At 48.4% G+C, this 144,179-nt stretch overlaps 1 long non-coding RNA gene across 1 annotated transcript; it reads left to right on the forward strand.

The window, feature by feature from the left end:
- The first annotated feature begins 1,476 nt into the window (after positions 1-1,476).
- LOC140493963 (uncharacterized) lies at positions 1,477-63,518 on the forward strand. Its single transcript, XR_011963807.1, has 3 exons — positions 1,477-1,673; positions 27,019-27,147; positions 62,792-63,518. It is a non-coding gene; the product is annotated as an uncharacterized lncRNA (long non-coding RNA).
- The last annotated feature ends 80,661 nt before the right edge of the window (positions 63,519-144,179 follow it).

The following is a 144,179-nucleotide window of genomic DNA, read 5'->3' on the forward strand; positions in this document are numbered from 1 at the left end:
TCTGACAGTGCAGCACTCCCTCAGTACTAACCCTCTGACAGTGCAGCACTCCCTCAGTACTGACCCTCAGACAATGAGGCACTCCCTCAGTACTCACCCTCTGATGGTGCAGTGCTCTCTCAGTGCAGATCCTCTGATAGGGAGGCTTGCCGTCTGGACTGACCCTCTGACAGTGTGGTGCTCACTCAGTACTGACTCTCTGACAGTGCAGCACTCCCTCAGTACTGACCCTCTGACAGTGCAGCACTCCCTCAATACTGACTCTCTGACAGTGTGGAAGTGGCCCTATACTGACCCTCTGACAGTGTGGCCCAATCTCAGGCCAAAACCTCTGACAGTACAGCACTCCCTCAGCACTGACCCATTGACAGTGTAGTACTCTCTCAGTACTGACCCATTGACAATGTAGCACTCCCTCAGTACTGACCTATTGACAGTGAAGTACTCCCTCAGTACTGACCCATTGACAGTGTAGCACTCCCTCAGCACTGACCCATTGACAGTGTGGTACTCCCTCAGTACTGACCCATTGACAGTGTAGTACTCCCTCAGCACTGACCCATTGACAGTGTAGTACTCTCTCAGTACTGACCCATTGACAATGTAGCACTCCCTCAGTACTGACCCATTGACAGTGTAGTACTCCCTCAGCACTGACCCATTGACAGTGTAGCACTCCCTCAGTACTGACCCATTGACAGTGTAGTACTCCCTCAGTACTGACCCATTGACAGTGTAGTACTCCCTCAGTACTGACTCATTGACAGTGTAGTACTCTCTCAGTACTGACCCTCTGCCTAGGTCCTGCACCTCTGACAGTCCAGCAGTGCCTCAGGGTACTGTCTATCTGACAGTGTAGCACTCTCTCTGTACTAACCCTCTGACAGTGCAGCACTCCCTCAGTACTAACCCTCTGACAGTGCAGCACTCCCTCAGTACTGACCCTCAGACAATGAGGCACTCCCTCAGTACTGACCCTCTGACAGTGCAGCACTCCCTCAGTACTGACCCTCAGACAATGAGGCACTCCCTCAGTACTGACCCTCTGATGGTGCAGTGCTCTCTCAGTGCAGATCCTCTGATAGGGAGGCTTGCCGTCTGGACTGACCCTCTGACAGTGTGGTGCTCCCTCAGTACTGACTCTCTGACAGTGCAGCACTCCCTCAGTACTGACCCCTCTGACAGTGCAGCACTCCCTCAGTACTGACTCTCTGACAGTGTGGAAGTGGCCCTATACTGACCCTCTGACTGTGTGGCCCAATCTCAGGGTTTTGAGGAAGGGTCACTTGACAAAGGCACTTCACAAAGATCCTGATCAATGTAACTTTGTGATATTAGTTCAGAAGGAACAGCTCAGACCTAACATTTCCGTGTGCCTTTGTTCTGTATCTGTTCTCCCATGTAGCCCGCCCTCCGAATACAATACCTTACACAGCCTTAAACCTGTTTGTCAACTTTCAGCAGAAGCAGCCTCAGGGCATTGAACACAGACTGAATTACTCAGTGACGCTTGGATCAGGTCAAGTTCTCAAGTAAACAGATGGTGGGGAAATTCAGCACAATTCAGCAGGTAGCAACGCTGAAGAGAGAGGAACAATTCGCATTCAAAGTGACTCTTCCTCAAAACGGTCTGTTCTGAAGGAACTTTCCCGCAGAAATCACTGGATTGAAAGGTGAACTCTCTCTCTGTCTCTTTCTCCCTCTCCCTTCAGAGATGCTGCTGGACATGCTGAGCTTCTTCAGCAATCTCTGTATTGATGTTTCAGGTCTCTAGTGCGTCCGTACAGATTGATTTTAGTGTTGAATTCTCCAGCTTGCTCTATTAAAGGGATTGAATCCCTCTGCTACAAAGGGGGGTCTGTTACCACAGCTAACAGGTTCGTGATGCCAACATTGTTGGTTCAATCTCTATCATGTCTGAAATTACCATGAAGGCCCCAGCTTCTCAACCTCGCCTCTCATCTGAGGTGTGTGACCCATCAGCCTCTCTCCCTGACAAGACAGCAGCTCTCGGGTCCTCCTGGTCTATATTAACTTCCCAACTTTAAAAAGGACACTCCAGTAAGAGAGCTCTTTACATGGTTCAGGTCAAACTCCTGGAGCTCCCTCCCTAACATCACTGTGGGACACCCAAGGACTGCAGCAGGAGAGTACAGCTCACCCCCACCTTCCAGGCAACTATTAGAGGCTGTGGGAATCACATACAAGCCACATTTGAAAATAAGTTTTATAACAGGGTGATGGTGGATGGTCACTAACTCTGTTTCTTTACCTCTGTTGAAATCAGCGTAATGAAGAAGCTCAGGGTGGGTCAAAAATTACAGAGGGTCAGTACTGAGGGAGCACCATACTGTCAGAAGGTCAGTACAGAGAGAGTGCTACGCTGTCAGAGGGTCAGTACAGATAGAGTGCTACACTGTCAGAGGGTCAGTACTTAGGCACTGCTGGACTGTCAGAGGAGCAGGACCGAGCATGAGGGTCAGTACTGAGGGAGTGCTTCACTATCAATGAGTCAGTACTGAGGGAGTGCGACACTGTCAATGAGTCAGTACTGAGGCAGTGCTGTACTGTCAGAGTATCAGTTATGATGGAGTGCTGTACTGTCAGAGGTTTTGTCCTGAGATTGGGCCACACTGTCGGAGGGTCAGTATAGGGCCACTTCCACACTGTCAGAGAGTCAGTACTGAGTGAGTGCATCACTATCAGAGGATCAGTGTGGAGGGAGTGCAGCATTGTCAGAGGATCAGTGTGGAGGGAGTGCAGCATTGTCAGAGGGTCAGTGTGGAGGGAGTGCTGTATTGACAGAGGATCAGTATGGAGGGAGTGCAGCATTGTCAGAGGGTCAGTGTGAAAGGAGGGCTGTATTGACAGAGGATCAGTGTGGAGGGAGTGCAGCATTGTCAGAGGGTCAGTGTGAAAGGAGGGCTGTATTGACAGAGGATCAGTGTGGAGGGAGTGCAGCATTGTCAGAGGATCAGTGTGGAGGGAGTGCTGCATTGTCAGAGGGTCAGTGTGGAGGGAGTGCTGCATTGTCAGAGGGTCAGTGTGGAGGGAGTGCAGCATTGTCAGAGGATCAGTGTGGAGGGAGTGCTGTATTGACAGAGGATCAGTATGGAGGGAGTGCAGCATTGTCAGAGGGTCAATGTGAAAGGAGGGCTGTATTGACAGAGGATCAGTGTGGAGGGAGTGCAGCATTGTCAGAGGGTCAGTGTGGAGGGAGTGCAGCATTGTCAGAGGGTCAGTGTGGAGGGAGTGCTGTATTGACAGAGGATCAGTGTGGAGGTAGTGCTGCATTGTCAGAGGGTCAGTATGGAGGGAGTGCAGCATTGTCAGAGGATCAGTGTGGAGGGAGTGCAGCATTATCAGAGGATCAGTGTGGAGGGAGTGCAGCATTGTCAGAGGGTCAGTGTGGAGGGAGTGCAGCATTGTCAGAGGATCAGTGTGGAGGGAGTGCAGCATTATCAGAGGATCAGTGTGGAGGGAGTGCAGCATTGTCAGAGGGTCAGTGTGGAGGGAGTGCTGTATTGACAGAGGATCAGTGTGGAGGTAGTGCTGCATTGTCAGAGGGTAAGTATGGAGGGAGTGCTGCATTGTCAGTGAGTCAGGACGGAGGGATTGCTGTTCAGTGAGAGGGTCAGTAATGATGAAGTGCGCACTCTCTGACGGTCTGTACTAATGGATGGCCATGCTGTCAGAGTGTCGCACTGTGGGAGGGTTACTACTGAGGGAGCGCTGCACTGTGAAAGGTTTCGAACTGAGGGAGCACTGCACTCGGAGGGGGATTAGTACTGAGGGATCACCGCGCTGTGAGGGGGTCAGTACTGAGGGATCACCGCGCTGTGAGGGGGTCAGTACTGAGGGATCACCGCACTGCGAGGGGGTCAGTACTGAGGGAGCACCACACTGTGAGGGGGTCAGTACTGAGGGAGCACCTCACTCTGACGGGATTAGTACTGAGGGACCACCGCGCTGTGAGGGGGTCAATACTGAGGGAGCACCACACTCTGAGGGGATTAGTACTGAGGGATCAGTGCGATGTGAGGGGGTCAGTACTGAGGGAGCACCACACTCTGGGGGGATTAGTACTGAGGGATCACTGCGCTGTGAGAGGGTCAGTACTGAGGGATCACCGCACTGTGAGGGGGTCAGTACTGAGGGAGCACCACACTATGTGTCGGACAGTCAGTACTGAGTGATTTCTGCATTGCCAGAGGGTCAGTACTGAGAGAGTGATGCACACTCAAAGGGTCATTACTGAGGGAGCGCTACACGGTCAGTGTGTCAGTTCTGAGGGAGTGTTGTTTCAGAGGGTCAGTACTGAGGGAGAGCTGCACTGCCAAAGGGTCAGTACTGAGGGAGTTCTGCTCTGTCGGAGAGTCAGTTCTGAGAAAATGCCACGTTATCGGAGGGTCGGTATCGAGGGAGTGCTGCACTGTAAGCGCATCGGTATTGAGGTAGGGCTGCATTGTCGGAGGGTCAGTACTGAGGGAATGCCACATTGTAGAAATGTCAGTGCAAAGAGAGTGCTGCAGTGTCAGAGTGTCAGTACTGAGGGAATGCTGTTGTGTCAGGGCGTCATTTCTGAGGGTGTGCTGCAGTGTCAAAGGAGCAGTGCTGAAGGTGAGCTGCACTGTCAGAGGGTCAGTACTGAGGGAGTGCTGCACCGTCAGGGGCGCAGGGCCAAGGGGCTGTTGCAGTGTCAGAGGGTCAGTTCTGAGGGAGTACTGAATGATCAGAGAATGTGCCGCATTGTCTGAAAGTCAGTATGAAGGTGCCCCACACTGTGGGAGGGTCAGTATACGTGCAATGCCTCACTGTCAGAGGGTCAGTACAGAGGGAGTGCTGCAGTGTCATAGGAACAGTATTGAGGGAGAGTCACACTGTCAGAGGGTCAGTACTGAGGGAGTGCCACACTGTCAGAGGGTCAGAACTGAGGAAGTGCCACACTGTCAGAGGGTCAGAACTGAGGGAGCGCTGCACTGTCAGAGGGTCATTTCTGAGGGAGTGCTGCACTGTCAGAGGGTCAGTACTGAGGGAGTGCTTCACTGTCAGAGTGTCAGTACTGAGGGAGTGCTGCACTGTCAGAGGGTCAGTACTGAGGGAGTGCTGCACTGTCAGAGGGTCAGGATTGAGGGAGTGCTGCAATGTCAGAGGGTCAGTACGGAAGGAGTGCTGCACTGTCAGAGGGTCAGTACTGAGGCAGTGCTGCACTGTCAGAGGGTCAGGATTGAGGGAGTGCTGCACTGTCAGAAGGTCAGTTCTGAGGGAGGGCTGCACTGTCAGAGAGTCAGCACTGCAGGTGTGCCATTCTGTCGGAAGGTCAGTACTGTGGAAATGCGGCACTGTCAGAGGATACGACTGAGGGAGTGCTGCGATATCGGGGGGGTCAGTAATGGGGGATTGCTGCAATGTCAGAGGGTCAATCTGGGGGCAGTGCTGCACTGTGAGAAGGTCAGTACTGAGGGAGTGCTGCAGTGTCAGAGAGTCAGTACTGAGGGAGTGCTGCACTGTCAGAGGGTCAGTGCTGAGGGAGTGCTGCAGTGTCAGAGAGACAGCACTGTGGGAGAGCTGCAGTGTCAGAGAGTCAGTACTGAGGGAGTGCTGCACTGTCAGAGGGTCAGTACTGAGGGAGTGCTGCACTGTCAGAGGGCCAGTACTGAGGGAGTGCTGCACTGTCAGAGGGTCAGTACTGAGGGAGTGCTGCACTGTCAGAGGGCCAGTACTGAGGGAGTGCTGCACTGTCAGAGGGTCAGTACTGAGGGAGTGCTGCACTGTCAGAGGGTCAGTACTGAGGGAGTGCTGCACTGTCAGAGGATCAGTACTGAGGGAGTGCTGCACTGTCAGAGGGCCAGTACTGAGGGAGTGCTGCAGTGTCAGAGAGTCAGTACTGAGGGAGTGCTGCACTGTCAGAGGGTCAGTACTGAGGGAGTGCTGCACTGTCAGAGGATCAGTACTGAGGGAGTGCTGCACTGTCAGAGGGCCAGTACTGAGGGAGTGCTGCACTGTCAGAGGGTCAGTACTGAGGGAGTGCTGCACTGTCAGAGGGCCAGTACTGAGGGAGTGCTGCAGTGTCAGAGAGTCAGTACTGAGGGAGTGCTGCACTGTCAGAGGATCAGTACTGAGGGATTGCTGCAGTGTCATAGGAACAGTATTGATGGAGAGTTGCACTGCCAGAGGGTCAGTACGGTGGGAGTGCCACACTGTCAGAGGGTCAGAACTGAGGGAGTGCCACACTGTCAGAGGGTCAGTACTGAGGGAGCGCTGCACTGTCAGAGGGTCATTTCTGAGGGAGTGCTGCACTGTCAGAGGGTCAGTACTGAGGGAGTGCTTCACTGTCAGAGTGTCAGTACTGAGGGAGTGCTGCACTGTCAGAGGGTCAGGACTGAGGGAGTGCTGCAATGTCAGAGGGTCAGTACGGAGGGAGTGCTGCACTGTCAGAGGGTCAGTACTGAGGCAGTGCTGCACTGTCAGAAGGTCAGTTCTGAGGGAGGGCTGCACTGTCAGAGAGTCAGCACTGCAGGTGTGCCATACTGTCGGAAGGTCAGTACTGTGGAAATGCTGCACTGTCAGAGGATACGACTGAGGGAGTGCTGCGCTATCAGGGGGGGTCAGTAATGGGGGATTGCTGCAATGTCAGAGGGTCAATCTGGGGGCAGTGCTGCACTGTGAGAAGGTCAGTACTGAGGGAGTGCTGCAGTGTCAGAGAGTCAGTACTGAGGGAGTGCTGCACTGTCAGAGGGTCAGTACAGAGGGAGTGCTGCAGTGTCAGAGAGACAGCACTGTGGGAGAGCTGCAGTGTCAGAGAGTCAGTACTGAGGGAGTGCTGCACTGTCAGAGGGCCAGTACTGAGGGAGTGCTGCACTGTCAGAGGGCCAGTACTGAGGGAGTGCTGCACTGTCAGAGGGTCAGTACTGAGGGAGTGCTGCACTGTCAGAGGGCCAGTACTGAGGGAGTGCTGCACTGTCAGAGGGTCAGTACTGAGGGAGTGCTGCAGTGTCAGAGAGTCAGTACTGAGGGAGTGCTGCACTGTCAGAGGGTCAGTACTGAGGGAGTGCTGCACTGTCAGAGGATCAGTACTGAGGGAGTGCTGCACTGTCAGAGGGCCAGTACTGAGCGAGTGCTGCAGTGTCAGAGAGTCAGTACTGAGGGAGTGCTGCACTGTCAGAGGGTCAGTACTGAGGGAGTGCTGCACTGTCAGAGGATCAGTACTGAGGGAGTGCTGCACTGTCAGAGGGTCAGTACTGAGGGAGTGCTGCACTGTCAGAGGATCAGTACTGAGGGAGTGCTGCACTGTCAGAGGGCCAGTACTGAGCGAGTGCTGCAGTGTCAGAGAGTCAGTACTGAGGGAGTGCTGCACTGTCAGAGGGTCAGTACTGAGGGAGTGCTGCACTGTCAGAGGATCAGTACTGAGGGAGTGCTGCACTGTCAGAGGGCCAGTACTGAGGGAGTGCTGCACTGTCAGAGGGTCAGTACTGAGGGAGTGCTGCAGTGTCAGAGAGTCAGTACTGAGGGAGTGCTGCAGTGTCAGAGAGTCAGTACTGAGGGAGTGCTGCACTGTCAGAGGATCAGTACTGAGGGAGTGCTGCACTGTCAGAGGGCCAGTACTGAGGGAGTGCTGCACTGTCAGAGGGTCAGTACTGAGGGAGTGCTGCACTGTCAGAGGGCCAGGACTTAGGGAATGCTGCAGTGTCAGAGAGTCAGTACTGAGGGAGTGCTGCACTGTCAGAGGGTCAGTACTGAGGGAGTGCTGCACTGTCAGAGTGTCAGTACTGAGGGAGCGCTGCACTGTCAGAGGGTCAGTACTGAGGGAGTGCCGCACTGTCGGAGGGTCAGTACTGAGGGAGGGCGGCGCTGTCGGAGGGTCAGGACTGAGGGAGTGCTGCAATGTCAGAGGGTCAGTACGGAGGGAGTCCTGCACTGTCAGAGGATCAGTACTGAGGGAGTGCTGCACTGTCAGAGGGTCATTACTGAGGGAGTGCTGCAATGTCGGAGGGTCTGTACTGTTGAGTGCTGCAATGTCGGAGGGATTGTAATGTAGGAGAGCTGCAATGTCAGAGGGTCAATCTGGGGGCAGTGCTGCACTGTCAGAAGGTCAGTTCTGAGGGAGGGCTGCACTGTCAGAGAGTCAGCACTGCAGGTGTGCCATACTGTCGGAAGGTCAGTACTGTGGAAATGCTGCACTGTCAGAGGATACGACTGAGGGAGTGCTGCGCTATCAGGGGGGGTCAGTAATGGGGGATTGCTGCAATGTCAGAGGGTCAATCTGCGGGCAGTGCTGCACTGTGAGAAGGTCAGTACTGAGGGAGTGCTGCAGTGTCAGAGAGTCAGTACTGAAGGAGTGCTGCACTGTCAGAGGGTCAGTGCTGAGCGAGTGCTGCAGTGTCAGAGAGACAGCACTGTGGGAGAGCTGCAGTGTCAGAGAGTCAGTACTGAGGGAGTGCTGCACTGTCAGAGGGTCAGTACTGAGGGAGTGCTGGACTGTCAGAGGGTCAGTACTGAGGGAGTGCTGCACTGTCAGAGGGTCAGTACTGAGGGAGTGCTGCACTGTCAGAGGGTCAGTACTGGGGGAGTGCTCCACTGTCAGAGGGTCAGTACTGAGGGAGTGCTGCACTGTCAGAGGGTCAGTACTGAGGGAGTGCTGCACTGTCAGAGTATCAGTACTGAGGGAGCGCTGCACTGTCAGAGGCTCAGTATTGCGGGAGTGCCGCACTGTCGGAGGGTCAGTTCTGAGGGAGGGCCGCACTGTCAGAGGGTCAGGACTGAGGTAGTGTTGCAATGTCAGAGGGTCAGTACGGAGGGAGTGCTTCATTGTCAGAGGGTCAGTACTGAGGGAGTGCTGCGCTGTCAGAGTATCAGTACTGAGGGAGTGCTGCACTGTCAGAGGGTCATTACTGAGGGAGTGCTGCAATGTCGGAGGGTCTGTACTGAGGGAGTGCTGCACTGTCAGAGGGTCAGTACTGAGGGAGTGCTGCACTGTCAGAGGGTCAGTACTGAAGGAGTGCTGCACTGTCAGAGGGTCAGTATGGAGGGAGTGCTGCACTGTCAGAGGGTCAGTACTGAGGGAGTGCTGCACTGTCAGAGGGTCAGTACTGAGGGAGTGCTGCACTGTCAGAGGGTCAGTACTGAGGGAGTGCTGCACTGTCAGAGTATCAGTACTGAGGGAGCGCTGCACTGTCAGAGGCTCAGTATTGCGGGAGTGCCGCACTGTCGGAGGGTCAGTTCTGAGGGAGGGCCGCACTGTCAGAGGGTCAGGACTGAGGTCGTGCTGCAATGTCAGAGGGTCAGTACGGAGGGAGTGCTTCATTGTCAGTGGGTCAGTACTGAGGGATTGCTGCACTGTCAGAGGATTAGTACTGAGGGAGTGCTGCACTGTCAGAGGGTCATTACTGAGGGAGTGCTGCACTGTCAGAGGATCAGTACTGAGGGAGTGCTGCACTGTCAGAGGGTCATTACTGAGGGAGTGCTGCACTGTCAGAAGGTCAGTTCTGAGGGAGGGCTGCACTGTCAGAGAGTCAGCACTGCAGGTGTGCCATACTGTCGGAAGGTCAGTACTGTGGAAATGCTGCACTGTCAGAGGATACTACTGAGGGAGTGCTGCGCTATCAGGGGGGTCAGTAATGGGGGATTGCTGCAATGTCAGAGGGTCAATCTGGGGGCAGTGCTGCACTGTGAGAAGGTCAGTACTGAGGAAGTGCTGCACTGTGAGATGGTCAGTACTGAGGGAGTGCTGCAGTGTCAGAGGATCAGTACTGAGGGAGTGCTGCACTGTCAGAGGGTCATTACTGAGGGAGTGCTGCAATGTCGGAGGGTCTGTACTGTTGAGAGCTGCATTGTCGGAGGGACTGTACTGTAGGAGATATGCGTTGTCCGGGGGTCAGTACTGAGGCAGTGCTGCACTGTCAGAAGGTCAGTTCTGAGGGAGGGCTGCACTGTCAGAGAGTCAGCACTGCAGGTGTGCCATACTGTCGGAAGGTCAGTACTGTGGAAATGCTGCACTGTCAGAGGATACTACTGAGGGAGTGCTGCGCTATCAGGGGGGTCAGTAATGGGGGATTGCTGCAATGTCAGAGGGTCAATCTGGGGGCAGTGCTGCACTGTGAGAAGGTCAGTACTGAGGAAGTGCTGCACTGTGAGATCGTCAGTACTGAGGGAGTGCTGCAGTGTCAGAGAGACAGCACTGAGGGAGTGCTGCAGTGTCAGAGAGTCAGTACTGAGGGAGTGCTGCACTGTCAGAGGATCATGACTGAGGGAGTGCTGCACTGTCAGCCCATCAGTCTGGGGGATACCTGCATTGTAAGAGAGGCAGGACTGAGTGAGTGCCACACTATCAGATGGGCTGAATGGCCTAATTTCTGCTCCGATGTCTTGTGGTCTAAGAGGAATATCTGAAATTGTTCAGTATATTTCTGCCTCTGCTTCCTACAAACCCTGCTCAGCAATGATTCCCACGTTCAGATTCCAGAGGCTGTGTTCAAACAGACCGCCTTCATTTGGTTACCACCCTCTGTTCCCAGGGATCAAGTTTTCGTTTCGTGTGACTGACCTGCCAGCTCAATTGTATATTTTCATGCTGCAGGACTGAGGTTTATTCCTCAGCTTCCATGTGCTCATCCCAAATGAATCCCACTGCCCCACACTCAGCACAGTCGGGTGTTCCTTATTTCTGAGCTTCCCAATGCTAATCCACACTTCTCCAAATCGTATCGCAGGCGAATTGCCTGGGAGAGAGGAGTGCTAAGAGAGGAAATAAAAATCTGAAAGTACCTTACAGTGACATTAAGGGTGAATTGATAATGACAGAAAGAGTAAGTTGTGGAACACAGTGAGAATTTGTGCATGGACCCAGAGGCTACAGTGAATGGATTCATTTTGTCAATGCTCATTGGGACAGGGTTGATATGAAATTGTGAAGATGCTCTGTGATACAATTAAATGAATTAGCATATATAGAGAGAGGGATGGTTCTGAGTGGTCTGGCCTTCTTCCAACCCAATAAATCTCCAAAGACGGTGGAAATGTATCTCAGTTTACCGAATGAGGTGATGGAGGAAGGAGCAGGTACACTTGCAAACATTTTCAAATCCCCTCTGGCCACAGGAGAGGTGTCGTCGGACTGACCATGTGGTACTGTTATTCAAGAAGGAGCATGGGATATATCAGCCAGCTACAGGCCAGTCAGGCTAATATCGTGGGTGGGACGTCTGTTGGAAGCAATTTTGGGAGATAGAATTAATCAGCATTTAAAGAGACTGGAGTTCATGAAGACCAGTCAGAATGGTTGTGTTAAGGAGGGGTCAGGTCTGACCAATGGGATTGCACTTTTTAAGGAGGTGATCAGGTGTGTAAATAAGGGCAATGCTTTCCTGTCGCCTGCTTGGAGGTGAGTAAGGCTTTTATCAGGATCCATACTGGAAACTGATAGTGAACATAAAAACTCAAGATCCAAGGAATTTGGCGCAGAATGCTGAGTGGCAGGAAGCAGACAGTGATGGCCCAGTTAGAAATCTCTGTCTGTTCATGTCTCACTGTTGGGGTCTTACTGATGTGGTTGATATAAACGATTTAGATTTGAATGGTGGAGGGTTAATCAGTGGGTTCATGAATGATATGAAGATTGGTTGGGTGATAAATACTGAGGATGATAGCCTTAGATTACAGAAGGATGGAGATGGGCTTGTCAGATGGACCGATCAGTGGCAACGGGTGAGGTGCCTGAAGACTGGAGGGTGATTAATGATGGGCCATTATTGAAGTAAGGCTGCAAGGAACAGCCATTGAACTATGGAGCTGTGAGCCTGATGGCAGTGGGGGGTAAGGTGTTGGAGGGCATTCTGAGAGACAATTTACATGGATTTGGAAAAGCAAGGATTGATTAGGGATGGTCAGCGTGGCTTGTGGAAATGGTTTGGGATGAGGCCATGTCCATTTTAAAAGATTCAGATCTTTTTAAACATACAGTGAAAAATAACATCACCATGTGTCTTAAACATGGATTGGAGAAAAACTGTTGTCAATGTATGGTCACTTGATGCTTGGAGACTCTCTAGAAAAGCAGGCACCCAAACAGACCAATGCTATCGATGCAAGATGCGGTGCACAGGAAGATCCAACAAGTCATTTGCAGTTGCTGTTTGTCTCCCTGGAGCAGTCATCATGCGAGATCAGGGTTCAGTCCTTGGAAAGTGACCTCTCCATTGAACCTTCCTCCACGTTTGTACAGTAACCGTGGTTTTGTGTGCTTATCTCTGTGAGAGAGAGACACAGAAAGCGAGTGTGTGTGAGAGAGAGTGCATGTGTGCGTATCTCTGTGTGTCTGTGTGTGTGAGAGAGGGATTATGTGTTTTTGTACGTGTCTGTCTGAGTGTGTGTTTGTGAGAGAGTGTGTGTGTATGTGTTTGAGGGAGTGAGAGTGTGTGTATGTTTGAGAGAGTGAGTGTTTGTGAGAGAGAGAGAGAGAGAGAGAGTGTGTGTGTGTGTGTGTGTGTGTGTGTGTGTGTAAACTAGCCAATCTTATCAAGTGCTCATGAATATAAAATCCAGCTGCTGTTTCAGGTGAGGTGGTCCTCGTGTCTCCGATGACACAAAGGCTGCAAGAGTGAATTAACTGGGGGAAAGAGAGTGCTGTTCATTCCAGTGGGGATTCATCCAGGAAACCTCCCCACACACTAACATCCCTCTGGTAATGCAGTGACTAGTCCTGCACACAGAGCTCCAGGTACAAACCAATGTAATGTCACCATAGTCTTACCAGAGCATGGGACAGCTCCTCATTACAGAGTGGGGTCTGGTGGGGATTTAATCAGAGGGTCACCAGGGCCCAACTGAGGGGAGAGGTTGGGAAGGAGAGTCCTTCAGGGTAACTTTAGCTCGTGTGGTAAGCTAACTGACCAGCCAACTGAGCTAACCAACCTCACTCCAGGGGCATGCCGTGTATAACCCAATCATTGCCAGCCTGCACCTCAAGAAGAGCCAGGAGCAAGGCCATTCGGCCCCCACCCTAACCCAGAAGGGAGAGCACGGGAAGCTGATGAAGGAACCAAGCCCCTCCCATGTGGCCTTCTGAAATGGAGCTGGAGGACAGGGCAGACCGGGCCTGCTGTTTGCTTCCCCGAGACTGGCCTGCTCCACCTTACAGTGAGAGACTGAGGGGAACCTCAAGGAGATTTCACTTCTCACTGAGAGGCTGCAACTCCAATCCAAATCAGACTGGTTCCCCCCGAGACTCACGGAAGAGTGCAGCACTCTACAGATCAGGGCCTTGTGGAGTCATAACCTCCAGTGTGGGGGAAAAGAGCTGGGAGGTAGTGTTAAGAACATAAGACCATCTGAAATAGGAACAGGAGGAGACCATTCTGCCCCTCGAGCCTGCTCTACTATTCAATAGAATCGTGAATGATTTAGTATTGATTTGGGAGCTGAAACCTGGACAGTACAGAGACAAGGAATCAAATTATTCTGCGATAAGGAATTATCAGACGAGAGCACACACACACACACACACACACACACACACACACACACAAATTGTGGGATTCAGGCCGTCTGTGGAAACGGGGAGAGACAAAGGAGCATAATGCTATAGAGGGATCTGATCCCACAGATTTCACTCCTTCCCTCTCTCTCTGCAGCTCTCATGTCTGTTTTTGTTTTTCCCAGTTCTCTCTCCCACATCTTTCCTTCAATCTCTATTCCTCACCATCCTTCACATCTCTGTCCTGTTTACATTTCCCAGCAGATTCCCTTCCCCCTTTGTCACCTCACCTGGTTTTTCAGGAATGCTTAATCATTCAGTCTTTCACAAAACTCATCTCTCTCTGCATCTGTCTCTCAGCTCTGTGGGATCTTGCTATTCCTGTCTGTACATCACTCTAGCAACATCATAGCCCCCACTACCACCCCACTCTCTCAGCTCTATCTCTCTGCTGTTGTAACTCCTCTCTCTCTCTGTCCTATACCTCTCCCTGGGATTTCTGTCTTGCTGTCTGCCTGAACTCTCCCTGTTTTTCTCCTCCCATTTTCTCCTTGTATCTGTCTGACATTGTATTTCTCTTCCTGGAGTTTAACTCTCTCTCTCTCTCTCTCTCTCTCTGTCTCTGTCTGCTCTCTCCCAGTTCTTCTCACTTCCTCTACCCCCCTCTGCCTTTCTCTTGTTCTCTCCCTCCCTCTCACTGTCTGTCCATCCATCTCTCTTTCTCTCGTGTAGTTGCTCTCCCTCTTTCTCCCTGGACCCCTCTGCTCTGTCCTAGCGACTGGGGGAAGGGGCATTGGGAAGAGATGCCTCAGTGCCTGGTCTCTCCTAGGTTTTACACCCACTGTGGGGAGGGGGTGAGTGGAAGGAACATGAAGTACTTTTCTGAGTGAGTCTGAAATAAAGAAAAAGAGAAAGAGAAAGGGAGAGTGATAAAAAGAGAGAAAGACATGGAGAGAGTGGAGATGGAGAAAGTGGAGAGAGAGAAATGGGCAGTAAGAGTCAGGGACGCGGAGTTAGAAAAGGACAGAGTGAGAGAGACAGGGAGAGACAGAAAGTGAGAAGGGCATATATTGAGGGAGAAGGACAGTGTGTGTACTTGGCGACGGTTTCAGAGTGGGATCTTGTTGTGCATTACTGCAGTCAGTCAAAAGGTGAGTTAGTCTCTGCACTATGTCCTCCAGCCCAGGGACTGTGAGTCTGCATGGGAAGGGGGAGAGTGGGAGACAAGGAGAGACTGGGACAGCCAGAGACAGGGGGAGGGTTTGATGGAGTTTTGGGGTTGGTGGAGAAAGGAGGGGCTGTTGTCAGAGAGAGATGGAGGGAGGGATAGCATGTGATGCAAAATCTGAGACAGGGTTGTGAAGAGGTCTGCACAGGAAGGATAGTCAATGAGGCCATTCAGGGGCCAATCCTGACGATCCTGAACCGGTCCAGGATCATTTAATGGGTGAGGGGGGATGATGGGCAGAAAGGACTCCATCTGGGATGTAAACCTTCTGTAATTCTCGGACTGGGATCTTGCTGTACATTAAAATCGTTACAGGCGAGTCAGTCAACCCAGACTCATTTACCTGTGTGAGAAAGTGAGGACTGCAGATGCTGGAGAGTCAGAGTTACAAAGTGTGGAGCTGGAGAAGCACAGCAGGTCAGCCAGGAGAGTCGATGGGTCAGGCCTGACCTGCTGGGCTTTTCCAGCTCCACACTTTTCCACTCATTTCCCTCTGCCCCAGGGAGTGGGGATCACAGCAATGTTGGGGGCAGCAAAATATTTGAGGGGGGCACAGTTGGTAAGGTAGGTATTTGGGAGGGAAGGTTTTTGGGGAAGGGAATAAATTTCTGAGGAGAGTTAAAATGAGGGGCAAATGTTTTTAGCGGGGTCAAAATTGGGTGAGCACTTTCAGGTCTGAAATAAAGAAAAAGAGAAAGGGAGGGTGAGAAAAAAAGAGAGAGGTAGAGCGAGTGGAGATGGAGAAGGGGGATGAGAGAAAGATGGGGCAGAGACAGACAGTGAGAGGGAGGGTGTGAGAGAAAGGCAGATTGAGAGAAAGAGACAGACAGGGAGAGAGAAGGACAAAGAGAGAAGGGGAAGTCAGACTGAGACAAACAGGCGTTAAAGCATGGACAGACTGAAGGGGTGACACTCAGTATTCCAGTTGGTTCCAGCTCTCTCTCTCTCAATGGATTTTCACACTCCCTCTCTCCCATGCTCCTGAGGTTTCCTTCAGCTTGTCTCTCTCTCCCTCTCTCTCTCCCTCTCTCTGGATGGTGAGCTGGTCTTTGTCCCTTGCCATGTTGGTCACCTCAGAAAGTCTCCAGAAAATTCAAGAGATCAGTCTGCAGGTGATCCCTGGTTTTGTTCATTTCTGGATGGTTTCTCCGAACTTTCTATACTTCTGGCCAATTCAGAGAATCAGTTAATAGTTTGAAGCGTTGCTAATCATTTGGATGGCTTGTTCCTGTCAGTTTCTTTGTGTAGCAGGACCCGGTACCTTCCTGTTTGGGCCCTCCTTTGTTTAGTGGAGACGTTATTAGGGACGTGTCTGCCCAGGGGAACTGTTGCCTTTTACATTATGCTGATGGGATAACCATCTGGCTGCTGTCTGGCTTTTGTGATTTGGGAGTATAACTTGTCCAATATACCCAGCATCTCTTAGCTGTCTATCTGTGTTTTAGCAAGGAGGCAGGAACATTTCACCCATTCCCCCTCCCCCACCCAGTGTTTTGAATAGAAAGAAGCTTATACAATGAATTACAAACCTAATTTTAAAAGCTGGTTATGTTTGTTGTCAGAGTAGCCTGCTGTTTGAGCGAAAGCCATTTTGTACATTGGTCAAACTGATTGTCATATAGCTGATAAGTGATATCATAGAATCCCTACAGAGCAGAAACAGGCCCTTCAGCCCATCGAGTCCACAATGACCCTCTGAAGAGAATCCAACTCAGATCCATCCCCTGATGATATCCCTGAAACCCTACATTTCCCATGGCTATTCCAGCTAACCGGAATATCCCTCGGCACTACCGGCAATCTGTCAAAAATGCCCACCATTGAACAGTGGGAGAAAACCCATACAGATGTAGGGAGAATGTACAAACTCCACACAGACAGTCGCTCAGGAGTGGAATCAAACCCAGGTCTCTGGCGCTGTGAGGTAACAGTGCTAACCACTGAGTGACTGTGGCTCTCCTAACTGTTTCGACAAAACATATTCCGTTCTGAGAATCCATACAGAATTGTGATGCATAGCCAACATCCAGTGAGCAGAATAAATGCGAGTGAATGAGACCTGCTGGCTCAAACTCCAGGAATTCCCTTCCCGAAGGGCATTGTGAGTCCACCACCTGCAACAGTTCAAGGAGGCAGCTCACCACCAAAACCAACTCCCGAGCAGCTACGGACAGGCAATCAATACTGGGCCCAGCCAGGAACACTCAAACACTGCAAATGAATGAAACTAAGGTGATCACCCGGGGAGTTCCATCTACCTTCCAGTCCCTGGGGGTGTGTCCAGGCATTATTCACCATGATCGGACCCATCTGTTACAGCCTGCAATCCTAACCACCGGTATCCCGAGATATATCAAGGTGAGTGTGGTTAGGACCACAGCTTGATGTGAGAGGAGCCGAATTCTTTAATGACAGGCGATGGGAATGCCATAGTCTGGCCTGTTCCTCCACACAAGAGGTTAGTGAGTAAAATTAGGGCGCACGGTATTGGGGCAAAGTACTAGATTGGATAGAGAATTGGTTGGCTAATAGGAAACAAAGGGTAGTGATTAACGGCTCCATTTCGGAATGGCAGGCAGTGACCAGTGGGGTACCGCAGGGATCCGTGCTGGGACCGCAGCTTTTTACAATATATGTAAATGATATAGAAGATGGTATCAGCAATAACATTAGCAAATTTGCTGATGATACAAAGCTGGGTGGTAGGGTGAAATGTGATGAGGATGTTAGGAGATTACAGGGTGACCTGGACAAGTTAGATGAGTGGGCAGATGCATGGCAGATGCAGTTTAATGTGGATAAATGTCTGGTTATCCACTTTGGTGGCAAGAACAGGAAGGCAGATTACTACCTCAATGGTATCAAATTAGGTAAAGGGGCTGTTCAGAGAGATCTGGGTGTTCTTGTCCACCAGTCAATGAAGGCAGGCATGCAGGTACAGCAGGTCGTGAAGAAGGCTAATAGCATGCTGACCTTCATAACAAGAGGGATTGAGTATAGAAGCAAAGAGGTGCTTCTGCAGCTGTACAGGGCCCTGGTGAGACCACACCTGGAGTACTGTGTACAGTTCTCGTCTCCAAATTTGAGGAAAGACATTCTGGCTATTGAGGGAGTGCAGCATGGGTTCACGAGGTCAATTCCTGGAATGGCAGGATTGCCTTACACGGAAAGACTGAAGCGACTGGGCTTGTATACCCTTGAGTTTAGAAGACTGAGAGGGGATCTGATTGAAACGTATAGGATTATGAAAGGATTGGACACTCTGGCAGGAGGAAACATATTTCCGCTGATAGGGGAGTGCCGAACCAGAGGACACAACTTAAAAATACGGGGTAGACCATTTAGGACAGAGATGAGGAGAAACTACTTCACCCAGAGAGTGGTGGCTGTGTGGAATGCTCTGCCTCAGAGGGCAGTGGAGGCCCAGTCTCTGGATTCATTTAAGAAAGAATTGGATAGAGCTCTTAAAGATAGTGGAGTCAAGGGTTATGGAGATAAGGCTGGAACAGGATACTGATTAGGAATGATCAGCCATGATCATATTGAATGGCGGTGCAGGCTCGAAGGGCTGAATGGCCTACTCCTGCATCTATTGTCTATTGTCTATTGTCTATTCTCTATTTACGTAAGTGTGGTCCCTGTCAATGTCCCCTCTATCTCCACAGCATGTGGGAGGGAATCATGATAACCCATCCAAGTACCTTTTTAAATGTAATTCCGATACTTTCGACTTCAAAGATCCCCATCCTAACATTGTCACTTGGGATAATTGGAATTCCTCATACCAGGCCCAGTGCCCCACCGAAAGTGTCCTTACAGCTGTCATTAACCCAGCCCTTGGTGAGCTGCTGTAACTGACAGTGAGACATGTTCGTGTGGGTGTTCTCCTGGAACAAATATTTACGCTGTTTGTCACTAACCCGGGATGGGACTTTTCTCGAGCATTAAGGACCGCTGCCTTCATTTCATCATGGATGTCCCTCCCTCACTGTTGTCCCTCAGCGAGGGCTGAATGGCCTGGTGGACAAAGTCACATGGTGATTAATTTAGTTTGTTTGTCAGCATCCAGTCCGTGTATGACAGACTGTCGGTCTGTCTCAACCAAAAATGTATCTGGGTTTGAGACAGGATCAAACAGAGTGGCCTTTGTAGTGCTGCCCACCAGCTGGGTGCCTGGAATGGCTGTTGTGTACGGAGTGAGACCATAATCTGCTTTACACTGGGGAACCACATGATTCATGGAATCTGAGTTCGGCTGTGAGTTAGCGTGGGGGGCAAAAGGTGCAGTTACCTGTGAGCGGGTGTGGATGTGTCAGTGTGGAGCCTGTCAGTATCTCCCTGGGGAGGTAGAACCCCAAAGGCACACATTATCCCATTCTGGGAGAGTTCCCAGTTCCCTAGGGATTGTATTTGCTCCTGACACCTCCTACTAGGGCCTGATGTGTGTTGTTCCGTGTTGTAGGTGTACAGGACCCATGCAGCTGCTTGGAGCTCATACACTGTCCTTCCAGATTGTCAATGTAACCTGAGGCTGCCTACCCATCCCCAGAGACCCTCCTTTCACTGGATTGGACTCTTCCCAATTGGAACTGGAGTAGTCCCATGTGGGTGAGATTTTCCTGCCCTGTTCTGTCCTGCTCATTGTGTCGGGGACATAGCTCTGTCACAGCCTGTAGGTTTCCCTGGGGTGACTGGATCCCAGCTGCCTTATCCCAGCCGGGGGTCCTCCAGGCTATCGGCAGTGGAGTGAGCTTTCCAGCTTCCTTCCCCGGTTCTCTGTGGGCATCTCACCACAGCTCCTGTACCAGGAATCCTTCACTGCACGGCCAGGCTGGCTTCCTGTCTGCAGGACTGTTACACATTTGAACCGGCTTGTGTTCCTATTGCTTTGGTCGCTTCTGTATTATGGGACACTTAGGTATGTTCATAGAGTTCTACAGCACGGAGACAGGCTCTTTGGCCCAAACTGGTCCATCCACACTAACCCCGTTTCCCTGCACTTGAACCATATCCTTCCAAAACGTTCCTCTCCATGTATTTGTCCAAGTGCATTTTAAATGTTCTTAAATGTATCCTTCTCGACCACTTGCACTGGTAGTTCATTCCGTATGTGTACCACCCTCTGGGTAAAAGCATTGTCCCTCAGGTTCCCTTTTAATCTTCCCCTTTCACCTTAAACTGATGCCCTTTCATCCTTGATTCCCCAAGACTTGGATAAAGACTGAGTGCATTCATCCTATCCATGCCTCCCATGATCTTATACACCTCTATAAGGACACCCCCCTCAGTCTCCTACACATGAAAGAAAATGTCCATGCTTGTCCAACCTCTCTCTTTATCTGTCCAGTTGAGTTCTGGCAACATCTTTGTAAATTTCTTCTGTCCTCTTTCTAGTACAATAACATCCTTCCGATAGCAAGGTGGGTAAAACTGAACACAATATTCCAAGTGCGGCCTCACCAACATCCTGCACAACTACAACAGAACTTCCCAACTTCGATATTCCATGCCCTGACTGGTGAAGGGCCCAGTGTGCCAAAAGCCTTCTTCACTGCCCTGTCTCCCTGAGTTCAGAGAGCCGTGCTCCTGGAATCCAAGGTCCCTCTGTTCCACGACACTCCTTCAGGCCCTACCATTCCCCATGAAACCCCAGTCTTGATGTGACTTTCCAAAATACAAGATCTCGCCCTTGTTTATATTAAACTCCATTTGCCATTTCTCAGCCCAATTCCCCAGCTGATCAAGGTCATGTTGCAATTGCTGAGAACCTTCCTCACTTATTTTAGTGTAATCTGAAAACTTTCTAATCATGCCTTAAACATCCTCATCCAAATCATTGATATAGATAACAAACAGCCATGGGCCTAGCACTGACCAGCTCAGCGGCACAATGGCTCAGTGGTTAGCACTGCTGCCTCACAGCAACGTGGATCTGGGTTCAAATCCAACCTCACAGGATGCTCTGTGGGGGTTAGATCCTGTTAGGGTTAGATTTCCTACAGTATGGAAACAGGCCATTTGGCCCAACAAACCACACCGACCTGCTGAAGAGTAACCCACCCAGAGCCATTCTCCCTACCCAACATTTACCCTTAACGAATGCACCTAGCAATATGGGCAATTTAGCCTGGCCAATTCATCTGACCTGCGCATCTTTGGAATGGGGAGAAAACCGGAGAACCCAAAGGAAACCCACACAGACACAGGGAGAATGTGCAAACTCCACACAGTCACCCGAGGCTGGGGTCGAACCTGGGTACCTGGCGCTGTGAGGCAGCAGTGCCAACCGCTGAGCCACCATGCCACACCAACTGAGTTTGTACATTCTCCCCATGTCTGCGTGGGTTTCCTCTGGGTGCACCGGTTTCCTCCCACAATCCAAAGATCTGCAGGTCAAGTAAATTGGCGATGCTCAATTGCCGAGAATGTTCATGGATGTGTAAGTTGCGTTACTCAGGGGTAAATGCAGAGTAATAAAGTAGGGGAATGGGCTTGGGTGGAATAATCTTCAGAGGGCCAGTGGACTTGTTGGGCCGAAGGGCCTGTTTCCACAGAGGAGGGATTCTATGATTCTATGACCGCTGAGGCACACCATGAGTCACAGGCCTCCAGTCTGACTGTTACCCTCTGCTTCCTACCATCAAGCCAATTGTGTACCCAGCTTGCCAACGCCCCCTGGATTCCATGTGATCTAACCTTCCAGAGCAAGGTACCATGTGGAACCTTATCAAAGGCCTTCCTGAAATCTGTAGAGTCTAGATGTACTGGCCTGCCCTCGTCAAACTTCCTGATCACTTCAATAAAGAACGCTGACTAATTTGTGAGGCATGGTCTCCCTTGCACAAGGCTTTGCTGACTACTCCCAATCAAATGTTGTATTTCCAAATGCATGTCTATCTAATCTCTCAGCATCTTCTCAAGTAACTTACTTACCACGGATGTTAGGTTTACTGATCTATAGTTCCCAGGTTTATCTTTGCAGCCATTCTTGAATAAGGGTGCAGCATATGCTGTCCTCCAGTCTTCCAGGACCTCACCCGTGGCTAAAGGTGAGGCAAAAAGATCAGCAGGGACTCCACAAGAACTTCCCTCACCTCTTGAGGTGCTGTTGGATATGTTTGGTCAGGTCCAGGAGATTTATACACCTTCATACATTCTAATGCATTCAACACATCCTCTCCTGTGATATGGACTGACACCAAGAGATCATCACTAACTTTCCCAAGTTCCCAGGCCTTCATGTCCTTCTCCAAGGTCAACACAGAGGAGAAATAACTCCTGCATTTCTGCACACACGTCCACTTTCGTCCTTGAAGGGTCCTATTTTCTCTCGAGTTATTTTTTTTTTCCTTGGGTGGGGGAGATTGTAGTGTTGGGTAGGGATCAGTCAGGGAGGGGGAGATTGTAGTGTTGGGTAGGGATCAGTCAGGGAGGGGGAGATTGTAGTGTTGGGTAGGGATCAGTCAGGGAGGGGGTGATTACAGTGTTGGGTAGGGATCAGTCAGGGAGGGGGGGATTACAGTGTTGGGTAGGGATCAGTCAGGGAGGGGAGATTGCAGTTTTGGGTTGGGATCAGTCAGGGAGGGGGAGATTACAGTGTTGGGTAGGGATCAGTCAGGGAGGGGGAGATTACAGTGTTGGGTAGGGATCAGTCAGGGAGGGGGTGATTACAGTGTTGGGTAGGGATCAGTCAGTGAGGGGGAGATTACAGTGTTGGGTAGGGATCAGTCAGGGAGGGGGAGATTACAGTGTTGGGTAGGGATCAGTCAGGGAGGGGGAGATTACAGTGTTGGGTAGGGATCAGTCAGGTAGGGGGAGATTACAGTGTTGGGTAGGGATCAGTCTGGGAGGGGGTGATTACAGTGTTGGGTAGGGATCAGTCAGGGAGGGGGTGAGTGCAGTGTTGGGTAGGGATCAGTCAGGGAGGGGGTGAGTGCAGTGTTGGGTAGGGATCAGTCAGGGAGGGGGAGATTACAGTGTTGGGTAGGGATCAGTCAGGGAGGGGGAGATTACAGTGTTGGGTAGGGATCAGTCAGGTAGGGGGAGATTACAGTGTTGGGTAGGGATCAGTCTGGGAGGGGGTGATTACAGTGTTGGGTAGGGATCAGTCAGGGAGGGGGTGAGTGCAGTGTTGGGTAGGGATCAGTCAGGGAGGGGGTGAGTGCAGTGTTGGGTAGGGATCAGTCAGGGAGGGGGTGAGTGCAGTGTTGGGTAGGGATCAATCAGGGAGGGGGAGATTGCAGTGTTGGGTTGGGATCAGTCGTGGGGGAGATTGCAGTGTTGGTTAGGGATCAGTCAGGGAGGGGGAGATTGCAGTGTTGGGTAGGGATCAGTCAGGGAGGGGGTGATTACAGTGTTGGGTAGGGATCAGTCAGGGAGGGGGTGATTACAGTGTTGGGTAGGGATCAGTCAGGGAGGGGGAGATTACAGTGTTGGGTAGGGATCAGTCAGGGAGGGGGTGAGTGCAGTGTTGGGGAGGGATCAATCAGGGAGGGGGAGATTGCAGTGTTGGGTTGGGATCAGTCGTGGGGGAAATTGCAGTGTTGGTTAGGGATCAGTCAGGGAGGGGGTGATTGCAGTGCTGGGTAGGGATCAGTCAGGGAGGGGGTGATTGCAGTGTTGGGTAGGGATCAGTCAGGGAGGGGGTGAGTGCAGTGTTGGGTAGGGATCAGTCAGGGAGGGGGTGATTGCAGTGTTGGGTAGGGATCGGTCAGGGAGGGGGAGATTGCAGTGTTGGGTAGGGATCAGTCAGGGAGGGGGTGAGTGCAGTGTTGGGTAGGGATCAGTCAGGGAGGGGGTGAGTGCAGTGTTGGGTAGGGATAGAGGGAAATCAGGAGGGCAAAAAGGGGACATGAGATTGCTTTGGCAAATAGATTTAAGGAGAATCCAAAATGTTTTTATAAATCCATAAAGGACAAAAGGGTCCCTGGGGAGAGAATAGGGCCCCTCAATGATCAAGACAGCCTGCACATGGAGCTGCAGGAGATGGGGGAGAAACTGAACAAGTATTTCCTGTCGAGAAGGACATGGAAGATATCGAATAGAATGATGGTTTGAGAAGTAGCATTGGGAAATAGATGATGTCATCTTGCAAAATGTCCACATTACAGAGGAGGAGGTGCTGGATGTCTTGAAATGGTTAAAGGTGGATAAATCCCCAGGACCTTATCAGGTGTAATCTCGATCTCTGTGGGAAGCTAGAGAAGTGATTGCTGGGCCTCTTACTGAGATATTTGTATCATCGATATTCACAGGCGAGATGCCAGAAGACTGGAGGTTGGGCTAACATGGTGCCACTGTTTAGGAAGGCTGGTATGGACAAGCCAGGGAACTACAGACTGGTTCACCTGTCATCAGTTTTGGGCACGTTGAGCGACGGATACATGAGGGACAGGAATTACATGTGTTTACAGAGGCAATGTCTAATTGGGGATAGTCAGCATTGCTTTGTACGTGGGAAATCATGGCTCAAGATATTGAGTTTTTTGAAGAAGTAACAAAAGGATTGATGAGGGCAGCGCGGTGGATGTGAGTGATATAGACTTCAGTAATGTGTTCGAAATGTTTCCACATGGGAGATTGGAGAGCAAGGATAGATCTCACCGAATACAGGGAAAACCAGTTATTTGGATATAGAACTGGCACGAAGGTAGAAGACAGAGGGTGGTTGTGGAGGGTGTTTTTTTCAGCCTGGAGACCTGTGACCAGTGGAGTGCCACAAGGATCGGTGCTGCGTCCACTACTTTCCATTAATGATATAAATGGTTTGGATGTGGACACAGCAGGTATAGTTAGTAAGTTTGCAGATGATACCAAAATTGGAGGGGTAGTGGACAGTGAAGAATGTTACATCACATTACAACGGGATGGTGAACTGATGGGCCAATGGGCTGAGGGGTGGGAGATGGAGCTTCATTTAGATAAATGGGAGGTGCTACATTTTGGGAAAGCAACTCTTCCCAGGACTGATCCACTTAATGTTAATGTCCCAGGGAGTGTTTCTGAACAAAGAGACCTTGGATTGCAGGTTCATTGTTCCTTGAAAGGAGAATTGTAGGTTGATAGGATAGTGAAGAAGGTGTTTGGTATGCTTGTGTTTACTGATCAGTGCATTGAGTAGAGGAGTTGGGAGGTCATGTTGTGGCTGTACAGGACATTGGATAAGCCAGTTTTGGCATATTGCGTGCAATTCTTGTCTCCTCCCTATTGGAATGATGTTGTGTAAATTGAAAGGGTTCAGAAAAGATTTGCACAAACGCTGACAGGATTGGAGGATTTGAGCTAAAGGGAGAGGTGAAATGGGCTGGGGATGTTTACCCTGTAATGTCTGAGGCTGAGGGGTAACCCATATGGAGGTTTATAAAGCCATGAGAGGCATGGTTAGGATTAACAGACAAGGTCTTTTCCCTGGGGTGGGGTAGTCCAGAACTGGAGGGCCTAGGTTCAGGATGAGTGGGGAAAGATATAAAAGGAACCTAAGGGACAACGTTTTGATGTGGAGGGTGTTGCGTGTATGGAATGACCTGCCAGATGAAGTGGTGGAGACTGGTACAATTACTGCTTTTAAAAGGCATCTGGATGGGTATACGAACAGGAACGGTTGAGAGGGATTTGGGCCAAGTGCTGGCAAATGTGATGAGATTATGTTCGGATAGGTGGGTGGTGTGGATGAGTTGGACCGAAGGCCCTGTTTCTGTGCTGTCCATCTCTCTGACTGTAAATGTTTTGTACTGTCCATTACCAGCCATACACTTCACTGTTTCCCCTGTTTACCTTGGTCAGTTCTCCTCTCAAACACATGTTAATGGCTTTGGTTGTGATTGTAGGGTGTGCTTTATGGTCACTTTAAAAATCCATCATCTCACTGAATTCCACTGCACTACAATTTCCCAGAGGATATCTCAGTGTGACATTACTCCTTCCCTCAGCGTCATCACCCAATGGTCGATCTGAGATAGTCACCTCCCTGGCCGTTTCCACAACGTGTTATTCAAAGAAACACTGACACAAACATTCGAAGAGGAGTTCGGAGACCATCCCTTTTGCCGATGTGACTGTCCCAGATTATACAAAGACTGAAGTCTCCCAGAATTATCACAGTGCCTTTGCATTACACAGGAATACATTGGAATGTGTAACAGGGTTGAGCAATGAAATGCTGTTAGGTCACCTAAAAACTGTTCACCTGCTTGTGTTGTTGACACATGTTACCCAGAATTTGCATTCACGCTGATTCAGCTTCATCATCTGAGGCCAAATGCTTTCTCTGTAATGCCTTTGTTACCCATTACTGTCAGGGTTACCCATCCTGCACTCCCTGACACCCCTCAAGGAGGTGAACAATAGAATATTCATGTTCCACCTTTTGTTCACCCTGTCACCACTAAATCTCATTTATCTCTGTGCCACAGTCCATCCACCTTATTGCAGAGACATTATCCATTCCAAAAAAGAACATTACAATTGACTCTTTCCACAATTTCTTGTCACAGTCCAATTCACTGATGTACAGTTTCAGTTAAACTCTGTCTCTTCCTGTTCCTTTCTGCTTGTCTTCAGCTACATCACCATTTTCTCTTTGGATTTGGAAAGTTCCTTTCACCTGAACCCTGGCCCTGCATCCTCTCTGTCAGTTTAAAGCCCTGTCCATAAGCCGACCGACATGGTTGACCAGGACACTGCTCCCAGCAGTGTTGTGTTTAATTCACTCATGGGATGTTGCTGTCTCTGGCTGGCCAGCATCACATGCCCACCCCGAGCTGCCCTTGAGCTGAGTGCCTTGCTGGATCATTACAGAGATCAGTTTAGAGTCAACCCCATCGCTCTGGGTCTGGATCATGTGGAGGCCAGACCCGCTGTCTATAATAGATTTCCTTCCTAAAAGGATATTAAGCAGTTAGATGGGTTATACTGGACACCGGCATTAATATCTGGATGAACAGTCGGGTGAGAATAGCACGAGGCCATCACCTGTCACTGAGTACTGATCCCCATGCACCATGAATCACAACCCTTTCACCATGACCATTGTGTGATCCTGATACCTTCCTGCACTCTGGTGATATCACTCAGTCTCTCTCCATGTGGTATCCCTCACTGTGTGGGTCTAATTGCTGCCTCTGTCAGTGTCTCTCACTCTTGCAGCTACTCCAGATCCTGAGCCAATGGAATACCCCATTCCAGAGAGACACAGCAGCACAGGCCAGGGATGGAGACTGGGATTTTCCAGATCTCTGTGGGACTCAGGGCCATTCTCCATGTGTAACCCTCACTGCATCAGTCTAATTTCCCATTCCGTCTGTTTCTCTGTCTCCTGTAGGTCATCTGGATGTTCCTGTCTCAGCCGAATTCCGAACTCCTGTCTCATCCATAACCACATCAAAGACGGTTGGTCAGTCAGAGAGACATGAAGAGGGAGGTCTGGAGCCTTCAGTAAATCCTGCAGCCGGTAAGATCACTCACAGTAAACAGCACAGTGAGGGGTTAGTGACCTTCTGTATTCAGACCCGGAAGACAGGACATAGACTCAGAGCTGGGGAAGGAACAGCAACATTCTAGGCTTCATTCACATCATCTTGTGAGGGACCTGCTTTCACCTCTGCTGTACTGGTCCTCCCTGAGACTTCTCTCTCTGACTCTCTCTCTCACCCCCTCACTCTCATTCTCTCTTTCTCACCCTCTCTTTCTCTCTCACCCCCTCACTCACTCTCCACCCAAACTCTCTCTCTCACCCAACTTCTCTCTCCCCTCCCATCCCTCTGTCACTGGATCGCCCTCTATCTCTCCCTATCACGCTCTGCCTCCTCGCTATCTCTCTTTCTCTCTCTCTCGCTCGCTCTCTCTCTCTTTGTCCCCTTCTCGTGCGCTCTCTCGCTCTCAACCTCTCTGTCTCATTTCCATCCCCTCCCTCCTGCTCATTTGCACCTTTCTCTCTCTCTTGCCCCCTCTCTCTGTCGCTCACACCCCCTCGCACTCTCAACCCATCTCTCTCACCCTGTTTCTCTCCCCGCCTCTCACTCTCTTACCCTCTCTCTCTGCCCCTCTCGTGCTCTCTCCCCCCTCTCACCCCCTTTCTCTCACCCTATCGCTCTCATTCCCCCTTTCACCCTCTCCCCTTTCTCTCCCTCCTCTCTCTCCCCCTCTCTTCCCCCCTCTCTCACCCCCTTTCTCTCTCCCCCTCTCTCTCACCCTCTCTTTCACCCCTCTCCCTCCCCCTTCCTGTCCCCTGTCTCTCTCCCCCCTCTCTCTTCCGCCTCTCTCTCACCCATTTTCTCTCACCTCCCTCTATCCCCCCTTCTCCCCCTCTCTCTCTTCCACTCTCTCTCACCCCTCTCTCACACCCCTCTCTCCCCCTCTCTCATTCCCCTCCCCACCCCTCTCTCTCCCCCTCTCTCTACCCCCTCTCTCTCACCTCTCTCTCACACCCCTCTCTCTCACCCCTTTCTCACCCCTCCCCCCTCTCTCCATCACTCCCCCACTCTCCCACTCTCTACACCCCTCTCTCACTCACTCTCACTCCTCCACTCTCTCTCACCCGCTCTCTCTTCCACCCCGATCTCTCTCATCGCCCCTCTCGCCCTCACCCTCTCACCCCTCACTCTCTTTCCACTCACTCTCTCTTACCCCCTCTCTCATCCCCTCTCTCTCACGCCTCTCTCTCACCTTCTCTCTCACCCTCTCTCTCTCTCACCCCCCCTTTCTCACCCGCTCTCTCTTCCACTCCGATCTCTCTCACACCCCTCTCTCTCTCATCCCCTCTCTCTCAGCCCTCTCTCTCTCTCAGCCCCCTCTCTCTCCCCAGTCTCTCCCACCCTGATCTCTCTCACACACCCCCTCTCTCACCCCTCTCTCTCACACACACCTCTCTCTCTCACCCCTTCTCTGTCACCCCCTCTCACTCACCCCCTCTCCCTCAGGCCCTCTCTCTCTCTCACCTCCTCTCTTTCTCAGCCTGTCTCTCTGTCACCCACTGTCTCTTTCTCACCCGCTCTCTCTTCCACCCCTCTTTCTCCCTCACTCCTCTCCCTCTCACCCCCTCTCTCTCACCCACTCTCTCCCTCCCCCCTCTCTCAGCCTGTATCTCTGTCATCCCCTGTCTCTTTCTCACCCGCTCTCACTTCCACCACTCTCTCTACCGCACCCCTCTCTCTCATCCCTCTCTCTCTCTCTCACCCCTCTCTCTCTTATCCCTCTCTCTCACACAAATCTCTCTCTCTCCCTCTCTCTCACCAGTTCTCTGTCACCCAGTCTCTCTCACCTCCTCTCTCTCAGGCCTTCTCTCTCTCACCCCTCTCTCTCTTTCACCCCTCACTATCTCTCACCTCTCTCTCACCCCTTTTCTCTCACCCCTTCTCTCTCACCCACTCTCTTTCACCCTCTCTCTCTCTCTCAGCCTGTCTCTCTCTCACCCGATCTCTCTCTCACCCCTCTCTCTCACACCCCTCTCTCTCACCCCTCTTTCTCACTCACCCGCTGTCTCTCTCACCCCACTCTCTCTCAGTCCACTCTCTCACCCCTCTCCTTCTCCCACCCCCTCTCTCTCACCACTCTCTCTCTCACACCACTTCTCTCTCACCCTTCTTTCTCTCACTCCTCTCTCTCCCATCCCCATCTCTCTCCCACCCTGTCTCTCTCGAACCACTTTGTCTCTCACACCCTCTCTCTCAAACCCCCTTTCTCTCACCCCCCTCCCTCTCAACCCCTCTCCATCTCAACCCTCGCTTTCACTCCTTCTCTCTCTCACCCTCTTCTCTCTCTCAACCCATCACTCTCTCTCAACCCGTCACTCTCTCCCCTCTCTCTCTCACCCCATCTCTCACCCCCTCTCTCCCCCTCTTCCCACCCTCTCTCTTTCTCATTCCCTCTCTCTCTCACCCCTCTCTCACACTGCCCCTCTCTCTCAACCCCCTCTCTCTCACTCCCCCCTCTCTCATACCCACTCTCTCTCTCACCCCTACTCTCTCTCACCCTCTCTCTCTCCCCCTCTCTCTCACCCCGCTCTCTCTCACCACCCCCTCTCTCACCCCCCTCTCTCTCACTACCCCTTTCTCACACCCCTCTCTCTCACTCCCTCTCTCTCTCATCCCCTCTCTCTCACTACCCTTTCTCACACCCCTCTCTCTCACCCCCTCTCTCTCTCACCCCCTCTCTCTCTTACCCCCTCTCTCTCTCACCCCCTCTCTCCCAAACCCCATCTCTCTCACTCCCCCTCTCTCACCCCTCTCTCTCTCTCTCACCCCTCTCTCTCTCTCTCACACCCTCTGCCTCACCACCTCTCTCCCTCACCCTCCTCTCTCAACCCCCCTCTCTCTCATCCCCCTCTCTCAACCCCCATCTCTCAACCCCTCACTTTCTCCCACCTCACTCCTCTCTCTGTCACCCCCTCTCTCTCCCACCCCAATCTCTCTTATTCTTATTCCCCTCTCTCTCACACACCTCTCTCTCACTCTCACTCTTTCATCCCCCCTCACCCCTCTCTCTCTCACCTGCTCTCTCTCGCTCTCTCAAACCACCTCTCTCTCTTACCCCCTCTCTCTCAATCCCACACCCTCTCTCCCCCCCTCTCTAACTCCACTCTTTCTCTCCCCTTTGTCTCTCCCCTTTCTCTCACTCCCCTCACATCACCCGCTCTCCCTCTCACCCCTTCTCTCTCTCACCCTCTCATCTCACCCTCTTTCTCACCTCCCTCATCCCCTCTATCTCTCACCTGCTCTCTCTCGCTCTTCCAAACCATATCTCTCTCTCCCCTCTCTCTTTCTCTTTCACCCCTCTCTCTTTCCCAGCAACTCTCTCTCTCACCTTCTCTCAACCCCTCTCTCACCCCCTCTCAACCCCTCACCCGCACTCTCTCTCACCCCTCTCCCTTGCTCTCAAACCTCCTCTTTCTCTTACCCTTCTCTCTCTCACTCCCTCCCTCTCTCCCACTCAATGTCTCTCTCTCTCACCCCATCTCACTCACACCGTATCTCACTCAACCCCTCTCTTACCCACGTTCTCTCTCTCCCAGCTGCTCTCTGTCTCACCTCCACTCTTTCTCTGACCCACTCTCACTCCCCCTTTTTCTCTCCCCCTTTGTCTCTCCCCTTTTCTCTCTCACTCCCTCACATCGCCCCATCTCTCATCCCTCTTTCTCACTCACCCGCTGTCACTCTCAGCCCACTCTCTTTCTCACTCCACTCTCTCTCCCACCCCTCCCTCTCTATCTCACCCCCCTCTCTCTCACCACTCTCTCTCTCACCCTTCTCTCTCTCTCACACACCTCTCTCTCCCATCCCCATCTCTCTCCCACCCTGTCTCTCTCGAACCCTTTTCTCTCACACCCTCTCTCTCAACTCCCCTCTCTCTCACTCCCCTCTCTCTCACCCCCCTCTCTCTCACTCCCCTCTCTCTCACCCCCCCCTCTCTCTCAACTCCCCTCTCTCTCACCCCCCTCTCTCTCACTCCCCTCTCTCTCACCCCGCTCTCTCTCACTCCCATCTCTCTCTCATCCCCACTCTGTCTCACCCTCCTCTGTCTCATCCCTGCTCTCTTACCAACCTCTCTCTCACCCCCACTCTCTCTCTCTCCCACTCCCTCTCCCACACCCTCTCTCTCACCCCCCCCACACATCCACTCTTTCTCTGACCCCCTCTCTTTCTACCACCTCTCTCTTTCTCAGCTCTCTCTTTCTCACCCTTCTCTCCCTTTCTCACCCCTCTCTCTCTCTCACCCACTCTCTCACCTCCTCTCTCTCTCACCCTCTTCTCCCTCATACCCTCTCATCTCACCCTCTCTCTCTCACACCTCCTCATCCCCTCTCTCTCACCCGCTCTCTCACTCCATCAAATCCCCCTCTCTCTCACCCCCTCTCTCTTTCGCAGCCCATCTCTCTCTCTTACCCTCTCTCTCTCACTCCTTCCCTCTTTCCCACTCTCTCTCTTTCTCCTCCCCTCTCTCTTTCTCACTCCCTCTCGCTCTCACCCCAACTCACTCTCACCCTCTCTCTCAATCTCTCTCTCTCCCCCACATCTTCTCTCCCACCCCTTCTCTGTCTCACTTCCACTCTTTCTCTGACCCACTCTGTCTCCCCCTTTGTCTCTCCTCCCCTTTCTCTCTCCCCCTTTCTCTCACACACCCCCTCACATCGCCCTCTCTCTCTCACAACCCTCTCTCTCACTCACCCACTCTCTCTCACCCCACTCTCTCTCTCACCCTCTCTCTCACCCCGTCTCTCTCTCTCACCCTTTCTCTCATTCCCTCATCCCCTCTCTCTCACTCACCCGCTCTCTCTCTCACCCCATTCTCTCTCTCACTCTCTCTCTCTTACCCTCTCTCTCACCCCCCTTATCCCTCTCTCTCTCTCACCCTCTCTCTCTCATTCCTCTCTCTCTTTCTCAGGCCCTCTCTCTCATCCCCCTTCTCTATCTCTCTCAACTCCATATCTCACCCCCCTTTCGCCCTTTCAGCCGCTCTGTCTCTCACCCCCCTCTCTCTCTCAAACCTCCTCTCTCTCTTAAGCCCTCACCCGCTCTCTCTCGCGCCCCCTCTCTCTCTTAGCCTTCTCTTTCTCTCAGTCACTCCTTCTTTCCCACCCTCTCCCAGTCTCTTTCTCATCCCCTCTCTCTCCTTCTCACTCCCTCTCTTACCCCATCTCACTCTCACCGTCTCTCACTCTCGCCCTTCTCTCTCTCTCACCCCTCTCTCTCCCATCCCCATCTCTCTCTCTCCCCTTCTCGCTCGAATCCTCTCCCTCTCACCCCTCGCTCTCACCCCCCCTCACACCCCTCGCTCTCAACCCCTACTCTCAATCCCCCTCTCTCTCACCCCTCTCTCTCACCCCTTCTCTTTCTCACCCCTCTTCTCGCTCTCAACCCCTACTCTCAACCCCTCTCCCTCACACCCCTCGCTCTCACCCCCTCTCACACCCCTCGCTCTCAACCCCTACTCTCAATCCCCCTCTCTCTCACCCCTCTCTCTCACCCCTTCTCTTTCTCACCCCTCTTCTCTCTCTCAACACCTCTCTCTCAACCCCTCTCCCTCTCAAACATGCTCTCTCTCACCCCCTCACCCGCTCTCTCTCACACCGCCTCTCCCTCATACCCTTCTCTCTCTCACTCCCTCCCTCTCTCCTACCCTCTCTCTGTCTAGTTTTCATCCCTCTCTCTCTTACTCCATCTCACTCCCATTTCTCTCTCTCAACCGCTCTCTCTCTCTCCCACCCCCTCTCTCTCAACCCCTCTCTCTCTCTCACGCCCTCTCTCCCACCCCCTCTCTGTCTCACCTCCACTCTTTCTCTGACCCACTCTCGATCCCACTTTGTCTGTCCCCCTTTCTCCCTCACCCCACTCACCTTGCTCTCTCTCTCTCTCACCCCTCTCTCTCACTCACACCCTCTCTCTCACCCCACTCTCTCTCTCACCCCACTCTCTCTCCGGCACCTCTCTCTCTTCCACCCCTCTGTTTCTCACCCTCTCTCTCTCTCTTCCACTCCCTCTCTTTCTCACTCCCTCTCCCTCTCACCCCCTCTCTCTCTCTCTCTCTCACCCCACTCTCTCTCTCACCCTTCTCTCTCTCTCTCACCCCCTCTCCCATCCCCATTTCTCTCCCACCCCCTCTTCATCTCAACCACTCTTTCTCAAAACCTCTCTCTCGAACCCTCTCTCTCAACCCCTCCCTCAACCCCTCTCTCTCAACCCCTCTCTCTCTCACCCCTCTCTCTCCCATCCCCATCTCTCCCCCATCCCGTCTCTCTCGAACCCCTTTCTCTCTCACACCCTCTCTCTCAACCCCCTCTCTTACTCCCCTCTCTCTCAATCCCTCTCACTCTCAAACCCCCTCTCTCTCTCATCCCCTCTCTCTCAACCCCTCTTCTCAACCCCTCTCTCTCAACCCCTCTCTCTCTCACCCTTTCTCTCTCTCACCCTCTCTCTCTCAGCCCCCCTCTCCCTCACCCTGCCCTCTTTCATCCCCGCTCTCTCACCACCTCTCTCTCACCCCCACTCCCACACTCCTCACATCCACTCTTTCTCTGACCCCCTCTCTTTCTCCCCTTCTCTCTCTTTCTCAGCCCTCTCTCTCTCTCCCCTTCTCTCTTTCTCACCCTTCTCTCACCCACTCTCTCACCCCCTTCCCTCTCTCTCACTCTCTCTCTCTCACACTCTCTCTCTCACCCCCTCATCCCCTCTCTCTCTCTCGCCCACTCTCTTTCACTCTCTCAAACCCCCTCTCTCTCTCACCCTCCCTCTCTATCTTTCTCAGCCCCCCACTCTCTCACCCCCCTTCTCTCTATCAACCCCATATCTCACCCCCTCTCGCCCCCTCACCCGCACTGTCTCTCACCCGTCTCTCTCTCTCAAACCTCCTCTCTCTCTTAACCCCTCACCCACTCTCTCTCACACCCCCTCTCTCTCTTACCTTTCTCTTTCTCTCACTCCCACCTTCTCTCCCAGTCTCTTTCTCACCCCCCTCTCTCCTTCTCACTCCCTCTCTTACCCCATCTCACTCTCACCGTCTCTCTCTCTCACCCTTCTCTCTCTCTCTCTCACCCCTCTCTCTCCCATCCCCATCTCTCTCTCTCCCTCTCTCTCGAACCCTCTCCCTCTCACCCCTCGCTCTCACCCCCTTCACACCCCTCGCTCTCACGCCTCCTCTCTCAACCACTCTCTCTCCCACCCCCCTCTCTCACCCCTTCTCTTTCTCACCCGTCTTCTCTCTCTCAAACCCTCTCTCTCTCAAACCTCTGCGCTCGCTTACCCCCTCACCCGTGCTCTCACACCATCTCTCTCTCTCCTATCCTTCTCTCTCTCATTCCCTCCCTCTCTCCCACCCTCTCTCTGTCTGTTTCTCATTCCTCTCTCTCTTACCCCCATCTCCCTCTCACCGTCTCTCTCTCAACCTCTCTCTCTCCCACGCCCTCTCTCCCACCCCTTCTCTGTCTTACCTCCACTCTTTCTCTGACCCACTCTCACTCCCACTTTGTCTCTCCCCCTTTTTCTCACACCCCACTCTCTCACTCACCCGCTCTCTCCCTCACCCCACTCTCTCTCTCCCCACTCTCTCTCTCCCACCCCTCTCTCTCTTCCACTTCCCCTCTTTCTCACTCACTCTCCCTCTCACCCTTCTCTCTCTCTCCCTCTCTCTCCCACCCCATCTTTCTCCATTCCCCATCTGTCCCACCCCCTCTCTCTCCCTCTCTCACGAACCCTCTCTCTCTCACACCTCTCTCTCAACCCCCCCTCACATCCCTCGCTCTCACCCCCCCTCACAACCCCTCTCTCCCTCACCCCTCTCTCTCACCCCTTCTCTTTCTCACACCCTCTGTCTCACCCTCTCTCTCACCCCCTCGCTCAACCCCTCTCTCTCACCACCTTCTCTCAACCCTCATCTCTCAACACCCCTCACTCTCTTCCTCGTTCACTCCCCCTCTCAACCCTTCACACACTCTCTCTCTCTCTGTCACCACCTCTCTCTCCCACCCCAATATCTCTCACATCCCCTCTCTCTCACCTCCCTCTCTCACTCTCTCTCTCACACCCCTCTTCTCTCTCTCAAACCCTCTCTCAACCTCTCTCTCTCTCTCTCAAACCTCCGCGCTCTCTTACCCCCTCACCCACTCTCTCACACCATCTCTCTCTCCTACCCTTCTCTCTCTCATTCCCTCCATCTCTCCAAACCTCTCTCTATCTCTTTCTCATCCCCTCTCTCTTTCTGACTCCCTCTCTCTCACCCCTCTCTCTCACCCCCCTCGTTCTCAACCTCTCTCTCTCTTCCCCTCTCTCTACCACCCTCTTTCTCACTCCCATCTCCCTCTCTCACACCCTCTGCTCTCTCTCATCCCCCCTCTCTCACCAACTTCTCTCTCTCACCCCCACTCTCTTTCTCATCCACCTCTCTCTCTCTCAGCCCCCCCCTTACCGCCCTCTCACCCAGCTCTCTCACACACCTCTTTCTCCCATCTCCTTCTCAAAACCCCGCTATCTCCCCCCTACCTCCCTCACCCCCCTCTCTCACCCCCTCTTCCACCCCATCCCCCACACACACCCTCATGCACCGCCCCCTCTCACCCCCCTCACCCTCCTCTTACACCCCCCTCAACCTCCTCTCTCTGTCATCCGTCTCTCTCTCACCACACTAACTCTCTAACCTTCTCTCACCCCTCTCTCTCCCCCACCCCTCTCTCTCACCCTTTCTCTCACCTCTCTCTCACACCTTTCTCTCTCACACCCTCCCTCTCTCATCCCCTCCCTCTCTCACACCCTCCCACCCTCACACCCTCCCTCTCTCCCCCTCTCTCACCTCCCTCTCTCACTCTCTCACACACACTCACACATACCCTCGCTCCCTCACCCCCACCCTCTCTCCCACCTTCTCTCTATCCCTTTCTCATTCCCTCTCTCTCCTTCTGACTCCATCTCTCTAACCCCCTCTCTCTCTCACCCCCCTCATTCTCACCCTCTCTCTCTCTTCCCCTCTCTCACACCCTCTCTCTCTCACTCCCATCTATCTCTCTCTCTCAATACCCCTCTCTCTCACCCTCCCCTCTCTCTCATCCCCCCTCTCACCAACGTCTCTCTCTCAACCCCACTCTCTCTCTCACCCACCTTTCTTTCAGCACCCCCTCACCACGCTCTCACCCAGCTGTTTCTCACACACCTCCCACTCTCCCATCCCCCTTTCACAGCCCCTCTATCTTCCCCCTCACCTCCCTCATCCCCCTCTCCCACCCTCATCCCCCACACATTCCCTCACACACCGCCCCCTCTCACTCCCCTTCCTCTTCCCCTTCCCTCACCCTCCTCTTTCACCCCCTGACTCAAACCACTCTCTCTGTCATCCCTCTCTCTCTCACCACTCTCTCTCCCCCTCTCTCTCCCCTCTCTCTCCACCCTCTCTCACCTCTCTCTCTCACTCTCTCTCACCTCTCTCTCACACAGCCCTCTCTCTCACGCCGTCCCTCTCTCATCCCGTCCCTCTCTCATACCCTCCCTCTGTCCCCACTCTCTACCCCCCTCTCTCCCCTTCTCGCTCTCCCCCTCTCTACCCCTCTCACACTCCTCTCTCTCTCTCACCCTACCTCTCTCATCTCGTCCCTCTTCCCCCTCCCACTCTCTTCCCTCCTCTCTCACACTCTCCCTATCTCAACCCCTCTCTCTCAGCCCATCTCTCTCTCTCAGCCCCTCCCGCACTCACAGCCCCCCTCTCTCACCCCACCCTCTCATCCCACTCTCTCTCCCCCTCTCTATTACACCCTCTCTCTCATACCCGTCACACCTCCCTCTCTCCACCACCTCTCCCCCCTCTCTCCCCCTCTCTCACCCCTCTCTCTCAACCCTCTCTCTCACCCACTCTTTCTCGCTCCCTCTCGCTCTCACCACTCACTATCTCTCTCACCCCCTCTCTCTTTCACCGCGTCTCTCAGGCCCTCTTTCTCATGCACCTCTCTCTCACACCCCTTTTCTCACCCAACTAGTTATATCTCTCCCCCTTGCTCTCTCTGACCCCCTCTCTCTCACTCCTCTCTCTGACCCCCTCTCTCTCACATCCTCTCTCTCTCCACCCTGCTCTCTCACTCACACCTCTCTCTCTCTGTCACCCCTCACCCTCTCTCTCACCTCTCTCTCTCTCACCCCTTCACTCTATCTTCCCCGCTTACACCCTCTCTCTTACCCGCCTCTCTGTCTCTCTCTCTCACCCCTTTTTCCCCCGCCCTCTCTCTCATCCCCACCTCTCTCTCGCTCTATTACATTCTGTCTCTCGCTCCCTTTTTCTCTCTCTCATTCCCCTTCTCTCTTGTGCTCTGTCTCACACCCCACTCTCTCTCTCTCTGTTATACCCCCTCTCTCGCACCCTCTTTCTCTCATTCGCCCCATTTCTCTCTCTCTCTTTTGCCCCCTTTCTTCCTCCCTCCTCCTTGCTCTCGTTCTGTCTTTCTCTAGCGCCCTACTCTCTCACACACTCTCCCTCACACGCCTCTAACTCTGTCATCCGTTCACTCGTTCTCTCTCTCTGTCTCTGTCTCTCTCTCTCTCAACCCCTCATTCACTGTCTATCTCTCCCCCTCTCTCACCCCTTTCACTTTCTCTCTCTCTCGGGTCCCATCTCTCTCATCCCTCTTTCTCTCGCTGTCTCCCTTTCTCTCAATACCTCTCTCTCACCCCCCCTCTCTCCCACTCTCTCTCCAACCCACCACTCTCTCCCACCCTCACTCTCTTCCATTCCCCCTCTCTTTCCCACCCCTCTGTCTCTCACCCCCTCACTAGCTCTCTCTCACCCTCTCTCTCTCAAACCTCCTCTCTCTTACCCTCTCACTCGCACTCTCTCAAACTGCCCCTCTCTCTTACCCCTCTCTCTCTCACCCCCTCCCTCTCTCCCACCCTCTCTCTGTCTCTTTCTCATCCCCCACTCTCCTTCTTACTCCCTCTCTCTCTCACAACCCACCTCACTCTCAACACCTCTCTCACTCACACCTCTCTCACCTCTCTCTCTCTCTAACCCCTCTCTCTCTCACCCCTCTTTCTCTCACCCCCTCTCTCTCAAACCCTCTCTCTCACCCTTCCTCTCACCCTCTCTCTCTCACACCCCCTCCTCCTCCTCTCTCTCTCACCCGCTGTCTCTCGCTCTCTCAAACCCCCTCTCTCTCTAAACCCCCCTCACTCACCCCTCGCTCTCTCTCACCCTTCTCTCTCTTTGTCAGCCCCTCGCTCTCTCACCCCTTCTCTCTCACCCCCTTTCTCTCAGCCCCTTTCTCTCTTACCCCCTCACTCTCGAACTCTCTCTCTCTCACCCCTCTCTCTCCACTTCTCTCTCGAACCCTCTCTCTCTCACCCCCCTCACCCACCCCTCTCAACCCCCCTCTCTCTCATCCCTCTCTCAACCCCTTCTCTCAACCCTCACCTCTCCCCTCCCCTCAGCCTCTCTCTCGCTCACACCCTCTCTCACCCCCTTACCCTCTCTCTCTGTCACCCCCTCTCTCTCTCCCTCTCTCTCTCTCTACCACCCTCTCTCGCCACCTCTCTCTCGAACCCTCTCTCTCTCACCCCCCTCACCCACCCCTCTCAACCCCTCTCTCTCTCATCCCTCTCTCTCACCCCTTCTCTTCCTCACACCCTCTGTCTCACCCGCTCTCTCTCACCCCCTCTCTCAACCCCTTCTCTCAACCCTCACCTCTCCCCCCCTCAGCCTCTCTCTCGCTCACACCCTCTCTCACCCCCTTACCCTCTCTCTCTGTCACCCCCTCTCTCTCTCCCACTCTCTCTCTACCACCCTCTCTCGCCACCTCTCTCTCGAACCCTATCTCTCTCACCCCCCTCACCCACCCCTCTCAACCCCTCTCTCTCTCTCACCCCTCTCTCTCACCCCTTCTCTTTCTCACACCCTCTGTCTCACCCGCTCTCTCTCACCCCCTCTCTCAACCCCTCCCTCTCACCCCCTTCTCTCAACCCTCACCTCTCAACACCCCTCACTCTCTCCCTCGCTCACACCCTCTCTCACACCCTTACCCTCTCTCTCTGTCACCCCTCTCTCTCCCACCCCAATGTCTCTCACATCCCCTCTGTCTGACCTCCCTCTATCACTCTCTCTCTCACACACACACTCGCACACAGCCTCTCTCCCTCACCCCCTCCCTCTCTCCAACCCTCTCTCTATCTCTTTCTCATCCCCTCTCTCTTTCTGACTCCCTCTCTCTCACCCCCTCTCTCTCACCCCCCTCGTTCTCAACCTCTCTCTCTCTTCCCCTCTCTCAACCACCCTCTTTCTCACTCCCATCTCCCTCTCTCACACCCTCTGCTCTCTCTCATCCCCCCTCTCTCACCAACTTCTCTCTCTCACCCCCACTCTCTTTCTCATCCACCTCTCTCTCTCTCAGCCCCCCTCACCGCCCTCTCACCCAGCTCTCTCACACACCTCTCTTTCTCCCATCTCCCTCTCAAAACCCCGCTATCTCCCCCCACCTCCCTCACACCCCTCTCTCACCCCCTCTTCCACCCCATCCCCCACACACTCCCTCACGCACCGCCCCCTCTCATCCCCCCACCCTCCTCTTACACCCCCCTCAACCTCCTCTCTCTGTCATCCCTCTCTCACCACTCTAACTCTCTAACCTTCTCTCCCCCTCTCTCTTCCCCTCTCTCTCTCTCCCCCCACCCCTCTCTCTCACCTCTCTCTCACACCCTTCTCTCTCACACCCTCCCTCTCTCCCCCTCTCTCCCCCCTCTCTCGCTCCCCATCTCTCCCCCTCCCTCCCCTCTCACACCCCTCTCTCTCTCACCCTCCCTCTCTCGTCCCGTCCCTCTTTCTCCCCTCCCACTCTCATCCCTCCTCTCTCTCACTCTCCCTATCTCACCCCCTCTCTCTCACCCCCTCTCTCTCTCTATGCCCCTCTCTCTCTCAGCCCCTCTCTCTCACACTCCCCCTTTCTTTCTCACCTTGTTATAACTCTTCCCCTCGCTCTCTCTCACCCCCTCTCTCTCTCTCATCCCACTCTCGCCCCCTCTCTATTACACCCTCTCTCTCACGCCCTTCTAACTCTCTCACCTCTTCACACCCCTCTCTCTCCACCACCTCTCCCCCTCTCTCACCCCTCTCTCACACCCTCTCTCACCCACTCTCTTTCTCACTCCATCTCTCTCACCACTCACTCCCTCTCTCTCCCCACTCACTATCTCTCTCACCCCCTGTCTCTCACCTCCTCTCTCCCTCACGCTCTCTCTCTCTAAGCCCCTCTCTCTTTCTCTCAGCCCTCTCTCTCACACACCCCCTTTCTTTCTCACATTGTTATATCTCTCCCCCTCGCTGTCTCTCACCCTCTCTCTTTCACCCCTTTCTCTCTGTCACCGCTCACCCTCTCTCCCCGTTACACCCTCTCCCTCACACCTCTCTCTCTCACACACACCCCTTCACCCTCTCTCCCCAGCTCACAACCTCTCTCTCTTACCCACCTCTCTGTCTCTCTCTCTCTCTCCCCTCTCTCTCTCTCACCCCTCTCTCCCCTGCCTTCTCTCTTATCCCGCCCTCTCTCTCGCTCTATTGCCTTCTGTCTCTCGCTCCCTTTTTCTCTCTCTCATTCCCTTTCCCTCTCGCACTCTGTCTCACACCCCGCTCTCTCTCTCTCTCTGTATACTCCCTCTCTCGCTCCCTTTTTCTCTCGTTTGCCCCATTTCTCTCTCTCTCTTTTGACCCCTTTCTTCCTCCCTCCTCCTTGCTCTCGTTCTGTCTCTCTCTCTACCGCCCACTCTCTCACCCCATCTCCATCACACCCCTCTAACTCTTTCATCCGTTCACTCCTTCTCTCTCTCTCTCGCTGTCTCTCTCTCTCTCTCAACCCGTCATTCACTGTCTATCTCACCACCTCTCTCACTACGTTTGCTCTCTCTCTCTCGCGTCCCATCTCTCTCATCCCTCTTTCTCTTGCTGTCCCCCTTTCTCTCTCAATCCCTTCTCTATCTCTCCCCTCTCTCTCCCACCCCCCACTCTCTTCCATTCCCCCTCTCTTTCCCACCCCTCTGTCTCTCACCCCCTCACTCGCTCTCTCTCTCCCTCTCTCTCTCAAACCTCCTCTCTCTTACCCTCTCAATCGCACTCTCTCTCACACCCCCCTCTCTCTTACCCCTCTCTCTCACCCGTCTCTGTCTCTCTCCAACCCCCTCTGTCTCACTCCCCTTCTCTCTCACTCCCCCACTCTCTAACAACGTGATCTCTCTCAAACCCCCTCTCTGTGTCACCCTCCACTTACCCCCTCCCCCCTCTCTCCCCAGTCTCTCTCCCCACTCCCCCTCTCACCTCTCTCTCTCTCACCCCCTCTCACTCAGCTCTCTCTCCCAAACCCTCTCTCTCCCATCCCCTCCCTCCACCCCCTCTATCACACACGCACTCTCTCAGCCCCTCTCTCTCACCTCCTCTCTCACCCCACCTCTCTCACACACCCTCTCTCTCACTTCCACTCTCTCACTCCCTCTCTCTCTCCCCCTCTGTCTCAACACATCTCTGTCACGACCTCTCCTCCACTCTCTCTCCCCATTACTCCCCCCTCTCCCCATCTCTCTCCTCTCTCCCCCCTCTCTTCCCCTCTCTCTCCCCCTTCCCCCTCTCTCTCCCCCCTCTGCCCCTTCTCTCTCTCCCCTTCTCTCCCCACACTCTCCTCTCTCTCGCCATCTCTCTCCCCCTTCCCCCCTCTCTCCCCTCTCTCCCCCTCTCTCTCCCCTCTCTCTCCCCTTCTCACTGCCCCCACTCCCACCCCCTCTCCCTCCCCCTCCCTCACTCCCCTCGCTCCCCTCTCTTGCCCCCCTCAATCTCTCGCATCCTCTCTCACTTTTCGTCTTGCTCTCTTCCTCTCTCTCTCCCCCTCTTTCTCTTCCCCCTCTTTCACCCCCCTCTTTCTCTCTCAACCCCTCTCTCTATCACCCCTCTTTCTCGCACTCTCTCTGTCTCTCACCCCTCTCTCTCTCCCCCTCTCTCTCTCTGTCACCCCCTCTCTCTCCCACCCCAATCTCTTTCGCATCCCCTCTCTCTCAAACGCACTCTCACACGCCCTCGCTCTCTCATCCCCCTCACTCTCTCCCTCCCCTCTCTGTCCCTCACTCCCCTCTCTCTCACCCCTCTCTCTCTCTCAGACCCCTCTTTCTCTCTCAACCCCTTTCTCTCTCACACCCTTCTCTCTCGCACTCCCCCTCTCTCTCTCACCCCCCTCTGTCTCACCCCCTCTCACCCAGCTCTCTCTCTCTCACCCCTCTCTCTCCTACCCCCTCTCTCTTCCACGCTCTCTCTCTCTCAACCCTCTCACTCACCCCTCTCTCTCACCCCCAGACCCCTCCCTCTCATCCCATTGTCTCTCTCTCAACCCCACTATCTCTCACCCCCTCTGTCTCTCACCCCTCTCTCTCTCACTCCCTCTCTCTCACTCCCTCTCTCTCACTCCCTCTCTCTCACCACCATCTCTCTCAACCACCCTCACTCTCTCATCCGCTCACTCTCTCACACCCTCACACACACCCCCTCTGTCTCTCAACCCTCTCTCTCTCACCCCTCTCTCTCAACCCCTCTCTCTCAATCCCTCTCTCTCTCACCCCCTCTCCCTCTCTCACACACGTTCTCTCTTACCCCTCACTCTCTCTCTCTAACCCCTCCCCCCACCCCTCTCACTCACCCCCTCTCTCTCTCGCCTATTCTCTCTCTCACACCATCTCCTTCTCACTCCACTCTCTCTTACCCCCCACCCCACTTTCGTTCTCTCAATCACACCCTGTCTCTCCCCCCTCTCACCCATTCTCTCTTTCTCACTCACTCTCTCTTTCTCACTTACACTCTCTCTCTGTGTTCACTCTCTGTCTTTCTCACTCCCTCTCTCTCTCACCCCCTTTCTCTCAAAACCACTCTCTCTCTCCCCCTCTCTCTCTCCCCTCTCTCTACCCCCTCTCTTGCCCCCACTCTCTACCCCTCTCTTGCCCCCACTCTCTACCCCCTCTCTCCCCTGTCTCTCAAACCCCCTCTCGCTCACTCCCATCTCACTCTCTCACCCCACTGTCACTCTAACCCCTCTCTCTCTCTCCCCCTGCCCCTCTGTTTCAAACCCCTTCTCTCTCTCACACCCCGCTTTCTTACCGCCTCTCTCGCACTTCCTCTATCTCACCCCCTCTCTCTCAACACCTCTCTCTCTCCCCCTCTCTCTCTCCCCCTCTCTCTCCCCCTCTCTCTCTCCCCTCTCTCCCCTGTCTCTCACACCCCCTCTCTCTACTCCCATCTCACTCTCTCACCCCACTGTCACTCTCACCCCTCTCTCTCTCTCCCCCTGCCCCTCTGTTTCAAACCCCTTCTCTCTCTCACATCCCGCTTTCTCACCACCTCTCTCGCACTTCATCTATCTCACCCCCCCTCTCTCCCTCCTCTCTCTACCCCTCTCTCTCCCCGCTCTCCCCCTCTCTCTCCCTCCTCTCTCTACCCCCTCTCTCTCCCCTTCTCTCTCACCCTTCTGCCCCCTCTCTCTGCACCATCTCTCTGCCCCCAATCCTGCCCTTTTCCCCCTCCCTCGCCCCCTCTCTCCGCTCCGCTCTCCCCTCCTCTCTCGTCCCCTCTCTTGCACCACTCTCTCACCCCCCTCTCTCTCTCTCTCACGTCCTCTCTCTCTCACTCTTCCGCTCGCTCTCTTCCTCTTGCTCTTTCTCTCTCATTCTCTCACCCTCTTCTCACGCTCTCTCTCTCCCTGCCTCTCTCCCTCTCTCTTGCCTCCCTCTCTCTTATCCCACGGTCTCTCTCGCTCGCTCTCTGTCCCTCGTGCTCTCTCTCTCTCTGTCGCTCATGTTCTCTCTGTCTGTCTCACTCTCTCTCTCTCTCTCAGTCCACACTACCTCTCTCACCTCTTCTCTCTCACTCTTGCTCTATCTCTCTCTCTGTCTGTCACTCTCTCTCTCCGTCTTTCTCTCTCTCAGTCCTCCCCCTCACCTCCTCTCTCTCAACTCATCTTTCTCAACCCCTCTCTCTCCCCCTCTCTCTAACCCTCTATCTCTCACACACACCTCCTCTTTCCCCCGTCTCTCTCTCAACCCCTCTCTCTCTCAACCGTTCTCTCTCACCCCTCTCACTTAACCCTCCTTCTCACCCCCTTCTCTCTCTCTGACCCCCTTCTTGCTCTCAAACCCTCACTCTCTCACCGTCTTTCACCACTCCTCTCTCTCTCACACTCTTTCTCTCTTAACCCGCGCTCTCTCTCTAACTCCTCCCCCCTCACCCCCATGGCTCACCCTGCTCTCTCTTTCCCTCTCTCTCTCACCCCTCTCTTTCTCTCTCAACCCCTCTCTCTCACCACACTCTCTCACACCCTCTCTCTCACCTGTCTCTCTCTCACCCCTCTCTTTCTCTATCAACCCCTCTCTTTCACCCCTCTTTCTCCCACTCCCTCTCTCTCTCACTCCCCTCACCACCCCTTCTCTCAACACCCCTCAATCTCTCATCCCCTCACTCTGTCTCCCCCTCAGTCTCTCACCCCCTCTCTCTCAATCCCTCTCTCTCTCACGTCCATCTCTCTCTCACCCGCCTCTCTCTCCCCTCTCTCTCCATCACCCCTCTCTCTCCCACCCCAATCTCTTTCACATCACCCACTCTCTCACACATACTCTCACACACCCTCGCTCTCTCACCCCCTCCCTCTCTCCCACCATGTCTCTGTCTCTTTCTCATCCCCTCTCTCTCCTTCTCGCTCCCTCTCTCTTACCCCCTCCCTCACTCACCCCTCTCTCTCTCCCACCCCCTCTCTGTCACTCACTCCCACCTCTCCATCACACTGCCCTCTCAGCCAGCTCTCTCTCTCACCCCCTCTCTCTCCCACCTCCCTCTCTCCAAACCCTTTCTCTCCCTCACCCCTCTCGCTCCCACCACCAACCCTCTCTCTCAATCCCCCTCTCTCTCTCACCCCACTCTCTCAACCCCTCTCTCTCACTCCCTCTCTCTCTCTTAGCCTTCTCTCACATCCCCTCTCTCTCACCACAGTCTCTCTCTCTTTGTCCCCCCCTGGTCTCGCACCCCTCCTCTCTCAACCCCCTCTCATCCCCCCCTCTGTCTCACCCCCTCTCTCTCACCCGCTCTCTTTCTCACTCATGCTCGCTATTTCTCACTTACACTCTCTCTCTTTTTCACTCACTCTCTCTTTCTCACGCCCTCTCTCTCACCCCCTCTCTCTCAAACCCCCTCTCTCTCTCCCCTCTCTCCCTTCTCTCTCCCCTCTCTCCTGCCCTCTCTCTCTCCCCTCTCTCTACCCCCTCTCTTGTCCCCAATCTCTACCCCCTCTCTTCCCTGTCTCTCAAACCCCCCTCTCTGACTCCCATCTCACTCTCTCACCCCACTCTCACTCTCTCAACTCACTCTCTTTCTCACCCCACGTCTCTCTCTCTCCCTCCCCCTCTGTCTCACACCCCTTCTCTCTCTCTCTCACACCTGTCTTCCTCACCCCTCTCCCTCACTTCCTCTCTCTCACCCCCTCTCCCTCAACACCTCTCTCTCAAACCCTCTCTCCCCCCTCTCTCTCTCCCCCCCTCTCTCCCTCGTCTCTCTCCTCCTCTCTCTCCAGTTCACTCTCACCTTTCTCTCCCCCCTCTCTGCCCCCTCTCTCCTCCCTTTCTGTGCTGTCTCTCTGCCCCCAATCCCACCCACTCACCCTCCCTCGCCCCCTGTCTCCCCTTCTCTCTCCCCTCCTCTCTCAGCCCCCTCTCTCGCACCTCTCTCTTACACCCCTCTCTCTCGCATCCTCTCTCTGTCACTCTTCCGCTCTCTCTCTTCCTCTTGCGGTCTCTCTCACTCTCTCACCCTCTTCTCACGCTCTCTCTCTCTCTCCCTGCCTCTTTCACTCTCTCTTGTCACCCTCTCGCTCTCATCTCATGGTCTGTCTCACTCGCGCTCACTCTCGCTCGTGCTCTCTCTCTCTCTGTCGCTCATGCTCTCTCTGTCTGTCTCACTCTCTCTCTCTCTCAGTCCAACCTACCACTCTCACCTCTTCTCTCTCAGTCTTGCTCTATCTCTCTCTCTCTGTCTGTCGCTCTCTCTCTCTCCCTCTCACTGTCCTCCCCCTCACCTCCTCTCTCTTTCAGCCCATCTTTCTCAACCCTTCTCTCTCCCCTCTCTCTCTAACCCCTCTCTCTCACACCCCCTCTTTCTCTCACCACCCCCTCTCAACCCCTGTCTCTCTCTCTCTCACATCCATCCCTCTCTCACACCCTCTGTCTCTCCCCTCTCTCTCCGTCACCCCTCTCTCTCCCACCCTAATCTCTTTCACATCCCCTCTCTCACACACACTCTCACACATACTCTCACACACCCTCGCTCTCTCAGCCCCTCCCTCTCTCCCACCAACTCTCATCCCCTTTCTCTCCTTCTCGCTCCCTCTCTCATCCCCTCTCTCTATCACCCCTCTCTCTCGCACCCCTTCTCTGTCACTCACTCCCACCTCTCCCTCTCACTACCCTCTCACCCAGCTCTCTCCCCCCCTCTCTCTCCCACACCCCCTCTCTTCCACCGTCTCTCTCTCTCACCCCCCTCTCTCTCACTCCCCTCTCTCTGACCCTCCTTCTCTCTCTCACCCCTTCTCTCTTTCAACCTTCTCTCTCAACCACTCTCTATCACCCCTCCGTCTCTCACCCCTCTCTCTTACACTCCCTCTCTCTTACTCTCTCTCTCGTAGCCCTCTCTTACACCCCCTCTCACTCCCATCTCACTCTCTCTCTCACCACAGTCTCTCTCTCTGTCCCAACCCCTCTGTCTCTCACCCCTTCTCTCTCACCCCCCTTTCACCCCACCCCCCTCTCTCACCCCCTCTCACCCGCTCTCTCTTTGTCACCCCCTCTCTCTCTCACCCCCGCTCTCTCAACTCCTTTCTCTCTCCCACTCTTTCCCTCCCCTCTCTCTCCCCTCTCTCTACCCTCTCTCTTGCCCACCACTCTTTACCCCCTCTCTCCCCCTGTCTCTCACACCCCCTCTCTCACACCCCACTCTCACTCTCTCACCCCACTCTCTCTCTCTCAGCCATCGTCTCTCTCTCTCTCCCACCCCCTCTGTCTCTCACGCATTCTCTCTTACACCCCTTCTCTCACTCACACCCCTGTTTCTCACCCCCCTCTCTCACCCTCTCGCTCTTCGGCTCTCTCATACTCCCTCTCTCCCCCATCTCCTTCACTCTCTCCCCCTCTCCTCCCCATCTCACTCCCCACTCTCCCCCTCCTTTCCCCCTCTCTCTTCCCTAACTGTCTTCCCCCTCTCTGTGCCGTCTCTCTGCCCCAATCCCGCCCCTCTCCCTCCCGCTCCCTCGCCCCCTCTCTCCCCTCCTTTCTCGCCTGCCTCTCTCGCACCACTCTCTCACCCCCTCTCTCTCTCGCGCATCCTCTCTCTCTCACTCTTCCACTCGCTCTCTTCCTCGTGCTCTCTCTCTCTCACTCTCTCACCCTCTTCTCACGCTCTCTCTTTCCCTGCCTCTCTCCCTTCCTCTTGCCTTCCTCCCTCTCTTATCTCACGCTCTCTCGCTCACTCTCTCTCGCTCGTGCTCGCTCTCTCTCTCTGTTGCTCATGCTCTTTCTGTCTGTCTCTTTCCCTCCATCTCTCTCAGTCCACCCTACCTCTCACACCTCTTCTCTCTCACTCTTGCTCTATATCTCTCTCTGTCTGTCGCTCTCTCTCCGTCTCTCTCTCTCTCTTCGTCCTCCCCCTCACCTCCTCTCTGTTTCAACCCATCTTTCTCAACCCCTCTCTCTCTCATCCTCTCTCCCCCCTCTAATTCAAACCCTTTCTCTCGTCAACTCTCTCTCACCCCTCTCTCTCTCACCCCCGTCTCTCTCACTCCCCTCTCTCTCACCTTCCTTCTCTCTCTCACACCCCTTCTCTCTCTCAACCCCTCTCTCTCAACCACTCTCTCTCATCCCTCTCTCTCACACCCCTCTCTCTCTCACATCCATCTCTCTCTCACCTCCTCTTTCTCTCTCCTTTCTCTCTCCATCACCCCTCTCTCCCCCACCCCAATCTCTTTCACATCCCCCTCTCTCTCACACACACTCTTACACATCCTCGCTCTCTCACCCCCTCCCTCTCTCCCACCATCTCTCTGCCTCTTTCTCTTCCCTTCTCTCTCCTTCTCGCTCCCTCTCTCTCACCCCCCTCTCTCAACCCCTCTCTCAACCCCTCTCTCTCATTCCTCGCTCTCACACTCCATCTCTCTCACTCCCTCTCTCTCTTAGCCCTCTCTCACACCCCCGTCACTCCCATCTCACTCTCTCACCTCTCTCTCTCACCACAGTCTCTCTCTCAGTCCCACTCCCTCTGTTTCACACCCCTTCTCTCTCATACCCCGCTCACCCCACCCCCCTCTCTCACCCCCTCTCTCTCACCCACTCTCTCTTTCTCATTCACGCTCTCTCTTTCTCACTTACACTCTCTCTCTTTTTCATTCACTCTCTCTTTCTCACCCCCTCTTTCTCACCCCCTCTCTCTCAACTCCTCTCTCTCCCACTCTCTCCCTCCCCTCCCTCTCTTGCACCCCACTCTTTACTCCCTCTCTCCCCCTGTGTCTCACACCCCCACTCTCTCACCCCACTCTCTCTCTCACTTAACCGTCATCTCTCTCTCTCTCCCACCCCCTCTGTCTCACACCCCTTATCTCTCACACCCCTTCTCTCTCCCACACCCCTGTTTCTCACCCCCTTTCTCACAACCCTCTCTCTCAACAAATCTCTCTCACCAACTCTCTCTCACCCCCCTCTCTCTCCCCTCTCCCTACCCCTCTCTCCCCTTTCTCTCACCCCCTCTCTCCCCATCTCCTTCACTCTCTTTCACATCCCCGTCTCTCTCACACCCACTGTCTCTCACCCCCTCTCTCTCTCACACCCCTTCTATCTCACACCCCCTCCCTTCCACCTTCTCACCCTCTCACCCCTCTCTCTCTCACACCCCACTCTCTCCCACCTCCCTCTCACTCAATCCTCTCTCTCTCATCCCTCTCTCTCTCTCTCACCCCTCGCTCTCTCACCCCGCTCTCTCACACTCCCTGTCTCTCACTCCCTCTCTCTCTTAGCCCTATCTCACATCCCCTCTAACTCCCATCTCACTCTCTCACCCTCTCTCTCTCACCACAGTTTCTCTCTCTCTGTCCAACCCCCTCTGTCTCTCACCCCTTCTCACCCCACACCCCTCTCTCACCCCCTCTCTCTCACCTGCTCTCTCTTTCTCACTCACACTCTCTCTTTCTCAACACTCTCTCTCTTTTTCTCTCACTCTCTCTCTTTTTCTCTCACTCTCTCTCTTTCACCCCCTGACCCACCCTTCTCTCTCAACACCTCTCTCTCTCCCACTCTCTCTTTTTCACATTCTCTCTCTTTCTCACCCACTCTCTCTCACCCCCTCTCTCTCACCCCCTCTCTCTCCCACACTCTCTCCCTTCTCTCTCTCCCCTCTCTCTACCCCCTCTCTTGACCCCACTCTCTACACCCTCTCTCCCCCTGTTTTTCACACCCTCTTTCTATCACTCCCATCTCACTCTCTCACCCCACTCTTTCTCTCTCTTAGCCGACATCTCCCTCTCTCTCCCACTCCCTCTGTCTCACACCCCTTCTCTCTCACACCCCTTCTCTCTCTCACACCCCTGTTTCTCACCCGCTCTTTCTGACTTCCTCTCTCTCACACCCTCTCTCTCAACAACTCTCTCTCACCCCCTCTCTCCCCCTCTCTCTCCCTCTCCCCATCTCCTCCATTCTCTCCTCCTCTTCGCCCCATCTCTCTCCCCCTCTCTCCCCCTCTCTCTCCCCCTCTCTCTCACCCTTCTCTCCCCCTCTCTCTTCCCCATCTCTCTCCCCCCTCTCTGCGCCCTCTCTCTCTGCCCCCAATCCTGCCCCCTCTCACTCCCTCTGCCCCCTCTCCCGCTCTCTCCCCTCCTCTCTCCCCTCCTTTCTCGGCCCCCTCTCTCACACCACTCTCTCAACCCCTCACTCTCTCTCACCCCCTTCTCTCTCTCTCAACCCCTCCCTCTCGACCCCGCTCTCTCTCACCCCTCTCTCTCTCACCCCTCACCCTCTCGCTCAACCCCCCTCACTCTCTCATCCCCTCACTCTCTCACCCCCTCACCAATCCCTCTCTCTCCCTTTCCCTCTCTCTCTCACCCCTCTCTTTCTCTCTCAACCCCCCTCTCTCTCATCACTCTCTCTCACACTCTCTCTCACCCCTCTCTTTCTCTCTCAACCCCTCTCTGTCAAGCCTCTCTCTCTCACACCCCTCTCTCTCACCACCTGCTCTCTCAACCTCCCTCAATCTCTCATCCCCTCACTCTCTCACCCCCTCAGTCTCTTCCCTTCTCTCTCAAACCCTCGCTCTCTCTCACATCCATCTCTCTCTCTCACCCTCCCTCTCTCTCCCCCTCTCTCTCCCCCACCTCCTCGCTGTCACTCACTCCCACCTCTCCCTCTCACCGACCTCTCACCCAGCTCTCTCTCTCTCATTCCCTCTCTCCCACCACCCCTCTCTTCCACCCTGTCACTCTCTCACCCCTTCTTCTCTCTCACCGCTCTCTCCCACCCTTCTCTCTCAACCTTCTCTCTCTCTCATCCCTCTCTCTCTCACCCCCACCCTCCCTCTCTCTCAACCCACCTCTCTCTCTCACCCCCTCTCTCTCTCAACCTCTCTCTCACCCTTCACTCTCACACCCCTCTCTCTCACACTCCCTCTCTCTCACTGCCTCTCTCTCTCTCACCACCCCTTCTCTCAAACCCCCTCACTCTCTCAGCCCCTCACTCTCTCACACCCTCAGTCTCTCACGCCCTCACTCTCACCCCTCTCTCTCATCGCCTCTCACACCCTTTCTCTCTTACCCCGCGCTCTCTCTCTAACTCCTCCCCCTCTCACCCCTCTCGCTCACCCCTCTCGCTCACCCCACTCTCTCTCACACCCTCTCCTTCTCACTCCACTCTCCCTATTCCCCCTCCCCACTTTCACTCTCTCCATCACCCATTATCTCTCATCCCCGTCTCACCCCCACCCCTCCTCTCTCAAACTCCTCTCTCTCACCAGCTCTCTCTTTCTCACTCACGCTCTTTCTGTCTCACTTAAACTCTCTCTGTTTCACTCACTCTCCCTCTTTCTCACCCCTCTCTCTCTCTTACCTTCTCTTTCTCTCTCTCTCACCCTCTCTGTCTCCCATGTCACTCTCTCACCACACTGTCTCTCTCTCTCTCTCTCTCTGTCCCACCCCCTCTGTCTCTCACCCCTTCTCTCTCACACCCCTCTCACCCCCAACCCCTCTCTCACCCTCCTCTCTCTCACCCTCGCTCTCTTTCTCACTCACTCTCTCTCTTTCTCACCCTCGCTCTCTCACGCCTATCTCTCTCCTCCCCTCTCTCTCTCCCACTCTCTCCCTGTCGCTCCCCCACTCTCTCCCCAAACTCTCACTCCCTCTCTACACCCTTTCTCTCCCCTCTCTCTCCCCTTCCCTCTCCCCGTCTCTCTCTCCCCCTCTCTTTCACCCCTCTCTCCCCTTCTCTCTCCCCCTTCTCCTCCCCTCTCTCACCCCCCTCTATTTCCTTGTCTCTCCCACCCTCTCCCCAAAATCTCACTCCCACTCTACACCCGTTCTCTCCCCTCTCTCTCACCCTCTCTCTCCCCCTCTCTCCCCCACTCTCTCTACCCTCTCTCCCCCTCTTTCTTTCCCCTCTCTCTCCCCTCTCTCCCCCCTCTCTCTCCCCCACTCTCTCTGCCCTCTCTCTCTGCCATCTCGCTTGCCCCCTTCCCGCTCCCTCCCCCTCTCCATCCCCCTCTTGCCTCCCGCTCCCCCCCCCCACCGCCCCTCTTTCTCACTTTGTCTCTTTGTCTCCCGGACTCTCTTGCTCTCTCAGCTCTCCCTCCCTTTCTTGCTGCCTCTGTCTGTGTCTTTTGCCCCTCTCTCCCTCTCTCTCATCCCTCTATCTCTCCCTCGCCCCCTCTATCTCTCTCACACCGTCTGTCTCTCTGTCTCTCTCAGCTCTCTCAGCTCTCCCTCCCTTTCTCACTGCCTCTGTCTCGCTCTTGTGCCCTCTCTCTCTCTCATCCCTCTGTCCCTCGCTCGCATCCTCTCTCTCTTGTTCTTCCTCTCTCTCTCTCCCGCTCTATCTCTATCCCTCTCTTTGCCCCCTCTCTCTCTCTCTCACTCTTCCTCTCGCTCTCTTCATCTCGCTCGCGCTTTCTCACCCTCTCACCCTCCCTTACGCTCTCACGGTCTCTCTCTCCCTCCTTCTCTCCCTCTCTCTTGCCTCCCTCTCTGTCTCATCTCACTCTCTCTCTTGCTCGCTCTCTCTCACTCGTGCTCTCTCTCTATTGCTTGTGCTCTGTCTGTCTGTCTGTGTCTCTGTCTCCCTCTCTCTGCCCTCCCTCCCTCTTTCAACTCTTCTCTCTCACTCTTGCTCTTTCTCTCTCTCTCTCTCTGTCTGTCTGTTGCTCTCTCTCTCCGTCTCTCTCTCTCTCTCTCTCAGTCCTCCCCCCCCCCCCAGCTCCTCTCTCTCTTGCACCACTCTCTCTCATTACTCTGTCTCTCGCTTGTCCCCATCTCTCTCTCTCTGTCCTCCTCTCTCTCGCTCTCCCCGTCTCTCTTTCACTCGCTTGGTCTCCCTCGCTCGCTTGTGCTCTCTCTCTATCCCTCTCTCTATTCCCCCTCGCAGTTTCTGTCCCTCTCTCTCCCCCTCTCTCCTCTTTCACTCTCTCTCTCACTCCTCTCTCTCCCCTTTCTCTCTCTGTCGCACCTCTCTCGCCCCTCTGTCGTCCCTCTCTTGCTCTCTCTCACTCATTCTCTCCCTCTCTCCCTCACCCTCTCTTCCATATACACTCTCCCTCTCTCCCACCCTTGCTTTGTCCTTTCTCTTGCTCTCTCACTCTCACCTCTCTCCCTCTCTGTCTCGTTTTCTCTCTCTCTCTTTTTCACTCTTTCTTACCCTTGTCTCACCCCACTCTCAGTCACTCTCTCCCTCTCTCTCTCTATCCCTCCCTCTATCACCCGCCTCTCTCTCCTCTCTCAATCTGTCTCGCTCTTGTCTTTCTCCCAATAGTTTCGCTCTCTCTCTCGCCCCTCTCTCTTGCTTCTCTCTCTTGCCTCTCTCTTTCTCTCTCGCCACCACTCTCCCCCGTTCGCTCTTGCCTCATCGCTCTCGCACCCTCTCTTCATCTCTCACCCCTCTGTCTCGGTCTGTCTTTGTCTCTCTCGGCCTTCCCTCCATCTCTTGCGACCTCTCTCTCTTTCGCCCCTCTCTCAACTCTCTACCTCTCACTTGGCCCGTCTCTCTATCTTGCTCTCCCTTCTCTCACTCTCTCTTTCTCTCACAGCCTCTCTCTCTCACTCTCCCACCTCTCTTTCTCTGCAGTCCTCTCTCTCTCTCTCTCTCTCTCTATATCCCGCCCCTTCTCTCTCTCTCTCTCTCTCTCTCTCTCTCTCAACCATCTCTCTTGCTCGCTCACTGTCTCTCTTTCTCTCTCTCTGTCAGACACTCTCTCTCGTATCTGTCCCCTCTCTCCCTCTCTCTATCCCCCTCCCTCTCTCTCTCTACTCCCCTCTCTCTGTCTCTCTCTACACCCCTCTCTCTCCCACCCCACCTCTCTCTGTCTCTTGTCTCTGTCACTCAATTATCCCCTCCCTCTCTCTCAGTCTTCCCCCTTGCTCCCCCATCTCTCTCGTAAACTCTCTCCCTCATTCGATCTCTCATACCCTCTCAATCACGCTCTTGCACCCTTTTCTCTCTCATCTCTCTCCCTGTCGCCTTCTCTCGCCCTCCCCTCTCTCTCTCCCTGTCGCTCTCTCTTGCCCTCCCCTCTCTCTCGCACTCCCATCTCTCTCTCGCCCTTCCCTCTCTCTCACCCCCTCTCTCGTTCACCCCTCTGTCTCGCCCTCCCCTCTCTCATCCTCCGCGCTCTCACACTCCGCTCTCTCGCACTCCGCACTCTCACTCTCCCCTCTCTCTTTCACCCTCCCCTCTCGCTCACCCTCCCCTCTCTCTTTCACCCTCCCCTCTCTCTCACCCTCCCCTCTCTCTCTCGCCCTCCCCTCTCTCTCGCCTTCCCCTCTCTCTCGCCCTCCAATCTCTCTCCCTCCCCTGTCACTCTCCCTCCACTCTCATTCTACCTCCCCTCTCTCTCCCTGCCCTCTTTCGCCCTCCCCTCTCTATTCACTCCCATCTCTCTCGCCCGCCCCTCTCTCGCCCTCAATTCTCACTCTCCATCCCCCTCTCTAACCCTCCCCCTCTCTCTCCCTCCCTCTCTCTCACCCTCCCATCTCTCGCCCTCCCCTCTCCCACCCTCCCCTCTCTCTCACCCTCCCCTCTCTTACCCTCCCCTCGCTCTGGCCCTCCCCTCTCACTCTCCCTCCCCTCTCACTCTCCCTCCTCTCTCTCTCCCTCCCGTCTCCCTCCCTCCCTTCTCTCATTCTCCCCTCTCACTATCCCTCCCGTGTCACTCGCCCTCCCCCCTCACTCACCCTCCCTCTCTCTCACCCTCCCCTCTCTTTCAACCGCCTCTCTCGCTCACCTCTCTCTCTCACGCCCTCCCCTCTCTCGCCCTCCCCTCTCTCACCCTCCCCTCGCTCTGGCCCTCCCCTCTCACTCTCCCTTCCCTCTCACTCTACCTCCTCTCTCTCTCCCTCCCGTCTCCCTCCCTCCCTTCTCTCACTCTCCCCTCTCACTATCCCTCCCGTGTCACTCCCCCTCCCCTCTCATTCTCCCTCCCCTCTCACTCTCCCTCCCATCGCTCTTGCCCTCCCCTCTCGCACTCGCTCCCCTCTCTCACCCTCCCCTCACTCTTCCTCCCCTCTCTCTCCCTCCCATCTCCATCCCTCCCCTCTCTCCCTCCCCTATCACTCTCCCTCCCCTCTCTCTCACCCTCCCCTCTCTTTCAACCCCCTCTCTCGCTCACCTCTCTCTCTCTCGCCCTCCCTTCTCTCCCCCTCCCATCTCTTGGCCTCCCCTCTCTCACCCTCCCCTCTCTCTGCCTCCACTCTCATTCTCCTTCCCCACTCACTCTCCCTCCCCTCTCTCTCGCCCTCCCCTCCACTCACTCTCCCTCCCCTCTCACTCTCCTTCCCCTCTCACTGTCCCTCCCCTCTCTCGCCCTCCCCTTGCTCTCGCCCTCCCCTCTCACTCTCCCTCCCCTCTCACTCTCCTTCCCCTCTCAGTGTCCCTCCCCTCTCTCGCTCTCCCCTTGCTCGCGCCCTCCCCTCTCACTTTCCCTCCCCTCTCACTCTCCCTACCCTCTCTCTTACCCTCTCCTCTCTCGCCCTCCCCTCACTCTCCCTCCTCTCTCTGTCCTTCCCGTCTCCATCCCTACCCTCTCTCCCTCCCCTCTCACTCTCCCTCCCCTCTCTCGCCCTCACCTCTCTCTTGCCCTCCCCTCTCACTCTTCCTCCCCTCTCACTCTCCTTCCCCTCACACTCTCCCTCCCCTCTCTCTCGTGCTTCCCACTCTCTCTCCCTCCCCCAACTCTCGCCCTCCCCTCTTTTCGCCCTCCACTCTCACTCTTCCTCCCCTCTCACTCTCCTTCCCCTCACACTCTCCCTCCCCTCTCTCTCACGCTTCCCACTCTCTCTCCCTCCCCCAACTCTCGCCCTCCCCTCTTTTCGCCCTCCACTCTCACTCTTCCTCCCCTCTCACTCTCCTTCCCCTCTCACTCTCCGTCCCCTCTCTCTCGCGCTCCCCACTCTCTCTCCCTCCCCTCTTTCACCCTCCCCTCTCACTCCCTCCCCTCGCTCTGGCCCTCCCCTCCCCCACTCACTCTCCCTCCTCTCTCTCACCCTCCCTCCTCACTCTCCTTCCCGTCTCACTCTCCCTCCCCTCGCCCTTGCCCTCCCATCTCACCCTCCCTCCCTTCTCTCTCCCTTCCCTCTCACTCTCCATCCCTCTCTCTCACCCTCTCATTTCTCACCCTCCCCTCTCTCTCCCTCCCCTCATCCTCCTCCCTACCGTCTCCATCCCTCCCCTCTCTCCCTCCCCTCTCTCTCCCTCCACTCTCTCTCCCTCCCCTCCCTCTCTCCCTCCCCTCTCTCTCTCCCTCCCCTCTCACTCTCCTTCCCCTCTCACTCTCCCTCTCCTCTCTCTCCTTCGCCTCTCTCTCTCCCTCCCCTCGCTCTGGCCCTCCCCTCTCACTGTCCTTCCCCTCTCAAGCTCCCTCCCCTCTCTCCCTCCCCTCTCTCTCCCTCCCCTCTCTCTCCCTCCCCTCTCTCTCTCCCTCCCCTCTCTCGCCCTCCCCTCTCTCTCTCCCTCCCCTCTCACTCTCCTTCCCCTCTCACTCTCCCTCTCCTCTCTCTCCTTCGCCTCTCTCTCTCCCTCCCCTCGCTCTGGCCCTTCCCTCTCACTGTCCGTCCCCTCTCAATATCCCTCCCCTCACACTCTCTCTCCCCTCGCTCTTGCCCTCCCATCTCACCCTCCCTCCCCTCTGTCTCCCTTCCCTCTCACTCTCCATCCCTCTCTCTCACCCTCTCATTGATCACCCTCCCCTCTCTCTCCCTCCCCTCTCTCTCCCTCCCTACCGTCTCCATTCCTCCCCTCTCTCCCTCCCCTCTCTCTCCCTCCCCTCTCACTCTCCCTCCATCTCTCTCGCCCTCCCCTCTCTCTTTCCCTCCATCTCTCACTCTCCTTCCCCTCTCACTCTCCCTCTCCTCTCTCTCCTTCGCCTCTCTCTCTCCCTCCCCTCGCTCTGGCCCTCCCCTCTCACTGTCCTTCCCCTCTCACTCTTCTTCCCCTCTCTCTCACCCTCTCATCTCTCACCCTCCCCTCACTCTTCTTCCCCTCTCTCTCACTCCTGTCTCCATCCCTACCCTCTCTCCCTCCCCTCTGACTTTCCCTCCCCTCTGTCTCCCACCCGTCTCCCTCCCACCCATCTCTCACTCTCCCGCTCATTATCCCTCCCCTCTCTCGCCCTCCCTTCTCACTCTCCTTCCCCTCTCACTCTCCCTCCCCTCTCTTACCCTCCCCTCTCACTCTCTCTCCCCTCGCTCTTGCCCTCCCATCTCACCCTCCCTCCCCTCTCTCTCCCTTCCCTCTCACTCTCCCTCCATCTCTCTCACCCTCTCATTGATCACCCTCCCCTCACTCCTCCTCCCCTCTCTCTCCCGCCCGTCTCCATCCCTCCCCTCTCTCCCTCCCCTCTCACTCTCCCTCCCCTCTCACTCTCCCTCCCCTCTCACTCTCCCTCCCCTCTTACTCTGCCTCCCCCTCACTCTCCCTCTCCTCTCACTCTCTCATCCCTCTCTTTCTCCCTCCGCTCTGTCGACCTCCCCTCTCTCTCTCCCTCCCCTCTCTCTCTCCTTGCATCTCACTCTCCCTCCCCTCTCACTCTCCCTCCCCTCTCACTCTTCTTCCCCTCTCACTCTCCCTCCCCTCTCTCTCCCTCCCCTCTCTCTCTCCCTTCCCTCTCTCTCTCCCTCCCCTCTCACTCTCCTTCCCCTCTCACTCTCCCTCTCCTCTCTCTCCTTCGCCTCTCTCTCTCCCTCCCTACCGTCTCCATCCCTCCCCTCTCTCCCTCCCCTCTCTCTCCCTCCCCTCTCTCTCTCCCTCCATCTCTCTCTCCCTCCCCTCTCTCTCTCCCTCCCCTCTCACTCTCCTTCCCCTCTCACTCTCCCTCTCCTCTCTCTCCTTCGCCTCTCTCTCTCCCTCCCCTCGCTCTGGCCCTCCCCTCTCACTGTCCTTCCCCTCTCAAGCTCCCTCCCCTCTCTCCCTCCCCTCTCTCTCCCTCCCCTCTCTCTTTCCCTCCATCTCTCACTCTCCTTCCCCTCTCACTCTCCCTCCCCTCTCTCCCCTTCGCCTCTCTCTCTCCCTCCCCTCGCTCTGGCCCTTCCCTCTCACTGTCCTTCCCCTCTCAATCTCCCTCCCCTCACACTCTCTCTCCCCTCGCTCTTGCCCTCCCATCTCACCCTCCCTCCCCTCTGTCTCCCTTCCCTCTCACTCTCCATCCCTCTCTCTCACCCTCTCATTGATCACCCTCCCCTCTCTCTCCCTCCCCTCTCTCTCCCTCCCTACCGTCTCCATTCCTCCCCTCTCTCCCTCCCCTCTCTCTCCCTCCCCTCTCTCTCTCCCTCCATCTCTCTCGCCCTCCCCTCTCTCTTTCCCTCCATCTCTCACTCTCCTTCCCCTCTCACTCTCCCTCTCCTCTCTCTCCTTCGCCTCTCTCTCTCCCTCCCCTCGCTCTGGCCCTCCCCTCTCACTGTCCTTCCCCTCTCACTCTCCCTCCCTCTCTCTCACCCTCTCATCTCTCACCCTCCCCTCACTCTTCCTCCCCTCTCTCTCACTCCTGTCTCCATCCCTACCCTCTCTCCCTCCCCTCTCACTTTCCCTCCCCTCTGTCTCCCACCCGTCTCCCTCCCACCCATCTCTCACTCTCCCGCTCATTATCCCTCCCCTCTCTCGCCCTCCCTTCTCACTCTCCTTCCCCTCTCACTCTCCCTCCCCTCTCTTTCCCTCCCCTCTCACTCTCTCTCCCCTCGCTCTTGCCCTCCCATCTCACCCTCCCTCCCCTCTCTCTCCCTTCCCTCTCACTCTCCCTCCATCTCTCTCACCCTCTCATTGATCACCCTCCCCTCACTCCTCCTCCCCTCTCTCTCCCGCCCGTCTCCATCCCTCCCCTCTCTCCCTCCCCTCTCACTCTCCCTCCCCTCTCACTCTCCCTCCCCTCTTACTCTGCCTCCCCCTCACTCTCCCTCTCCTCTCACTCTCTCATCCCTCTCTTTCTCCCTCCGCTCTGTCGACCTCCCCTCTCTCTCTCCCTCCCCTCTCTCTCTCCTTGCATCTCTCTCGCCCTCCCCTCTCACTCTCCCTCCCCTCTCACTCTTCTTCCCCTCTCACTCTCCCTCTCCTCTCTCTCCTTCCCCTCTCTCTCCCTCCCCTCTCTCTCCCTCCCCTCTCTCTCTCCTTGCATCTCTCTCGCCCTCCCCTCTCACTCTCCCTCCCCTCTCACTCTCCCTCCCCTCTCACTCTTCTTCCCCTCTCACTCTCCCTCCCCTCTCTCTCCCTCCCCTCTCACTCTTCTTCCCCTCTCACTCTCCCTCCCCTCTCACTCTTCTTCCCCTCTCACTCTCCCTCCCCTCTCTCTCCCTCCCCTCTCACTCTTCTTCCCCTCTCACTCTCCCTCCCCTCTCACTCTCCCTCCCCTCTCACTCTCCCTCCCCTCTCACTCTTCTTCCCCTCTCACTCTCCCTCTCCTCTCTCTCCTTCCCCTCTCTCTCCCTCCCCTCTCTCTCCCTCCCCTCTCTCTCCCTCCCCACTCTCACCATCCGCTCTACCACCCTCCCCTCTCTGACCCTCACCTCTCTCCATCCCCTCTCACTCTCCCTCCAATCTCTCTCACCCTCCCCTCCATTCTCTCGCTCTCCCCACTCACTCTCCCTCCCCTCTCTCAACCTCCTCTCACTCTCCCCCCTCTCCTTCCCGTCTCCATCCCACCCCCTCTCTCCCCTCTCACTCTCGCTCTCCACTCTCTACCTCCCTCCTCCCTCCCTCCTGTCTCTCACCCTCTCCTCTCACTCTCCCTCCCTCTCTCCCTCCCCTCTCACTCTCCCTCCACTCTCTCTCCCTCACCTCTCTCGCCCTCCACACTCTTGCCATCTGCTCTATCGCCCTCCCCTCTCTCCCTCCCCTCTCACTCTCCCTCCCCCTCACTCCCCCTCCCCCTCACTGTCCTTCCCCTTTCTCTCGCACTCTCCTCACCTCTCTCGCCCTTCCCCGACCTCCCCCCTCGCTCTCCCCCTCTCTCTCTATCGCCTCTCCCTCACGCTCCCCTCTCACTCTCCCTCCCCTCTTACTCACCCTCCCCTCTCATTCTCCCTCCCCTCTCACTCTCCCTCCCCTCTCACTCTCCCTCCCCTCTCTCTCCCTCCCCCTCACTGTCCTTCCCCTCTCTCTCGCCCTCCCCTCCCCCTCTCGCCCTCCCCCTCTCTCGCCCTCCCCTCTCACTCTCTCTCCCCTCTCACACTCCCTTCCCTCTTACTCACCCTCCCCTCTCTTTCTCCATCCCCTCTCACTCTCCCTACCCTGTCACTCTCCCTCCACTCTCTCCCACTCCCCTCTCTCTCCATCCCCTCTCTCGCCCTCACCTCTTACTCTCCCTCCCCTCTTACTGTCCCTCCCCCTCACCCTCCCTCTCCTCTCACTCTCTCTCCCCTCTCTTTCTCGCTCTTCTCTCACTCTCCCTCCCCTCTCTCACCCTCCCCTCTCACTCTCCCTCCCCTCTCACTCTCCCTTCCCTTACTCTCCCTTCCCTCTTACTCTCCCTCCCCTCTCACTCTCCCTCCCCTCTCTCTCACCCTCCGCTCTCTTTCTCCCTCCCCCTCTCTCGCCCTCCCCCTTTCACCCTCACCCCTGCCTTCCCCTCTATCTCGCCCTCCCCTCTCTCTTTCGCCTCCCCTCACTCTCGCCTTCCCCTCCACTCTCTCTCCCTCCTTTCTCTCTCCCTCTCCTCTCTCCTGCCCTCCCCTCTCAATCTCTCTCCCCTCTCACTCTTCCTCCCCTCTCACCCACTCCCCTCTCTCTCCCTCCCCTCTTTCGCCCTCCCCTCTCACTCTCCATCCCCTCTCACTCTCCCTCCCCTTAATCTCCCTCCCCTCTCACTCTCCCTCCCCTCTCCCTGTCCCTCCCCTCTCTCTCCATCCCTCTCTCGCCCTCCCCTCTTACTCTCCCTCCCATCTTACTCTCCCTCCCCCTCTCTCTCCCGCCCCCTCTCTCACCCTCCACTCCCTCGGCCTCCCCTCTCTCTCTCCCACCCTCTCTCTCTCCCCCATCCTCTCCCTCCCCTGTCTCTCTCCCCAGCCCTCTCTCTGCCCATCTCACTCTCTCCCCCGTCTTCTCCCTTCTCTCTACCCCCTCTCTCTATGCCCCTCCCTCTATGCCCCTTTCTCTACCCCACTCTCTCCTCACCCTCTCTCTAACCCCCTCTCTCTACCCTCTTCTCTCTACCCCCACTCCTCTCTCACGCCCTCCTGTCCCCTCCACTCTCCCCCTCCTCTCTCCTTCCTCCTCTCTTTCTTCCTCTCTGTCCCCCCTCTCTCTCCCCTCCTCTTTCTTCCCTCCTCTCTCTCCCACTCTCTCTCCCCTCTCGCTCATTTCCCTCTCCCTTTATCTGCTCTCTCTTCCCTCTCTCTCTCCGCGCTCTCTCCCCTTTCTCTCTCCCCTCTCTCTCCTTCCCCTCTTTCTCTCCCCCACTTTCTCTCTCCGCACTCTCTCTACCCACTCTCTCTGGCCACTCTCTCTCCCCTGCTCTCTCTCCCCTCTCTCCCCCTCTCTTCCACCCTTTTCCCCTCTCTCTCACCCTCACTCTCTCGCCCCTCTCTCTCGCCCCTCTTTATTATCTCTTCCCCTGTCTCTCTCTCTCTCTCTCCCCCCCTTTCACCCTATTTCTCTCTTGCTCTCTCTCTCCCTGTTCCTTCACTCTCTCTCCACCTTCTCTTACTCTCGATCCCCTGAATTCCGTTTCTCTCTCTCTCTCCCCACCTCCCATCGTTTCTCTTTGACTGAATCTCTCTCCCACCCTTCCTCAAGATCTGACATAGTCCGATCTCCCTGGTCCTTCCCTCTTACTCTGACCCAGAGACTGGGGGTGGTGTTGAGGCTGCGTGTGGGGGGTGGGGGTGAGACGATAGAGAGATGCGGGATGTAGGAGTTCGGGGAAAATGGGGGTAGAGACGGAATTGCAGGAGGGAGACAGAGACGGCAGGAGAGAGAGAGAGTGAGGGTGAGGGGGAGAGAGAAGAATGGAGGCAGGTGGAGAATTTCATGTTGGGGGTGTGAGAGAGAGGGGAGAGTGAGGCAGAAAGAATAGTGGAGGCAGGTGGAGAAACCGGGGTTGGGGGGGATGTCTGAGAGGGGACCAGGGAGAGTGAAAGGGAGAGGTGGTGAGAAAGAGAGAGTGTGCAGAGAGAGAGGGAGAGAATTGAGGAGGAAAAGTGGGGGTGAGGAAATGGGGAGGCCAGGTTGGAGTGGGGGGGGACAGAGGGAGTTAAACCCAGCTCCTGAGCTCAGGGCGCGGTGCCCTCCCCTTCCCTGAGGACCAGGACTTGGGGCTGAGTCTGTCTCTCTCCAGCTCAGCTTCTCCAACACAAAGACACACAACAACATCGGTCACTCTGCTGCTCGGCACGCTTTAATCAACATTTTTATTGGTTACAAATGGAAGTGATGGATACAGTCAGTGGGATGGTGCCTTTTCTCACTGGCCCCTGAGTTGTGAGAAACATTGAAATGTTTCCCTGTAACCCCCCTGTGGGATAAGGATGGACAAACCAGCGCTACCCTCAGTCTGTTACCATAGCGACAGGCTGCTCCATCGCTGAAACACTGAATTGAAATGAGAAAATCCCGGATGGATTGATTAATGAGGGAATTTGATGGATGGGTGGATTTGTGTGAAGGGATATTTCAGCACATTCTTCAGCTGCTGCCTGAACTTAGTCTGGGTCACGGCATAAATCGCAGTGTTTGTGCAGCAACTGAGGAGCTGCAGCATGAAGCCCAATTCCTGCACAAAGTCATGGAGAAACACAGAGTAATACCCAATATACCACATCCGGGCCCATATAGAAAACAGCATTAACGTTGACCATAACAGGATGAAATTGGCCGAGATCACAAACAGTAAAATGATGGATTTTTTTCGGTTTCTCATTTCAGTGTCAGACTGAGCGTCCCCAATGGTGTGAGCGCGGAGTCTCCTGCGGGCTCTGCTGGTCACTAAAATGTGTCTGACGGTGAGAACATTGAGCAGCAGAATCAGGAGAAATGGGACACACGGGGTTAGAATGTGGTGGAGGAACTCGATTGTGACCCAGACAATGGAGGATTGAACAGCGTCTGTTACAGCACAAAACCAGGGGCGGTTCATCAGCAAATACCGAGTCTCGAGCATAAAATACCAGGAAATGTTCTTTAAACAGCTCAGCACAGTCACTGCTCCCAGAACCACAGCCGCCGTTTTCTCTCTGCAATATTTACTTTTCAGCTTCTGGCAACAAATGGCCACAAACCGATCAAAGGTGAAAGTGACGGTGAACCAGACAGAGCAGTCAGTGGCTGCATAAAGCAGGACGGCGTGGATATTACACACGGGGACGGAGTCCTTCAGGAAATAAAACTGTTCCTTATAAACAATGGGAATGTGTCTCAGGATCAGGTCGAGGATAATGACCAGGAGATCCGCCGCTGCCATGGCCCCCAGGTAACGTCTGACACATGGAGACAATCCACAATCTTTATAAAGCAGGACGTAGATGGTCAATACGTTAACTGTGAGGAAGGAAAACAAACCCATTATCCATCAGCCTGGAGGCAAAGGGACCCGTTTGATTGGGGACCCAGTGAGATTTTCAAATGTGTCCCTGTATTCAGGGATTTATTAAAATAATTGGAGCTGGAATAACAAATGGGAAGGTCGGAATTACTGACAAAAATGTGACATAAACCACAAGAAACCCTCCCTCCCCAAACACACAGAGACACATCCATAAGGACAGATGGTTTCTAGAACATTCCCACACACTCGATCACTCGAGAGCAGACACAGGTCACTCCTTCCCAGTTCCTAATACGGAGGGTGGAAACGTTGCTGTCCTGAAGGATTCTCTACCAGTTTCCTGAAGACAAACGGAGTTTGGGAATTCCTGTATTTTGGTCTAAATTGTGGTCGGTCCTGTGTCGTGGAGAAATGTAAACGCAGGGAAAACGTATTCACTCCTTTAACTGCCCGAGGGTCCTTCGGAACAGCGTCTCCTTCTCCCTGGAACGGGATCTCTTCCCTCGGGATCTTATCGTTTGTTCAATTCACTGACGTCCGGCCGTTCACACACAATGTCAGGGACAGAACGTCCCGGGGAATATCAGTTATAGAATGTCAGGGACAGAACGTTCCGGGGAATGTCAGTTATAGAATGTCAGGGACAGAACGTTCCGGGGAATGTCAGTTATAGAATGTCGGGGACAGAACGTTCCGGGGAATGTCAGTTATAGAATGTCGGGGACAGAACGTTCCGGGGAATGTCAGTTATAGAATGTCAGGGACAGAACGTTCCGGGGAATGTCAGTTATAGAATGTCAGGGACAGAACGTTCCGGGGAATGTCAGTTATAGAATGTCAGGGACAGAACGTTCCGGGGAATGTCAGTTATAGAATGTCGGGGACAGAACGTTCTGGGGAATGTCAGTTATAGAATGTTGGGGACAGAACGTTCTAGCTAACCCCTTGACCTGTCCATGACCTTTCCCCCCTACCCACCCCACCAACATGAGGTACTGTGCCTGGACACACTGTAACATTAATGGGGTGAGTGACGGAGGATCCAATCACAGGAATGGGAACTAAAGGCATTGCCAGATCAGCTGAAATGGTTAGATATACCACATTCTCAATCCACCTCCCAGAACCAGCCCAGACACCATTTACCCAGAGGAGATATCTGTTCACCGTGGAACACTGTGCAGACCAGGACAGTTTACTGCTCAGTACAACCCAGCAATCTGTCCAGATTCATCCATTACACTGGTCAATACAACCCAGCAATCTGTCCAGATTCATCCATTACACTGGTCAATACAACCCAGCAATCTGTCCAGAGTGGAACACTGCGCAGATCATGTCAGGGCACTTATCTTCAAACGCAGGCTCGACATCTGTCCAGTTTGGGAAGCTGTGATAGAGAGAGAAAAGCTGCAGACGCTGGAGTCCAAAGTAGACAGGCAGGAAGCTGTGAGAACACAGCAATTCTGACACCATCAGGAGATGTAACCATTCTGTAAGGATCCTGAAGGAGGGCTACACCTGAAACATCAAATTCTATACCTCCTGATACTGCCTGGATTGCGGTGTTCCTCCAGCAAGTATTCAGCATGGGAAGCAATGCAGACCACAGCAGTGCATTGATCTATAAACCCGGACTAGATATCTGTCCAGAGCTGAATATGTGTTGCTGGAAAAGCACAGCAGGTCAGGCAGCAGCCAAGGAACAGGAGAATCGACGTTTCAGGCATAAGCCCTTCTTCAGCAACCGGCTATCTGTCCAGTACGGGGAGCTGTGTAAACCACAGCAGTGCATTGATATATAAACTCGGACTAGATATCTGTCCAGTACGGGGAGCTGTGTAAACCACAGCAGTGCATTGATATATAAACTCGGACTAGATATCTGTCCAGTACGGGGAGCTGTGTAAACCACAGCAGTGCATTGATATATAAACTCGGACTAGATATCTGTCCAGGACAGGGAGCTGTGCAGACCACAGCAGTGCATTGATCTATAACCCCGGACAAGATATCTGTCCAGCACTGAGAGCTGTGCAGAACACAACAGGGCACTAATGTCTAAACCTGAAACAAATATCCATCCAACATTGGGAGCTGCACAAACCACATCATTGTATTATCTATAAACCTCAACTAGATAGTCTGACCAGCACAGCGACCTGTGCAGTGATCACCCATGCATTCATCTGTAAACCAGGAGCAGCTACCCTCCCAGAATGTAGGATTATGCACACCTCCGCATTGCATAAATCTGTAACCCAGGAGCAGTTACCCTCCCAGCGTGTAGAGCTGTGTACCCCACCCCAGTGCATTAATCTGTAACCCAGGAGCAGTTACCCTCCCAGCATGTAGGACTGTGTGTACCACCCCAGTGCATTGATCTGTAACCCAGGAGCAGTTACCCTCCCAGCATGTAGGACTGTGTATACCACCCCAGTGCATTCCTCAGTAACACTGTGTGAGGTTCCTGCCCAGTGTGGGGAAACTTGCAGCCCGGGCTGGAAGTGTCAGGATGTGCAGCTCCCACCCATTTACAGCTCGAACTCTCCATTGTGCCCTGACAAGGGGGTGCTGTGTGTGTGAACATCACTGCCACAGAGACACGGCGGGGGAATCAGTTTAAATATCACCACATGGGACGGGTTTGGTGTATAGACAAAGATGGGGAGACTGAGACACAGTGTCATGGAAGGATGTGTTCCCAGGTTGCAGAATGCTGAAATATAGACACTTCGATAGCATCCTGTAACAAGAGCCAGTCTTCCCAGGAAAGATGGGAAAAAAGGATTTTGGTGTGAGGTCAGATGAAACAACAGCTGCTGTGTGGTTTTGAAATTACATTTATGTAATTGCTGTAGAGTTGGAATGGGGAAATAAGCAGTTTAGAGAAATGGGGTCTCAGAGTTGTGAATAGTTGATGAAATTTGTTCACTTTCAGAGTTAAAAAATAAATTGATATTTTTGTTTAAACAGTGGAATTTGGGAGTTTTCTGTCACTCATATTTTAACAGTTTACAAAGCCAATTGACCATTTCTTTATGTTTAGTTTATATTACCAGATGAACTCACTGTTGTGTCCTAACAATTGCTGTGTGTATCTGTGTGTCTCTGTGTGGGGCAGGTCTGCCAGTCTCTGTGGTGCCTAAAGTGATGCAATGCCACCCTCTGCTGGCCTCCCCACGCCACTGCACAGGCATTTGCAGAGGGTGAAAACCAACAGGGATACATTCAGAGAGGGGGAGGGAAAGGGCAGCTGCTCACACACCATCCAAACTGATATCTTATCCATGGACTGATCTAAATGTCCTTTAAACGTTGTAGCTGTTCCTGCTTTCACCACTTCATCTGGAAGTTCATTCCACACACAAGCCAGATTCTGTCTTACATAATTACCTCTCCTGACTTTTGTAAATCTTTTTCCTCGCACCTTAAAATATCCCTCAGTTTTGAATCCCCAACTCTAGGGAAAAGACATCAGCCCTTCGGCTTATCTGTACCCCTCAATATTTTATAAACCTCCGTAAAGTTACCGCTTAATTTCATATTCTTCAGTGAAAAAATCCCAGCCTACACAGCCTCTCCTTATAGCTCAATCCCTCCTTTCCCAGCAACATCCAGGTTAAACTCTTCTGAACCCTCTCCAGTTTAATAATATCAAGGTCAGTAATATTAAAGTGAAGAGTCAAGGTATTTTCTTAGGGCACAGGGAGTCCAAAACTAGAGGACATAGACTTAAGGTGAGAGGGGAAACATTTAAAAATGATCTGAGGGGCAGCTTTTTCACCCAGAGGGAGGTGTGCCTATGGAATGGGCGGGCAGGATAACCAGACCGGACACAGTATTCCAGAAGAGGTCTCACTAATGTCCTGTACAACCACAAGATTTGACGTCCCAATTCCGATACTGAAAGGTCTGACCAATGAAGACAAGTGTGTTAAACACCTCCTTAATCGCACTATTTATATGCGATGAAAATTTTAAAGAATTATACCTGACGGCCTAGGTCTCTGTTCTACAACATTGCCAAAGACCCTACTTTTAATTGTATAGGTCCTGTTCTTGTTTGATTTACCAAATCCAATGCCTCGCATTAATCCAAACTCAACTCCATCTGCCACCCCTCAGCCCAGTGAGTGATATTACTGCCACCTCCCCCTCCCCCTTCAATTTTAAAACGCCCATCCCTCTCCAGGAGGCCTGCACACTCCAGCCTTGATTGTCACAAAGACCCTGAGCTTGGGTTGTCTTGTGTGGTTAGGGGGAGGAGGGACAGATTGCAGACACAGTCAGTGGGGAGGAGAGGCTGGACAGTAATCAGCGGCCTGGTGTCGCTTCATGGTTTTAGGAAGAGGGCAGTCGCACGTTAGAGGTGGGTAAGAGTGATCGGTGTTTTGGGACCAGAAATTAAACTCTACCTTCGTCTCTGGTGTTCAGTAATAAATATCTATTTGAGACCCTTCATTGGGCAGAGTGTGTCTGCAGGATTTCTTTCCTTAATATTGCAGACTACAGATAATAGTGATTAAAGATGTTTATAGCAATGGTAACCTGATTATAATAAATCCACACTGAACTGAAAGTGGGCACTAAAATATGACCCAAAATCTGGGTATGATAGTGTGGTGGGTAGTGTCCCTGTCTCTGAGCCAGAGCTCTGGATTTGATTTCAATTCCTGAACTTGTGTGGGAGTGTTCCTAGCTCTGGACTAGAAGGCCCGGATTCAAATCCTACCTGTTGCAGAGGTATGTCCCAGCATGACAGAACAGTCTGATGAACAAACACACAGGAGAATACTGTTCCAGCTTTATGGGTATTGTCGAGTGATGCTAGTGTCCCTTTCTCTGGGCACAAAGGTCTCGGTTTAAAGCCCACAGAAGTGTCTCATGATACATCTGAACAAACTGATTAAAATGGATTTAGAATTGTGACTTGATGGAGAAGGAAGAGGTGTCAGTATTGAATTTCAGAATTTAGGCCCAGGATGACGGAAAGTACAGCTATTCGTGTTGATTGGAGTCACATTTCGCAGCAGTAAAGGTTAATAAAATCAAAATGGCCATGGATAGGGTGAGTAGTCAGGGGTTTTTCCCCAGGTTTGGGGCGTCCAAAACTAGAGGGCATTGGTGGAAATTGAGAGGGAAAAGGTTTTGATGAGGCCGAAAGGGCACCATTTCACACAGAGGGTGGTGTGCTTATGGAATGAGCTGCCAGAGGAAGTGGTGGAGGCTGGTACAACTACAGCATGTGAAAGGCATCTGGATGCTGACAGACCTGCCGAGCTTTTCCAGCAATTTCTGTATTTCTCTTAAAAATGCATTCAGTTTAACACAAGTATTCTAAATAACTTAAACAATTTTAATTTTTAATGACGCAGCGTTATATAAACATATCTTCAAATCGACCAAGATCATTTTCTGCTACGGGTCTGTCTCTGTACATGACAGCAGCAATGATGCACCTACATGGAACAGGGAATGTGATGGAGACATCGTTTGGACAATGTACAAGGAGACCTCACATGGTCCAGTTTGGGAGAGGATGACATTACTGTGTGATTCAACTCAGAGAGGGAGACAATGTAATCTGCCTGAGAAGGAATGGCCGATTGCACTCTCTCTCCTTCAATGTTCCTCATCACAGCAATGTGTGCGAGCTAAAAAAATACTCTAAACTCATCGTTACCATTCTTATTTTTATGGAATCCCTGCAGTGTTGAAACAGGTCCTTCGGCCCAACAAGTCCATACTAACCTTCCCAAAAAATTCCCCTACATTTACCCCTGACTAATGCACCGAACCTCGAAATCCTTGATCACTACAACAATTTAGCATGACCAATCAACCTAACCTACACACTTTGAGCTGTGGTAGGAAACTGGAGCACCTACTAGAAGCTCACACAGACACGGGGAGAACGTACAAACTCCACACACCCAGGCTAGAGTCGAACCAAAGTCCCTGGTGTTGTGAGGCAGCAGTGCTAACCATCGTGCAACCCTTTGGGTGCTCCCTGACCAGAATTCATTGGAATCTACTCACTGCCTAAAGCAAAGGGAATTCAGCCAAATTCAATTCTCCCAGGATGAAATCCCATTGCTAGCAGCTGTGTGAGTACAATATCTTCAGAAGCAGAATACTGTTTTGAACAATCTTGCAATTTTTCCTTTGTCGTGAGTTCCATGAATATCTGGACAACGTTCTTTCAAGTTAAAATTGGAGTGTGTGTGTGTGTGTGTGTAATATTGATTATATTATGGCAATACACAAACGGTTTACCATTCATCTGTTAAAATTGCCCATGGTATTCAGGGATGTGGATGTTAGGTGCATTAGTCAGGGGTAAATGTGGGGAAATGGGTCTGGATGGGTTATTTTTCTGTGTGTCAGTGTGGTCTTGTTGGGCTAAAGGGCTTGTTTCCCCACTGTCGGGATTATATGAATCACCCGGAACCCTCTCGATTCGATTCCAACGTGTAACTCACTTCCATGTATGTGTGACTGGCATGTTTCAAAAACACCCCAAAACCTTCACTTCTATTCCACTTGATGGAGTTCAATTTAGATAAACATGAGGTGCTGCATTTTGGGAAAGCAAATTTGAGCAGGACTTATACACTTAATGGTCAGGTCTGAGGGAGTGTTGCTGAACAAAGATACTTTGAAGTGCAGGTTCGTAGCTCCGTGAGAGTAGAGTGGCAGGTGGATAAGATAATGAAGGCAGCGTTTGGTATGCTTTCCTTTATTGGTCAGAGTTTTGAGTATGGGCATTGAGGGGTCATGTTGTGGCTGGACTGGACATGGGTTAGGCCACTGTTGGAATATGGCATGCAATTCTGGTCTCCTTCCTATCGGAAGGATGTTGTGAAATTTGGAAGGGTTCAGAAAAGATTTACAAGGAGGTTGCCAGGATTGGAGGATTTGAGCCACAGGGAGAGGCTGAACAGGCTGGGGCTGTTTTCCCTGGAGCATCAGAGGCTGAGGGGTGACTTTATCAAGGTTTATAAAATCATGACGGGCATGGATAGGATAAATAGACAAAGTGTTTTCCTTGGGTAGGGAGTCCAGAACTAGAGGGCAGAGGTTTAGTGTGAGAGGGGAAAGATATGGAAGAGACCTAAGGGGCAACTTGTTCACTCAGAGGGTGGTCCATGAATGGAATGAACTGTCAGAGGAAGTGGTGGAGTGTAGTACAATTGCAACATTTAAAATTCAGCTCGATGGGTATATGAATGGGAAGGTTTGGAGGGAGATGGGCCAAGTGCTTGAAAAAGAGACTAGAGTAGGTTAGGATATCTGGTCTGCATAGACGGGTTGGACCAAAGGGTCTGTTTCCATGATGTACATCTCTATGACTGTATAACTCTGCGATTTTGTGACTCACGACTTGTTATCTGTTATTCTGTATGTAAACCACCCTGAACCCCTCAATTCGATTCCAGTCGGTCCCTCACTCCTGGGTATCTCATATGCTGTATGTAAACCCTAAACCACTCAATTAGATTCCAGTCTGGAACTCACTCCTGGGGATCTGTTATTGATCTGTGTAGTGATCCTTGTTGGATGTTTGACCGAAGTCAAGATAAACTAAATGGTCAAATGTTACATTGGGAGCAGGAACACAGAAAGCTGCTGTACATTTGTGTCCTGTTACATATCTCCAAGTTTCAGATTGGGGCTGAATTCCTGTCACAATGGGGAAAGTCTCAAAATCTGTTTCTTGTCCTGCATGAATGCATCATTATAACATGAATTCCATTGTAAGGTAGGAAATGGAGACAGCTTCTGGAAGGAGTCTGTATCTCTCTGTGTGTGATTCTGTGTGTCTGTGTATGCACGTTTATGTGTGATTTTGTGTGCGTGTTCAATGTTTTATGTTGTTGTGGTTCTGGTCGCTGAGCTGGGAATTTGTCTTACAAACGTTTTGTCCCCTGTCTAGGTGACATCCTCAGTGCTTGGGAGCCTTCTGTGAAGCGCTTCTGTGCTGTTTCCTCCGGCATTTATAGTGGCCTGTCTCTGCTGCTTCCGGTTGTCAGTTCCAGCTGTCTGCTGCAGTGGCCGGTATATTGGGTCCAGGTCGATGTGTTTGTTGATAGAGTCTGTGGATGAGTGCCATGCCTCTAGGAATTCCCTGGCTGTTCTCTGTTTGGCTTGCCCTATAATGGTAGTGTTGTCCCAGTCAAATTCATGTTGCTTGTCGTCTGTGTGTGTGGCTACTAAGGATAGCTGGTCGTGTCGTTTTGTGGCTAGTTGGTGTTCATGTATACGGATCGTTAACTGTCTTTTTGTGCAGTTGTTTTGTGCAGTTCTTGCATAGGATTTTGTACACTACAGTAGTTTTGCTCATGTTGGGTATCGGGTCCTTCGGTCTGGTGAGTTGTTGTCTGAGAGTGGCTGTTGGTTTGTGTGCTGTTATAAGTCCTAGTGATCGCAGTAGTCTGGCTGTCAGTTCAGAAATGCTCCTGATGTATGGTAGTGTGGCTAGTCCTTTGGGTTGCGGCATGTCCTCGTTCTGTTGTCTCTCCCTTAGGCATCTGTTGATGAAACTGCGAGGGTGTCCGTTTTTGGTGAATACTTTGTATAGGTGTTCCTCTTCCTCTTTTTGTCGTTCTGGTGTGCTGCAGTGTGTTGTGGTCCTTTTGAATAGTGTCCTGATGCAACTTCGTTTGTGTGTGTTTGGGTGGTTGCTTTCATAGTTTAGGACTTGGTGAATTCTCCGTTCGGTGTTCTCTGTACCATCACGTCTAGGAATCGGAGTTGGTTGTCCTTTTCTTCCTCTCTAGTGAATCGTTTTATGTATTTTCGAACTGTATTGATGTTGCCAGTCTCTCTTGCTTTTCCTTATTTATAAACTCAATGTCATCGTTTTGCTGATATAAAATGGTGGCTGTGGACAAATCTAAAATGACTGCCTGACTGATTTGTGTCCGGAATACTTTCAGCAAGGGAGAGGGGGCAATGTGTCAAAAGTCATTTCCATTCATTGATGCCAGCAGAGATAGGAAATGGAGACAGCTCTTTGAAGGTGGTTAAAATGTAAATCCCAGAACCTGTTTACAGTGAATGCGGAGAGACAATGTGACATTCCAGTAAGGTCTGCCTTACTTTCCAAGCTCCTAATGTATGAAGAAACATAATATACAAAACTTGATAGAGCTTAGTCACTGAATTGTAGATTTGCAGATTTGGATCAGAAGCCTGCCTGGCTAGGCCTCATCCCAAAGTGAAGAGTTTCTCAAATCCCACACTGACCTTCTATGGGTTCAAATTGTGTGTTGTCGACAAATCAAAGAAAGTAATGCACCTGCAATTGAACAAAACTCTTTCTGGAACTTTGTGTTTTTATTTGGTTTACGTATCTTTCAACAGGATTGAAGATAAATGAGACAGTGAGAGATAGGTAGCACTGTAACCAGAATGGCAGTGCAGTATAAAAGGTATATTAATACTTTCAGTGAAAGGGGAAAACAGAGGAGGATAGTCCTCAAACAAGGAAAGTTGGGAGTCAGTAAAGTTGTGTAGTTTGTGACTGCATTCTGTTTATGTGAGTCAAGATTTGAAACCACTTGGCCAATAGTGCACTTTGTGAGTCACTCCCAGTTACAAGTTATTTCATATAAAAAGGTGAACATATCCCTCGATTAGATTCCAGGCTGTAACTCACTCCGGGCTCTCTGTTATTCTGTATATAAACGACCCTGAACTCCTCGATTAGATTCCAGTCTGTAACTCACTCCGGGCTATCTGTTATTCTGTATCTAAAACTCTCTGAACCCCTCGATTAGATTCCAGGCTGGAACTCACTGTGGGCTCTCTGTTATTGTGTATATAAACGACCCTGAACTCCTCGATTAGATTCCAGTCTGTAACTCACTCCGGGCTCTCTGTTATTCTGTATCTAAAACTCCCTGAACCCCTCGATTAGATTCCAGGCTGTAACTAACTCCAAGGCATCTGTTATTCTGTACATAAACGATGCTAAACCCCTCGACTAGGTTCCAACCTGTAACACATTCCAGGCTATCTGTTATTCTGCAAATAAACCACCCTGAATCCCTCGATTAGATTCCAGGCTTTAACTCACACTGGACTATCTGTTATTCTGTATATAAACCACCCTGAACCCTGCAATTAGATTCCAGGCTGTAACTCACTGCGGGCTACCTGTTATTCCGCATATAAACCACTCTGAAACCCGAGATTAGATTCTATGCTGTAACTCACTCTGAAATATCTGTTATTCGTACATAAACCACCCTGAACCCCTAGATTAGATTCCAGATTGTAACTCGCTCCGGGGCATCTGGTATTCTGTATATTAATCACCCGAACCCCTCCATTAGATTCCAGTCTGTAAATCACTCCGGGCTATCTGTTATTTTGTGTATTAACTACCCTGAACCCATTGATTTGATTTCACTTCCTGACATGTTAAGCTCATGTTCCCAACACAATCTAATCTCAATAATGATTAATGTATCACTGGTCCTCCTATCTGCTGGCACTACCATCATGTTAACTTTCTGATGTTTACGTACATGATTACCTGTAGCAGTGAGTCGCAGGTAGACAGAGTGGTGCTGAACACATTTGGCACATTTGCCTTAATCAGTCAGAGTATTGAGTATAGGAGTTGTGGTGATATGTTACATCTGTACAGGATGTTGGTGAGGCCACTTTCAGAATACTGCGTACAACTCGGTTTTCTGCAGAAATGACTTACACGAATGTTCCAGGACTGGAGGCTTGAGCTTTAGGGAGAGGTTGATTAGGTTGAGGTGTTTCCCCCTGGAGTGTGAGAGGTTGAGAGGCAACATTAAAGAGGTTTATAAAACCATCAGGGGCATGGATATTCTGAACAGCCATGTTCTGCTCCCCAGGATAGGGGAGTCCAGAACAAGACAGCATAGGTTGGAGGGGAGAGGGCGAATGAGTTAGAAGGGACCTGAAGGTAAATATTTCACACAGAGAGTGGTGTGTGTCCAGGAAGTGCAGTCAGAGGAAGTGGTCAAGGCGGATACAATCACAGGAGGAATATTGGCCAAATGCTGGCAAATGGGACTAAATCAGATTTGATATCTGATCGGAGAGAACAGATTGGACTAATGGGTCTGTTTCCGTTCTGCATGACTCTCTGATTCTATAAGATGGATGACGAATAATTCTGAAAGGACTTTTCAAGTCGGAATTCTTTTCAGTGGAAGGTTATCGTGTCTCTATGTTCACATTGATTGAAAGCTGCGTTAGTTAAATATTTGACAGAGAAGTGAATCATGCACAATGGGACGCAGACAGGAAAGTGGAGCTGAGACCACAACCTGATCGGCTACAATTTTAGTGCCTGGTGGAGAAGGCTCAAAGTATCTAATGACCCACTCCTGCTCCTCAGTCCCATGTTCCTGTGTTCCATTCAGCCCCTCAAACTTGCTAGACAGGAGCAGTTGGAGGTTACTTACTCCTATAACCTGTTGCGCAGAAACACAGGAGACATTTCAGCCCCCTCTGTACTGTCCCACACGGTTTGAAGTGAATTGGAAATGTAATTGGAAAACCCAGGCTGGGTATGAAAGAGGCCCCTCATCTCTCTTCACAGAGCTTTCCCTCTCTGCAACTTGTGCTTCATTTGTTGGTCATGTTGTAGACCCAGATTCACTGTGAATACAGCCCCCATACCTCACTCAGGGATGGCTCACAAAATCCTCTGGTCTCCCTGTCTGCAACATTCAACAACAGAACATTAATGAAAATAACACCCACCAACTTTCCAATAACAGAATGGGAGAACATCAGAAACAGGGGCATGTTGTTCACCCCTCAAGCCTGCCTTGCCCTTCTTTAAGATCATGACTGATCTGCTCTTGGTCTCAAATCCTCTTTCATATCCAATTCTTCATAGCCCTCAACTCTCTGACAGGTCAATTTCCATCTACCTCATCTTCAAATACGTTCAGTCATCTAGCTCCCCGAACACCCTTGAGGAGAGAAATCCTGACATTCAATCCCACCTGTTTGAAGAAAACTCTTGCTGCTCCTATATCATGGCTTATTGATATGAACAAAAGAGATTGAGACAAGGGTTCAGGTAAAAATGACTGGCCCTGATATCAAGGCAGTGGTTGACATCTGTTGACATCAAGGAACTGGACTTATTGGGAATCAGATCAAACTCTCCAGTGTTTGGTGTCAAACATGGCACAAAGCAAGATGTTCATCATCTCAGTCCTGGGTCACCCCTGTGGGAGATCCTCAGGGTAGCTTCATCTTCACAAATATCTTCAGCTGCTTCATCAATGTCTCCCCGCCCCCACCCTCCTCACCATAAGATCCGAAGTGGGGATGGTCACTGAAGATTCAACAATGTTCAGAACGTTTTGTCCCCCGTCAGCTCCTGAATTGGTCTGTGTCCATGTGCAGCAAGACCCAGGCTCCATTCAGGCTTGTGCTGTTAAAGTATCAGTAACATTCATGTAACAGCACTGCCTGACACTGCACATTCCCACAGTAAAATAAGAATTCATTCATCACCTAACACTGGTTTCACAGGAATATGAGGAAGCCATTCAGCCCATTGACACTATTGGAGAAGAACAGGGACAGCCCATTCAGTGCTTCCAGCCTATTACTCAGGAAGAGAAGGACTCTAGTGTGATGGAGCTCACCAGAGCCCCTCGAAAATATTTGATGGCAATAGCCTAGACTCGAATGTTTTCTTATTTTAAAGGAAATGTAAAGTGTCTGTTCCAGATGCAATGTGACTGGTCAGACTACTCGGTGTGAAGCAAAACACCATCTATTTAAATACGAAAGAAGAAATAAAACCACAGAAAGAGGAATTTAGAATAACGTAATTCTATTGGATAGTTTAACAGAATAATAGATCTAGGAACTATTACTAATGAACTGTTCCAATATAGGGAAATCCCATAAACACAGCCCTTGGCAAAAAGGAATATTCAGACACAGAATGTCACAAATATTTCTCCAATCCAGGAATTAAAAACAGCATGAAGAGAACTTTCAGAGAGGGTAGCAACCAGGAAACATTCACTGAAGTTTCCAACTCTGTGGCGACCCCAATAGTTTCTGATGTCACTGAGAAACCAAAACCCAAAGATCCTAATCTGTGAGAGCTGGCCACACTCATTCAGGCTGCATTAAAATTAACACAAGGCCTCCCTCGCTGTTTACTCAAGTGGTCTTAACTACCCAGCTTGGTAATGATCGTTCAATCTCTCTCATAAAAGAAACCCCGACCAAATAAACTCTTAAAGCTTCAGTATTGTCATACTAGTCAGTACAATGAGCTGTCAAACAGGAACCAGGGGTAACCCAGTCAGGCCCTTGGCCCTATCCAATTGGACGAGGAAGAAGCCAGTCAGTCCCTTGAGTCACTTACACAGGAACAGTAGGAGGCCATTCCCACCTCAATACACTGACACGGGGGAAGAATGAGGGAATTGATGCTGATTCCTGATGAATGTCTTATGCCCAATACGTCGATTCCCCTGCTTCAAGGATGCTGCCTGACCTGCTGTGCTTTTCCAGCAATCGACTCTCTCCTCTGATCTCCAGCATCGGCAGTCCTCACTGTCTCCTAATTGATGCTCTAACATGATGAACAAGTGGGGCAGAGGCTGCACAGACAGACTGCTCCACGTTGTTCCTCCTGGCTCCGTTGCTCATGATACACATGTGGGACTTTAACATGGTTTTCTAGTGGTGAGGAGAGAAGCCATATGCCTAGTGCAAAGTCTCAAGAAGGCATCTTCCATCTCCAAGAAGACAGCCTGGTGTTCTCTATGTAGGGCGGAAGCTGGTGGGAATGGCTACCTGTTTCAGATGGAAGGTATTGTGGCTGCTGTTGGGGATTATGAATAACCTGATGTTCAGTACAGGGTTCACACGCCGACTGCACATTAACGTGGGGAGAGTTAGTAAAGGCATATAACCTATTAGGAAAGTCACGTTAGACTGATGAATCGACTCTCTCAGTTCAAATAATGGTGATCTTCTTCATGTTGATCTTGTCTAGTGCATGTCCTGTTCAGTGTAACCTGTATGCCTTACTCTGTCCAAGTATATTTCCACCCTATGATCTGTCTGACCATGCTTACTATGATCTGCCTCCACTGCTCATAAATAAAGTGTTTCCCTGTACTGAGGTACACGTGACAATAAATCAAACCAATTAATCCTGGGTAAAGTATGGAATTTCTCTCCCTGTCAATGTCTATTTTGGAAATAAGTGATCACTGCCACTCCTCGTGTTTCAGCGTCACCATTTCTTCATCTCTAACAGCTCTACAGATTAAACACTCAGCTTCTTCACTCTATCCTCATGTACCATCACCCGTGTCTGTGGTAAGGAGATCATTCCTTACAAAGGAGATCAAATCTGTACAGAGTGCCCCAAATGCTCTCTCAGCAAGGCTCTACAACAGCAGGAAGATGGCTTTACTTATGTACTCGAATCATCTTACAATGAAGCACAGCATACCATTGACTGCACCCATTACTTACACAGGGTTTGATTCAGAGCAGTCAGCATAGACTTGTGATTGGGAGATCATGCTTCCCAATTTTCTTAGAGTCCTCTGGTGAAGTGACCAAGAATGTTGAGGAGGACAGTGTGGTAAATGTAGTCACTATGGATTTCAGTAAGGCCTTTGATAATGTTTCACATGGCAGGCTGCTCTGGAATGTTCCATCACGTAGAATATTGGGGGAACTGGCCAATTGGATACACAGTTGGCTTGTTGATGGGAAGCAGAGGGTTTAGTGGAAGGATGCTTGTTAGACTGGAGGTTGGGTTCATAGCTGTTTGTTATCTATGATTTGGTTGAGAATGTACAAGGTATGATTAGTAAGTTTGCTGATGACACTAAAATAAGTGGGAGCATGATCAGTGAGGAAGTTTCTCAGAAATTGCAGCAGGACCTTAATCAGGTGGACAAGTGGGCTGAGAAATGGCAAATGGAATTTAATATAGATGTGTGAGGTCTTGCAGCGAGGAATCTCAAATCAAGGTAGGAGTCTCATGGTGAATGGGCGGGCCTTATGGGGTGTAGTGGGCAGAGAGACCTTGGAATTCAGGTGCAAAGTTCCCTGAGAGTGGAGTCACAGGTAGACAGGCCAGTGAAGAAGGCTTTTGACACACTGGCCTTCATCAGGCAGGACATTGAGTATAGAAGTTGGGAATTAATGTTACAGTTACACAGGACTTTGGTAAGGCCGCACTTGGAGTATTGTGTTCAGTTTTGTCAACTTGTTATAGGGAGGATATAATGAAATTAGAGAGAGTGTAGAAGAAATTTACAAAGACGTTGCCGGGACCCAATGGTCTGAGTTAAAGGGAGAGGTTGGACAAGCTCGGAACTTTTCTTCAGAGTGTAGGAGACTGAGGGGGGACCTTATAGAGCTGTATAAGATCATGAGGGACATGGATAGGGTGAATGCTCTCAGTCTTTCTCCAAAGGTTAGAGAATCGAGGGGAGATCAGTTTAAGGTTAAAGCGGAAGGAATAAAAGGGAACCTGAGGGGCCACTTCTTTACACAGAGGGCTGGGTTGTGGATGAGTTGCCAGCAGATGTGGCTGGGGGGGGGGGGGGGGTGTATTAACAACATTTCAAAAGCATAGAACATAGAACATAGAAAAGTACAGCGCAGTACAGGCCCTTCGGCCCTCGATGTTGCGCCGACCGAAGCCTACCTAACCTACACTTGCCCAATAACCTCCATATGCTTGTCCAATGCCCGCTTAAATGACCATAAAGAGGGAGAGTCCACCACTGCTACTGGCAGGATATTCCATGAACTCACACCCCGCTGAGTAAAAAATCTACCCCTAACATCTGTCCCATACCTACCACCCCTTAATTTAATGCTGTGTCCCCTAGTAACAGCTGACTTCATTAGCGGAAAAAGGTTCTCACTGTCAACCCTATCTAAACCCCTAATCATCTTGTACACCTCTATCAAATCACCCCAAAACCTTCTTTTCTGCAATGAGAACAGCCCCAAGTGCCTCAGCCTTTCCTCATACGATCTTCCTACCATACCAGGCAACATCCTGGTAAACCTCCTCTGCACTCGTTCCAATGCCTCCACATCCTTCCTATAGTATGGCGACCAAAACTGCACACAATACTCCAGATGAGGCCGCACCAGAGTCTTATACAACTGCAACATGACCTCAGGACTCCGGAACTCAATTCCTCTACCAATAAAGCCCAGTACACCATATGCCTTCTTCACTGCACTATTTACCTGGGTGGCAACTTTCAGAGACCTGTGTACATGGACACCAAGATCCCTCTTCTCATCCACACTACCAAGTAGTCTACCATTAGCCCAGTAATCCATGTTCTTGTTACTCCTACCAAAGTGAATGACTTCACACTTAGCTACATTGAATTCCATTTGCCACCTTACTGCCCAGCTCTGCAACTTATCTATATCCCGCTGTAACCTGCCACATCCTTCTTCACTGTCCTCCACTCCACCGACTTTCATATCATCCGCAAACTTGCTCACCCAGCCTTCAAGCCCCTCCTCCAGGTCATTTATAAAAATGACAAACAGCAATGGTCCCAAAACAGATCCTTGTGGAACACCGCTAGTAACTGCGCTCCAAGATGAACCTATACCATCAACTACTACACTCTGTCTCCTTCCAGCCAGCCAATTCCTAATCCAAACCTCTAATGCACCCTCAATGCCATAACTCCGTCGTTTTTGCTTTAGCCTGCCATGGGGTAACTTATCGAACGCCTTGCTAAAATCCATATACACCACATCTACTGCTTTCCCCTCGTCCACCTCCTTAGTCACCTTCTCGAAGAATTCAATAAAGTTTGTGAGGCACGACCTGCCGTTCACAAAACCATGCTGGCTATCCTTGATCACATTATTCCTATCCAGATGTTCATAAATCCTGTCCCTTACAATTCTCTCTAAGACTTTCCCCACAACAGAAGTGAGACTCACTGGCCTATAGTTACTCGGTCTGTCCCTGCTCCCCTTCTTGAACAAGGGGACCACATTCGCTATCCTCCAGTCTTCTGGCACTATTCCCGTAGACAACGACGACATAAAAATCAAGGCCAATGGCTCCACTATCTCCTCCCGAGCTTCCCAGAGGATCCTAGGATAAATGCGATCAGGCCCAGGGGACTTATCTATTTTCATCCTTTCCAGTATTCCCCAGACCTCTTCCCTACGTACCTCAAGGCCATCCCTTCTAATCACTTGCGACTCAATATTCACATCAGCAACAGTGTCCTTTGGATAAATATGTGGATAGGAAAGGACTTGAAGCATATGGGCCAACTGCAGGGAAATGGGGTTAGTGTGAATGGACATTTACAAGGTGGAGTCAAATCCCTTTGTTAATTAAAACCAAACACCCAGAAAAGCTCGCCTCACATCGTAATCTGTTAAAATATGAGTGACACAGATCTCCTACATTCCACTATTTAAACAAATATTAGCAAGTTAGTTTCTTAACTTTAATAGTGAACACTAAACAACAACTATTCACAAATACAAGCCCCTCTTTTCTTAACTACTTACTATCTGACTCCAACTCTTTAAAAAAAATACTGTTCTAACAACCTACATATTAAACGTTACAATCTCAAGACCACACAGTCTCTATCTTCCCTGCTGTGTTCACTCTTTCAGCTGCTGGTGTCCCTTTATCATGTTTTATTTTTAATGCAAATATGTTTTACATGAACATGTGTCTTTGATAGAGAGTGTTTGAGATGGTCAGTTAGCATTCCTGCTCTACAGCAGTTGCTCTATGTTGGATGGCAGCGGCTCTCCCTCTATTTTCAAAATGCTGGGTTTATTTACTTCCCATGATACAATAATTCTCATAATTTGATTGATTTCCAGGTGTACGAACAATAATATTCAAATTCCATTGGCTTCTGATATTATGAGCATTATTTAAAGTCTTTGATTGCAGTTGATTGCTGTCAAAACAGCAACCAAAACTCAGGCTTCCATTTCCCAGTTAATTGTTACATTTGGAACAGTCTGACCATTAGCTGGCATCTGTGGCTGTACTTTCGATTCAGCAAAATCCGTCCTATCTTAAAGTGAACAGACATTGATTAGATTCCAGGCAGTAACACACGCCGGGCTATCTGTTATTCTGTATACTAACCTCCTTGAACCCCTCGATTAGATTCCAGGCCGTAACTCACTCTGAGCTATCTGTTATTCTGTATATAACCCACCCTGAACACCTCAATTCGATTCCAGGCTGAAAATCACTCCGGGGTATCCGCTATTCTGTTTATAAACCACTCTGAACCCCTCAATTAGATTCCAGGCTGTAACTCAGTCCAGAGTATCTGTTATTCTGCATATAAACCACCCTGAAACCCTCAATTAGATTCCAGGCTGTAACTCAGTCCGGGGTATCCGATATTCTGCATATAAACCTCCCTGAACCCCTCAATTCGATTCCAGGCTGTAACTCACTCTGGGCTACCTGTTGTTCTGTGTATAAACCTCCCTGAACCCCTCAATTCGATTCCAGGCTGTAACTCACTCTGGGCTACCTGTTATTCTGTATATAAACCACTCTGAACCCCTTGATTCGATTCCAGGCAGTAACTTCCTGTCAGGGTTGAAAGGGAAGGCTGGTAGTTAAAGGGAATGCTGGCTGACTAAAGAAATTGACGGTTTGGTTCAGAAAAAGAAGGAAGCATATGCCAGGTATAGACAGGATAGATCCTAACCCATGTCCATGGATTCCAGGCTGTAACACACTCCAGGCTATCTGTTATTCTGAATATAAACCACCCTGAACCCCTTGATTAGATTCCAGATTGTAACTCACTCTGGGGTATCTGGTATTCTGTATATTAACCACCCGAAACTCTCGATTAGATTCCAGTCTGGAACTCACTCCGGGCTATCTGTTATTTTGTATATAACCCACCCTGAACGAATTGATTTGATTTCACTTCCTGACATGTTAAGCTCATGTTTCCAACACAATCTAATCTCAATAAGGATCAATGTATCACTGGTCCTCCTATCTGCTAGCACTACCATCATGTTAACTTTCTGATGTTTATGTACATGATTACCTGTAGCAGTGAGGCGCAGGTAGACAGAATGGTGCTGAACACATTTGGCACATTTGCCTTAATCAGTCAGAGCATTGAGTATAGGAGTTGTGGTGGTATGTTGCATCTGTACAAGATGTTGGTGAGACCACTTTAAGAATACTGCGTACAACTCGGTTTTCTGCAGAAATGACTTACACGGATGTTCCAGGACTGGAGGCTTGAGCTATTGGGAGAGGCTGATTACGTTGAGGTGTTGCCCCCTGGAGTGTCAGAGGTTGAGAGGCAACATTATAGAGGTTTATAAAATCATCAGGGGCATGGATATTCTGAACAGCCATGTTCTGCTCCCAAGGATAGGGGAATCCAGAACAAGACAGCATAGGTTGGAGGGGAGAGGGCAAATGATTTAGAAGGGCCCTGAAGGTAAATATTTCACGCAGAGACTGATGTGTGTACAGAAAGTGCAGTCAGAGGAAGTGGTCAAGGCGGGTACAATCACAGGAGGATTATTGGCCAAATACTGGCAAATGGGACGAAATCAGATTTGATAACTGATCGGAGTGAACAGAATGGATTAATGGGTCTGTTTCCATTCTGCCTGACTCTCTGATTCTATAAGAGGGATGACAAATAATTCTGAAAGGACCTTTCCAGTCAGAATTCTCTTCAGTGGAAGGTTATCGTTTCTCTATGTTCACATTGATTGAAAGCTGCGTTAGTTAAATATTTGACAAAGAAGTGAGTCATGCATAATGGGATACAGACAGGAAAGTGGGGCTGAGACCACAACCTGATCATCCACGAACTTAGTGCCTGGTGGAGAAGGTTCAAAGTATCTAATGACACACTCCTGCTCCTCAGTCCAATGTTCCTGTGTTCCATTCAGCCCCTCAAACCTGCTAGACAGGAGCAGTTGGAGGTTACTTACTCCTATAAGATGTTGCACAGAAACACAGGAGACCATTCAGCCCCTCAGTACTGTCCCACGCGGTTTGAAGTGAGTTGGGAAATGTAATTGGAAAACCCAGGTTGGGTACGAAAGCGACCCCTCATCTCTCTTCACAGAGCTTCCCCTCTCTGCAACTTGTGCTTCATTTGTTAGTCATGTTGTACACTCAGGTTCAGTGTGAATACAGCCGCCCCCCGCCTCCCCCATACCTCACTCAGGGATGGCTCACAAAATCCTCTGGTCTCCCTGTCTGCAACATTCAAAAACAGAACATTCATGAAAATAACACCCACTAACTTTCCAATAACAGAATGGGAGAACATCAGAAACAGGGGCAGGTTGTTCACTCCCCAAGCCTGCCTTGCCCTTCTTTAAGATCGTGACTGATCTGCTCTTCGTCTCAAATTTTCTTTCATATCCAATTCTTCATAGCCCTCAACTCTCTGACAGGTTAATGTCCATACACCTCCTCTTCAAATACGTTCAGTCATCTATCTCCCCGAACACCCTTGAGGAGAGAAATCCTGACATTCAATCCCAACTGTTTGAAGAAAACACTTGCTGCTCCTATATCATGGCCTATTGATGTGAACAAAAGAGATTGAGACAAGGGTTCAGGTAATAATGACTGGCCCCGATATGAAGGCAGTGGTTGACTTCTGTTGACATCAAGGAGCTTAACAAATCTGAACTTAATGTGAATCAGAGTAACCTCTCCAGTGTTTGGGGTCAAACATGGCACAAAGGACGATGGTCATCATCTCAGTCCTGGGTCACCTCTGTGCGAGATCCTCAGGGGAGCTTCCTCTTCACAAACACCTTCAGCTGCTTCATCAATGTCTCCCCGCTCCCACCTTCCCCACCATAAGATCAGAACTGGGGATGGTCGCTGAAGATTCCACAATGTTCAGAACATTTTGTCCCCCGTCAACTCCTGAACTGGTCTTTTTCCATGTGTAGCAGGATCCAGACTCCATTGAGACTTGTGTTGTTAAATGGTCCGTAACATTCATGTAACAGCACTGGCGGGCACTGCACATTGCCACAGTAAAATAAGAGTTCATTCAATACCTCACGCTGGTTTCACAGTAATATGAGGAAGCCATTCAGCCATAGACACTATTGGAGATGAACAGGGACAGCCCATTCAGTGCCTCCAACCTATTACTCAGGAAGAGAAGGAGTCTAGTGTGAAGGGCCACACCAGAGCTCCTCGAAAGTATTTGACGGCAATAGCCTAGAGTCTAATGTTTTCACATTTTAAAGGAAATGCAAAGTGTCTGTTCCAGATGCAATGTGACTGGTCAAACTACTCGGTGAAGCAAAACACTATCTACTTAAACACGAAAGAGAAAATGAAACCAAAGAAAGAGGAATTTAGCATAACGTAATTCTATTGGACAGTTTAACAGAATAATAGATCTAGGAACTATTACTAATGAACTGTTCCAATATAGGGAAATCCCATAAACACAGCCCTTGGCAAAAAGGAATATTCAGACACAGAATGTCACAAATATTTCTCCAATCCAGGAATTAAAAACAGCATCAAGAGAAATTTCAGAGAGGGTAGCAACCAGGAGACCTTCACTGAAGCTTCCAACTCTGTGGAGACCCCAATAGTTTCTGATGTCACTGAGAAACCAAAACCCAGAGATCCTAATCTGTGAGAGCTGGCCACACCCATTCAGGCTGCATTAAAATAAACACAAGGCCTCCCTAGCTGTTACTCAAGTGGTCTTTACTACCCAGCTTGGTAACGATCGTTCAATCTCTCTCTTAAAAGAAACACGGACAAAATAACCTCTTAAAGATGCAACATTGTCATACTAGTCAGTACAATGAGCTGTCAAACAGGAACCAGGGGTAACCCAGTCAGGCCCTTGGCCCTGTCCAATCGGACGAGGTTGAAGCCAATCTCTCCCTTGAGCCCCTTATACAGGAACAGTAGGAGGCCATTCCCACCTCACTGCACTTACACAGGGGCAGAATGACGTAATTTTTGCTGATTCCTGATGCTGCCTGACCCGCTCTGCTTTTCCAGCAATTGATGCTCTACTCTGATCTCCAGCATCGGCAGTCTTATGTGTCTCCTAATTGATGCTCTAACATGATGAACAAGTGGGGCAGAGGCTGCACAGACAGACTGCTCCACATTGTTCCTCTTGGCTCTGTTGCTCATGATACACATGTGGGACTTTAATGTGGTTTTCTAGTGGTGAAGAGGGAAGCCATATATCTTGTGTGAAGTCTCAAGAAGGCATCTTCGATCTCCGAGAAGCCAGCCTGGTGTTCTCTATGTAGGGCGGAAGTTATTGGGAATGGATACCTGTTTTAGACGGAGGTATTCTGGCTGCTGTTGGGGATTGTAATTAACCTGACGTTCAGTACAGGGTTCACTCACCGACTGCACAGTGACGTGGGGAGAGTTAATTAAGACATATAAACTATTAGGAAAGTCACGTTAGACTGATGAATGGACTCTCTAAGTTCAAATAATGCTGATCTTGTTCATGTTGACATTGTCTAGGGCACGTCCTGTTCAGTGTAACCTGTATGCCTTACTCTGTCCAAGTCTATTTCCACCCTATGATCTGTCTGGCCATGCTTACTATGATCTGCCTCCACTGCTCATAAATAAAGTGTTTCCCTGTACTGGGGTACACGTGACAATAAATCAAACCAATCAATCCTGGGTAAAGTATGGAATTTCTCTCCCTGTCAATGTCTATTTTGGAAATAAGTGATCGCTGCCACTCCTCGTGTCTCAGCGTCACCATTTCTTCATCTCTCACAGCTCTACAGATTAAACACTCAGCTTATTCACTCTATCCTCATGTTACCATCACCCGTGTCTGTGGTAAGGAGATCATTCCTTACAAAGGAGATCAAATCTGTAGAGAGTGCACCAAATGTTGTCTCAGCAAGGTTCTACAACAGCAGGAAGATGGATTTACTTATGTACTTGAATCACCTTACAATGAAGGACAGCATACCATTGACTGCACCCATTACGTACACAGGATTTGCTTCGAAGCAGTCAGCATAGACTTGCGAGTGGCAGATCATGCTTCCCAAATTTCTTAAAGTCCTTTGATGAAGTTACCAGGATGTTTGATGAGGGCAGAATGGTAGATGTAGTCTCTGTGGATTTCAGTAAGGCCTTTGATAAGGTTCCACATGGCAGCTGCTCAGGAAGGTAACATCTCGTAGAATGCGGGGGGGGGGGGGAACTGGCCAATTGGATACACAGTTGGCTTGATGGTAGGAAGCAGAGGGTTGAGTGGAAGGTTGTTTGTCAGACCGGAGGCTTGGTCCATTGCTGTTTGTTATCTATGATTTGGTTGAGAATGTACAAGTTATGATTAGTAAGTTTGCAGAAGACACTAAAGTAAGTGGGAGCATGGTCAGTGAGGAAGTTTATCAGAAATTGCAGCAGGACCTTAATCAGGTGGGAAAGTGGGCCGAGAAATGGCAAATGGAATTTAATATCGATACGTGATGTCTTACATTTTGGGAACTCAAATCAAGGTAGGAGTCTCATGTTGAATGGGAGGATCTTCAAGGGTGTAATGGGCAGAGAGACCTTGGAGTTCAGGTGCATGGTTCTCTGAGAGTGGAGTCACAGGTAGACAGGGCAGTGAAGAAGGCTTTTGGCACATTGGCCTTCATCAGGTAGGACATTGAGTATCGAAGTTGGGAATTTATGTTGCAGTTACACAGGACTTTGGTAAGTCCGCACTAGGAGTATTGTGTTCAGTTTTGTCACGTTGTTATAGGGAGGATGCTATTAAATTAGAAAGAATGCAGAAGAAATTTACAAAGACGTTCCCAGGACCCAATGGTCTGAGTTATAGGGAGAGGTTGGACAAGCTAGGACCTTTTCTTGAGCATGTAGGAAACTGAGGGAGTCCTTATAGAGCTGAATCAGATCATGATGGTGGGGTTAATGCTCTCAGTCTTTTTCCAAGGTTTAGAGAATCGAGGACGAGAGAGGATCAGTTTAAGGTTAAAGGGGAAGGAATAAAAGGGAACTTGAGGGGCCACTTCTTTACACAGAGGCTGGTACGTGGATGAGCTGCCCGCAGGTGTGATTGAGGGGATTACATTAACAACATTTCAAAAGCATTTGGATAAATATGTTGATAGGAAAGGACTGGAAGGATATGGGCCAACTGCAGGGAATTGGGGTTAGCGTGGATGGACATTTACAAGGTAGAGTGGAAACCCCTCTGTAAATTAAACCCAAACACCCAGAAAAGCTCGCCCCACCTTGTAATCTGTTAAAATATGAGTGATACAGATCTCCTACATTCCACTATTTAAACAAAAATTAACAAGTTAGTGTCTTAACCTTAATAGTGAACACTAAACAACAACTATTCACAATTACAAGCTCCTCTTTTCTTAGCTACTTACTATCTGACTCCAACTCTGTAAAAATATTCTGTTCCAACAGCCCACATATGAAACATTACAATCTCAAGACCACACAGTCTCTATCTTCCCTGCTGTGTTCACTCTTCCAGCTGCTGATCTCCCTGGGTCATGTTTTTTTCTATTGCAAGTAGGTTTACATGAACATGTATCTTTGATAGAGAGTGTTTGAGATGGTCAGTTATCACTCCTGCTCTACAGCAGTTACTCTGCTGTTGGATGGCAATGGCTCTCCCTCTAGTGTTCAAATGCTGGGTTTATATACTCCCCATGATACAACAATTCTCATAACTTGATTGCTTTCCAGATGTCCAAATAATAATATTCAAGTTCCGTTGGCTTCTGGTATCCAGATCATTATTTAAACTCTTTGGTTGTATTTGAATTATTGTGAAAACAGCAACCAAAACTCAGGTCTCCATTTCCCAGCTAATTGTGACATATGGAACAATCTGACACTTATCTGGCATCGGTGCTGTACTTTCTATTCAACAAAACCCGTTCTATTTTAAAGTGCCCATACATACTTTCGGCTTCATAAGACCTCCCTTCTTCAGAAAAAAAAAGAACCATCAGAATGAAAAGATGGCTTCGTTTCTTTTCCTCTAATTCTTAATCCCATTATTATGAAATACAAAAGTATTAATCTCAGTTATGTCATTGATATTAATTTTGTACACCTATTTAAACTGGAATAAGTAAAATCTTATCTAAACTTTTTCCTTTAAATCCGCGATAACACATCTGCTATCACATTTTAGGATCCACAGCATGTACATTTTGTAAATTTAAAGTTGGTGTGATACGACCCCAATGAAATCCTCTCATATTCTGGTCTTTAAATATTCCAATAAACGTGAGAGGTTTGTCGTTGTCCACAACCATCTCCGACAATTTATTTGTCACATAAACATTGAAATATTGTCAGGTCAGTGCAAAACTTAATCATTATTTTTCAATAATGGAGAATGTTGTATTTTTCTTTCTGTTGGATATTGTGTTTTTTCGACATATAGCCAATTAGCCATTCAAATCCATCATAACCTTTCTGTATCAATACATCTCCAAGCCCTATATCCCTAGAAGCAAATAGAACTTTCAAAGGGTTTCAAAATATTTGGTGTAGCTAAAACTGGTGCGGTGATTAATCCTGCTTTAAAATTCTCAAATGCCTCCTGGCATTGTTCTGTCCACCACAATTCTGTGTTCTCCTTTAATAAATCCATCAGTGGTGCCCATACGCTGCTGAAGTTTGGAACAAACTTCCGATAGAATCCACTCAGTTCCAAAAATCGAAGCATCTCTATCTTCGAGGATGGTTGTGGAAATTCCTCAAAGCCCTTCGTTTTTGTGTTCCATGGGGTCAACCTTCCATGTCCAATATAATGTCCCTAGAACGTCACCTCTGCCTTTGCGAATTCTGTTTTCTTTAAGTTTATTACCAAGTTTGCTTCTTGTAACCGTTCAACATGCTCTGCCAACTGTAACATGTGAGCTTTCAATCACTTGCTAAAGGTCACTACATCATACAGATAAACTATACAATTTGTTCATCTGACCAGCACTTTGTTCCTGAGTCACTAAACATGGCTGTGAAGGGAATTCCTATCACTGGTGGCAATACTAATATGTCATCCCCACAGGAAATCGTCAAAATTTCAGAGTTTGTATCTGCCACTTGCTTCATTCTATGCTGTGCCCTTCAGGTGCTGTTCAGCTAACTCACCTACTCCATCTAATCTCTCCCTCACCTCACATACATAATCCGAGTTTGAGATCTCTGACTTCGGTCCTGTCAATTTATATTCAATTAATTGCAAAGGACCTCTCACTTCAAATATTAACTCAAAGGAAGTAAACTGAGTAGATTTATTTGGGACAAATAATTTTTGTCTAATGGCAAACAATTCAATGAGACACCTTCATTCCAATCATTCCGGTAATCCTGACAGTACGCTGTTAATATGGTCTTCAGCGTCTGATGCTAACTTTCCAAGGCTCCCTGGGATTCAGGATGGGATGCCCTTGATTTAAACTGCTGTATGCCTAAGCTATCCATGACTTCCTTAAACAACTGAGCGGTAAAATGAGACCTTGGTCTGACTGAATCTCTCTGCGGAGCCCACAGTGAGTAAAGAAAGCTACCAACTCCTCCACCTCCCTTTTATCTTCACACTCCATAATAGAATTGTCTTTGGAAATCTGGTAGACACATCCATTATGGCTGGCATTTCCACTTTTATTTTAGATAGGGGAGCTACACAACTCATCATAACCTACGTGAAATGTTCTTCAAATGCAGGATTTGGTAACAAAGGTTCTGGCTTTATTACTGCCTGTGACTTACCTACCATTTAGAATGTTTGACATGTACATAAAAAAAAACCACGTTCGTGTTCATTCCAGGCCACTAGAAATGCCTCTGTACCTTAACCTGATTCTTCAGTACACCTAGGTGACCCCCTGCAGTTAGTTTATGTGCTACTTGTAACACTGTACGCTACCTCTAACACAATCTGGTGCACTTCGGCCCATTTCCCTTCTGCACTAACCTATCGGGGTCGCCATTTTAAATTTAGCATTCTATCTTTAAGTTAATAACGTTCGACAATATATTCTGATTCCTTTTCTGTGTGTGTGCATGTGTATGTGTGTGTGAATGTGTGTGTATATATCTGTTATAAGTCCATTAGCCTTTCTGGACTAAACACCTCTGCCTGATCCTCTGCCTGTTCAGGTTTTTCCTGCACCGTTACATCAAACAGGGGGTCAGTTCACTGCACATCAACTCCTTTGGCTTTGTATTACGGTTTTCCTTCCTGCTCTAACTTATGACAGTGGACTCTTGTTACTATACAGTCTGGAAAAATACTGGGTATTTTTCTTTTAACTCCCCAATTCCCTAGTTTTCCTTTTGCCTTCTCCAATACAAGGGGTGCCAATCCCACCTTGGATCCTGTTAAATCGTTCACAAGAATAAACTATATTCCTGGAAATGACACTCTGTTACTCACTGTCACTGTTACTTCCCCAACCTTGATTTGGCATTCCATCCTGATGTTAGACAAGGGAATACTTAATTTCTAACCCCATTCCACAAATTGTCACGATCTTGATTAATATGTCAGAAAGAGTGAAAATACTTTTATCTCTCACTATTAGAGGCCGAGAGAAAGTGAGGGCTACAGATGCTGGAGATGAGAGTTGAAAAGTGTGGGGCTAGAAAAGCATAGCCAACCAGGCAGCATCTGAGGGGCAGAAGAGTTGACGTTTCAGGCATAAATTCTTCATCAGGAAAGTGGGAGGTAAGGGAGGGGGAAGGGGGCCGAGAAATAAATAGGAGAGTGGGAGTGGAGCTGGGTGTAAGATAGCTTGGAAGGCAAGAGGTAGACGCAGGTGGGGTGTGATGGTGATAGGTCGGAGAGGAGGGTGTTGTGGATAGGTGGTAGTACAACGAGAACCCTCAAACTAGAACCATCATCAACGTTGACTTCACCAAATTCCAAATCTCCCCTCCACCAACCTCTGCCAGATTGAACCATTCAATCTAGCACTGCCCTCGTGAACCGCCCTAACTGGCCAGCTTCCTTCCCACCTAACGACTCCACCCTCCAAACCGACATATCACTATTACTCCCACCTACATCTTCTTATTGCCTTCCCAGTGACCCTCCCACCAGCCCAGCTACTACCCTCATATTTATCTTTCAGTCCCATTGTCCCCCCACGCCATTCCTGACAATCGGTTTCTGCCTGATATTCGATTGTTCTGCTTTTTGGATGCTGCCAGATCTTTTGTGCTTTTCCGGCGCCTCACTTCTCAACTATTAGAGACTGAGCAGATCCCATATCTCACAAAATTATAACTTCTTGTCCTTCTCCTCCTGATCTTTCTGAGTAAACTTTATCTACAGAGGTGAATTCTTTAGAGAGATCAGGCACTGCCTCCATACCCAGCCCTTGCCTAGGCTGTGCACTCTCCTGCACCTCCTCGGCTCCACTTGGGGTCTCCTTTACCAGTTTCACTAATGCCACTGGCTTAGCCTCTTCTACCGCATCTTTCCCCAAAGTGCCTTCCTTCAATGACCATCACAGTGTGTCCCAGCTTACTTCAATGAAAACACCTTTTCCCAGTGCCCTCCTTAAACCATCGGCACTGTCATTTTCTGTGTTCCACTCCCTTATACTAAGAACACCTGAGGCCTTTCACCTCCTTTCAACCCCCTTGGGCTTCTTTTTTCACCTGTGGTAAACTATTGTGCGCTACTGTTCGCTTTGTAATGTGTGAACTTCCCTTCTCCCAATTTCTATACCTCATAGCATGTAAATTCTCCCGGAAGCTAAATTTCATCTCATGCACCAATGCATATTTACCTGCCATTTCTGTCGCGCTTTTCGCTTCTTGAACATTCTGTTCGTGCACATGAATTCTTACCAGCTCTGGAAGTGAGTCTTTAAACTTCTCCAGCAGATTAATCTCCCTTCGAGCCTCACAGGTCTTATCTATTTTTAAGTTCAGCACCCATCTAACAAAATGACTGTAGTTAATTCTTTCAAACTTAACATAAGTCTGACCTGGTTACGTCTCTATTTTTATGATTCTCTGTCTATATGCTTCTGATACCAATTCATAGCCAATCAAAATAGCCAATTTTACATCTGCATAATCTCTTGACCCCTCATCTGACAGCGCTGTACATACCTCACCAGCTGTGCCCACCAGCTTAGTCTGAACGAGCATTACCCACAAGTTCACTGGACACGTCATCTGCCGAGTCATTTTTTCAAATGATGTAAAAAAGGTTTTGACATTTTTCTCATCGAAATATGGCAAGGCACTAATATAGTTGTATACATCCCGACGTTCTCCCTTCATCTCAATCCTGTTAATTTAACTTTCTTGTCTAATTCCCAACTTCTGAATCTCAAATTCTCTCTCTCTTTCTTTTTCCTCTCCTTCTCTTTTTTCTCTCTCTGTTTCCGTCTCTTTCTTTATTTTCTAACTTCAGTTGCCATATCTGCAATTTAAGTTTTTTCTAACTCGACTGCATTTGTCTGTTTCTTTGATACATCAAAGTGCTTGACCAACTCCATTATAATTTCAGCTTTCCTTTTGTCCCTGGTTAAACCCAATTCCAACCTATTTGCTAATTCTAAAAAATGTCCTGCTTCTGTCTTTCTAAACTTTCTTGGCAAATTTGGGAACCTCTTTAGTAATGTTAAAAGCCATTTCCCTCACTTTTAATTTGAACAACCACAAGTAAACAAAATTAAACAGATTTTCCAACTGGTTTTATTTGAAGATCTAGGTCACTAATTGCAACGTGTTGGAATTTGCTGGGACATTTTGTACTCGAAATCTGTTCAAATCTGTCCAAGTCCCTTACAGCAGGGCCCCAAACTGTAAAGACATCTATTTCGAGCCCTTCTGTTAATTAAAACCACAAACCCAAAAAAGCTCACCTCACCTCGTAATCTGTTAATACATGAGTGACAAAGAACTCCCAAATTCCACTAATAAAAGAAAAATAACAGTTTTTATATATGCAAGTTAGCTCGCTGTGCTTGAAGGTTTGTTTTCTGATGATTCGATACTATGTCTAGGTAACACCATCAGTGAGAGTCTCTGCTGAAGTGCTGGTGGTATGTCGTGCCTCTCTATTTATAGGTCTTGGATTCTTAAGATGGGTGATGTCATTTCCAGTTCTTTTGTTTACAAGAGAAGGTAGACAGGATCTAAATTGATGCGTTTATTGATGGACTTCTGTTCAGACTGCCATTCCTCTAAGAACAGCCTTGCGTGTCTTAGTATGTGTGTGTGCATTGTCCCAATCAAAGTGGTGCCCTTCTTTGTCTGTATGTATGGAACATAGTGATAATGGGTCATGTCTCTTGGTGGCCAGCTGGTGTTCGTGTATCCTGGTAACATGACAACAGGACCATTTCAATGCCGGAAAATGATTTTATATGCACTGTTTAATGAATGTGTGCGTGCAGATATGTAACATTTTTCATATGTGCACAACACATTCTAAATGAAAAACGGAGACACACGAAAAGTGATGCATATGATGTATAAAATTTATAAAACATTATTGGATCCTCATCTAAAGTGATATGTTTCCCCTTCTCTCAACGTTCCCTTCTTTTCTAGAATTCTCTACTCCAATCTCTACTTCTTATCAGGATGTGTGTTATAAATTCTTGCTTCTGGTGTCCCAAATTATTTCAGTTAATCCCCTTTCAATCAGAATTCAATATAAACGCCTGTTGGGTTCTTTTCAAAGCTATTGTCTGTCATATTATTGGAGATAAAAAGTCTGGCATCAGAGCCAGCATTTGAACACATTACTCTGTTGTCCATGCACTATACAAAGGACCACAGCACACAGGAATTGGCAAAACATTGAGGGATGTACATCTAATTCTTTCAATGATCTAGTTTTCTCATTTTTCACATTTCCTCATCTATGCTGTCGCACTCTTTCTCTCTTTGTATCTAGTTAAGAAATTTACCAATTATTCTTTGCGTCCCTTCTCTGAAAGCTCCTTCTTTCGGTTTATGTCTATTGCTGTCTTCTAGATGTAATGTGATTATAATTGAGCAATGTAACTGCAAAGACATTCAGGAGGAGCTGGCCAGAGTTAATTGGAAAGGGAGCTGAGCAGGGCAGACCATGGAGCAGCAAAAGCAGGAATTTCTGGGGATATTTCGGAGGATATCAGAAATTCTCCCAAAGGAGATGAAACATACTCATGGGAGGACAAGGCAGCCATGAGTGATAAGACATCAAACCAAAAGAGGAAACATACAATATGGTGAAGATGATTGGGAATCCAGAGAATTCATTGGCTCTGAAACTACATAAGGCTGGCATCACTGACACTACAGAGCTCTTAATCATGGTCAGGGAGAGAAACAGAGGAAAAACATTCACTTTACACACAGAAAATGATATTACTCAAGGAAAAAAATTGAGGTGAATTAAACAATTGAACTAAAATCAGTTACTTGGTTTTGCAGAATGTGTCAGATTGAAAGCCTGATCCGGGGAGAGACCCTCAGGAGAATGAAAGTATGAAAATGGAAGTGTTACCACACCAGAAACCAGAGTAGGTCACTGAGTACATGACTGATGGGTGAATGGGTCTCGATGTGAACTAAGGGACAGACAGCAGAATTGCATTGCAGATATTGCAGCTCAAAACTGCGTATTTATGCAGTGCTGTAGACTACAGCAGCAGGAGAAGCAAAACAGCATTCAACCACAACCTGTAACTTTTAGCCTCGAATAATTTCCTCAGTCTGTCATTACCATCAATACGGTCTATGTTTCAGTAATGACTGTGGGTGAACATGACAGGGTCAGAACCACGTGAACCTAAACCTGATGCTAACCCATTAATGCTACCACATTTGACCAACAGACCTGATCGAAGCTCCGCAATCCTGTCACATTCTGACATAAATGGTGATGAATGATTAAACAACTGACGGAGGAAAGGGCTCCACAAATATCCCCATCCTAAATAATTGAACAGTCCTGTACATCAGTGTAAAAGACCAGGACGTGGTAACTCCACCAATCTCAGCCAGAAGAGTGGAGTTGATGATCCACCTCACCCTCGCCATGATACCCACAGAATCACAGATGCCCATCTTCAACCAATTTGATTTGCTGTTCGTGACATGAAAAAAAAGCTGAACACAGTATGTACGAGAAAGGCAATGGTCCCTGACACCATTCCTGTAATAGGACTGAAGACTTATGCTGCACAACAAGCCGTGTCCCTGGGGAAGCTCTTTCATTCCAGATCCAACTCTGACATCTCCCTGGTAAAGTGGAAAATTACTCAACTATGTCCAGTTCCTAAGAGGATTATAATTACAATCTGGCCAGTTACCTCCCCCTCAGACCCACCTCGACAGTCAAATTGGTGGGAGTTCTTTTTGACAGAGTTATCAAGCAGCACAGAAATAACCTGCTCATTATGATTTGTGATAGGTCCCCATGTCGAGATGGTGCTCCAGTGGAAAGGTCACTGGATTACTAATCCAGACCAGGCTAATGCTCTGGCAGCTGGTGTAAGTTCAACACAATTGACAAAATATTAAGATGCAAAATCTGGTGTCCGTAAATAGTGACCTTCAAGCCAATGTCGATTGTACACACCAATTTGCTTCACAAATATCCTTTCAGGAAGTGAATCTCCCGTGCTTTCCTGGTCTGGCCTAAACGTGACTGCAGACACACATACATGTGATAAACTCTTCAATGGTCTCTGAACCCGCCAAACAAGACATTCTATTGTATCAAACTGTTCCGAGGTCTAAAGGATAAAACCGGACAGAACACCCGGCCCCAGCCTCAGTATCGGAAAAAGGGAATGAGAAACACAGTCCTGTTGACCGTGCAGAGACCTCCTTCCTAAAATCTGAGAGCTTGTGACTAACCTTGGGAAGCTATAAAATAGGAAGTGCAGTAGTCCATTTGGTCTGTCGATTTTGCTACCCAATTCAATATAATGATACCTGGCCCTTTATTTCCATATCGTTCTCCTTCTCTCCCACCATTCATTTACTGTCTCTAAATCCTTATTTATATTCAGTGTCTTGGCTTCCAGGTTCGAGCGCATTCCCCAGGTTCACCAGTCGCTGAGTGCAGACATTTATTGTCATCTCATTGCAGAATGGTCTGTCTGTACCTAATACTATGGACCCTTGTTTGAGACACCACAGCCAGGGGAATTATCATCCCTGCTTCCAATCCGTCTCACCCTGTCAGAGCATGATATATCTCATTGACATCTCCACCCATTTTCCTAAACCCCATGGAATACAGACTCAGTCGCCCCAAACTCTGCTCCCACAACAAGCCTGTCATCCCAGAGATCAGTCTGGTCATCCTTCACTGCTCTCCCTCAATGTCAGGTTTGTCCTTTATTATGCACTGAGACCAAATCTGCACAGAATACTGCACAGTGTTTGAGATAGGGTCTCACCAAAGCCCTCTACAGCTGCAGTAAGACACGCTTACCCCTGGACTCAAATCCCCCTGAAATGAAGGTCAGTTGATCTTCCTAACTGCATTCTGCTCCTGCAATATTGCTTTCAGTGACTGGTCTACAGGGAGATCCAGATCCTTTGCAATGTTACAGCTCCCCAGTTGGTAGGTCTATGTACACTGGGCAGCGTGTGAATGCCATTCCCAGTATTGCCTTGTGGGTTCAGACCTCACTGTGCTGCAGGGACCTCGGAGGGCCACGCAGAAGGAAACAACAAAAAGGCCCATATGTCGCTTTTCAGATCAACATGTTTCAAACAATCCCTTTTCAAACGAAAAGCTGCCAACCTCTTGTTCCAACCAAAGGGCACACTGTCACCTCAACTCACCTTGCTCTCCATCTGCCACGTATTTGCCCATTCACTCCACTTGTCTTAGTCACCTTGAAGCTTTTCTACAACCTTCTCACCCACTCACAATCCAACATCCTTTAGTTCTCTCAGCAGGTTGGGATATATTGTATTTGATTCCGACAACCAAATGTTTAATGGGTATTGTGAACAGTTGGGACCTGAGCACTAATCTCTGTGATATCCCAGCAACATTCCTCTGTTATCTTTTTAAAAATGATATTTATTTCCTGAATCTGGGTGTGACTGGCTGGGCCGGCATTTATTGCCTGTCCCTGGTTGTCCCTTGAGAAGCTGGTGGTGAGCTGCCTTGTTGAACCGCTGCAGTCCACTGTGGATTCAGTGACAGTAACACCATTGAATGCCAAGGGGCAGTGTTTAGATTGTATTTTATTGATGATGGCCACGGTCTGGCATTTGTGTGACGTGAATATTATTTGCCACTTGTCAGCCTGGATACTGTCCAGATCTTGTTGTATTTGAACATGGACTGCTTCAGTATCTGAGGAGCAACAAACATTGCTGAACATTGTGCAATCATTGGCAAACATCTCCACTTATCACCTTATAATAGAGGCAAGGTCATTGATCAAGCAGCCCTGAAGATGTTTGGGCCTCGGCCACTGCCCGAGGGACTCCTACAGACTTGTCCTGGAGCTGAGTTGACTGACCTTTATCAACCATGCCCACCTTCCTACGTGTCAGGTATGATTCTAACCAACGGGGAGTTTACCCCTGATACCCATTGATTCCAGTTTTGCTAAGGCCCCTTGATACCACACTTGGGCGAAGGCAGCCTTGATTTAAAGGGCTATCGCTCTCACCCCACCTCTGGAATTCAGCTCTGTTGTCCATGTTTGAACCACGGTAATGAGGTCAGGAGCTGAGTGGCCCTGGTGGAGCCCAAACTGGGCGACATTGACCAGGTTATTGCTAAGCAAGTGCTGCTTAAAAGCACTGAGACCTTCCACCACTTTACTGATGATCGAGAGTAGACTGATGGGGTGGTAATTGGCCGGATTGGATTTGTTCTGCTTTTTATATACAGGAGATACTTGGGGTAATTTTCCATGTAATCGGGGAAATGTTGTTGTAACGGTATTAGAACAGCTTGGTGAGGGCAGTGACAAGGTCTGGAGAACAACTATTCAGTACTATTGTCAGAATGTTGTCAGGATATGTACCCTCTGGGGTATCCAGTGTCTCCAATTGAATCTGGATATCGCGTGGAGTGAATCAAATTGGCTGATGACTGGTAACTGAATTGTTGAGGACCACTGGAGGAGGCCGAGATGGATCATCCACTCAGCACTTCTGACTGAAGATTGTTGCGAATGCGTGAATGTTAACTTTTGCACTGAAGTGCTGGGCTCTTCCATCATTAAGGATGGGGATACTTGTGGAATGTCCTCCTCCGATGACTTGTTTAATTGTCCATAAGTATTCTCAACTAGAAGTAGAAGGACTGCAGAGCTTAGATCTGAACCGTTGCTTGTGGGATCCCTTAGCTCTGTCTATGACTAACTGCTTGTGCTGTTTGGCACGTAGGTAGTCATGGTTGGTGACTTCATCAGGCAGACACCTCATTTTCAGGTATTCCCAGTGCTGCTCCTGCCCTCCTGCACACTCCATTGAATCAAGGTGGATCCTCTGGCTTGATGATAATTGTTGTGAGGGGGATGTGCCATGCCATGAGGTTGTGGGGGTGTACAATTCTGCTGCTACTGATGACCCACAACATATTATCAAAACCCAGACTTGAGCTGCTAGATCTGTTCAAAGTCTGTCCTATTTAGCATGGTGACAGTGCCACCTAAAATGGTGGAGGTTATTCTCAATATGCAAGTGTGACTTTATCTCCACAATGACTATGCAGTGGTCACTCTTACCCGATACTGTCATGGACAGATACTTCTGCAGCTGGCAGATTAGTAAGGCTGTGGTCAAATATGGCTTTTCCCTCTTGTGGGTTCCTTCACCACCTGCCGCAGACCGAGTCGAGAAGTTATATCCTTTCGGACCCAACCAGCTCAATCAGTAATGCTGCTGCTGAACCACTCTTTTTGTGGACATTGATGTCCCTAACCCAGAGTACATTTTGTGCCTTTGCCACACTCAGTGGTTCCTCCAAGTGTTGATCAGCATGGAGGAGTACTGACTCATCAGCTGGGAGAGGCTGGTACATGGTAATCAGCAGGAGGTTTCCTTTCCCATGTGTAAACTAACGCCATGAGACTTCATGGGATACAGCGTCACTGTTGAGGACTCCCAGAACAATTCCCTTCAAACTGTCTCCCACTGTGCCACCACTTCTGCTTTGTCTGTCCTGCTGGTGAGAGAGGAGATATCCGGGGAAGGTGATGGGGTGTCTGGGACATAGTCATACTCACAGAATCAGACCTTAAATACAATGTCAGGCTGTTGCTCCACGTGTCTGTTTATTTCTATTCACTGTTTCCTGCCAGTTGACCCATTCTAGAAGCATGGCCATATATTCGCTCCAATCCACGAAGATTTGATTTTGCAAACTAGACTTGGAGCTTTACCAAAATCTTTCTGAAAATCCACATGTTTTACATCCATTGCTTCTCTTTTATTTGTCTCCCAGTCTTTTTCTCAAACATAATTCCCATTTCATAAAATCTGTGTTAGTGTTGTCTATGACCATTATTTTCAGTCCCAATAATTTCTCCCAAACGATTTACTTACTATATTCTATGTTCCATGTACTATTTCGTTTTCCACGCCAGTCTTGGTTTTCCTGGTATTGTCAGAAAGTTCTGTGAAGACAGAACTGAAGTAGTGGATTCATAGATTTGCCATTTCCCTGTTTCCCATTCTCCATTCTCTGGTTTCAAACTGGAAAAAACCTGCACTTTTTTTCATACTTCTCACATTGACATAATTTGACAAGCTATAACAATTCACTCTTATAACCTTTGTGAACATTATCTTCAGAAACCCATCAATTCTTGTGTTAAGCAGCTCAATCATTGACCTTCCACATCATACACTCACAGGAGCATCGTCTCTGTGCCAACAGAAATACAGCACGATATATTTTAGTCCCATTTTCCGACAAAAGGTTCATAGCCTGGAATGTTATGGCACTTCCAAGTGCTTGTCCAAGTACTTTTAACAGTTGAGAGGTTAACCTTGATAACTCCCCTCTCAGAAAGTACTTTCCAGACCCCAACACCCTCTGGGTGAAGAAAAAGTCATCTTTAAATCCTCTCTGAACCTCAAACCCTTCACTTTAAAAGTGTGCTCCCTTGTTCTTGACCCTCTGTCTAAAAGGAACAGTTGCTGTCTGTCCACCCTGTCGATGCCTCTTGTTAACTTATCCTTCTGAATCACATCCCCCTCAGCCTCTCTGTCCAAAGTAAACAATCCGAGCTTATCCAACCTCTCTCCATAGCTGATATGCTCCATCCCAGGGAACATCCTGGCGAATCTCCTCTGCAACCCCCTCCAGTACAATCACATCCTTCCTTATAATGAGGCTCCCAGAACGACATACAGTACTCCATCATGGACTAAACCAAGCCCTGTATAACACTTATAATCTACTCCCAGATTAATAAACGCGACACCCAAGGTTCAATTCTTAACTAGTCCATTACCCTATTCAGTCACGTTCAGGGATGTGTGGAGAAACACCCTCTGAGCTCCCTAGTGTACTGCCAATCATTGTGTACACCCCATGTCTGGTTCCTCCTTCCAAAGTACATCACCTCATATTTATCAGGATCACATTCCATCTGCCATTGATCTGCCCATCTGATCATTCCACTTGTATTTTCCTTTAAAATCAGAACTTCCTCCTTACTGCCAACCACCCGGCCAATCTTTGTGTCAAACACAAACTTACTTATCACAACTCCCACCCCTCCACCCACTCCTCCTCCAGATTCACATCTATACCATTTATGAATGCTACAAACAATAAGGGACACAGCACTGATCTCTGTGGTACACCAGGGGACACTGGTCTCCAGTCACACAAACAGCCTTCTCCCACCACCCTCTGCCTCCTGACACTAAGACAATTTTAGCTGTAACTTTTCAAGTTATCCTTGATACTATGAGATTTGACTTTATTTTTTTCAGTTTCCCATGCGGAACTTTGTCAAAGGCATTGCATCAAAACTAAATAAGCGACCTCCTCAAACTAATTGAATCAACTCCATTAGTGTGACTTCACTCTGATAAAGTCATGATGATTATCCCTGATCAAGCCTTGCCATTCTGATTGGAGTTCAATTTTCTCCTTCTCTATTTTCTCCAGTAGTTTCCCGAACGCTGATTTAATACTCACTCGTCTAAAGTTTCCTGGTCTTTCTCTACCACCCTTCCTCTGAAGTGCAATCATAATAGCTGTTCTCCAATCCTCTGGCATCTCCCCTATTGTCAGATTCTAATTAAAATTTCCAGTCAGCGTCTTTCCTCCCTTGACTCCAACAGTGTCCAGACCTGCAGATTGGTCCAATTTTATACCAGACAAAACCTCAAACCGCTGCTCGTATTTTACATCAATCTCTTTTCAAGAGCTTTCCAGTCCATCTTCCTGAATTCTGAACCTGCATCCTCCTTCTCCCAAGTAAAACAGCTGTGATGTTTACATGTAACAATCTATCAATGTTCTCCGGGTTGACACACAGATTGCCCCTTTGGTTTCTAATGGACACTAACTGATTATTCTGTTCTACTTGTCCGTGTAGAATGTCATGGGATTCTCCCTCATCTCTCCTGCTTGCACTTCTTCAAGTCCCTCGGTTATTCTCTCCCCTCTATGTTTCTAAGTTTCAGTAAAATTACCACACATCTTTTGAAACTCGAGATCACAGGCTGAGTTTCCACATCAGACAATCTTGCCATTTTAGGGATTAATCTGGAGAATACCTTTTGCAGTTCGTCTGTAGTATATTCTATCTTAGATTGGGACTCCAAACGGTACACAATACTCTCAGTTTAATCTCAGCAACACTCTGTGCAGCTGGCACATGGCATCTTCTATATTTCAATTACATTCACATGAATGTAAACCTATTTTTTCATTACCTATTTGCTTGTGTTTAGATTACATCGCATTACCGTGAGGAAACAGGCCCTTCGGCCCAACAAGTCCACACCGACCCAACAAAGTGCAACCCACCCATACCCCTACATTTACCCCTTACCTAATACTGCGGGCAATTTAGCATGGCCAATTCACCTGACCTGCACATCTTTGAAATGTGGGAGGAAACCCACTCAGACACGGGGAGAATGTGCAAACTCCACACCGTCAGTCACCTGAGGCGGGATTTGAACCCGTGTCTCTGGCGCTGTGAGGTAGCAGTGCTAAGCACTGTGCCACCGTGCCGCCCAATTCTTCCCAATTCCTTTCACTTTAACTTTTCTTATGATGTTAGTGGGAGAGTTCTTAAAAAAAGATCCTCTTGAATATCCAACTATACGTTATCCATTAGCTCCTCAGTGCCTACGTCCACAAGAATCATCTTCAAACCATTCCAAAAAATGTTTGCCACTTATGGTTTTCGTTTCATCGATGCATTATCATCCTCCCCAGTTTTCCCATTACCTTCTATATATCCAGTAACACGTTCTTTATAATCGAGCCCAACAAACACCCGACCGCGGATGACAAGTTACTGATCTGCAGTTCACCACTCTCCATCTTCATCCTTTCTTAAACTGTTGGATAATATTTGTAACCTTTGCCTTATCCAGATTGGCTAAATATCTTTCGGGAATGTATTGGAAAACAACGTGATAATCTGCGATGAAATCAATATGCCTATTGTTGCTTCCTCTGAAACTCTTGCATGAAGTACATCTGATCTGTCAGATTTATAAATACTCAATCCAGCTTTCTTTTAAAACATGACCTCAACACTGATTAGAATGATCTTAGACTTTACTTACACAAGTCCCATGGTCACTTGGTATTTCTGGGAGAATTTCTGGATGTTCTGCCTTGAAGATAGACACAAAGAAACTGTTTCTTTTCCCTGCGATTTCTCTGTTGTCTTCAATAAATTATTCTGTCCGCACACCCACTGTTCCACATTTGATCTTGTTTTTATTTTTGTTTCATACACTGATGTACTTTTTTTTAGCAGTCTTTATGTTTTTCTTTTGTTTGTATGTTTTTCGCTGTTTGCTTTTCTTTTCTTGGTCATCCGTTGCTGGGTCCTATATTTCTCCGAATCCACTGGCTTACTACGGTACTTGGCATTTTTCTAAGCTAATTCCTGTGATCTAATAGATAGTTGAAGGTGAGGCTGAAAGGGTTAGGTCGGAGAGGCGGGTGGACGAGATTGATCGGAAGGAAGATGAACACATAGGAACGTTCAAAAGGAGGGAGGATGCTGAGTTGGATGATTGGACTGGGATAAGGTGGAGTTAGGGTAAATGGGGAAACGGGTGAAACCTCCATTAATCCCCTGTGTTTGGAGGGTCCCACGGTAGAAGAGGAACCTTTCTTCATCCATGCTTCGGGTGGTTAGGGTTTGGCGATGGAGGAGGCCCAGGACTCTCACGTCCTTGGCAGAGTGGAAAGGGGAGTTAAAGTGTTCATCCACAAGGCGGTGGAGTTGGTCAATGTGGCTATCCCAGATATGTTCTCTGAAATGATCCACCTGCCTTACTAATGTAGAGAAGGCCACACTGGCTTTAATGTATGTAGTAGATGAGGCGTTCTGTCTCCCTTCATCACCTTTCACTTACAACCCCACCTTCATCTACCTATCGCATTCCTAGCTACCTCCCTCCTGCCACACCGCCTTCTCATTTGTCTCTCAGCCGCCTTCATCCATAAGCCTCATTCCTGATGAAGGGCTGATGCCCAAAACGTCAATTCTCCTGCTCCTAGTCCGCTGCCTGACTGTGCTTTTCTAGCACCACACTCTTCAAATCTGATCTTCCAGCACCACACTCTTCGACTCTGATCTCCAGCATCTGCAGTCCCCAATTTCTCCTCACATCTTCAGGGCTTGCATGATTCAGATTTATGACAGTTACTTCAAATAAAACAAAAACTACCGTGTACTCAAACAGCATAAAAGAAAACCAATGCATTGTGGTCACTGTTCCCAAAAGGTCCTTTACAGCAAAGTCTTCAATTAGATCTTTTGGTCATCCAACACCAATTCCTAAATAACCTGATCTCTAGCTCAGTGCTCGACAAAATGTTAATGCCAGCTATCTAACACATGCTCATGAAATCCATTTTTCCCAGCATTAGCATTCAGTTGGGTTAAAACAGTTTAGATATAATGTAAACAGTACGTTATTACTGCAGTAGCCACAAATGTGTATATCCCATTTTCCTGTTTTATAACATGTCCAGCATTTGTTTTGCAGCTTTCACTTTGATATATAACTCCCATCAATGTTTCCTTCTCCTTGCTGTTTTTGCACTCCACCTTACTAGATTCTGGAGAATCTGAGCGATGTGGGATTTGGGGAGATTAATGGTAGAGATCATCTCGCCACATCATTTATGATCTTCTTAAGCATTGTTGTGACATTTTCTCCAGATCTCCCGTTATGCTGATTTAGTAGAGAAGGACAATGATCTTCCAACAATGCTCTGTATTCCCCCAGAGAGCTGAGACTGCTCTAACCTGGGTGGGAACCTTACAGCAGGGTGGTAAAGCATTGCTGCTGCTGTACAGGATCTTAGTGAGATCACATCTGGAGTAGTGTGTACAGGTTTAGTCTCTTCAATGAAGAAAGGATGTTGTTATATTGGAAGCAGCTCAGAGATGGTTCCCTCAGCTGATTCCAGCAATGAAGTTGCTAGCTTATAACGGAAGGATGTTCAGGTTGGTCCAATAGCCATTGGAGTTTACAAAAATAAAGGAAGATCTTATTTCAACAGAGATGACAGGAAGGAGTCAACAACTGAAGAGAATTGCACAGATAGTGGGGGAATCCATTCCGTTCTCCAGCCTGTTACACAGGAACAACAGGAGGATATTCAGGCCTTCGAGCCTGTTACACCAGAATAGGACGAGGCTGTTCAGCCCCACGAGCCCGATGTATATTCACAGGAGGAGGCCAGTCAGCCCCTCGAATCTATAACAGTGGACCCAGAGGAGGCCATGCTGCACTAGTATCCTGTTACACAGCAACAGGATCAGTCCATTCAGCCTCCTCAAGTCCGTAACATAGGAACTGGAAGTGGTCACACAGTGACTGGAGATTGTTACACTGGGATAACAGGAGGCCATTCAGACCCATCGAGTCTGTTGCAAGGGAAACGTGTTAGGATAAAAACTATCTGAGACTTCTTTCATGAGAAAGGAGGAGGTAATTCAGACTCGTGTCTATTGTATGGGAACAAGAGAAGACCAATCACTCCCTCGGTCCCATCTCTGGGATACATGAGGAGACCGTTCAGTATCTCCACCGATTGTGGAGAAATATGAGAAGACCCATCAGCCCCTCAAAATGTTACACAGCAACGGGAAGATTCCATAATCCCCCACCCCTCTAATGCATCAACAGGAGATGGTCATTCTGGCCTTGGAGATGACAACATGGGAACACCAGAAAGACTTCATCCCATCGAGTTTGTACACCAGCAGGATGATGAGTCCAGTCAGCCACACATACCCCTTACACAGCAATTGGAGCACATCTCTTAAAACCCTTTTGTCCATCAAACAGGAATTCAAAGAAAACGTAAAGGTTTTCAAAAGGGAAGAACTTATAATAACTGAATACATTAGGGAGTAAAATGCAACAATAAAGTATTGTAATTTAAGGCAAATTATTCGAATCCATTGTTGAGGACATTTGCAAACGTAAACCACAATCCATCGGACTCAACATGATTTTACAAAAGATAAACCATGATTGAAGTGTTTTCTTGAGTTATTTAAAGATGTGACAAACAAGGTGGATAGTGGGAATCCTGGAGATGGAATATATCTGGTCTTCGTGAAGGCATCGGATATGTCACTTCTCCAAAGAGTGAGTGGTAAGATCAGACAGCATCAGTTTAGGAGTAATTTATTGGTTTGGATGGAGGATTGGTTAACTAACAAAATGGAGTCAGATGAATTAAATGTATCATTTTCTATTGGAAAATGCAATTTGTTGGGTACCATAGATTTCAGTTCTCATGCCTCAACCATTTGGGATCGATATTATTACTCGGTTGACGGGATAGAAAATACTATAGCTACATTTTCAGATGACACTAACATTGATGGAAATTACTTCGGAATGATGATGCAAGAGATTTAAAAACTATATGAATAGGTTGGGTGAATGTGCAAACATTTGGCAATGAAAATTAAAGTGGACAAATATGGGGTTATTCAAGTTGGCCAGCCCAATAAAAAGGCAAATTATTATCTAAATGGAGAGAAACATCAAAGTGCTTAAGTGCAGAGGGATCTTGGTGTCTGCTTGCATATCACAGAAAACTTGCTTGCGGGTACTTCAAATACTGAGAAATGCAAGCATAACTTTATAGTTTATTTGTAAAAGGATGGAGTAGAAAGGTAGGGAGTGTTGCTGTAGCTATGCAAGTGAGGTTGCAACTGGAGTACAGTTTGGGTGTCCTGCAGAATGAGGTATTTCCATTGGACGCAATTCAGAAGAGCTTCATTAGATTGATTCCATATTTGAAGTGTTTGTCTTATGAAGAGAAATTGAGCAGTTCAGGCCTATATTCTCGATTTTATAAGAATGAAAGGAGAGCTCATTGAGGTCTGTAAGATGCGAAATATAATTGAAAGTGTAGTTTCGGAGTGGATATTTTTTCATCAGCAGCAATCTCCAACAAGACACTAGAGTTTGACGATCGAGAGATAGCAGGGATGTGGAACAGAGGCCGCGATGACATCAGCCATGATTGTATTCCATGGCGGAGCAGATTCGACGGGTTGGATTCCTGACTGATTCTCCTCATTCATATTCAGCTTTTCCACTGTGTTACACAGTAATGGGAGAGGACTGTGTATCAAACAGGAAGCAGGCGCTCTGGATAAATCAGTCTAAATCAGTTTGACAGAACATCACCAGTGGAGTCACACAGTGACCAGTGCTGGGTCCTCCACTATTTACAATCTATATCAATGATCAGTAGGATGGAACAGATATAGAGATACTGAGTTTGGTCATGTTGCTGTGATAAGCAAGAGATTAAATTATCAAGAGATGGTAGAGGGTCTACAGATAGATACAGAGAGGTAAGGGCAATGGAGAATAATTTGGCAGGTGCAATATAACATGATATAACCTGTCATTTCATTTACAGGAATAATGGAAGGCAGTATGTTACTGAAATGGAGAGGGATTACAGGGATTAATGATACTGTGTACTGGGGGGTTCACTCAGCCCCGTTCAGACATGGGAGGTTTTGCTCCATCCCTGATCGTCTGCTCCTTGATGCTCCAAGTGGCCCCATTGCTCTCCGTACACATGGAATGTTTTGAAGTGTTTGGTTGGTGACGGGGATGCTGTTTTCAAACATGTATTAAGGGGACGGCCTTTATCCAAGATACATTCATTCCGTTCTACATGGAGACCCGAAGACGATGGGAATGCTGTCTGCTTGTGAATGAAGGAACTGTGGCTGCTGTCAGGACAAGAGGTATTCACCAACATAGTGTACTGTGCATGGACACACGGTAACATTAACAGAGAGAGAGAGCTCCTTCAGTTCCTCTACCTCTCCCCATTGACATGGGTACTCTGCAGATGCCATGTACACCATCGGGAATCCCATTATACTGGATACACCTGGCAGCTCCCTGCTGTGGGGGAAACGATGTATTTACCTCATCCACCATAGATATCCTCCATCACCGAATGGTTACATTGATGGCAACATACTGGGAGATGATGGCTATGTCACCCAGTCCTGCTTGGAACGTTCCAGAACATAGAAGCTGAATGAAACTGTGACCCGAACAGCCACTGGCAGCACAGTCCATTCCACTGGGGTGAAGCTGCAGGACGTGTTAAAGGAGGTGACACTGCTCTGTGACCATCTCCTTGTTCAATCAGTGTCCCCTCACACTCTGCTCCTGGATTAAGTGTAGCTTGCGAGGCTGTTAATGGAAAACTCGGGTGGGTCCAACAGATCCCTTTCCACACACACACTAACTCTGTGTTTTCAGAGTTTCCCCACTCTCTAACCTTTGCTCCATTTGTTGCTCATGTGACAGACCCAGATGCTGTAACTACAGTCCCCAGGCTCCACCCAAAGATGGGTCAGTAAATCCTCATGTCTCCCTGAATGTCTCAGGCAGCTCACAGCACAACCTCCAGCAAACCACCCCCAACCCCTCCACTACATTTTCAATAAGAGGAGTCAGTCAGAAACTCCTCATCTATAAGTGTTGTGGACCAGACCAGATCCCTGCAAAATATTTTAAGAAGGTCGCTTAGACCCAAACCTTTCCTTATTTTAAAAATAGATGTGAAGTGTGCGTTCCAGATATGTTGTGATTGGTCAAACCACTCGACATTAAGCAAAATATAATCTATTCAAATGCTTTAGTTAAAATACAATTAATGAAAATAACATTTTGAAACAGCTTATATGTTTGAACACTTACACAAACAATAGATACCGTACCTTCTTGGTATACACCGCTTGGCACAAAGATATATTCAAATACAGATCCTTACATGCAGTTTTCCAATCGAAGAGATATCAACATCAACAGAGATCTCAGAGAGAAAAGCAGCTGGGGATCATGTATTGAAACTTCCAACCCTTTCCGGGATCCCCAACAGCTTCTGAATGCTGCAGCTAAAAACAAACCGATGAAAACCTGGTCTGGGAGAGCTGGCCGCTGCCCTTCCATTGTTACCAATGTTTTAATAAAACCTAAAGGCTTTCTCAATTATTTACTTAAACTGTTTTCAGACAGCAGTTCTGCACCTCTGTCTTTATAACCTCTCTTCAAAAAAAAATCCCAAGATAAAATGACCTTTTTACAGTGATAGTATACTCACAACTCCACCTTTAATAAAATGATCCATCAATACACAAAAAGAGATTCATTTTAGACCTCCTAACCTTCCTCTATGTGTAGACTGGCAGGAATGGCAGGATTACCTTACACTGAAAGACTGAAGCGACTGGGCTTGTATACCCTTGAGTTTAGAAGATTAAGAGGGGATCTGAGTGAGACATATAAGATTATGAAGGATTAGACACTCTGGCAGCAGGAAACATGTTTCCGCTGATGGATGACTGCCGAATCAGAGGACACAGCTTAAAAATACGGGGTAGACAATTTTGGACAGAGATGGGGAGAAACTTCTTCACCCAGAGAGTGGTGGCTGTGTGGAATGCTCTGTCCCAGAGTGCAGTGGAGGCCCAGTCTCTGGATTCATTTAAGAAAGAGTTGGTTAGAGCTCTCAAAGATAGTGGAATCAAGGGTTATGGAGATAAGGCAGGAAGAGGATACTGATTAGGAATGATCAGCTATGATCATAGTGAATGGTGGTGCAGGCTCGAAGGACAGAATGGCCTACTCCTGCACCTATTGTCTATTGTTTATTGACTGCAATGCATATATATTACATTGACTCTGAGCATACAAATGTTCACAACGAGATTCGATTTTAGTCATTTTACTCCTGCCACAGAATGCCTTTGACTTTCTTCACTCAAGTTTCCACAACGTGTCAAAACTTAGGTTTTCTAAGCCTGTCACATGCATAATTTCATATTGAATGGTGGAAATAATAAGCTCAGTTGACACAGACTGGTATTTCTCTCCCAAAACTTCTCCAAAAACTTTAAGGGGTCACGATCAGTGAAAATGATTTGTCTCAGGTATGTTATTTGCAATTTAAATGCTGAAATGTTGTAACACCAACACCAAGCTCAAGGCCTAGTTCCCCATTGTGGAATAAATCTGTTGATGTTTCCACTGGACACTCCAACCACACGTTACATAATGGAGCACTTCTCATCTCTCCAATAGTCCTTCTGAATGACATAGCTCCTCATGTCTCAGCACAAAAGAATTACATTCTTCTGTACCTCTTAATGCTGTAACCTCTTTACCTGCTACTCCTGGCCTATGCCAGTAAACCTTACTCTCACAGGGATACGTTCTAAGAAAATCTCACACATTCTTCTCAATCTCTCACAGAAACCAAACTTTGATTTCTGAACTCAATCATCATCATCAGCCATTTTAGCTTCTAACCTTCCCATTGTTACTCTCTGCTCTTCCACATGAGTTCTCATGACTGCAGGAAGTAAATTGTTGAACTTCTCACAAATAAGAATCTCTCTAAGGGTCATAGGTTTGCTCTGTTTTAATACCATTCCCCACCTTTCAAAATTTGTTTGATCCTTTCAAACACAACGTGCGTTTAACCAGGCATGCAATTTTAGATTCCTGAAACACTGTCTGTCAGCTTCTGGCACAAGCTCATATGCACTTCAAACGGCTTTCTTTACCTCCTCATATTCAGTAGATACCTCCTCTGATAGGGATGCAAATGCCTATCAGCTTTGTTTGAATCAACTAAATCCACATGTTCTCTGGCAACTGCATTTGTTTAGCCACTTTATGAAATGATATTAAAAAGGCTCCCTCCATCATTCTCATCAAACTTAGATAATACCTGGATGTATTTAAACAGATCCCCGTCAGACCTTTGGCTATATAGGGTTGCTCATCCTCACTATCCTCCTTATCCAGCCGACTGTCTGCCTTCATCTCCACCTTCTATGTCAACTTTCCTCTCTAATTACTAACTTTTGAAGTTGAAACTCTCTGCTTTTCTTCTCTCTTTTTCTCTCTTTCGTCTTCATTTCCTTTTCTTTTATTTCTACTTTTCATCATAATTCAAACATTTTCAATTCTTTCTCATGTTCAAGGTGCCTCATTTGAAATTGAATTCTAGCCATTTCCAAAGATTCTGATGGTGTTTCCACCAAATGTAATTGCCGAGCTATAGCTGTAATTATCTCTCATTTTCGCACAGACAAACACAACCCCAACTCCAGCTTGTCTGCCAATTCCTACAGCTTCCCTTCATTACCTTTTGTAAAACCCCTAACTTTACTTCTTCCACACCCAGAGAACTCTTAGTGACTGAAATTGTCTTTATACTCAACACACTGTTTAAACCAACCGAATTCAACATCCAGAACCAAAGACACTAACAACTACCATACGCGACCTTTGAACCCAATAGCCTCCCGGTGCACACTCTCCAGCGTTTGCATGAGCTTATTCTGGATTCTCTAGTTTCCTCCCACAATCCAAAAGTGTGCATGTCAGGTGAATTGGCCATGCTAAATTGTTTGTAGTTTTCAGGGATGTGTGGGTTAGGTGCCTTAGTCGGGGTAAATGTGTAATAATAGGGTCGAGGAATGGGTCTGGGTAGGTTACTCCTCGGAGGGTTAGTGTGGACTTGTTGGGTCGAATGGCCTGTTCGCACACTGTAGGGATTGCAATTCTAAACCCAATTTGGTATTATCGAGTTAGAACCAGACAAGAGTCCCCAGTTTGTTATAGACAAACCAGACTGACCCAAACTACTTTAAGGAGGTAGCTTGGATGCCAAACCCCTCTTATTTTAAAGGTAGATGTGAAGTGGGTGTTCCAGATGAGATGGTACTCGTCAAACCACTCACCATTAAGCAAAACACAATGTATTTAAATACTCTAATGAAAATCCATACACAATGAAGAGGAATTTAGAATAACTTAACTATTGGAAACCTTAACCGAATAATGGATACAGTACCTTCTACAAATGAACTGTTCCAATATACTAACATCACCTAAACACACCCCTTGGCAAAAAGGAACATTCAAACATGCATTCTTGCATACAGTTCTCCAATCCAGGAGGAAAGAGCATCAAGTGAGCTTCCAGAGAGAATAGCAGCTAGGGATAATGTACTAAAACTTACACCCGTTCTGGGAGCCCAAGCACTTGGTGGTTGTTATTGCTACAATGAAAAGAAACCTAGAAAGCCTGGTCTATGCGAGCTGGCCATGATTACTACAGTTTATTAAAAACCGTAAAATCTCCGTAAGTTTTGAGCCGTTTTCAGTAGGAAGTTTGGCCTTTAAGATCTCTTACTAAAAATAAGGAGAAAATAACCTTTTATTTAAAAGGTGACAGCATTGTCAGGCAATTTAGATGCCTGGTCCTTTACTCAGTGGTCTTCCTCGTGTTACTGATCGCAAGATCACCTGAGAGGGACAGCCACAGTTACACACCAAGTTACAAGGATGTGTCTCATAACTTCTGAAACACACCTGTCCATGAACCATCACATGGGACACACCGGGAAGTGAACAACAGCCTGACATACGCCATTTCATTATTTCTGAGCTACACAATGCCAGCACTCGATACACTAGGGAGACAAAACCCAAGGCCAGGAAAAGATACAGAAGGACATAGAGATCCACATTAAAGACAGAAACAGGCAGTTAATTAACTGAAAAGATGTTGTGGAAGTATGGGGAAAAAGACAGGGCAATGGGACTAACTGCTGAAGTGAGATATCCGTGAGTAAAATTACAAGAATGAGAACATTGAATACAGGCATTGTCAGATCAGCTGGAATGGTTTGTTACATCAAATTCTGAATCTGCTTCACCGAACACCACAAACAAACATAAACTGGGACAAGATGACAGTCCAGCATGGAGAGCTGTGCACACCATGCTAGTGTGTTGCTCAGTGAACTGCACTATCTGGAGAGTATTGCAAACTATACTAACATATGCTAACTATAGTCGCATCAGATTACTGCCTATAATGGGAAGGTTTGCTCTCTCTGTGTGTTCATCAGAGACTTTGAGAGTGTGCGCGATAGGCGTGGTTGAATGTGAAACTCATTGTTTGAGAAGGAACGCACATGGAGAAAACAATTTTAAATAAGAACAACTGGCAGGCTTTTTGTTTATCAATAGAGAGAACGAGGGAAGTTTCATGGACAGATGAGGTAAAGTGTTTGAGAATGTTAAAATAAACGCATTGCCAGAAAAACAGCAACATACATCCGTGTGCACATGAATGACAGATCGATGGGAGTTTAGTGTGAGTTCGAATCAGATTTGCTTCGGCAGGTTTGAAGCCGGGAGCATCAGCAGCAGATTATTGGCTTCATTAAGCCTGTACTTCATAGCTCAAGGTTCAAACAGCCGATGGAATAAACCAGTGAGATATATTCTGGAGTAGTGAGTATTTCAAGTTAGAAATGTCAGGGAATGGTGTCAAGAATCAGCTCATTGTCAAAGTGATCTACCACAGTTGTGACTTGTCTGCTTCAACTGCAGATATTGGCCAGGGATGGGATGGAAACAGTGGAAGGAAGTGGAGTTTGTAACCAGAACAGTCGACTGTGACCTCTATGCTCTTAACAGCAAAGGCAATGATACGATGCATTATGATTCTCCCCTGAAACTGAATAGTTCAACATCGAGATCCGTGAGTAACACTGTCAGAGCAGAGAGCGAGACAGTAATTGAACACCTTCATTGATGCAGTTAGCAGTGGTCTGTAGAGTGAATATCTAGATTGAGAGATTGGATTGGATTGGAACAATTATAGTGGCAGGAAGTGTAGACGATATGAAATAACAATAATACAGTCATAACTGGTTTATAGAAAACAAAATCTGGATAGTGACACTCACCAGGAACACCAAAGATAGCCAGGAAGAGATAATAAAATTATTGAATAATGAGAAGAGCGTAATAGATCCGCAATGATAATGACATCCAATCAAATGCAGAAAGATACCAGACATAATCGGTTAAGCTCCTGTCTATTGTTGGAATATTCCTGTCTAATGTTCTCAGATTCTGATCCATTGTTGGAATATTTCAGTCTAATGTTCTCAAATTCTGATCCATTGTTGAAACATTCCAGTCTCATGTTCTCATATTCTGATCTCGCCTCCCCTTCTCTCTGGATCTGCTGTTCCCTTTCAGTGCTGTCGGTAATGCTCCCGCTCATGTTATGGGATAACACATTGAACGGAGCCCATTTATCATTAAAAGATGGAAACCCTCCACTGGGATAATTAAAATCCATGGAGATTGGCATTAATCGCAGTCACTGCACAAATAGGCTCAGTTAACCTGTTCAATAAATCACTTTTCATTTACTGGTTTTGGACGGAATGGATAAGGTTACTGAGGGATGGACCATAAATCTTTCAATATTTTATATCTTTTTTTCTTTGTATATGAGAGTATTAACAGAACGCTGCAGGGGTCTATGTATGTTCCATTCTGTTTATGAAAGGAGGCAGTTATAAAATAACAGATCGGCTGCATAAAAAAGAGGGGGGGGGGCAAGTTTCTAGATACGTGAACACAAAGTATGGTGCTTATTGAACAGTGTGCGGCCACTCCTGGTTTTAATGCCCTGTTATCAAATCCTTTCATAACCTTGAGACAGAGCATTGGGACTACTGCTCAGGAACAGGCCGAAGAAATTCTCTCCCAATGGGCCTCTTACAGAGGGAGAAGAAAAGACCATTCAGCCCATATTTGCCTGTTGCTACATGAAAAAGTGGAAAGCTGGAATATTGGCACATTTTGTCAACAGAATCATTCAGAACAAAGAGATGTGTTGCTGCAGCTGCATAAAGTGTAACTGAGAGGGGACCTGCAGTGCAATATGTTGTTTGTGTTTCTGTATCTGAGAAAGGATGGACCTCCATCACATACAGTTTAACGGCTGCTCGTAATCCACGGGTTGCTGTGTCTCGGATCTGTTACACAGGGACAGGAGGAGGCCATGCAGCCTCTCGAGTGTGTTTAGAAGAACTGGAGGAGGACATTAAGCCTCTTGAGTCTATTCCAGAGGGACAGGAGGAGCCTAGTCAGACTGTCGAGCCCATTATAGAGGGGCAGGAAGTGTTGATTTAATTTTCAAGTCTGTTTCGCATAAATAGTAGTTTTAAATTAGTTGTGGAATAGGAAATACCTGATGTCAACATTAAAGTTCTAACTTTGAACAAGGCCAATCTTGAAAATGTTAGGCGAGCCCTGTGAAAGGTTGATTGGAATACCCTATTCACAGGTAAAGGGATGGTTGGAAAATGCAAGGCCATCAAAACCTGGTTTCAGAAAGTCCAGAGCCAACGTGTTCCTATTAGTGAGATGGGCAAGGCTGGTGAGTGCAGTGAGTGCTGGATGGTTAGATATATTGATGTTATGGTCAAGGTAAGGAAGGAGGCATATGTCTGGTAAACATAGCTGAGTTTATGTGAATCCCGAGAGGAGTATAAGGGCAGCAAGTCTATAGTCAACGGGGAATTCGGGCCAGAAAAATGTGGACATGAGATGGCTTTAGAAATAGGGTTAACGAGGCATTGAAGAAATTCTACAAATCCTTTAATGGTAAGAGATTAACTAGGGGGAGAACTGGGCCCCTTAAAGATCAGTAAGGCTACCTATGTGTGGAACCACCCGAGATTGGAGGGATATGAAACAAAATTATCTCCTCAGTATTTAATGAGGAGGAGGTTACAAGAGCGAGAGAATGAATAAATATACAGTGAAACATTGAAAGGTGTCTATATTACAAGGAGGTGTTTGACATTTTAAAACACATAAAGGTGAACAAATCCCTAGGACCTGATCAGTTGTGTCCCAAATGTTTGTGAGAAGCTAGGAAAGAAATTGGTCAGCATTTTGCTGATATATTTGTATCATTGATTTCCATAGGTGAGGTGTCAAAAGACTGGAGGGCAGCTAACATAGTGTCATTATTTAAAAAGTAAGGAAAAAAAAACAGGTAACCATAGATCGCTGAGCCTGACGTCAATGGTGACTAAATTGTTGGAGGGGATTTTGTGGGAAAGGATGTGTATGCATTTGAAAAGACGAGGACTGAAGAGGGCTTTGTACATTGGAGGTCACGTCTCACTGACTGGGTGTAATCTTTTGAGGAAGTGATGAAGATGATTGATGAAGACAGGCCAGTGGATGTTGTCTTTATGGAATTCAGTAAGATTACGAAAATGTTCTACATGGTAGACTGGTTAGCAAGGTTAGACTTCATCGGATCCAGGGAGAACTCGCCGTTTAGATCCGAAACTTTCTTGAATATTGGAGACAGGGTATGACAGTGGACATTTGTTCATTAAACTTGGCGACCTGTGACCAGTGGCGTGCTGCAAAGATCAATAGTGGGTCCACTGCCTTTTGTCACTGATACAAATCATTTACATTTGAGTATATGAAGTATTGACAGTAAGTTTGCAGATAATAACAAATTTGGTGGTGTGGTCGACAGTGAAGAATGATCTCTCAGAATATAATGGGACCTTTTTAGGTGAACTGAGGAGTGGCAGATAGAGTCTATTTTAGTTACATATGAGGTGTTGCATTTTGGCAAGACAAATCATGGTAAGACTTACAGGTAGTGCCGTATAGAAAGCTGCCAGTGAAGGAGAACTACATTGAAATTATCGAATCCCTACAGTGAGGAAACAGGCCTTTCGGCCCATCGAGGCCACACCGAACCTCTAAACAGTATCCCACTGGACAAACACCTGCCCTATCCCTCTGAGCCTGCATTTCCGATCTACCATAATCTACCATAATCCACCTACCCTACACATCCCTGGGTACGTTGCGCAATTTAGCATGGCCAATCTACCCTTATCTGTATATCTTTATACAGTTGGAGTAAAACATAGCACCCGGAGGAAACTCACACAGACACGAGGAGACAGTAAAAACTCCACACAGCGAGTCATTCAAGGATGGAATTCAACCCAGGTCACTGCCCTGTGAGGCAGCAAAGCTATCCTCATAGTGCAGGTTCTCCATTCCTTGAAAGTGCTGTCACAGATAGACAGCGCAGTGACGAAGGCATTTAGTGATCTTCCCTTTATTGGTGCGTGCTTTGAGTCGAAGCATTTGCATGACGTGTTAAATCTGTACAGGACATTGGTTTGGCCACTTTTGTAATATTGCCTTTAATTCTGGTCTCTCTCCTGTCGGAAAGATGTTATCAAACTTGAAAGGGTGCAGAAGAGATTTAAAAGAATGTTGCAGGTGTTGGAGGGTTAGAGTTACAGGGAGAGTTTTAATAGGCTGGGGCTATTTTCAAGTGTTGAGGCTGTGGGGGGGGGCATCCTTAAAGGGGTTTATAACATCATGAGGGTCATAGAAAACTTAAACAGTCAACGTCTTTTACCCAGGATAGGCGAGTCCAAAATTAGAAGGCAAAGGTTTAAAGTGAGAGGGGAAATAGTTAAAAAGGGGCGTGAGGGACAACATTTTCACATAGAGACTGCTGTGTGTATGGATTGAACAGACAAAAGAGGTGGTGGAGGCAGGTACAGTTACACAATTTAAAAGGCAGTTGGATGGATACATGCATGGGAAATGTGTAGAGGGAGATGGGCCACCTGCTGGCAAGGGGGACGAGATTTATTCAGGATATTTGGTCGGTATGGATGATCAGACTGAAAGGTCTTTTTTCCGTGATGTACATCTCTGAAACTCTATTCCCTCTTGAGTGTATGACACGGGAACAGGAGGAGGTTATTCAGCTTCTGAATTCTGTCAGTCAGCTGGTTTGCTCAATTACTGACAGTCAAATACAAAAATATAACATTCAGATTTTGATGGTGTTTTACAGAAACAGGGGAAAGGCCTTTAGTCAAGAAAAGCTGTAAAGAATGTGAAGAGGCCATTCAGTCCCTCACCTCCATTCCACAGGAGCAGCAGGTGAGCACAGAGCTATTGGAGCATGTTACTCAGGATTAGGAGGAGGACATCTACTTTCACAAAACTTCGATTAGGAGGCAGTCACTCAACTGTTCGAGACTGGGACACAGGAACAGGAGGGAGTCACTCAACTGTTCGAGACTGGGACACAGGGACAGGAGGGAATCACTCAACTGTTCGAGACTGGGACACAGGAACAGGAGGGAATCACTCAGCTGCTCGAGACTGGGACACAGGAACAGGAGGGAGTCACTCAACTGCTTGAAACTGGGACACAGGGACAGGAGGGAGTCACTCAACTGTTCGAGACAGGGACACAGGAACAGGAGCCAGTTATTAAACTGCTAAAAACTGGGACACAGGGAAATCTGGAGGCTACTGAGGCCCGAGGATCCTGTTACGCAGGAACAGGAGGAGGTGACTCACTCCCCACCAGTATGGGACACTGGGAGAGAAGGGGAGTTTGCCTGGAACAAACAGAAATATATGATAAGATGCATCAGTGGTCCACACAATCCTGCCCCAACATTCACTAAGACCACGGCTGATCTGATGGTGATTCCCTCATTCCATTTTACAGAGATGCCCCTCTCTGCAGCCTCTGCTCCATTTGTTGGTCATGTTGCAGACCCAGACGCTGTAACAACAGTCACCATGACTCATCCAGAGGGTCGGGTTTAACTGGATGAGTCAGGATTTGAAGAGTCCAATCACAAGAATTAAAACAAAAATAAAGGCATAGCCAGATGTTTAGTTCTCTCACATTCGCAATCTAACTCACATAACCATTACATATTCAGGATGGACCACTGTGTAGATCCGGCTAGTGTACTGCTGAATGCAAGCCAGCTATATCCAGAGTGAAACTCTGTGCAGCCCACACCAATGCTGGATCTATAATCCTGGGCTAAATGTCCAGCGTGGGGGGGCTGTGCAGTCCGCACTGGTTCATTAATATATAAACCCAGATTGTTGCATTGTTCGGTTACACTGTGTTCGATCGCAGCTCAGTGTGGGGAAATTGCAACCAATGTTGGAATTGACAGGATGTGCAGCTCCCATCCATTTACAGCTCCATATCTCCACTGTGCCTTGACAAGGGATGCTGCTAATGTGAAGGTCACTGCGAGGAAGAGATGTAAATGGAAACAATTCAAATGCCAATAGTTCTGATTAAGGCGTGTATCACTCTAGTATTTAAAGATGAAATAATTGAGATAATATCCAATGAGATCTTGTAAATGATGCAAACAATAATAGGGGTTGGTAACGTTATAGTGGTTGCACAATAAGCCTTCAAATAATCAATGGGAATTAGAAGAACAAATATGCAGGAAGACTGGCGAGACTTGCAGGAACAATAGGGTTGTCATAATAGTTGATTTTAATTATCCTAACATAGATGGGGACTTCCAGAGGGTTAAGAACTTAGATGGAACGCAATTTGTTAAGTGTGTTCAGGAAAGCTTCCACAAGCAGCATGTTCAGGGTCCTACTCGGGAAGGGACAAACTCGACCGACTGTTGGGAAACAGGGCAGGATAGGTGACGGAGGTAAAGTGGGGGAGCATTTTGGGAAAAGTGACCAGAGATGTATTAATGTTAAAATAGGTATGGTAGGGAAGAAATTGGCCCACAGATTCAAGTTCTAAATTGGGGCAAGGCAAATTTTGTTGAAATTCGACAGGGGATTGCAGGGCTTGATTGGAGTAGTGTGTTTCCAGATAAAAGGATCCAGGGCAAGTGGGAGGGCTTCAAAGTGAGATAGCTCGAGTTCAAGGTCTGCATGTTCCTGTGAGGGTGAAGGGAAAGTGAGGCTGGAAGAGAGAACCCTAGATGACAAGAGATATTGAGGCTCTGACCAGAAAGAAAGGAGGCGTCACTCAAGTACAGGCAGCTGGTTCCAAGGGAATCTCTGGAGGTACACAGGGGTTACAGGAGTTTACTGAAGAAGGAAATCAGCAGGGCTAAAATGGGGTATGAGATAGCCTTGGCTGAGCAAATTAAGATGAATCCAAATTCAGTATAGTGAATAAAAAGAACAACTAGAGGGAGATAGGACGCCTTACAATCCAAAATGGGCATGTATGTGTAAAACCTCAAGAGATGGGTGAGATCCTCAATTTCCCCTCTGTGTTTATCATGAAGAAAGACATGAAGACCTGTGACCTTTGGGAGGTTAGTTGTGATATCTTGGTACAGTCCATATCACAGTATAGTTGCTGTTGGACATATTGGAATGCGCAGTCAGATAAATTTCTTGATCCTGACCAGATATATCTAAGAGCACTGCACAAGGCGAGAGAAGGTAGTTCAGGGACAAGGTCTCAGAAGACTTGGCAGTAGCAAATGTTGTGTCCTTATTCAGAAGGGCTGCAAAGAAAAGCCTGGGAAATATAGACCAGTAAGCTTCACATCTGTTTCGGAAACCACTTGAGAAGGTTTGGAGATATAAGATATAGATGTATTTGTGAAGACAGAGTTTGACTTGGAGCAGTCAGCATAGCTTTGTGCGTGGAAGATCATGCCTGACAAATTTTGATCGAGATTTTTGAGGAAGTGACTTGGAAGGTTGACGAGGAAAGATGGTGGACATAGTCTATATGGATTTCAGTAAGGCCTTTGATAAGGTTCTACATGGTAGGCCGCTCTAGAAGGTTAGATCGCATGGACTCCAATGTAAACTGGCAAATTGGGGACACAATTGGCTTAATGTTCTGAAACAAATGGCTATGGTGCAGGTATGCTTGTCGGACTGGAGTGCCTTAGTGGTCGGTCCTGGGCCCATTGCTGTTTGTTATCTATACCAATGATTTGGACCAGAGTGCACAAAGCAACGTTAGTAGGTTTGCAGATGACACTAAATTAGGAGACATTATTTACAGTGAGGACCGTTATCAGAAATTGTAGCAGTTCCTTGATCAGCTGGGGAAGTGGGCTGAGAAATAGCAAATGGAGTTTAATTTAGATAAGTGTGGCGTCTTCCATTTTGGAAAGTCAAATCCAGGTAGGAGTTTAATGATCAATGATAGTGCCTTAAGACGTGTAGTGGAACAAAAGGATGTTGGAGATCAGGTGCACGGTTGTCTGAAATTTGAGTCACAGATACACAGGACAGTGAAGAAGGCTATTGGCACATTGGCCTTCATCAACGCATTGAGTATAGAAGTTGGGACGTTATGCTGCAATTGTACAGGATGTTGGTAAGGCTGCAGTTGGAGTATTGTGTTCAGTTTTGTTCATCTTGCTCTAGAAAGGATATTATTGAACTAGAAAGTATGCAGAACAAACTTCCAAAGATGTTTCCTGGGCTAAAAGCTCTAAGTTATAGGCAGAGGTTGGACAGGTTAGAATTTATTTCTTTACAGCTTAGGAAACCGAGGCGGTTCTTATAGAAGTGTAGCCCTTATAAAATCATGAGAGGCATGCATGGGGTGAATACTTCAAACTTCTTTCTCAAGTTTGGTGAATCGATGACTAGAGGACATCCATTAATGTTTGGAAAGGATAAAAAATATAAAAATGAAACTGAGGGGCAACGTTTTTTACATAGAGTGTGGTACGCATATGGACTGAGCTGTCAGTGGAAGTGATTGAGGTGGGTACAATAACAACATTGAAAAGGCAATTGGACAAATACACAGATAGGAAAGGATTAGAGGGATATAGAACATGGGCAGGGAAATGGGGTGAGTCTGGATGTACATTTTGGTTGCCATGGACCAGCTAGGCCAAATGACCAGTCATACTGGCAGTCTCGTGCAATATGACTGTAAATGAGTGTGTTTTGGGGTGGAGATAGGATGCGGGGGGAGAGACTGAGATAAAATGTCATGGAAGGATATGTTCACAGGTTTCAGAATGAAGACATTTCGATAGGATCATGCAACATGGGTCTGTATTTCGAAGAATTATTAGTGAAAGGGATATTGCTGTGAGTTCAGGCGATGGAGAGTTTTGGATGAGCATTTGTTCTGCAGCTTTGTAACTGCAAATGAGGACAGCAGAGTCTTCGCCTCACTGGGCTGAATCTAACAAAAAACTGTCGCAATGACATTTTAATTAAGTGTGACAGAGGGATTGTCTGTACGAGGCCGAGCGAGTTTCCTGGTGCTATCTTACCAAACTCACCTCATTAACTAGCCACCCCACTCCATAGTGTCCCTCTCATACAATGCCAGCCCGATTCTCCAACCCATCAAGACTGGAGGTACTCACCATTGCTGGGAAGCCCCGGATATTCTGTGACCCCTGACACTTGTGCCATCTTTAAAAAGCCAATGGGTACATGGTTGTGCTTTCTCAGTTCAGAACTGCCCTGCACAGTTTACCCCGAGCATAGCAGCTAAGGGGAAATTACACCACAGTTTGTAAACAGGGGCACGGAGGTCATGGTGGATGGGCTAGCACAGAGGGAGACCATTCTCTTACCAGAGGGATCACACCACCAGACCCACCGCGCATGGTCTGAACTCCTCGCCCAGCTCAGTGCAGTGTGCGGTCTGAGGAAATGTCCAGCAAAACAGGACAATCATCAATAACCTTCCCTGCTCTGTCAGGATAAGGGTCACCGTATTCTCTCTGCTCCCTCACACTCACTGCATACCAGTTATAGCGCCGACCCCCGAACAAGGCTCATGCTCCTCCACTCTGACTACTGCATGCAGCATCTTCCCTCTCTTTCTCTCTTGCTTTTCTAATGCCCTTCCCACACACACACAGTTATAAAATATTCTGGAGAATGCCAATTATGGAATGTTCCAGATAATGTTCCAACTTATTCCCAGTTTCAGGAAAACGGCTGTGCCCCAGTGTGTAACACGTAAGAGGATGGAGTAGAGATGTACGTTTCTCAAATCACACACAATTAAAATCCATCATGAGGCCATTCAGTACTTCAAATATGCTCCAACATTCAATACGTCTGGGGGTGATGTGATGGTTTTCTCAGCTCCATGTTACAGGAACTTTCAGTCATTCAACCCCCAGGTTCCTGCTACCGAGCAGACGATTCTCAGACACTTCATACCCCGGGTTTCTTCTAGCATGTGTTCCGAAGGCATTTCTCATGGGGACGGACTATCCTAACAACATATTTCATCTGATTTATAAATTCATGCAACAGTCATCATGCTTTCCACAGACCAATCAAAAACATGCACTTATTTTATGGTTATCGATATCAAACCACAATTAGACATTCTGGTTATTTCACTTGTCTCATCTTATTGTATTCAGCCAAAGAAAGCTTCCAAACACTTGACTTATTATAAAATACAATTTCTGGCAGAGAACGTTTTCATCCTCAGCCGTTACCATGACGATTATCTCAAATATACCTTTTTTGTGTCATGAAAGTTTCTCTTGCCCTTTGTCTGTGACTGATTCTGTGTGTAACAGTTACACAGTCTCCCACTCAGTTGGCTGGATGGTTGGTTTGTGATGTAGAGGGAGGACACCAGGGCAGGTTCAATTCCCCACACTGACAGAAGTTACCATGAAGGGGACGCTCTCTCAACCTCACCCTGTCACTGGGGTGTGGTGACATTCAGGATAAACCACGATGAGTCGGCTCTCTAATGAGAGTTCTTTGGGACTCAATTCTGGCATTTTAATTTTTTAACAAACATTTTTATTGAAAAAGAGGTTTTTATTATTATATTAAACCAATAACAAAACAACTCAAATAACTGAACAAAATTACACTCAATTGCATGTACATACAAAACAAGTTAAAGTCTCTAAATGGACAGAAGAAAAACAAGAAAATAAACAATAAACAATAAATAAATACTTTGGCTCAGCATAACAAAATGATAGTTCTCGTTCTTCGTGAGCAATACACATTCATATGTTCATAATTCTTCATACTAAATTCATAAGATAGTATCGTCATGGCTATGTAAAAGCCCTTTTTAGAGTGGCAGATAAGCCTGTATCGGGGTAATCCAAAAAGGGTTGCCATATCTTATATAAATTTCTGCTTTTTGGTGCACCATACTGGTGAGAATGTCCAAAAGGATATTCTCCATGATGAGCTTACAAGGACCCAACAGGCCCGGGGGGTTTTCAGACATCCAGCACAACAGAATATTTTTTTCCTAGCACAGGAAGTATGGGGGAGATACTAAACGAGTATTTTGCATCAGTATTTATTGTGGAAGACATAAAACGCAGGGAAATAGATGGTGACACCTTGCAAAATGTCCATATTACAGAGGAGGAAGTGCTGGATGTATTAAAATGGGTAAAGGTGGATAGGTATCCAAGGATGTCTTGAAACAGGTCCCCAGGACCTGATCAGGTATACCCTAGAACTCTATGGGAAGCTCGAGAAGTGATTGCTGGGCCTCTTGCTGAGATATGTGTAATATAAAAAGTCACAGGTGAGGTGCCGGAAGACTGGAGGTTGGATAACGTGGTGCCACAGTTTAAGAAGGGTGGTAAGGACAAGCGAGGGAACTATAGACTAGTGAGCCTGACGTTGGTGGTGGGCAAGTTGTTGGAAGGAATCCTGAGGGACAGGATGTGCATGTATTTAGAAAGGCAAGGACTGATTAGGGATAGTCAACATGGCTTTGTGCGTGAGAAATCATGTCTCACAAACTTGATTGAGTTTTTTGAGGAAGTAACAAAGAGGATTGATGAGGGGAAAGGGGTAGATGTGATCTATATGGACTTCAGTAAGGGTTTTCATAAGGTTCCCCATGGGAGACAGATTAGCAAGGTTAGATCTCATGGAATATAGGGAGAGCTAGCCATTTGGATACATAACTGGCTCAAAGGTAGAAGATAGAGAGTGATGGTGGAGGGTTGTTTTTCAGACTGGAGGCCTGTGACCAGTGCAGTGCCACAAGAATCGGTGCTGGATTCACTACTTTTTGTCATTGACATAAATGGTTTGGATGCGAGCATAAGAGGTACAGTTAGTAAGTTTGCAGATGACACCAAAATTGGAGGTGTAGTGGACAGCGAAGAAGATCACCTCAGATTACAACAGGATCTTGACCAAATTGCCAATGGGCTGAAAAGTGGCAGATGGAGTTTAATTCAGATAAATCCGATGTGCTGCATTTTGGGAAAGCAAATCTTAGCAGGACTTATACACTTAATGGTCAAGTCGCAGGGAGTGTTGCTGAACAAAGAGACCTTGGAGTGCAGGTTCATTGCTCCTTGAAAGTGGAGTCGCAGGTAGATAGGATAGTGAAGAAGGCGTTTGGTATGCTTTCCTTTTTTGGTCCGAGTATAGAGTACAGCAGTGGGAAGATCATGTTGCGACTGTACAGGACATTGGATAGGCCACTGTTGTAATATTGCGTGCAATTCTGGTCTCCTTCCTATCGGAAATATGTTGTGAAACTTGAAAGGGTTCAGAAAAGATTTACAAGGATGTTGCCAGGGTTAGAGTATTTGAGCTACAGGGAGAGGCTGAATAGGCTGGGGCTGTTTTCCCTGGAGCACCGGAGGCTGAGAGGTGACATTATAGAGGTTTACAAAATTATGATGGGCATGGATAGGGTAAATAGGTAAAGTCTTTTCCCTGGGGTCGGGGAGTCCGGAACGAGAGGCCATAGGTTTAGGGTGAGAGGCGAAAGATGTAAAAGAGACCTACGGGGCAATTATTTCAAACGGAGGGTAGCACGTGAATGGAATGAGCTGCCAGGTGAGGTTGGGGAGGCTGATACAAGTGCAACATTTAAGAAGCATTTGGATGGGTATATGAATACGAAGGGTTTGGAGCCTTTTGGGCCGGTTGCTGGCAGGTAGGACTAGATTGGTTTGGGATATATGGTTGGCATGGATGGGTTGGACCGAAGGTTTACATGCTTTACATCTCTCTGACTCTATGACTTATACGAATCTCTGTTTTTTGGTGCACCATATTGGTGAGAAAGTCCAAAGGGATATTTTCCATGAGGAGCTTACAAAGACCAACAGCCCCGAGGAGTTTTCACACATCCAACACAACAGAATAAGTTTCCTAGCACAGAAAGTAATGATTTTTTTCCCATGCGTAAGATACTCTGGGTAGGCCCAGGAAAAGAGAAACCGGGTCCATCTCCAATTCGGTCCCCACGATCCACTCTACCACACCGAACACAGTGCTCCAATATACCTGAAGCCTGCAGCAAGACCACATGCAATGAGTAAGAGTGCCTGTCGTCATTCTGCATTTCGGACATGCTGAAGATAATCCCACTTTGAATTTTGAGAGAAACACTGGTGTCAGATTCACCCGATGAAGAATTTACAACTGCATGGAATGTGTCCTGTTACAGATCAAAATCCTTTGAGCATTTTCACAAATATCCTCAAATGTCTGCGAAGAGATCTAAACCCTCAACTCTCTCACACAGACGTCACGAAGCTGCACAGTCTTGTCTGAGGGGACATTATCCAACTGATGATAAAGGGTACTGACAGAGAGTGTATTCTTAGCAAAAAGAACCCACTTCTGTGTCTTGGATCTATCAGTCTCGGTTTTTTAAAAATCAAATCTCTAATCTGGAAAAAAAAACAGAAGAAGTCTCTACTAGGTAGTCCATCCTTAACGAGTTATTTGACCAAATGATATCATTGTTTCTCCCTCAAGTAACACGTGGTGGCTCAGTGGTTTGCACTGTCTCACAGTACCAGGGTCACGGGTTTGGTTCCAGCCTTGGGTGACTAGCTGTGTGGAGTTTGTATATTCTCAACTGTGTCTGCATAGGTTTCCTCCAACAGTCACAAACATGTGCAGTTAGATGAATTGGCCATTGCTAAATCGCTCATAGTGTTCCAGGATCTGTACGTTGGGGCATTAGCCAGGGTAAATATAAGATGGTAGGGGAAAGGGTGAGGGTGGGTTACTCTTCGGAGGGTCGAAGTGGTGTTGCTGGGCCCAATGACCTGTTTCCACACTGTAGGGATTCTACTAATTCTAAATCATGCAAGCAAGGTATCCCCCTCACTGCCCGTAGTTTAAACCTGGAATCCATCATCCCCGGTTGACAACCCGGTATATCAATTATAAGGGTAAGAAACATGGTTTTGTCTGTATTGCCCTCGATCTGATGCATTGTCCTTCAAGTTTTAACAGTATTGTTCATCATTAGTTTATGACAATACTCCATAAATGTTGTCATTTTATCTAAGAACAACAGACTAATAAGGGTTCACTTTGTCTGAGAGGGCTCAATGTCTAGCCATATTGATGCCGAGACTTCAGTCGCCCAGGCACTCACATAGGATGAAAAAAACCTAATTGATTGCTTTTAATCGGGGAGATCAACTCCCCAAAATCTGTGGGCCAGTTGCAATTGTGTTAGCTTGATAAAGAATCACTTATGGTGCCAAATAAAAGAGCTAAACCAGCCATTTTTTTCTAAAAGTCATCTTAGATTACTTAAAGTTTGGAAACAGGCCCTTCGGCCCAACAAGTTCACATTGATCCGCTGAAGCGCAACCCACTCAGACCCATTCCCCTACATTTACCCCTACATTCATTTTAATAACAGCTATCCGACCTAGCCTGGATATTGCAAATGCCTCCCATCTTTGAAGGTCTTGTTCAATTTTGTCAAACAAATGGATACAGTTCACACTAAATAAATGATCAAAGACAGATGCAATGAATATACTGAAATATGGAAACCACCCCAGTGACCATTTAAAAGTAAACCAGGATTTGGCCTCAGTATCAGGTATTTCGCTAAGACCTCCCATAGGCATGGCCTCCAAATTTGTAAAATTAATCTTATCACCCGGAAAGGCAACAAGCGAATCAATGAATTGCATCACATGAACTACCGAAAGTGCGGAATTTGACAAAAAGCATACAATGTAATCTCACGTGACTTCTAGCGTACTTCTGGGGCAGATATGTGGGCATCCCTACGGATGGCCTCCGCCAGTGGCTCAATCCCCAACGTAAACAACAATGGTGAAAGGTGTCAACCTTGGCGGCTGCCTGGAGAAATATTAATATTACTGGTTGGCCACACCATTCGTGAGAACTGCAGCCAGAGGATTGCGGTAAAGGACCCTCACCCACTTGATAAAAAGTTTGTGTAGACCAAACCGTTCTAATGTACAGAAGATATCCGGCCACTCAACCCAACCAAATGCCTTCTCTCATCTAAAGAGATCATTAATCCCTGGACAGATTGTTGTTGACACTCTTGGAACATATTGAGAAAACTCTTAACATTTTAGGAAGATCTGCGGCCCTTTATAAATCCTGTTTGGTCCTCTTTGGTAACGGAAGGGAGCAAAGTTTCCACCTTAATGTACAGGTCACAGACGGGATTTTGAAACCAACATTTAAAAGTGAGATTGGCGTGTAAGAAGCACAATCCTCCAGGGTCTTCCATTCTTATGCATCAGAGAGATATGAGCCTCTCTCTTAAGGAAAAGGGAGGTGTTCGTGACTGTATGAGTGACAGAACATGTCAAACATCAGCCGTGACAATAGGTTTATAAATTATTTATAAAATTCACTCAGAAATCCGTCAGGAACGTGCACCTTTACATGCTGAAGTTGCTTCACACCCTCCTGCGCTGACAATGGTGCATTAAGGCACATCACTTTTTCAGGGGTTACTCCTGGAAAACCCAGGTTCTTGAAAAATGACTCCATCTTAATCCATCTATCCTCAAAATGTTCAGTCTGAAATAATTCGGAGAAAACTCTCGGACAGGCTGCATTAATCTTTTTGGATTCGGAGGGAAGGATCCCAGTACCTTCCCTAATTGAGGTAATGGCTTGAGGGGGCGCTCATTCTCCTGGCAAGTTAGGCTAAATACTTGCCTGGTTTATCTCCATGTTCAAACAGCCTTTGTTATTCAAAGGTATGTTCCTTCCTGGCTGTCTGTGTGAGCGAGGAATTCACTGTAGACAGAAGTGTTGTGATCCTCTGCAGATTAGGCACTGAGGGGCTATCACAGTATGCACTCCTGGCTGTCCTCAGCTGTGCCTAAAGCCAGCGTTCCTGCTCCCCCTTCTGCCGCTTCCAGATGAATAACTATTCCCTTGGCATGAGCGTTAGCAGTTTCCCATAGAATGGATGTGTTACTGGTTGAATCTGCATTAATGGCTAAGAAAGATCTGAAATCTTTACAGAAATACCCAATTAACTTAAGAAAAAAAGGATCCATTTGCCAGCGTCTCGAAACTGTTATACTGCTTCATGGTCAGAAATGGTAATTTTCCCAATTGTGCAGGACGCCACCGAATCTAAGATTGTTGCAGGGATGGAGAAGAGATGAACATTCGTGTGTCATTTATGCGGGTTATAGGCGAATATAAAATGCCTACTTGTGATGTGGATATGCCTCCAGACATCCACCAGCTCTAGTTCTGCACAAGAACCAACTAATTGCTTACATTATGACGAGGGTATTGGGTGACCTTTGGACATTCTGTCCACTGTGGGGTCCATAAGACAGTTGAAATCATCTGCACTAATGCACCATGAGACACGATAACTTAATTTGGGAAATGCATGTACCAAGGTTTTAAGAGGGTGCGCCGGGAGGCAATAACCATTCAAAATACTGTATTAGAACATAGAACATAGAACATAGAACATAGAACAATACAGCACAGAACAGGCCCTTCGGCCCACGATATTGTGCCGAACTTCTAACCTAGATTAAGCACCCATCCATGTACCTATCCAAATGCTACTTAAAGGTCGCCAATGATTCTGACTCTACCACTCCCACGGGCAGCGCATTCCATGCCCCCACCACTCTCTGGGTAAAGAACCCACCCCTGACATCTCCCCTGTACCTTCCACCCTTCACCTTAAATTTATGTCCCCTTGTAACACTCGGTTGTACCCGGGGAAAAAGTTTCTGACTGTCTACTCTATCTATTCCTCTGATCATCTTATAAACCTCTATCAAGTCACCCCTCATCCTTCGCCGTTCCAACGAGAAAAGGTCGAGAACTCTCAACCTATCCTCGTACGACCTACTCTCCATTCCAGGCAACATCCTGGTAAATCTTCTCTGCACCCTCTCCAAAGCTTCCACATCTTTCCTAAAGTGAGGCGACCAGAACTGCACACAGTACTCCAATTGTGGCCTAACCAAAGTCCTGTACAGCTGCAACATCACTTCACGACTCTTGAATTCAATCCCTCTGCTAATGAACGATAATACTCCATAGGCCTTCTTACAAACTCTATCCACCTGAGTGGCAACCTTCAAAGATCTATGTACATAGACCCCAAGATCCCTCTGTTCCTCCACCTGACTAAGAACCCTACCATTAACCCTGTATTCCGCATTCTTATTTGTTCTTCCAAAATGGACAACCTCACACTTGGCAGGGTTGAACTCCATCTGCCACTCCTCAGCCCAGCTCTGCATCATATCTAAGTCCCTCTGCAGCCGACAACAGCCCTCCTCACTGTCCACAATTCCACCTATCTTCGTATCATCTGCAAATTTACTGACCCACCCTTCGACTCCCTCATCTAAGTCATTAATAAAAGTTACAAACAGCAGAGGACCCAGAACTGAACCCTGCGGAACTCCACTTGTAACTGGGCTCCAGGCTGAATATTTACCATCTATCTTTCCCATAGTTCAAGGGTTTGGGGATTATGACCCTCCTGTGAATGTCTAATGTAATCTAGTAATTTAACTGGAAGATTCTTCCTATCCAGTATGGCTTCTCCCCTACTCCTATTATTAATAAAACGAGAAATAAACTCGATCAAACCCGCCCTGCTGTAATATCAAATGTTCCTTGTCATCAAGGTGCATCTCCTGCAATAGGACAACATCCATCCTCTCCTTTCTAAGACTAGAAAGTACATTTTTCCTCTTGACTGGACGATGGCTCCGCTTATTGTTCCAGGTACCCCATTTAAGCACATGATTATCCATCACACACTGTCGCAACATTTGAGCTGTAGAGAGGAAGAACTCGAATTACACATCGCTGATAATGAATGAAAAAAGACTCATAGAGCTTCAAAACAACACGAACTAAGACTACTACATCTAACAAGCTGTCAAAACTTTCCAAAACTAAACACACACAAAAAAAACAAAAAATGAAACAAAATCCAACGTGCCAATGACACTCCATAGGGAATTTACTCACCCCAACCACGCCCGTTCAGTGGGGACAGTTACATACCTCAAAACCTTAACTTCTGCCTGCTACCAATACGACATCCAGGGCAATTAACGACAAGCATCAGGCTTCAACTGCCCTTTGGTCGGTATTTAGTCATCACAACTACCTTTGTAACCCGCTCCAGCTTGAGCCGCACCCCGGACATATACAAGGAAAGAGAATAAGAGTAGTAATACTAATGAAGAAGTTAAAAGTGAGTGCTCTACCCATCCCCGACTATAATTTAATACTGGTTAATACCAGAAAAATCCAAGAAAATTTCTTTAAGAGAGAAACATGATTATCTAAACATCCATCTTACTTTAAAATGTCCACAAAGTTTTCGCTTTCTCTGGAGAGTCAGACGAGTGTATGGATCCATTGAAAGCAATACGGAGCACCGCTGGGTATATTAGGGAATACTGACTCCGACTTCCCTTACTCTTCTCTTGATATCATCAAAAGATTTTCTTTCCTGAATCACCACCGTTGAAAAGTCCTGAAAGATCATAATCCTGGAGCCCTCGTGAATTAAAGCCATCGGATCTTTCCACTGGGTTCTGGAAGATTCCATCTGCCTATGTTTATCCCCATAACTATGTAACTGCACAAGGATAGGGCGAAGGCAGGGGTCTGCGTCTGACCTCTGCACCATAACCCGATGAACTGTTTCAGTCCTCACCCGTCCCTTTTCAGTTTTGAAATGAAGGAATCGCTGCAGCCAGTTCTCAATAAACTCACTGGCTGACCACCTTCCATCCGGTCCAGCAAACGGACGATGTGAACATTCTTCATCCTATGCCTGTTCTCGAGGTAGTCGACGTGTTCAGTTAAGGTATAGACCTGCTTTTCAAAGGCGAGGATCCTCTCCTGAAAGGAACTGATCGCGGTCTCTGTCACTGCAGTTCAGCGCTTGGCATAATCTGTTCTGTTTCCAAGGCTGTCAAGTTGCTGCTCATGTTTTTGGAGCACGGCTGAGAGTGGCTCTAGCCACTGCTGAACCCTTCTTCAATCATTACTTCAATCATTTCACATAACTTGGTGAACTCAGTGACCAAGGCCTGGTGAGTAACTGGGTCTATGGAACGAGCAGAGTGGGTTGCAGCTACAGCCTCAGGAATGCTCGATGCTTCTGACCGGTGAACCGTGTTGGGACTTACTTGATCCTTTCTCATGTTTTGTCATTTCCACTTGATAACTTGTTGAATTTTACATAAATGGCTGGGATGGGATGGGTTAGAGAACCACTTTGCCCGTGCTGTGATGCAGAGCCCAGCAAAACAGACCTTCCGGATCTCCAGTATCTTGGATTCCCCCTTAATGTTTTATTGATATTATCATTTCATTTTGCATTATATTCCTAGATGTTCCGGACCCGTGTAATTTGATACCACTGTCTACATTTTCCCCTACTCTGCAAATTGCTGCCCATTCCTCCAAAATCCTTGACTCTGATGTTATTCATGAACCTTCTGTCGGTGCCTCAAAAATATTCAATATTTCTGCCTCCAACGGTCTGTGGGCAAGAGTGTTCCAAAGACTCTCAGCACTTTGAGAAAACAAATATAAACTTTATGATCTGAGTGTGAGATTTTTTTTTGTGTCTCCTTATCTGAGAAAGGATATAATTACATTGAAAGCAGTTCAGAGATGTTTCATTTCACGTCTTCCTGGGGTGAAGGGCTTATTTTATGAAGGCTTTAACAGAGTACTCTTGGAATGAGAATGAAACATACAAGACCTTGATAAGTGTGGATTAGGTATATTCCCGCTGGGTGTTTGTATAGGCCAAATTTGTTGTCATTGTCATAGACCCTTTGCAGTGTGGAGGCAGGACATTCCGTCCATTAAGTCCGCACTGATGCACCAAAGACGTGGACGTGGCCCCCTACCTTATCCATGTAACCCTACATTTCCCATTACTAACCTACCTAACCAACACATCCCTGGGCACTATGGGCAATCCACTTTAAACTGCACATCTTTGGACTGTGGCAGGAAACTGGAGCACTGAGAGGAAACCCACACAGGCACGTGGAGAATGTTCAAACTCCACATGGAGGGTTGCCCACGGTTGGAATCGAACCCAGCTCCTTGGTGATGTGAGGAAGCAGTGCCACCCACAGATCCACCATACCCCTCCATTAGTTCTGTTAGTAACTTGTGGCTGACTAAAGAAATCTGTCTGACATCTTATCACTGAACCTAAGCCAGTCTGAGACCTTTATCATCGGCCACGTCACCAACCTGGTTACATTTAAAATTTGTTGTGAGCAGTGGAGGAGTGGGACGAGAAAAGAAAATCGTGACACCCTTCATCCTCAGTCACAAATGGAGTGAGAAGAAATTCACAAAGTGGGAATTTAGTCAAGTGGAAATCTTCTTCCCCAGAAGTTTGGGATGGCGGAATCTTTATATTATATCGAGGTTGGCTTCATCTGATTTTCCACAGACAGGTGAATCAGGGATAATGGTGCATGGAGAGAAAAGTGCAGCTGGGACCACAATGAGATGAGCCACGATCTCATTTACTGGTGGGGTAGTATCAAAGGGCCGAATAGCCCACTCCTATCCCTCAGCCCTGTGTTCTGATGTTCCATTCCGCCCTTCGGACCTGCAAATCGAGGCCACTCCGATGGTTATGTGTAGTTTTGGAAATGTACTTGGAAAATCTAGCCTGGATCAGGAAGTGACCCTCACCCCCAATCCCTGTTTCCAGGCTTCCCATCTCTGTAACTTCTGCTCCAAATTTAAGCCATGTCCCAGACCCAGATTCACTGTGACTACAGCCCCCATACCCCACCCAGGGTAAACTCAAACTAATCCTCTGCTCATCCGAATGCAGCATTACACAACACAACTTCCAGGAAAATAACCAGTTACTTTCCAAAAGTATAACATGTGAAATTAATAACAGTAGGAACAAGAGTAGGTTATTCGGCCCCTCAAGCTTGTCCTGTCATTAAATACGAACATGGCTGATTAACTCCAGGATTCGACTCCACTTTCTTCCCGACTCCTTGAGGAGAGTGAATGAGTTATATATACCCGCTGGGTGTTTGTATAGTCCAAATTTGTTGTCCCTTCACACCTCTCCGGGTTAGGGAATTCCAGACATTCACTTCCTTCTGAGAGAAGACATCACTTTGCATCTCAGACTGATTTTCCATATTTGGTATCTATGTACTCAAGTTCGGGACTCCACCCAGGAATGGTAACAACTTCTCAACATCTACAGTGTCAACCCCTCTCTGTGTCTTGTATTTTTCAGCAGTATCACTCCTCATTCATTTAAACCCCAATGAATGTTCGCCTCACCATTTTAGAGATTCTCATTAACACAAACCTTTCGTCCCAGGAACCCATTAGATTGGAAACAGGCCCTTCGGCCCAAAAAGTCCACACCGACCCACTGAAGCGCAACCCACCCATTCCCCTACATTTACCCCTTTACCTAACACTACGGGCCAATTCACCTGACCCGCACATCTTTGGACTGTGGGAGGAAACCGGAGCAAACCCACACAGACACGGGGAGAACGTGCAAACTCCACACAGTCAGTCGCTCGAGTCAGGGATTGAACCCGAGTCTCTGGCGCTGTGAGGCAACAGTGCTAACCACTGTTCCACCGTGCCGCCCATCTTTTGAACCAACCCAGTTACTTGCTGCACAGCATGCTGACTTTTATGTTTCATACACAGAAAGACTCCAATCCTTGTGTACTGCTGTTTTATTGGGAGTCCTCTCCATTAAATAACAGCCTGCCTTTGGTTCTCAGTGTCATCCACAAACTCGGATGTTATGTTGCACTCAACTCCCTCTTTCAGGCTGTCAGTATAGTTTGTAAATAACTGATGCCATCGGACTCATACCTGTGGTACTCCAGCAGATACACCTTTATCGTGAAGATTCATTAATCCTGACTCTCCGATTTCGATTAGCGAACCAATTATCATCCCATGTTAATACATTATCCATCATCCTACGACCTTCTGTCATGTGTAAGAACTTTTATTTTGTAATACCTTGTGGAAAATCTCTGGAAAGCCTGGTGTCGACCAGATCCCCTTTATCAAGTCTGCTCGTTACATTCTCAGGCATCTCCAGAAATACTTTGCATAATTTTACAGGGCAAAGTATAATTTCCCTTTCACAAAACCACTCGGACCCTGTGTGAAGCTTTTCTAAATATCCATGCTGGCCAAGTTTACCAAATTAAGCTCGTCCCACCTGCTTTCATTTGGTCCATATGCCTCGAAATGTTTCCCATTCATATGTTGTCCAAATGAGTTTTAAATGTTGTACATATACTGGCATCTACCACACTTCCTCTGACAGCTCATTCCATACCCAACCACCCTCTGTGAAAAAAAGTTGCCTCTTCGTTCCTTTTAAATCTTTCCTCTTTCACCTTAAACATGTGCCTTCTATGGCTTTACTCCCCCATGCCGTTGGAAAGATCTTGGCTATTCACCCTATCCATATCTCTCATGATTTTAGAAGTTTTTACAATGTCACCACCCAACCTCCTACACTCCATCTGATACTAATTTCAAGAACAAGCATTTAAAGATAAGCACTGAAAATTTAAACAATATTAAACATGACAGGTAAACAATACCCAGTCCAAACTTCATATGGCGATTTGTTTTTCTCCATATTACAATACTAAGGCAGCATGAAACGCTTACTAGTGCCAATAAGAAGTCAAACACCTGGATTCCTTTGTCTAAAGGAGGTGATGATCTCGAAAGTGAAAACGTATCTATGGCCAGATCTATATAATGCCACATAGTCAACATTCTCCCTCCTGGCCTCCCTATATCCTTGTGTGGTTGTGTCTTCTTTATCTTGCACTCAATTGAGAGAACCCCTTTCCCCCATTCACACCTTAAATTAAACACATTTTACATCATCCCCTCGTTCACCAATGCTAAAAGCCCGTTTATCTTTGCCACACCCTCTTTTCCCTGTCACCCATCCTCCACCTCTGACAAGGGATTAAAATTCCCAGTTTCCAATTCTTTTCAGTTCTGAAGAAGTGTCACACTGGGCATGAAATGCTAACACTTTTTCTCTGTCTCTGCAGATGCTGACAGACCTGGTGAGTTTCTCCAGAAATGAATCGGCACAGAATAAATTTTCACTAAAACAAATAACTATGGCTACTGGAAATAAAAATACAAAAATTGCTTGAAAAACTGGCAGCTTTGTAAAGGGTCAACTTTGCATTCATTCCAGAAGATTCTGCAACATTTTCAGTAATTTCTTCAGCAATTTCTGTTTTTGGACAATTTCCAAAGAAGGATGTCAATGATGCTCAAACATCCCGTCCAACCTGTAGCGCCGTACATTGGGGACTGAACGATAATGTTAGGTGTACAAGTTCCTACATTCTAAAACTGCATAAGACTGACATCACTGACACTGCAGAGCTCTTAATCATGTCAAGGACAATAACAGAGGGAAACACATTCATTTCAAACACCGAAGTTGACATTGTGGAAAAGAAAAGATTTAGATTATTACCTTAAATGGATTGAGATAAAGTAACAAATTGGAGGTGTGACACCAGAGAGATGCCCTCAGCAGAATGAGAATATGAAAATGGAAGTGTTACCGCATCAGAAACCAGGTTAGGTCACTGAATACAGGGCTGATGCCAACGTCGGAATCACGTGCACCTAAACCTGTTGACAACCCACACGTGACTGGTTGCATTCCGAACAGCAGAAATAACTTCTGATGGAGAAGGGGAAATGATCCTAAGACTAACAGATCGGATCTAAGCTCTGTCGTCCTGCTAAATCCAATCATAAATGTCGATGGATGATTAAACAATTTACTGGAGCAGAGGACGCCATAACTATCCTCATCCTAAATATAGGAACAACTCTAAATCAGTGAAAATGAGTCAAGGATATGGTGTCTGCACTCCCCTCAGCCAGAGGGTGTTGACTGGATGATCCAACTCACACTCATCATGATGCCCACAGACTCACAGATGCCAGTCTTCAAGCAATTCGATTTGCTGTATGTGACGTGAAGAAACAGCTGGACACATTAGATATGACAAAGGCAATGGGCCCTGAAACCATTCCTGCAATGGGACTGAAGACTTGTGCTGCATAACAAGAAGCATCTCTGGTGAAGCTGTTTCATTCTAGATCCAACTCTGACATCTCCCTGCCAGTGTGGAAAATTACTTAGCTATGTCCAGTCCCCGAAGAGGAGAATAATTGCAATCTGACCAATTACCACCTCGAACTCCCATCACGACAGTCAAATTGGTGGGAATTCTTTTTGAAAGAGCTGTCAAGAAGCACAGAAATAACCTGCTCAGTGTGTTTTCCGATCAGCCCCCAAGTGGAGATAGTGCTGTTGTGGAAATATCATTGGATTACGAATTCAGACCAGGTCAATGCTCTAGCAGCTGGTAGAAGCTTGAAACAATTAATAAAATATCGAGTCCGAAAATCTGGTGTCAGTAATAGTTATCTTGTGTCCAATGTTGATTGTAAACATCGATCTCCTTCCTCAATGTACTTTCAGGAAGTGAATCTCCCGTGCTTTCCTGGTGTGGCCTAAAAGTGACTCCAGACACACAGACATGTGATCACCTCTTCAATGGTCTCTGAATCGGCCAAGTAAGACACTCAATTGTATCAAACTGCTCTGAGGTCTTAAAGGATAAACCCGGAAAGAACACCTGGCACCAGCCTCGTTATCAGAAAAGGGAACGGGAAACACAGTCCGATCGATCCTGCAGCGATCTCCTTCCTAACATCTCAGAGCTTGTGACAACATTTACAGAGCTTTCCCACAGACTGTACACAAACATCGGGAAAGGAGGAGGTCATTCAATACGTTGAGCTTTCGTCATGCTAGTTCAGAGCCGAACATCTCCTCAATGCAGTTTTCCTCATACAATGTTCATATCCCAAAATATGTTTAAACATTGTGAAATATAAAACGAGAACGGATGTAGTGCTTTCAGCCCATCAAGTTTGCTTCTCTATTCGATATACACGCGGTTCTTTGATAACGCTTGTGTATTAAATACGATTTGACTGTTTTCTTTAAAGTGAACTATCATCCCTGCTTCCAATCTGTCTCACACTTTCAGAGTTTGATATATTTCCTCCGGCTGGTGAGGCCAGAAACAAGGCGATAATGGACTTGAAAGTGTGGCTGGGGAACTGGCACAGGAAGCAAGGATGTAAATTCTTGGATCATTGGGGTATGTTTTGTGGTAAGCATAAATTATTCAAGAGAGACGGTTTGCACCTTAATAGGTTGGGGGACCAGCATTCTCGCAGGCAGGTTTGCTATTGCAACACAGCTGCATTTAAGCTAAGTAGCTGGGGGGAGGGGACAAACTGGATGTTTGAGAAGGAAATTGAAGGGAAATGTAGAAAAAGGGAAGTCAAGAAAGACAACTGTATCAACGACGCAGAAAACTCAAAAAGGGATCATGCTATAAGCTTGAGTGAAATAGGAGTTTTTGCGAAGGGTGAGGATAGCAACAAATTAAAAATACTATATATGAATGAACGAAGCATTAGAAATAAGATGGATGAGCTTGAGGCTCTTTTGGAAATTGGCAGATACGATATTGTGGGGATAACTGAGACGTGGCTTCAAGTGGACAGGGTCTTGGAAATAAATATTCAAGGCTACACGTGCTATCATAAGGACAGACTGACGGGCAGAGGGGGTGGAGTGACCATGTTGGTAAGAGATGATATCCAGTCCCTTGCCCGGGGGGGACTTAGAATCAGGGGATGTAGAGTTAGTATGGATAGAGCTGAGAAATTCTATGGGTAAAAAGCCCCTCTTGGGAATTATCTACAGGCCCAAACTAGTAGTCTGGATGTCGGATGTAAGTTGAATCAGGATTCTGAAATTGGCCTGTCGCAAAGATGTTGCGACAGTTGTTATGGGGGATTTCAACATGCAGGTAGACTGGGAGAATCAGAATGGTACTGGACCTCAAGAAAGAGACTTTGTGGAGTGCCTCTGAGATGGATTCTTAGAGCAACTGGTGCTGGAGCCGACCAGGGACAAGGCAATTCTGGATCTGGTATTGTGCAACGAACCAGAATTGATCAGGTACCTCGAAGTAAAGGAGCCATAGGAAGTAGTGACCATAATACAATAAGTTTCAATCTGCAATTTCAAAGGGAGAGGGTACAATTGGAAGTGACAATATTTCAGTTGAATAAAGGGAACTATGGAGCTATGAGGGAGGAGCTTACCAAAGTTCAATGGTGCAATACCTTAGCAGGGATGACAGTGGAGTATCAATGGCGGATATTTCTGTGTATAATGCAGAAGATGCAGGATCAGTTCATTCCAAAAAGGAAGAAAGCTCCTACGAGGAGGCATGGGTGGCTGTGGCTGACGAGGGAAGTTAAGAAACATATTAAGTTAAAATAGAAAAAGTATAACGTAGCAAAGATAAGTGGGAAAACGGAGGAGTGGGAAGCTTTTAAAGAACAACAGAGGATTACTAAGAAGGAAATACACAGAATAATAAAGAGGTATGAAGGTAACCTGGCCAAAGATATAAATGAGTGTAGAAAAAGCTATTTTACGTATGTGAAAGGCAAAAAAAAAAATGGTTAAGACTAAAATTGGGCCCTTGAAGATAGAAAGAGGGGAGCATATTACAGGGAACAAAGAAATGGCAGAATTAAATTTGTACTTCAGATCTCTGTTCACTGGGGAAGACACAAGCAATCTCCCTGAGGTAACAGTGGCTGAAGGACCCGAACTTAAGGGAATTTATATTTGCCAGGAATTGGTGTTGGAGTGACTGTTAGGTCTGAAGGTTGATCAGTCCCCAGGGCCTTATGGTCTACATCCCAGGGTACTGAAGGAGGCGGCTCGAGAAATCGTGGATGTGTTGGTAATTATTTTCCAGAATTTCATAGATTCGGGATCAGTTCCTGCGGATTGGAGGGTGGCTAATGCTGTACCACGTTTTAAGAAAAGTGGGAGAGAGAAAACAGGAAATTAAAGACCAGTTAGTCTGACCGCAGTAGTGGGAAAGATGCTGGAGTCAATTATAAAGGACGAAATTACGACACATCTGGAGAGTAGTAACAGGATAGGTCAGAGACAGCATGGATTTATGAAGGGGAAATCTAATTTTCTGGATTTTTTGAGGATGTTACTCTGAAGATGGACGAGGGACATCCAGTAGATGTATTGTACCTGGACTTTCAGAAAGCTTTTGGAAAAGTCCCACATAGGCGGTTAGTCAGCAAAATTAGTGCACATGGTATTGGGGGGCAAAGTGCTAACTTGGATTGAAAGCTGGTTGGCTGAAAGGAAACAAAGTGTCATGCTAAACGGCTCCATTTCGGAATGGCAGGCAGAGACCAGTGGGGCATCGCAGGGATCAGTGCTGGGACCGCAGCTTTTTACAATATATATTAATGATATAGAAGATGGTATGAGTAATAACATTAGCAAATTTGCTGATGACACTAAGCTGGGTGGCAGGGTGATATGTGAGGAGGATATTAGGAGATTACAGGGTGACCTGGACAAGTTAGGTTGGTGGTCAGATGCATGGCAGATGCAGTTTAATGTGGAAAAATGTATGGTTATCCACTTCGGTGGCAAGAACAGGAAGGCCGATTACTACCTAAATGGAATCAATTGAGGTAAAGGGGCAGTACAGAGAGATCTGGGTGTTCTTGCACACCAGTCAATGAAGGCAAGCATGCAGGTACAGCAGGTAGTGAAGAAAGCTAATAGCATGGTGGCCTCCATAACAAGAGGGATTGGGTATAGAAGCAAAGAGGTTCTTCTGCAGCTGTACAGGGTCCTTGTGAGACCACACCTGGAGTATTGTGTGCAGTTCTGGTCTCCAAATATGAGCAAAGACATTCTGGTTATTGAGGGAGTGCAGCGTAGGTTCACGAGGTCAATTCCTGGAATGGCCGGACTACCTTGTGCGGAAAGACTAGAGCGACTGGGCTTGTATACTCTTGAGTTTAGAAGACTGAGAGGGGATCTGATTGAGACATATAAGATTATTTATAAAAGGATTGGAGACTCTGGAGGCAGGAAACATGTTTCCGCTGATGGGTGAGTGCCGAACCACAGGACACAGCTTAAAAATACGAGGTAGACCATTTAGGACAGAGATGAGGAGAAACTTCTTCACCCAAAGAGTGGTGACTGTGTGGAATTCTCTACCCCAGAGGGAGGCCCAGTCTCTGGATTCATTTAAGAAAGAGTTGGATAGAGCTTTCAAGGATAGTTGAATCAAGGGTTATGGAGATAAGGCAGGAATAAGATACTGATTAAGGATGATCGGCCATGATCATAATGAATGGTGGTGCAGGCTCGAAAGGCAGAATGGCCTACTCCTGCTCCTATTGTCTGTTGTCTATTGTCTCATGATATCTCCACTCATTTTCCTAAACCCCATAAAATACAGGCCCAGTCACCCCAAATCGCTGGTCCCTCAACAAGTCTGTCAACCCAGAGATCAGTTTGGTCATCCTCCACTGCTCTCCCTCAATGTCCTTTACTAGGCAAGGAGACCAAAACTGCGAACAATATTGCACAATGTTCGAGATGGGGCCCCACTAAGTCTCTATAAAGCTGAAGTAAATCACCCTTACTCCTGTATTCAAATCTCCCTGAAATGAAGGTGAATACACCATTTATCAGCCTACCTGCTTTCTGCTCCGACAATATTACTTTCACTGACTGGTGCACAGGGACATACAGATCGTTTTCAATGTTACAGCTCCCCACTTGTTGGGTATATATACACTGGTCTGCGTGCCAATGCTATTCCTAGTATTGACTTCTGGCTTCAGAACTCACTGCCTTACATGGACTCGGAGGGCTGCGCAGAAATAAAATAAAAATGCAGCTTAAGTACATTTATAGTGCAACATTTGTCAACCACTCCCTTTGCAAATGATAGGATGCCATTCTATTGTTCCCATCAAAGTGTACAGCATCTCATCTCTCCGATTGCTCTCCATCTACCACGTATTTGCCCAGTCTCTCCACATATCTCCATCACATTGGAATCTTTTTAACATCCTCCTCATCCACTCACAAGCTGACATCGTTTAGTACTGTCAGCAGACTGGGGAATATAGCATATGAGCCCCTCAACCAAAGATATGATGTGTATTGGGAATAGGTGATGTCAAATCTTGCTATATCCGAGTTATATACTCGACGTGTTCCATTAAAAAAAAACATGGTTCTATTCTTACTCGTTCTTTCCTGCCAGCTCTCCCATTCTAAAACCATGACCATATATTACCCCAGTCCCACAGGATTCGAATTTGCACAATAGGCTTGGGCCTTTATCAAAACTCTTTCTGAGATTCCAATCGTATTGCATTGATACCTTCTCATAATTTTGTTAAAAGCCACTTTCTCAAATATGATTCCCATTTCATAAATCTCTGTTGACTTTGTCTATGCCCATTAATTTCACTCCAATATTTTTCTCTAAAACTGTTTAGTTGCTAATTTAGTTGCTATTCCCTTTTTCTCACCAGCCTAAAGTTCTCTAGTATTTCTAGGAAGATTTTTTATTGTTTTTTTATCTTCTGTGAAGGCCTAACTGAAGTATTTGCTCCATTGATCTGCTATTTCCCTGTCCTCAATTCTCTGGTATCAGACTGTAAGAAAGCTGCACCTTTTTCTGTTAATTTTGCCATTGACATATTTTCAGAAGATATTACAAGTTCCCTCTTACATACTTTGGTAAGATATTCTTCAGAAACCCATAAATTCTTATCTTAAGCTACTCAATGATTGACCTCCCACATCCATACAATAACAGAAGCACAGTCTCTGTTCCATCAGAAATAAAACACGACCGACATTCGGCCCACTTTCCGACACAAGCTTTTAGATGTGAATCTTATGGCATTTCAACTGCACAACCATGTATTTTCTAAAGATTTTGAGGTTACCACGACAGCTCCTCTCTCAAGCAGTGCATTCCAGACTCCACAAACTCTGTGTGAAAAACAGTCCTCAAATCCTCACTAAACTTCAAACTCTTCACTTTAAAAATGTGGCCCTTTGACTGAAAGGAACAGCTGCTGTCTATCCACCCTGAATCTTATCCTTCTGATTCACATCCCCCGCAGCCTTTTCTGCTCCAAAGTAAACAACCTGAGCTTATCCAGCCTCTCTCCATAGCTGATATACTCCATCCCAGGGAACATCCTGGTGAATCTCCTCTGCACTCCCTCCAGTACAATCACATCCTTCCTGTAATGTGGCCCCCATAACTACACACAGTTTTCCATCTTGGCCTAACCAAAGTTCCACATAGCTCTTATAATCTATGCTTCGATGAATAAAGGCTGTGTTTACGCACCCCTATGCGTTCCCAAGTTGTGCAATAACCTGTCCAGTCGCATTCAGGGATGTGTGGAGAAGCACCCTCTGAGCTTCCTAGTGTGCTTTCATTCATTTAGTCCTCCCCTGTCTGGTTCCTTCTTGCAAAGTGCATCACTTCATATTTATCAGAGTTATATTCCATCTGCCATTGATCCACCCATCTGACCATTTTCCCTGTATTGATGTGACCATCTGACCATTTCATCTGTATCTTCCTGAAACATAAGGCCTTCCTCCTCACTGTCAACCATCCGACCAATCTTCATATCAATAACAAACTTACTTATGACACTCCCCACCCCTTGTCCATATTCACAGCTGCATCCTTTATGATAAGGTGTAAAATCAGAAAACATCAGCTTGTAGTCCAACAGGTTTATTTGGAGGCACGAGCGTTCAAAGTGCTGCATCTTCATCAGGTGATGGTGCGCTTTGAAGAAACACTTCGAAAGCTCGTGCCACTGAATAAACCTTTTGGAGTATAACCTGGTGTTATGCAATTTTTAGCTTTGTCCACCCCCGTCCAACACCAACACCTCTGAATCAAAAATAATAAGAGACACAGCAGTGATCCCTGTGGTAAACCATGGGACACTAGCCTCCAATCACACAAACAGCCTTGTACCACTATCCTCTGTCTCCT

This window comes from Chiloscyllium punctatum, chromosome 23, assembly GCF_047496795.1.
Source record: "Chiloscyllium punctatum isolate Juve2018m chromosome 23, sChiPun1.3, whole genome shotgun sequence".
Lineage (NCBI taxonomy): Eukaryota > Metazoa > Chordata > Chondrichthyes > Orectolobiformes > Hemiscylliidae > Chiloscyllium > Chiloscyllium punctatum.